The sequence below is a fragment of the Perognathus longimembris genome, chromosome 9 (genome assembly GCF_023159225.1).
Source record: "Perognathus longimembris pacificus isolate PPM17 chromosome 9, ASM2315922v1, whole genome shotgun sequence".
Lineage (NCBI taxonomy): Eukaryota > Metazoa > Chordata > Mammalia > Rodentia > Heteromyidae > Perognathus > Perognathus longimembris.
The window spans coordinates 3,214,977-3,357,243 of NC_063169.1; the positions used below are offsets into that span (position 1 = coordinate 3,214,977).

Genomic DNA, 142,267 nt, shown 5'->3' on the forward strand with positions numbered 1-142,267 from the left:
CTCTGATAGTATGCATCTGTGATTCCAGCTGTGCAAGCCATGGAGGAAGAAGTATCATGTCCAAGGCATGCTTTGGGCAAAAATAGGGTCTGGGAGTATGGTTCAAATGGTAGAACACCCATAAATGGACATCATATACATATACACACATACACGACATGAGATTTATCACAAGTAAGAGTTCATAAAAAGGAGTCATTTCTGAGCTGTCTCTTGAAGTGATAAATTATATATGCTACATATACATAAATACATGTGTGTATATATATGTATATACATACATACTTACATACATACATACAGATTTTCTTTCAAAGAAGGGATCATATAAAGTTCCAACTAAGCCAAACCTTCAGGTGTAACAAAATTTGTAGTACTCCAATCACTACTCAATCAAATGAAACCAAGCAAATCTCATTAGGCATGAAGGGCACACAGCTCGGTTGTCTTGAAATATCTTTTACATGAGGTCATCCCTTTCAGAGTCACAGAATCTATTTGCCACAAAGCAAAATAGCTTGCATTTTCAGATATCAACGTTTTCAGTTAAACCATCCTAACACTCGACTTCAAGAGCTAAATGGGGACCAGCAATGGTAATGCTGGCCTATAATCCAGCTAGCTGGGAGGCCGAGGTAGGAAGGTCATGTTCAAGGCCATTCAGGCAGTGTTAGCATGAGAAACAATCTGAAAAACAAACTAAAAGCTAATGGTTTTGTGTCCTGGCTTAAGTGGTAGTACGCTTATCTAGCAAGCATGAAGCTCTGAGTTCAAGCCCCGCATTTGCCAAAACCCATACCTATGTACAAGCACATGTACCTAGCAATCAAGAGGCCTGGAGTGCAATTCCTAGTACCACCTTCTCACCTCCCCCCCAACACACACACAAAGAACTGATCAGAGCAGTATTTATAGACACCTAACTTTAAAAATATACCAACAGCTATTTTTAATTCCACATTAAAACAAAAAAAATCCTAAAATCCAATAGATTAAAGAGAGCTATTATAAGAAGGCACTTAAGAAATGTTAGCCATTCCTCTTGGCGGTGGAACTCTTTTTTTAAAGCGGCTGTACTCTTAGCACTTCAAGGATCATGAAAAGACAAATGGCCTGGGTTATGTCCTTGGCGTTTGTTATTCAATGAAATCTTTGACTGGTTATAATCATATCTTGAGTCTTTGGCTCTGTTTGTGCTATTGCTCTGAAGAAAATGGTGTTGTCCCATCAAAATCTTTGCACAGGAAGCCATACGTACGCTATTATGTTGGAGACTTTAGGGAGATAGTCCTTTAGTAGCCAATGCCAGGAAATCCTAGTTGAGGCACTAACTGTCCACAAATAAAAGGACTGCAGTGTAAAGTCTACTATATGTTTGTCTTTCATTCTTCCCCACGTCTGGAAAGTACAGGAGCCCGCTATGTCTCCACACATGTTCCTTCTGAGGACTGGACGGATTTAATTTTACCAGAATTAAATTTAATGAAACCGTGCCTCAGTGCACTGTGTCAGTGGGGGGAGAAGCTCTTGTAACACAAGTTTTCTATTCTGTATTCAACTGCTTATTTCTAAAAGTGCGACACTAGCACCTCCTTTGAATTGTCTTTCAGCTTTCAAGGTCACGTCTCCATTTCAGCTGTCATTCCAATGTCTTCCCCAGCAATCATAGCAGCACAGTAAATCCTAGGCAAGACGGAAACAGAAGAAACAAGCAGGGGACATATCCGGAGAAGCCCTTTTGAGGTGGGCTAGGCGTTTGGGTTCACTTATTCCAAACGCTCAGCCCCTCCCAATAACCCCGCACACCACATGTGGCTTAAGCCAGCCCAACCACAAGAAAGTCTTCATCTTTCCCAACAGACCACGCTGCTCTGATAGTAGCACAGTGCGCTATAAATGACCACAGTGCTGCAACCCCAGACCTGCCTTCCTGTAGCAGCACGCGCCCGCCGAGCGCTGCCCAGCCCTGCTCAGCATTCCCGTAAGTCCGTCCGTCTTTTCCAAGGCGGCACTGAAGATGTCTGAAGGGATCTGTGGCACCAGCCCGCCCACTACCGCCTTTTACTTCTCAAGGTCAAAACAAGGGCAGTCTTCCATGTTATTCCTTTGTCCCTTTCTAAACGTAGTCTGTCTATATTTTCCTTAAAAGTGAGCTTCCCGAACAAAATTCGTATTGGAATCTAACCAGTGAGAACGGAAGGGGCTCCCGGCTCCCCTAGTGTAGATTATCTTCTTGTACTTTTTGCACTTGAAGTAGAGTTCGCTTCTTTGGTAGTGATGTCAAATTGTTTCATTGTGATCTCGCAGCTCATGAACTTCCTGGGCTGGTTTTGTCGTTGCTGCTGTTGCTGTAGTGTGGGGTATTGCTTCTTGAATCTGACTTATTGTCAAGCCTCTTTCATCTTTTTGGACATATGTGACAAAACTTTGTTTGCTTTCTTTTGTACGAAATTCAGTGATCAAACATAGAATTAAACGACTTAAATTTGAACAAGCGTATCAAGATAACCCTTTGCGTTTTTCCAGAAGTCTCTCCCTTTGGTTTAGTAGTAATCAAAGCACACAAAGCATGTTTAATATTTCATTTCACATTTTAAGTATGTTTCTATATTTCTATGTAGAATCCAACTTCCCTTGGGTTTGTGCAAGGGTTTGAAAGCACATAGCCTTGAGCTTGCTGGGCAGGGCTCTGCCACTTGAGCCTTCCCTCAAGTCCAATCACCCCGGGGATTGTTGGAGCTAGGATCTCAGTTTTTGACCACACTGACTTGAGTCGTGATCTCTCCACACCGCCGGCTGCGGTGACAGGCGTGCGCTAAGATGAGTCTCCTGAACTTTTTGCTCAGATTGGCCTCAAAAATGCAAACCTCCTTATCTCAGCCTCTCCTATAGTTAGGATTAGAAATGAGCCATGTACCAAGCCCCACATTTTTTTATTTTTCAAGCCTTCTGTCCGGGCGCCGGTGGCTCACCCTTGTGGTCCTAGCTACTCAGGAAGCTGAGGATTGCAGTTCAAAGCCAACCAGGGCAGAAAAGTCCCTGTGAGACGCTTATCTCCAATGAGCCACTCAACAATTGGGAGTGGTGTTGTGGCTCAAGTGGTAGGGTGCTAGCTTTGAGCACAAAGAAGCTCAGGGACAGCGCCCAGGCCCTGAGTTCAAACCCCACAACCTACCTCAAAAAAAAATCTTCTACAATTTTTTAATCAAGTTGATAAAAGTACCCTAGAATTATCAAGTTAGACCATCCCTTTCCAGTCTCATTGCAAGTGTGCTTCCAAAGGAAGTGCTTAAGCTAGGATTTGCTTCCTCTTCTGGAGTGATCATTTCATAGCCTGCTCTGTGCATACTGAAGAACAGGGGCTTCACTCAGGCAAGGGTGGACATGGCAGATACCAGGCTTGACTTCCCCAGTTAACCATGGAGATGCCAGAGTGGAGCTGTGGCTCAGGTAGTGGGATGCTGGCCTTGAGCGGAAGAGCCGACGGAGAGCAGAGTTCAAACCCTAGTACCAGCACAGAAAAACCAAACAAAAACAAACAAACATATTTTTCCTCTTAAGAAAGAAAGATATATCTCTAGATATTTCGTAACACATATGTTTCATCCCTACCTAATTATATTTGCCTCCCCTACTCATGAGTTTTAAAGTTGATATCAGATATCTTTAAATGGCTATTTGTCTTCATTCCAACCTGATAGGTTCTGCAAGGGCTTGTTTTTCTTTTTAAATTAGCTTACATTTAGCTTTATGAAGGGAGAGGGATTGTTCATTGTGACATTGGCATGTAAGCAGAGAGAATTTTTTAGACTCCAAGAAACGGATTAAAAAAAATAGCAAATAGTAGTGTTGCCTTCATAACTAAGCTACTTATTTGTTTGTTTTTTGGCCGGTCCTGGGGCGTGGACGCAGGGCCTGAGCACTGTCCCTGGCTTCTTTTTGCTCAAGGCTAGCACTCTGCCACTTGAGCCACAGCGCCACTTCTGGCCGTTTTCTGTATATGTGGTGCTGGGGAATTGAACCCAGGGCCTCATGTATACAAGACAAGCACTCTTGCCACTAGGCCATATTCCCAGCCCTAACTAAGCTACTTATGTGGGCTATTTCTAGAGGTTTCCATTGTTCCCTGGGGAAATTCTTCCTTCACAGGAAGAATCCCTGTAACTTCTCTCAGATAGCTCCATTGACTTGTGTGAAGACATTTCAGGTGAAGCGGGAAGCCCAAAGTTTCAGGCCCATTTAAGTAAGAGTTCAGTGGTCTGAATCCTCACGAAGTCACCTTCAGGTATTATTCTAATGCCACAAACTAAGTTGCTGATAGGATAGGCACTGCAGGACCAATAAAAGTCCTGAAATGCTTGGCATAGAAACATCCCGAGTGCACTGGGCTGCGCGGCGGGTGGCATAACCGACACCAAGATCTTTCCCTGCCCTAAGAACTTCCTGGACTCACGCGAGCACCGAGAGCCGCCTTTCCCTAGCGGACGCTGACGGGCGGCGTTGGCTGACCGCCGTCCCTCAGTGAGCTTCCAGGACGCTGTCAGCGTGGGGGTCCAGCCCCCCCCCCCCCGACGGCACAGCTCCACCGTCCCTCAGTCAGCTCCCAGGACGCTGTCAGCGTGGGGGTCCAGCCCCCCCCCCCGACGGCACAGCTCCACCGTCCCTCAGTCAGCTCCCAGGACGCTGTCAGCGTGGGGTTCCAGCCCCCCGCCCCGACGGCACAGCTCACTCAGATTGCTTTGGAAGTGTCGGTGGCCACAGGGAGATGTTTGCTTTCTTAGTCCAGTAATCTCACATTCCTGCAAGACTGGAAAGAATAAGCACCTTGTAAGTAGGAAATCCAGTAACTGCCCCCACTAAACACTGGAAAGCAGGGAAGGAGACAGCCGGCCCTGTGTGCCGTTCCCCCAGGCCGCGCGTCTCAGTCAGTCGCGGGCCACGTAAAACGGACACGCACTTCCCAGCATGCAAGGCATCCTTGGACGCGTGATCACGGACACCACGCTCCAAGGTGACCTGCACGCTCAGTGCGAGGGACCAAAAGCGACCTCATTTGTGTATGCTTAGATGTCTTGGCCATTGTGCGAGCGTGCGCACACGCATGCTCACACGCGTGTTCCCACGCGCCGGCACACGCTGGCCCTGGAGCTTAAACTGAGGAGCTTGTGTTCTTGCTTGGTCTTCTGCACGGGCACCGTAGCCCCGAGTCACGCCTCCCCTTCGGCTTTTTGCTCGTGAAGTGTAGATCGTGGGCTCATCTGCCCGGTCTGGCTTTGACCCGCGATCTTCAGAGCTCAGGCTGCTGAGGCGCTAGGCTGACAGGTGGGAGCCACTGGCCGCCGTGTGTTTGGGCTATTTTTGCTTGAAATCTAACTGGAACACGAACAGCTCCCTCTCCTAACAGAGTTGAGTTTGATCCAGTAATGCTTCCAAATGAGCAATGACTGCTTTTGCGCACTTGAGCTGAGAGGCCAGTGTGTGACATGAACCTTTCCTGTTTTGTGATAATGTGTTTTATTTTAGTGCATCAAACAGGGTAATAAAATAACATGGTGAAAAGCAGTAGTGAAGGGCATACTTGCGGTCATTTTAGAATCGAAAAATGGTTTCACATGTTATTATAACAGACTAATGAGTACAATAAGAGCATTTCCCACATTGTGGTGGTGAATATAGTTTTCCCTAAATAAAATGAAGTTGCTTTTGGCTCTTTGTTAATATATTTATCCATGTATGATCACCATAGTTAGTGACACTTCACACTTTCAGGAACCTTAGAGGATAGAAATCACATAGACAAAAGCATTTTATCTAATGCATCAACAATGCACATGCACATTTGTTTTTAGTACAGTATGCATGGAATGAGAGACTCCACATTTCTTAGTGGCAGGTGATGGATATATAAATACATACTCAGAAGTGTGCTCAAATTACCTCTCCAGCTAAGATCTATATGTTCACAAGTAATTAGAACTAGAACTTAATTCTATTGGTGTTTGGAAAATGTAATACTGTTCTGAAAATAGAATAAGACCTGCACTATACACACACACACACACACACACACACACACACACACAACATATACACTTAGAAATGTTAGTCTATTTCTTTGAATAATTATTCAAAGAAAGGCATAGAGGCAGGTGGCAGTGGCTCACGCCTGTAATCCTAGCTACTCAGAAGGCTGAGATCTGAGGGTTGTTGCTTGAAGCCAGCCTGGGTAGAAAAGTCACTGTGAGACTTTTATCTCCAATGAACCACTCAAAAACCAGAAGTGAAATTGTGGCTCAGTGGTAGAGCTTTAACTTTGAGCAAAAGAGCTCAGAGACTGAGCCCAGGCCTTGAGTTCAAGCCCCCTGACTGACGAAAAAAAAAAAAAACACCAAAAAAACAAGGTATGAAAGTTATTCATCTTTGTTCTGTTTCCTATGTGAATCTGTATACATTGCGCATATGAACTCTAACTCTGTGTGCTTTCCTGAGAAGAATAATGGCAGCTGCTTTCACTATTGTCTTAAAAGAAGGAACTCTCCGTGGAGGTTTTATGAATGTTCCTGGAGTTGGAAACATTCGTTTCGTTTTGGGACGAATTCCCTTGTTGGGAGTCATTTCACCGAGGGCCTCCCCTGGTTTCTGGAGGAACTGTGTACCTCCACGCATCTCAATGAACATGCTACAGAGCAAGCTCTTCTGTTGAGCTGTGCACAAATGCAGGAGGTGACTGGGAAACTGGTTGCAGAAGCTATTTATTGCCCTCCACATCTTAAAATGGAATGGCAACCCGTTTAGGAGACTCATTTCCATCTGCTGAGACAGGATCATCTGAGCCCTGCTCCTTTTGCTGTGGGAAGGGAATTCACACCGCAAGTCATAGCTGGGCGTTGGGGAAGAAGTCCTTGAGGAAAAGGAGGTAGAGCTGGCTCCATGCTCAGTCCTCGGGCATCTTCGGGAAGCGTCGCTGGCTTCAGACGCCCGGGGTCAATCGTGCCATCCCGCATCCTCCTCAGGCTACAGGAAGGCGTCCTTGTCGTCGGCGGGCTGAGGCTGGGAGGGGTGGAGGGAGGCGAGGCTGCGGGGTCTCCGTGCACAGAGCCCCTGGTCCAGCGCAGCTGGCCGACCGTTGCGAGTCCTCCGCGGAGCGCGTGTTCAGCAAAGCGCTTTCTACAGCGAGGAGTCGCTTCTGGTGCGCCCTGCACTCCAGGCACGCGCGGTCGGAGAGGACGCGAACTCACTTCAGAGCAGGAAGACAGAGGCGAGCGGCCTGTGCTCCCCGCGGGCCGCGGGGTTGCAATCGTGACTTCTGAGGGTCGTCGTTCAGGGCCAGGCCGCCGTTATGACACACTTAGCTCCAGTTAACCACCAAAAGCCAGGCGTGGAGGTGTGGCTCAAGGGGCAGAGCGCCAGCTCGGAGTGAAAGAGCTAAGTGACAGAGGCCAGGCCCTGAGTTCAAGCCCCAGGATTGGCCAGCACAAACAACAACAACAACAACAACAACCTCCTGGAGTCAGAGAACGCTAAACTATTCTGAAAAACAAGCAAGTGCGTAAAGAAAGCGCCAGTGGTTCACGCCAGGTCCACTCAAGGTCACAGTGGGTGACCTTCACGAGGAGCCAGGGTCTCCACGTGTCCCCAGCTCCCATCCACCCGCACGCCGCCCCTCACCTCCACCACGGCGGACGCTCCGGCACAGGCAGAGCTGCGGAGGGCACGGCACCCCTGGAAGCTCCCTCCCCTCGGGCGCACCCCACGCCCTCTCACCCCACGTCGAGGGGGAGGGCGTGCGCACGCCTGTCACACTCCTGGAAGAGGAGAAAGCCAGCCGTGAATGAAAACGGGAAAGTGTGAGGCCTGAAATTCAAGCCCCGGAGCCTCCCTCACTTAAAAAAATAGTTTGGGGAAGGTAGACAAGTGGAATTAGAAAAACATGGGAGTTTCCTTACTACTCAAGGGGACCTGAGACAAACTCGGGGTGGACGAATGAATGAAGGTGGGAAGAAGGCGTGGCTGGGGCTGGGGGCGGCGGGGATGGGGGGACCACTGGATCCCCACAGAGCAGACTGAGGGGCGGCAGTCAGGCCGAGCTACAGGAAGCCATTGGAAGTCACACAATGCACCTAGGCAGGTGTGGTTGCTCAAAGGGAACGTGGCCATTATCTCCCAACCCAGGGTGTGCACGGCAGCGGTACGCGGTACGCACCCCGGCTCACACGCTGTGTCCTCACGCGAGTGTTCCTCCTGCCTGAGCCTCTTCCTGCCTTGGACCCCCACAACTGTCATGCGCCCCCCACCTAGGATGTACCCAGCTAGTACCCAGCGAGTGCCCAGATAGTACCTAGTTAGCACCCAGACAATACCTAGAGAGTACCCAGATGATACCCAGATAGTACTCCGCACATGGGTACTCCACAAGTACCCACTGAAGTGAGGTAGCGCATTACAATTCCTAAAGACAGTGGGAGATGGTTTATCTCTCACTGCTTGTGACTTGAATGGTCTTCGTTTAATTGTTTCACAACTGTGTAGCCCATAGGCAAGACCTACACTAGGATTTTATACTTCAGCATGAAGTTGTCCCTGCGAAGATATGCCTCCTCTGTTTACTTAAACGATAATACATAAAATAATATGGAAAGTGTTTTGGTGGGCCAAATAACCAAGCGTTGAGCACATTTTAGGAAGAAAAGATGATGAAACTCGGTCAAGAATCGTGAGTCACAACGACAGTTGAGCTGTTTTATAATGTTTGTAAAAATACCCATCAAAAAGTGCTGCTACCATCACAAACTTTCGAGTAATCATTGTACCCTCACATGAAATTTATGTAAGAACTAATATGGGACTGGGCACTAGTTGCTCACACCTATAATCCTAGCTACTCAGGAGGATGAGATATGAGGATTGAGGTTCAAAGCCAGCCTGGGCAGGAAAATCTGAGACTCTTATCTCCTACCACCACCAAAAAACCAGAAGTGAGGATGCGGTTCAAGTGGTAGAATACTAGCCTTGAGCACAAAAGCTCAGGGAGAACACCCAGGCCACGAGATCAAGTCCTAGAACTGGCACCAAAAAAAAAATAATAATAATAATGAGCTAATATGCCACAGGGCTTGGCTTTGGTGCTAGAACACTTGCAAGTACAAGGTCCTAAGTTCAATACCCCAGTACCACCACCAGAAACAAACAAAACAGAACTCATATTCTGTGAGCAAATTACAACTGGCAATGTTTAGAATTCCTTTGGCAAAAGTACTTCTCTGTGTTATTTGACCTCATGCAGTCATTGGTTTCTAGCTTATTTCAGAAATTAAACTTTCAGGAAAAAGTCATTTCCATTGCCAATATACCAGGTGTGATTTCCCATTAAATTTATTCATTAGGTATCTACTGTCTTTTTAATACTGTACTAGATATTGATCCATCTATTCAACTGGATTGCCCAACATACATTTTATCTATACTGAATATTTTAAGTGTAAAAACCAGATGGTTGAATGGTCTGGAAGTTAATTCATTAATAAACACTTGCAAAAATGTAATTAAATAGAGACATTCTATTTTTATTTTAAAAAGCAAACATCTAAGTATAACCAGTGTTAAAAGCTATGTTTTCTGTAAATAACATTACAAAAAGAGATAATGCAGAAAACATTTTAAATAAATATAATAGATATATTACACCAAAGATAAACACTAAAATAATTTGATTACATATTATATGTATAATTCTATTATATATATATATATATATTCCTAGTCTACTTTCTGGACCATTTGAAGACAATTTATATAAGAAAGTACAGTGGAAGATAATGAGATTAAAACAAGGCCAAATTCTTGCTGATCCTGAATTCTGTACTCTGCAGTGTTTCTTAGCAATGGGATTACTTTGTATTTGCAGAAATAGTGTTTCTCCATGTCAGAGTCAGGTCTGAGGAGAACCAGGCAGTACTTAATACTTGTTCTACATTTCCTTTGCCCAGCACTGCTGTCAAAGTTGGAGTCTCACCCTTGTCCCCCACCTGCTCTCTGGACTCTGCCTTCTCGGGATGGATTGATTCGCCGGGACAACCAGGCATTGCCTGCCAGGTCCTCTGCTTGCACCAAGATCTCCCTGGCATGTTTCTCACTGTTTCTCGCACTTGTGCAAGTCAGGCATAGGCATCTGCACCTTGAACTCTAGAGAGAGGCTGAAGTCCACATTCCATTTCTCTCATGTTTCTAAAAATACTCTACCTATAAGAATATAATCACCCATGCTTTCAGCAATAGGTAAAGAAATCTAGTCCATGAAGGTATTTTTATTATAAAAACACGTATTGCATTGGAATATTTCCATGCATATAAGAAAACCCCGCTCCAAGACATCATCCAGCATTATGCGAGTAGTTCAGGTTATTTAATTTGCCAAATAACTCTGCTGATTACTATTCTTCTGGAAGTCTCCATGTTATTTTCTAACCATGGAATGAGGACATCTCATGACATGATTTCTGACAAATATTCTGTTAAATATCAATCAGAAATTTCCATGTGTTCCTTAGGACTGGTGTCATAGCATATCACATGGTGGGTGAGGGCTTCAGTTTTCTGAATGGAGACCAAGACGAAGCAGGCAGTTGAGTCAGAGAGGTGTCAAGCCTCGTGCCCGTGAGCTTACGGTGATCATAACCGGCACTTCTGTGCATGGCAGGGACACGGCTACCAAGCTAAAAACACAGCCTCCAGAATGAGAGAAGGGCTTTTCCAACTACACAGCAGCGAATGGCAAAATATCCAGAGTATTGAAAGAGCTCAAGAAACAAAACTCTCAAAGAATCAACAACCCAAATTCATAAGGCAGAAAATTATCTAAAGAGAGATATTGTCAGGAGAAAATGTAAAAATGGCCAATAGACACATGAAGAAATACTCAGCATCTCTGGCCTTTAAGGAAATGCAAATCAAAACAACACTGAGACTCCACCTCACTCCAGTTGGAATGGTCATCATCAAGAATACTAACAACAACAGATGCTGGTGAGGATGGGGTGTGGGGGGGGTGGGGGGGAGATTGTAGTGGGGAGAACCTTCATACACTGTTGGTGAGAATTTAAATGGATGCAACCACCCTGGAAAGCAGTTGGAATCTATGGAGATTCCTCAGAAAACCAGACACAGAACAACACTATGACCCAGCAACCACTCAGGCATTTATCCAAAAGATGACAAATCAGAATACAGTGAAGCCGCCTACACAGCCATATTCATTGCTGCACTATTCACCACATCGAATCAGCCCAGATGGCCCTCAACGGATGAGCGGATCAAGAACATGTGATACATATGCACAATGGAATTTTACGCCTCCATTAGAAAAAATGATACTGTATCATTTGTAAAGAAATGGAAACATTATGTTAAGTCAGGCCCAGAGAGACAAAGGATGTATGGTTTCTCTCCTATGCAGAAGCTAGAACGAATGTGTCAAGGTATGAACACATACAGGGTCGTACAAGTGCATGCAATGATATTCACCAAAATAAAGTACTTGCAGGGGAGAGTTCAAACAGTGTAAATAAGTCCTTCCAACAACTAAATCACCGTCCAACAAAATGAATCCCAGGAAGCTGGTACTTGAGGTGTGGGTAAATGAATGAAAAGAGGAAAGGAGGAGAGAACGCAGCCATAATATTCCAGGCACGATGGAACCAGGAAGATTGGGGAGAGAAGGGGGGTTGAGAAAGGGAGAGAGCGACAAGAGGGGTGATTTCTGTCAAGATGAATTCCACTTATAAACCGGCATGGTGAATGATCTTTGTACAGCTACTTCAAATATAATAAAAACAAAATTATACAAAAGGTGATTGTTTGTTTTAACAGTCACTTTGAGACAGCCATTTGGAGAATATAAGTACAACCAAGGCCCTGGTGATGAGCTCCGTAACTGTGTCTGGTTTCTCCCACTCAAAAGATCCCTGAGACATAGGCCGGGGGGGAAGCAGACCAGCTGGAATACATGGAAATACCTTGGCAATGGCCAGCTGAGGTTCAGACAACTGCAGCTAGAGAGAAGGGAGGTATTTTAGGGACTTACCAATGCCGAGTGAGGGGCTAGGCTGCCAGGGCATTACTGACCCCCAAAAGAGGATGTCCTTAAACAGATGTAATCGCCATTAAGGGCTTAGTACCAACCAATGACAGTGGCCATTACTATAGTTGGAAATCAATCAACAATTTTTTCTACTCGCAGTTCTCTAGTGTGCTGGTAACAATCAATACCATCTCCAAATGCACAGGACAGAGACCAGGACAAAGTCATACAGCTGCTGAATTCTGTTTCTCCCTGGATAAGATCAGGGTAAAGGCTGAAACTCAAGCAAATCCCAAAGACATAGACAAGAGTATTTGCTAGTTCCGAGAAAGACCTGAGTGTTTTCAAAATTTTGTGGAATAAGCAATACTTTCCTGTCTCTGGGAAACCTTGCTGGGCAAGCACAAAGTTTGTCAACTTAGTTGGTCATATTTCATTCTTTTCACCCATACCCTGGGCACTTGAAGGTTTTCTTGGAATGCCAATGTTTGTTCTCTCTTATCAGCAAAATCTCCAGTGAACTTGGCAGGGCCCGCGGAGCAAATTCAGAAACAGGAAACAAGTGGCGTGCCTCTCTGCATGGACTAGCTAGAAAAGATGACCTGGTCATGCTCATGGGGTGTCATTCATTTGAACACACGTTTTTGCTGTAGAGACTGGATGAGAATGCATGAACGATAATGCTGGAAAATTTCTTGAGTTTTGTTACTGTGTGTGTGTGTGCACGCGCACGCGTGCATACTGAAGGTGGGTTCTCTACCACTTGAACACCACCTCTACTTCTGTCTTTGGGGTGGTTAATTGGAGATAAGAACCTCACAGGCTTTTCAGTTCAAGCTGACCTTGAAGTACGATTCAATCGTTCTGCTAAAGGATAACACTTCATTCATGAAACCCACAAGCGATTTAAGAATGAACGTCCATAATGGATACATATTCCAAGCCAGTATAGACATGGGCATTAACTCTTGTTTTGCATAAAATTCGGGTTAGAAATGAACTCACCATGACAACTAGTGTCATTCGTGGGAATCTGGACCTTTTCTATGCATGGTAGCACACAGACAATGTAAATATATGTTTCACTTTGTCTCTCCCTTTTCAATCTGATGTGACTACACAGTATCTGTTGTTGTTACAATTGCAGCTTAAATCTCTCCCCCACGTGGGTGAGTGGTCCGGGCTCTGCTGGGCCGCTGTCCCTTGAAGTCTTTCCATTGGTGGAAATGGGGCGGCTGGGCGGTGGTCTGGGCCTGGTCTGGGCCGCTTGTGATGGCTTGCTCAGTCTCCTGGCGGCCAGTTGGAATGTGGCTGGCAGAGGGCTCCTCTGGGGCTTCGGGACCGCCCACCCCGCCGCCTCCCGGGCTGAGACACTCACCAAGGAATGGTCCCATTGGCTGTGTCGTCTGGCATGGTGTCTGGCTCCCAAGACTGAGCTACCCAAAGGGAAGGTTCCGAGAGACCTAGCCGCAAAGTGAACTTCTGAGCTCCTAGCCATCTCAAGCACGTAGAATACACACGCACATATAAATAGATATGTATGTGTGTACATGCACACACACGTATACATGCACATGAATGTGTCTAGGTGCAAATATGCGTGTATACATGTACAGAGCATTGTGTATACATACACATACGTGTGTGTGCACCTAGTCACTGTCCAGCAGTTACAAGCAGCAATGTCTTTCCCTTTTCAAACTTAAAAGAGATGGCAGCAAGAGCATCCTGAGAGAGAGCAAGGGAGACGGCTCATGGGGAAATGCTGTCCGCCGGGGTCTCCAGACAGGCCTCGAACCCAGGACTCGGGGAGAGCGGCAGAGGGCTCCCGTCGCCTGCGGATCTCTCGGGAGTTCCAGTCATTCTTTCCTTTCTTCCTGTTTTTGGCTAGTGTCTGCCTTTGTCCACATTTCAATCCGCGTCGGAGCTGCTTTTGGGGGGTCAGGGAGGAAACTGGAGTAGGCCATCACACAGCCGCGGTGGAGAGCACCTGCGCCGTTCACCAAGCAAACAACCCTAGGCGGCCGGCAGGTGAGCCGAGCCTGCGTCTTCAGTTGCTGGAGTAGAACGTACTCAGGTTACGGGAGAGTTCAGAACCTGCTCATGAAAGAAGCATGGAGGCGTGTGTTGTGTGTGCGTGTATGATACGTGTATTTATTGTCAAATACATATTTACCTTTTAGTGAGCCACCATTTTGTGTGTTGCCAATAAGGAGAAATGAAGAGTTTAGGTGGCTCAATGTTCCATAAAGGCAGATGAGAATGAACTGTTGTGTTGCTGTGTAAACCAATTTTGACGGGAACCAGTAAGGTCTTGCTTACTCTTCATAGACTATCACGCATTTCACAACCTTGAATTTCTCTGCCCCGCGTTTCGAGTGCTTTCCTTTGTCCAAGGACTTAGGGCACAAACATTCAGGAGTCATGCGTGGGGCCGAGCATTGTTAGGAGGGCTTCGGAGCATCAGCAGATGGTATATTTACCGTTTATTCAACTATTTAGGTCAACCACATGCCGGCAAGTTTCCAGATTAATTCTTCCCAAAGCTCGATGACACAAACTAAATGCAGCATCCCCTTCCTTCGAAAATGGAGGGCCAACTTTTCAGCTGAGGATCACGTTGCCACCTTTAGGTGTGTTTGATTCCTCAGTGTGTGTGCGTGTGTGCGCGTGTGTGCGCGTGGCATCACGGGCTCATGGCTGACACTAGCGTTTGAAGGCTGGCAGTAGGAGTCTTAGGCTGCTTTTCTTTCATCGTCAGCTTCTGATTGCTGCTGTCATCCGTCTCAACCATGAACTCAGGACGGCACCCCGGACGCTGTGCCGAGGGGAGAACAGGACGCGACACCGCCCTGACGGGTGTAAACAGACGTGTGTACGTGTGTGTGTGTATGTGTGTGTGTGTGTGTAGGCCCCGGGGCCCTGCCTCGATTTCCCCGCCCGGGGCCCAGCTGTGTGGGGCGGCGTCGGGCGGAGCTAGCGGGGTCTTGGGCTCCGCTCCAACCGGGCAAAAGTGAGAGCTTCTCTGAAAATCGAACCCTGAGCGGACGGGGCCGAGGGCGCGGCCCGGGGGGCGGCGAGGGGGCCCCGCGCGAGGCCCGGGGTTCGAACCTCGCCCCTGAGAAGAAGGCGGCGGGAGCCACCGCGACCCGCGCGCGGAGCGGAGCCGGGGCCGGGCGGGGCTCGGGGCGCAGGGTCACCGCACCCCGCTCTGCGTCCGCGCGGCCGGGCCCGGGGCCGGCGGGTGCGCACCCCCCGGCGGCGGGGCTGAGCCCCGGGAGACCCCGGAGCGAGCGGAGAGGACGCGGGGCCCCGCCGCGCCCGCCGCCGGTCCCCTCCTCCCCCCCCCCCCGCCGCGGCCGGGCCTCCGCAGAGCCCAAGCGGAGACGCCCGGGCACCACCGGGCACCACCGGGCACCACCGGGCACCACCGGGCACCACCGGGCACCACCGGGCACCACCGGGCCGAGGCTGCCCGGCAGGTGCGGGCGCGTGCGGGGGCCCGGGCGTGGGGCGGAGGACGGGGCAGGGGAGGGCCGGGGAGGGGAGCGGCGGCGGGGGGCGTCCGGTGCCCAGGACCCAGGGGCGCGGGGCAGGGCCGAGGCGGTGCGCGCGGCGGGCGGGGCGCGGCGGGGCGGGCGGTGGGAGCCCAGGTGCGCGCGGCGGGGCGGCGGGAGGGGCGGGGCGGGCGGGGCGGGCGGGGCGCGCGGCGCTCGGCCGCCGTCACCTGACTCGTGGTCGCCGCGCTCCGGCGGAGGTGGGGGGCGCGCGGGGCGGGGCGGGCGCGCGGGGAGCGGCGGGCGCGCGGGGAGCGGCGGGCGCGCGGGGAGGGGCGGGCGCGCGGGCGCGGGCGGAGGCGCGCACGGGCTCCGGGGGCGGCGGGCGCGGGGACCGCGGGGCTCCGGGAGGCGCGGGGAGGGAGGGGCCGCGCGAGCGTCGGAGGCGCCGCGCCTGGGGGGGCCCGGGGCCCGCGTGCGGCTGCGCACAGCGCCCGGAGCGGCCCAGGCTCCGCGCATCCTGCGGCGGCGGCGCCGCGCCCCGGTGGTGAGTACCTGGCCCCCGGGGGCCGTGCGCGCCCTCCCTCCCCTCCCTCCCTCCCCGCTCCCGGCGCCCCGTCCGCCCCCCCCCCCCCGCGCCCTTCCCCTCCCTCCGGGCCCGGCGGGCGGCGGGGATGCGGAGCGGATAATCCCGGGCGGGCGCGGGCCGGGCGGGGCGGGCTGACAGCTCGAGGGCGGGGGCTCGGCGCCCGGGCAGGGTGAGGAGGAGGCGCCGGGCGGGCCCGGGTCCTGGCGGCGGGGTCCGGGGCCGAGGCCCGCGGTGGGCGCCGCCGCGCCGGGATCGTCCTCCCGCGGCGGACCCGGGGGTCCGGGAGCCGCGCGGGGTGGGGGGGGGGGAGGGCGCCCGGGCCGGGAGAAGCGGGGCGGCGGCGGGGAGGGGCGCCCCGGGAGTAACCCCGGTCACCCCGACGCCCCCGGGCCGGGACGGGGCCTCCGGACGCGGGGACGCCGCGGGGATGGGGTGCGGGCGCGGGGCCGGGGCCGTGGGAGCGGCTGGCGCGGTGCCCCCGGGGATGCCGCGTCCCCGGGCCGCGCGGGGGCCGCGGGGCCGGGCAGGGCGGGGTCGTGGCGGGGGTGGGGGAGGGGGAGCCGCCGGGCACCCCCCCCCCCGAGGCGTGGCCAGGCTCCCCGGGTCCGGGGTGCGGGTCCCAGCCGGACGCTCCCTTCCCTTCCCGCAGAGGAGGAGGCGCACGGGAGGCTGGAGAAGATGTCGGGCCAAACGCTCACCGACCGGATCGCCGCCGCCCAGTACAGCGTGACGGGCTCTGCGGTGGCCAGGGCCGTGTGCAAGGCCACCACTCACGAAGTGATGGGCCCCAAGAAGAAGCACCTGGACTGTGAGCACCCCCAGATAAGCGGGACCCGCGCGCAGCGTCGCCCCCCGCCCCCCGCGGGTCGGGACTGCCCTGCCCTGCCCTGCCCTGCCCTGCCCTGCCCTGCCCTGCAGGGCCGAAACACCACAGCTCCCCCCACGTGTGCATCCCGAGTTGTGTGCGAGCGCGCGCGTGTGTGTGCGTGTGCTCTCCGTGTGTGTTATGTGTACGCTGGGTTGCACTGCATGTGTGTAGTGTGTGCATACACATGCTGCACGTGGTTGTGTGTGCTGTGTGCATGTGTGCTACATGTGTACGTGTGGTGTGCGTGCTGTGTGTGCACTGTGTGCTGAGTGTGCGCGCTGTGTGTGTGTGGGTGTGCGTGGCGGGCGTGTCCGGGGACCTGTGAGTGTACTGTGCCTCTTGTGCTGTGCCTGTGCTGTGTGCATGGGGTGTGCATGTGTGGTGTATGTGTACTGTGTGCTCTGTGAGTGTGCGGTGTGTGCTGTGTGTGTGTCACACTTGGGATTAGATACTGTGCACTTTATGGGGGTTGGGGAAGGGAACAGAAGATGGAAGGTCAAACTCGTCACCTCCGTGGCCTCCTGGACGCATCGGTTCTGCGTTCTCGGCGTTGTGGCTAAGGATTTGTGGGGGGGGGGGGGCGTCTGTCACCCGTCACCCAAGAGCTATGATGAGGACATTGTGCTAAGTAGGTAGCGGTGGTTTTGTGCGCCTCGTGGTACACTTCCTTGTCGGTTCTCGGGAGATACCAGGTGGAATGCCTCACTGTGGCCACAAAATGGAAGTCCTCCCTGCATTCGAGATGGCACAGTTTCAGAGGAGAGTGTTTCTCTTCTCCTCTTCCTCCCTCACATTGGTTATTTGATGGAATGGGAATGGTTCTGGTTTGGTTTGGGATCTCCCTGTTTCTGAAATTTTTCACTTGGTTGCTGTGGTCCCTTCCTCCTTATTAAAGGCAAATTGGGGACACTTAGAAAAAGACTTGATCATCTGCGTTGGGGAATGAGGCTCCTGGGGTTAGAGTCGGCAGCGTCTGTTCAGTCTTTCTGACCTGCCACCGGATCTTGTGCTGTTGTTATCATGGTGTTCGTCTCCTCTCTGCTTCTCTCCTGCTTCAACCCCCTCCCTCCCCGGCTCTCTTGTGCAACTGAGAGAGGGACCCCCCCCTCCATGTGAATGAAGCCAGGTCCTAGTGCCATCCAGCCTTGGGAACTGTGGTCTCCTAGCATTGAGTGCTTTTCTTCCTAGAAGTTCATCTGAGAGGGAAACAGCCAGGCCACCTTGCCTTGCCGGGGGGTTTATTTATTTAACACCCTTTGATGGCTCCAGTGTCCTGTGTTGTGCATCCAGTACCGGATGAGACGCCACCAGGCCTCACACACCTAGCTGAAGTAGAAATGATAAATTCATGACCGGCTCATTTTGCTGCAGCTTGCTGAATCATTTAGCCATCTTTCCATCAGTTTCCCCAACTCTGGGAGGATGACTCATGTCTCGGTGGTGTGCGTATTAGTGTCATGTCTCCCTTGGTGTGTACTAGAAAATCTTTATCATAAGAAAGGTGCAGAGGATGGACTTCTCCCTGTCATGCAGTGATAGCATTCTGATAAATTAAGGAGGACAGGCGTGAGCTTTTCCTTAAGACAGCCTTTAAATAGAGCCCGACTTTCCGGAGCTCAATGTTTACTCACCTCAGTCTTTTAGACCTGAAAAAAAAAAAAAAAACCTTTAAAAATATTTGAAAATGGGCAGTTTCCCAAATATCAGAAGCCTGCACTCGTGAGTCGGCCGATTCTGAAGCTGTGGGATACGGAGGGATAGTCCGTGTAATTATTTCTTCAGCGAGGGCACATTAGATATGATAGCTGTCTTTCTGTGCTCGCCAGCTCTCCGCGTTTCACCCCAAGGCTGAGTTGAAGCAGAACATCACGTATTTTCTGCCTTACTGGAAAAGTAAAACATCAGAAAGAAAAACCACGAACCAGTCCTCACCCAGGCTTGGTTTTTGCTCATTTGGGGGGCAGAGTTTTTCACACAGAGAGCCCCTGGTGCTGAGTTAGAACCATGAGTAACTGTACATGCCGAGTGTCTATTGAGGACTTAGGATGGAGTACCAAGGCTCACATTATTCATTGCCCTCAACCCCCCCCCTGGCCTCCCCCCTCCCCCCCCCATGTAACTGCTACCTAGAGCTTTTTTGGCAACATTATCTGTTAGTTAGGGGGAAAGGGAGCCTTATCCATTAACTGGCCCTTTCTCCAAAATACCCACCTCACAAACCACACACATAATAGTGTCTGTTTCTTGAAAAAATTTCACCACTTATAAAATGAGGTGTGTTGGTTAATGGGTCTTTCTTTTTTCTTTGTAGCTTTGTTTTTACTTTTCCACTGAGCCATACAAAATACATTATCTTTCATTAAAAATCAAAATTTTGGGTGGAATTTGGAAAGATAGGCACTGCCAACGTGTCATATTCTGAGACAAAAATAACAGGGAGTACTACTTGCAGATGTAAATGATATGCATTGTAAGAGGACATCTTTGTTCAGAATTTTTGGGTGATCCCTTTAAAGTAGGCTATCTTAGTCATTTGTGGACAGGCTTTAAGTAACACAACGGTTAAAAAGGCAAATTGTCGGGGCTGGGGATATAGCCTAGTGGCAAGAGTGCCTGCCTCGAATACACGAGGCCCTAGGTTCGATTCCCCAGCACCACATATACAGAAAACGGCCAGAAGCGGCGCTGTGGCTCAAGTGGCAGAGTGCTAGCCTTGAGCGGGAAGAAGCCAGGGACAGTGCTCAGGCCCTGAGTCCAAGACCCAGGACTGGCCAAAAAAAAAAAAAAAAAAAAAAAAGGCAAATTGTCCTTGTCATTAAGACATGCAGACACATATGTAAGTTGGTTTACAGGTGACAAAGCATATTAAGTAGTTGGGTTTGTTTTTTGTTTTGTTATTGTGTTTTCCCAGTCCTGGGGCTTGACTTCAGAGCCTGGGCACTGTCCCTAAGCTTTTCAAAATTAATTAATTTATTTGTTATCCAAGTAATGTACAGAGGGGTTACAGTTTTTCTCCCACCTTTCCTCTTCCCCGGTTCCCTCCCCCACCCCCCTCCCCCAGAGTTGTACAGTTGGTTTACAGCATATTGTCTTGTAAGTATGACTCTTGCATTGGTTTGCCTTTTACCCTTTGTCTCTCCATTTTGGTGTTCCCCCTCCCTAATTCCAATAAATGTACATGCAATGTCTAGTGTACCAAAGCCAGTCACAGTGACATCAGGAAGAATGACTTGGACCCATTTGTGAGGAAATGGAAAGACTTGGAAAAAAATCATATGAAGTGAAGTAAGCCAGACCCAAAAAATATAGACTCTCTGGTTTCCCTCATTGGAAACAATTAGTACACATCTAGGATAGTCCTAACAGAGGAGCACAACAGCTCAATAGCAATGTACATATGATCACAGAAGATGATGCCAAGCAAAATGAACTACAAGACTTGGAAATAAGTGGTTTATCTTTGTTGCTGTTATTTTCAACATACCTTATGAAATTATGCCTAAGCTTTTTTTTGCTCAAGGCTAGCAGCTCTACTATTTGAGCCATAGCCTCAGTTCTGGCTTTTTGGAGGGGGCGATTAATTGAAAATAAGAGTCACAGACTTCCTTGCTTGGTCTGGCTTTGAACCTCTAACCTCAGATCTTAGCCTCCTAGGGTAGTTAGGATTATAGTTATGAGATTCCTGGTTTATTGGTTTGGTTTGGTTTTGAAAAAAGAAGGAAGAAATGAAGGCAAAATGCAGAATTTGGTGCTTTAGGAAAAAAACATTAAATTTACTATGAGTTTGATTTGTATATTTCTTTTTACTTTGGGGTTTTAATTGGAAGATTGTGACACTAGAATGTATGGCTTTTTTTTTTTTTTGTCAATCATGGGGCTTGAACTCAGAGCCTGGGTTCTGTCCCTGAGCTCAAGGCTCTCTACCACTTGAGCCACAGCGCCACTTCCAATTTTCTGGTGGTTAATGGGAGATAAAAGTCTCACAGACTTTCCTTTCCTGGGCTGGCTTTGAACCTCGATCCTCAGATTGCAGTCTCCTGCATAGCTAGGATTACAGGTGTGAGCCACCGGCGCCCAGCTTTGCTGTTTTTTTTTTTTTAAAAGTTAACTGAACTAATCCTAATCTTTATGAAATGTACATTTAATATTAAAATACTGATTTAAAAGCTAATCTCTTTAGGCTGAAAGGCCAAGAAAATTATTCTTGTTAATTATGGTGCTTTGTAAAATGATACTGAAAGTATGTGATTTGATGTTTGAAGAAATGATTTGTTAACATCTGAGAGCAGAATTGCATGTTACGGAAAGGCAGAGGTAATGAGACTCTATACATGTGTTTTCAGATTTTCTTTTACTCAGTAACAGTATGGAGCTGGAGATTTAGCTCAGCACAAAGCCCTGGGTTCACACCCCAGAACTATGGAAATAAAGTATAATCCCAGTTACTTGGAAGGCAGAGGTAAGAGGGCTATTGTTGAAGACCAGTCTGGACACAGAAGCAGTGAGACTGGAGCTCAACACAAGGAGCGAGCAGAGCAAGCTGTTACGCGCTGGAATTCCAGGCTCTCGGGAAGTCGAGGCAGGAGGGCCCTGGCGTGAGGCTGGTTGTGGCAAACGTGCAAACCTCTATCTAGAAACAAACTGAAGAGATTTCAGGGTGTAGCTCAAGTGGTGGGGTGCTTACCCTGCTTCAGACTACAAGGCTCTGGTTCAAACCCTAGCATCCCCAGAAAAAATAAAATATGAAGTGCGTTTCTTGAAGGAAAAACAGATGGAGGAAACCACCACCATCAACTGCAGTTATATAATAAACATAAAGGATGGTAAACTTGAATACTCTAAATAAGGACTCTATACTTCATGGTAGTTTGGGATTGTATGAAAAATGAAATCATTCCCTACCCTAATAACGCTGCCCTTGGCACATGAAATTGAAGACCCAGCTTCTCGTTGACGTAGTGCTTTGGGGTCCGTGTGTGCAGCCCTCCTCTCGTTCCCTGGGAGCTCCTGGCTGCCCATTCGGTGGTGTATGAAGCTCTCCTGCCTTAGCTGGGAAGATGGGTTAGAACAGACCACTTTAGGTTTCAGGCCATCCAGACTGGAAGAGGCAATATGCTTCCTCTGAAAAGCGGATCGTGTTTGTCCTTGGATTAGAGGGGCGTACGGAGTCCAGTTGTCGTGGGCCCGGGGTGCCCTTATCTGGGGCTCGGAGGCTGTGAGGGTAGAAAGAATCACCTGAGCTTCAGAAGAGGAAGCAGAAGCATGGCAGGGCCTCGGAGAGCGGGAGCCATCTCCCGTTAGAAGCGGCTTACCCAGGGTTAAATAGCCCCGTGTCCGCTAGGGGTCCCGAGGGTGCGGGTGCGAGTGTGCGTGTGGGTGTCCACGCATACACGTGTGCACCGGTCCTGATACTGGAGTTTGAACTCAAGGCCTAAGCACCATCCCTGAGCTTCTTAAGGCTTTACCAATCGAGCCACAGCTCCATTTCCAACCCTTTGGTGGTTAATTGGTGACAAGAGTCTCATGGACTTTCCTGGCCTGGCTGGCTTTGAAACAGGATCTTCAGATCTCAGCCTCCCGAGTAACTAGGATGACAGGCGTGAGCCACTGGTGCACCTGGCAAGATGATTTTTTCTGGTTATTTTTGGATTAAACGCTCTCTCTCCCTCCCCCCTCCCTGTCTCCCTCTGCCCTTCCCTCTCCCCTTCTCTTACTTTCCTTTCTTTTTTCAACCCAGGGCCTAAATACATACTTTGCCACTCAGCTATATCTCTGATCCTCAAGAATAATAAGTAAATACATTGTAAATGGTTCTCTTTTGACTTAAAAGATGTGTGTAAGAGACTCTATATATAATCAAATCGTTGGAAAACTCATTGTAATTGTAGTGTCCGCACACAACTTTTTAAACTAAGCTCTAGAGTTCTAGTGCATTTCCACATTAATTTTAATGTTCAAGAAATGGTTGCCAGGGCTGGGGATATGGCCTAGTGGCAAGAGTGCCTGCCTTGGATACACGAGGCCCTAGGTTCGATTCCCCAGCACCACATATACAGAAAACGGCCAGAAGCGGCGCTGTGGCTCAAGTGGCAGAGTGCTAGCCTTGAGCGGGAAGAAGCCAGGGACAGTGCTCAGGCCCTGAGTCCTAGGCCCAGGACTGGCCAAAAAAAAAAAAAGAAAGAAATGGTTGCCAGATGCTTGTTTATCATTGGATGTGGGTGCTTGATTGCCACTGATTTTTCTCCTGGCTTTTCACAAATACCCCGTAAAAGCCTTCCTTCTCCCTGTTCACGCGCGGGGACGCTTGGCCGGGGCGTTCTGCAGATCGCATCCGCCTTTCGAGAGCCTCGTAAAGAAGGTCAGAAGTGACACAGGATCCCCTTCCCTGGGGGCCAAGGATGCTTTCCTCCCGCCGCGGTGCCAGGCACCTCCGCACCTGCGCTCAGCTGCTGCAGAAGGCCCGCCGGCTCCTCCCAGCTCCTCCCAGCTCCTCCCAGCTCCTCCCAGCCCCTCCAGGCCAGTTAACCCTCGGAAGGCCTGTCTGTCGCCATGACAACATCCCGCTGCTCCTCTCGCACATTCTCTCTGGTAGAGAGATGCGTCTCGTAGGGAGTCTTCCCTGCTGTGCGCCGCTAGGTCGGGGGGACTGTGTGTTCGGAAGGACTTGGGCAGCGGGCCATCCTGGACAGCGCAGTTGGGAGAGACAGGCCACATCGTTGCCCATTTTGTGTCATTGTGGGTGTTGTGGCTAGGTCACCTGATGGTTCTCCCAAAGCTGACACCTGGCTTTCCACGATCACTCTCCCCTGCTTGCTTTCCTGCCCCCGCCTCGGCCTCTTTAACCGCTCCTCCTCTCCCTCAGGCGAGCACGGTCAAGTGTCTCCGTTTAGACCAACAAGCACACCCACCCACCCACACGCCGTCTGACTCCATGACCTCGTCCAGCAGCCGGCCTGTCGTCCCTGCTTTTTTCTTTTCTTTCTTTTTCACAACTGAGCTTTAAATTTTTAATGTAGTTACAAAATTGCATAGCGGGATATACTACGGAGCCTCTGCACATGCGCACAATGTCCTTTGAGCGTATGCCTCCCCTCTATCGCTCTTTCCAATCCTCGCCCCCCTTTATGTAGCTAGGCTTCTTAAAGCAGCAATCTCCAAACATACATAAGGTTTCTGGCCCTCTTGGGGGGTATTTGCAGGTCTTTGACTGTCGTAATTGATCCTTGAAGTATTCGAATTGCCACTTCGCATGGGTCGTTGCCTACTCAATTAGCCAGGGCACTAACCTGGGAGTTCTTCCCTTTTACCTTATCACCTAAATGAAGAACGTTAGCTTTTACTTTGTTCCATGGGCCCCATTTTTCTTTCTTCTTTCTTTTTGCTAGCCTTTCATGAATCCCTTGATGTCTTTTGTTTCTTTCGGTGGTACTGGGATTTGAACTTGGGGGCCTCCTGCTTGCTAGGTAGATGCCCTACCACTTGGCTACTCTATCAGTCTCGTTCCTTTAATTTGTCAGTCTGCTTTTCAAGTCGAGGATTGTTTTTATTGTCCTATGTGTTCAACTTAGTGGATGGAAGGATGCTGACCGTACTTATCTTTGCAATCTCTTTCCTAAAACCTTGCTTTGGGCATTCCTTCTCGGTGCTCAGATGCACACAGGAACTTCAGGAGGAGTCTGTTTTCTGGTTCTTTCTTCCTCTAGTCTGACATTTCTCGCAGACTGCCTATTTCCAACAGAGTGGTGGTAGGGTCTGGGAAATTTTTACTGAATGATTATTATACATTACGTACTTCCCAGATTTTATACCTTATTGTCTCATAAAGCCCTTTGTTCGTTAGTTTGCTTGGGGGTACCATTACCAGGGCTTGAATGCAGGGCCTTGTGTTCTTGCTCAGCATCTTGCTCAAGGCTGGTGTTCTCCTACTTGATCCACACCTCAGTCCAGCATTTTTGTGAGTTACTTGGAACTAAAGTTTCTCAGACTTTTTCTGCCTGCACTGGCTCTGAACCCTGACCTCAGATCTCTGCCTCTGAGCAGTGAGGATTATAGACACGAGTCGCTGGTACTGGGCTTTTTCCTCATAAGCTTTTCTTATAAAGGAAGATTGTACCCTGGCTTCTGGGACCAAAACCCCTGTGGAGAACTACTTAATAAAAATAAACTTTAAAAAAAAAGCGGGCTTGAGTACAAATAAAACTAGATGAATCTTTAAAAAGAAAAAAAGAAAATGTTTTCCTCCTGCCTGTTAACTCAGAAAATAGGGAGTTAAACTTGATCCATTCTCTTAAAAGACCATGGAAACCATAAAAGTGAACATTGGAGAAAACCCCATTGAATTGCTCAATGGACATCTTTAGGCCTCTCAGCACTTTCTTGTGGCATGTTTTAAAATTTAATTTGGTGAGAGGTATAACCTCCTTTGTAAATTTAGAACAGCGAGCAAGTTTGTTAATTGGAAAAAAGTTTTAAACAGTTAAAACTGTACGTTTTGGTGGTGGGTTTTAAAATGGATGTGCATTTCCCTTTGTGTCTGTCATTCCTATTTTTCCATCATTAATGGTTACATCGTGGGTTATCACTGTTGCCATTACAGAAAATCCTTCACCAGCTGCGTGTCCATGTATGCGTGCGTCTGCACGTGAGCGTATTTTCTTCGTCATGGGTTGGTTAGGGTGGGAGAGCACTGCCTTTCTATGCCTGCTTTATACTTTGCAAGTGGACACATGATGCAGACAAGAGGGGGAAGTCAAGGGAAAAGAAGGAGGGGAGGGAAGGAGGGGAGGGAGGCAGAGAGAAAAACAAGTTTAGAGGTTTCGAATAGGGAGGAGTGGTGACAAATGTCACCTAACATTGCCCTTGAAGAAAGGAGGGACAAATGTCAATATATTCACGACGTTTTTAATGGCCCGCTTGGACATTCTGGAAGTTAAGGTTGAACTGAGCAAACGGAGCCGGTGTCGGTCGCGTTGCAGAAGGCGGGCGGGGCGGCGGACGCCGGGGGAGCGGATGGGGCCGGGGCGGCGGCAGGCTGCTCTCTGGGAAGGTGGCTTGAGCTGGGGGGCGGAGGGGGGTCTCCCTCAGGGAGGGGAAGGAGCCGAAGGTGGCTGGAGGGCAGAGGAAAGGGCAGACCCGGCCCCTGGATGAGGGATGGCCCCACAGCCGGGGAACCGTGGGGGATGTGCGGAAGAGTGTTCAGAAGCTGCCGGTCTCTAACGTTTACACGTGAGGAAGCTGAGTCCCAGAGGAGCGAACCCCTCTGCCCCTCACCGGCCGCCGCTGAATAACTCGCTTGCACCTGCCTCGAGCGCCCTGCCGGCCGCTGCTTTGCTCGCCGATGGTTCGCCCCATCCGCGCCAGGGACTTGCACCGCAGCTCACCGTTAACCTGGGCGGCGGCAAACGTGGCAGCTTCCCTCGAGGCCATTCAGACCGTGGCCCGGTGCCGGTTCCCCGCGTGGCCGCCCGCCCCGCCCCTCCGCCCTCCCCCCGTCCCCCCCCCCCCCGGGCTGCCGTGGGTTGTATTTTCCTGGCCTCCTCGGTAGGTGTTGTGGCGCGGGGGCCCTGGTAGGAGCGTGCAAGGCGCCCCGGGAGGCTGCCGGGCCTCCAGCCGCCGAGCCTCCGCCTCCTGCTCCGCGGTCCTTTCCGCTTCCCTTCCCCCAACCCCGGCGCTGCGCAAAGGGCGCTTCATGTCGTGCGTGCTTTTGCTTCACATTGTGTGAAGAACTATACGCTGTTGTGATACCACAATGCCGTGACCTGTTGTACAAGCACGCACACGCACGCGTGCACACACAACACAAACCTCAGTGGAATGGAGATTCAACTTCAGTCCCGCCTGCAGATTGCGGGGTGTGGGGTGGGGGCCCCCCGGGGGTCAGGGCTGTGGGAGCGGAAACCCGCGGGAAGGTTGGGAGGCAGGCTGGCGGTCTCGGTCAACACGCTGGAAAATCCTCTGACTCAGAAATTTGACAGCTACAGATCTGTCTCAGAAAAGTGGAGACGATTGTGTGGTCGTGCGTCAGACACACCGCTGAACACACCTGAGCCGGCACGGTGGCTCCTGTCCGCGACCCCAGGGAGCTGGCCCGGGGGGACCGAGGGATGATGGGAGGCCCGCCCCGGCCCCCGGCCTCCGCGTGCACCGGGAGCTGGCCCCGGAGGACCGAGGGATCATGGGAGGCCCGCCCTGGCCTCTGGCCTCCGTGTGCACCGGGAGCTGGCCCCGGAGGACCCAGGGATGATGGGAGGCCCGCCCCGGCCTGATGCTCATTTGTAAACATATACATGTGCATCGTGCCTGTGTGGGAAGAACATCTATGGAAATACTGTGGAGGAAAGCATTTCTACCTTCTGCTGCATACCCCTAGTCAGTCTCGACTGTTTGACTCGCGTGTTATAGGCGTGCAGATCAAACTAGTTGGAGCAGAAAGAGAAACATGGTTTCGTAGGCCCTGGAGCAGTGTGAGGCTAGCGCCCTTGATTCTTGTTCAGGACTCCGCCCCCTTCTTCTTCTTCTCCCATTCCTAGTTCACATAGTGATGCTCAGGCACTAGTCATTTCTGCAGACCAGGCGCGTGTGTGTGCGTGTGTGTGCGCGTGTGTGTGTGTGTGTGCGTGTGTGTGTGTGTGTTGGTCCTGGGGATGAACTCAGGGTTTGGCCACTGTCCCTTAGGGAGGTTTTTGCTCAAGGCTGGAGATTTAACACTTAACACAGCTCCACTTTGGGCTTTTTGGTGACTAACTGGAGATAAGAGTCTCATGGACTTTCCTGCCCTGGCTGGCTTCAAACCATGATCTTCAGCTCTCACACTCCTGAGTAGCAAGGATTACAGGCGTGAGCCACCAGCGCCTGGCAAACTAACTTTTATAAGGGGCTGCAAATACAGTGAACTAAAGCCTCCAGACGAACATGCCTCAGCACCAACCACCTTGTTGCCTGTCTTCCTGCAGCTGGAGCTTTGCAGAGTCGCAGGGGACAGTTAGGCTTTGCTCAGCTCAGGTTGTGTGTGTACAGTGCTGCGTGCCGGTCAGTGTGAACAGAACTGCCTCTCTGGGATTCCCCAGCGCAAGTGGCTCCATTCCAATTATACCTCTGGCTCGAGTTGCAGTCTGGTGCGGACGTCTTCTGTCGAGGGGCGGCATTGTGGAGGGCTTCAGGGCCTCCACTGGAGTGCAGCGAAAGAGGAAGGAAAGTCTTGCACGGGAAAGGAGCGGGCCTATGTTCCATTGGCGAGAGCTTGGGTAATGGGCTCCCCAAAACACAGGAAAAGTTGGAGGCTGTGAGTCTAGAAAGTAAAGATCTTGGCGCCAAGATCTAGCCGTAAACTGGCTCCTGTCAGTTGTCCGTGAGACTGGATGACTGGAGAGCCAGCCAGGGGCCCCGCCATGCCTTCCTCTGTCCTTGGCAGACGACAGCCTAATCCCAGAGCTCTTTTCCGCAGAGCTGTGATTGGATCTCCAGTTACATCAATATACAGTGTATTGGGTTTCATTGTCCATCATAGTTGATACCTAAGCTGAAATCAATTTGCCATCCTTAGTCTAGGAAGTTTAGTTACGCTTGATCTAAGGCAGGCTGCTCAGTTAGCACAGAGTTCAGAACCCCGCATTCATCTGCCACTGGCCTTGTCTGCTAAGCTAGTCATTCAGTGTTTTGTTTGAGTAGGCACAGGGAGAAATTTTTCCATCTCTGCTTGATAGCAAAGGTGGTTTTTTTCCCCCTGATTTTATCTTTTGTGTTAGCAGAAACAGCTATAGTTGTTATGGGTCAGGAAAAGGATGTTTTGAATTTTTGTGTTTAAAATTCAACCTTTCTCTTGGCATCAGGTCTAATATTGCACCATCAGCTTAACATGTGGATAATGCAAGGTATATGTGAATTTCAGTAACCAAGAATCTTTTTGAGTTCCTACTTAGGTACTTGTTTAGGGAGGGTTTCTTTCTCCATTGCAGATCCCTCTTGATTTACTCGCTCCGTGTGAAGTGCGTTCAGCACTCTCATTTCCCATACAATTAAAGGGAAGAAAAACAACAAGGGAATTTTCTGGGGGCGGAGGAAAGCACACTATGCAGACAGGTGCTGCGTGCAAACGCAAACAGAGAACGCTGATTGTTTCAGTGGGGCGGATTCGTTAGCGAACGAGCTGCATAGGGAAGAGCTCTGGGAAGGCGCCGAATGGAGTCCGTGAGCGTGCGGTCAGGAGCCCCCACCCCACCACCCCCACCCCCGTCCTTATCGTCCCCAAGGGGATTTGCTCCTAAAGCACTCACTGTTGGTTGAGCATGCTCGTGAAGAACTCTGAAAAGAAAGAACACGGCTTTGCCGTCCAATAACTCGTGCCACGGGGCTCTGCTGCTCTCTTGTCTGTTTTGATCTTGGCCAGACAAATTCAATTTCTCGGGACCTCTGTCTCTTCCATAAGGCATGGAGCCTGCGTTATGGCAACAGTTAAATGAATGCAGTTGCCAAAACAGCAGCAACAAGCTTCAACCCTAAATTAGCTTGTACCCTATTGTTATTATCAGGAGGAAAGCTTTCTGGTCGCCAGCGTCACCTTCCTCAGTATCTCTCAGGTACAGAATGCAACAAGAAATAGGCCAACAAAACCCAGTCTCCACCAGGCAGTTGGGCCTCTGCTTGAGAAATGATGGTTTGTTCTCAGGAGACCTGAAAGAAGACCGGGCAGTTAGACCTCCATGGTAGTTTCGTAATGTTTTGTTCCTTGACTGATGCTAATATTTATCACCAAAATATAAGTTTATGTGTGTTTGATTACAGTCATCTGCTATAAGCAAACTCAGATGCCTTCAGAATATTTGTTGCAGTTTACTTTCATTAGTGCAGATTGTTTTGACTTGATGTATGGGTTTAGGCTGCCTTTATAAGGTATTATTTTAACTCCTAGCTACTCAGAAGGCTGAGGGGAGAAGGATCATGGTTGGAGGCCAACCCAGGCCGAAAAGCTCTCAAGCCTCTATCTCAAAAATAGTAAAAAGTAGTACTGGAAGCACGGCTCAAGTATTAGAACATCAACCTAGGAAGCAGAAGGCTCTGAATTCAAACCCTAGGATGACTAAAAACAGTAAGATAAATAAATACAGTGGTGGAAAGGGCAAACATCTGAGCTGACTTGGCAGTGCCATTTTTTGTTGTTGTTGGTAAGCTTTCAGTTTTAAATGCCCAGGATCTGCTTATCAGTACTAGAGCACGAGAATTTCACGTGCCTAAGAAATCGAGTACTAGCACTTTCTACATCACTGTATGACCCAATATTGGTCACTGTATTTAATTTAAGATGGCCGGGCTGGGGATATGGCCTAGTGGCAAGAGTGCCTGCCTAATATACATGAGGCCCTGGGTTCGATTCCCCAGCACCACATATACAGAAAATGGCCAGAAGTGGCGCTGTGGCTCAAGTGGCAGAGTGCTGGCCTTGAGCAAAAAGAAGCCAGGGGCAGTGCTCAGGCCGAGTCCAAGCCCCAGGACTGGCCAAAAAAAAAAACAAAAAAAAAACAAAAAAAAAAAAATAAGATGGCATCATGTGACCATGTAAATAATTTTTATGCTATATGAAAGTACTCAGTGCCTTTTCCATACCAATTTAGTCATTATGTCTTGATTGCTGGTTAATATAGGAACTCATCTCATTTTTTTCTAGAACATGCATAGCAGAAGAGGCAGACGTGAAGGGTGTAACACTGACAGGAACAGAGTGCTTGTTGTAATTGTAATGTCTCTCCTCTTCTTTGCTCCTCCCTCCCTCCTTCCTCCCTCCCTCCCTCCTTCCTCCCTCCCTCTTCTTCCCACCCCTCCTTTCTCTCTCTTTGTGCCTGTTATTCCTGGGTTAAACTCCTTTGTGCCTGGAGCTGTCCTAGGGTAGTGTGCTCTTCCTGGGGCGGGGCGGGGCGGGGTGGGGGCGGGTATTCATCTGTCAGTATGCACCGATCTGCTGGTCCAGTGGACCTGTGGTTTGAGTAGACAGAATCAGTGTTTTATTATTCATGTGTAACTGAGATGCATTGTGTTTTCTCAGACCTACAAGCCTTCTTTCAACCAGTGCTTCCTAGTGAATTTTGACATCTCAGAATTTCTAGTCTCTTCTGAGTTATTCATTGAAAGAAGGACAAGGAGATAGCAGGGATCTTAGAAAGCTGGGCCGAAGTTAGGCTAGAGGAAATATGGTTGCATTTGTTTTGAATCGCATTGTTATCCATTCCTCAATAGACTTTTGTCCTGCACAGTAGTATTAGGAAGTACTTCTTGAAAAAATTTTCAGATATGCAAATTAAGTTACTGCTTTTGTGACCATAGTCACTAGAATGACTCTCAATTATGACAGTCACATAAGTTTACTTACTTGATTTTTTGTTTTGTTTTTGTTGCCAGTCCTGGGGCTTGAACTCAGGGCCTGAGCACTGTCCCTGGCTTCTTTTTGCTCAAGGCTAGCACTCTGCCACTTGAGCCACAGCGCCACTTCTGGCTTTTTCTATATATGTGGTGCTGAGGAATCGAACCCAGGGCTTCATGGATACGAGGCGAGCACTCTTGCCACTAGGCCATATTCCCAGCCCCTACTTGACAAAACTTCTTTGAGAGTATTTTATGTTATTCATAAATGCAAAGGCAATTTTAACTTATTATGCAAAGATAGAAACAGGAGAAATCATTAAGATTAGCAAAAAAAACACCTTTTACTATATAAGGATAAAATACAGGATGAGAAGTAGAAAGGAAAAGAGAAAATTAAATTAATTATATTGAATAATATAAATTTATTTACATAATACATTTAATATACTAATTACATATTTAATGTATATTAGCCTGTAAGATGCTAAATATCACATTAATTTCACTAAACGACTTCCAGTGAAATTTTCTACTGTACAGACAGTAGTACACTAAATATCAAACTAGATGTATGTAAGATAGAAAAGAAAGACCATGTGAAGAAATGAGAGATTGCCAGACAAATATTTGGCTACACAGTACTTTTAATGAAACTTAAGAAGACAATAATTACATCCACAGTTTTTGAGTAGCATATTTTCTAAACGTGTGACCTCATTCTTTACTGTCTTATTTGTTAAGGTGGAGGGGAAACAGCATACTGACATCGAGTGAATAAGTATTTATCTGAAAATTGTTGTTGGCGTTTCCACCTTTAGAGTTTGCCTTTTTTTAGTTAGTGATCTATCATTTCTTACCATTCTCAGCATGAGAAAGATTAGAGTTCATTTGTCATCGATATCCAGCCGATGTTTATTTGAGGGCCTGGTATAGTCGAGGCTTTGGTCTTCTGGCTTTTATGAGTTTATACACTGGCAGGAGAGCCATGGCGGGAGTTACCGTTCTGAGGCGCTGACTGTGTGATTGTCTGAGCGCCAGAGCATCTCACGCTGTAAACTCAGCGTATTCGAATGACCGTGGCCGGGTGGCCGGCAGTTCTGGACGGCGCTGGCGGCGGAGGTGTCCGGCTACGTCGGCCTGCCGTAAGCTGCCCTTTCTCCCGGGCTTCCTGAAAGCCCTTGTCCCTTACGTTGCAGGAAGGATGGGTGAAGGAGTTCTAAGCTCCCCTCTGAACCCTGATCGGTGTCACGCTCAGAAGCGCAAGGTCCTGGAGCACAGGCAACCACCCTGCCTCTGTGCGACACTGAGTTAGTTCCTCCCGGGACTAAGTGAGCTGGGGTCTTCCGCGGGCCCGCTTCTTACGTGAGGGGTCAGGGGAGAACAGACGAGACACGGGACCCTCTCGCTGATGGGAGCTTGCTAGTTCAGGCCATAGCCACCTGCCACCCCTCAGCGAGCCTGCTACAACAGACCCGCCAGGGCACCGGTGACAGGATGCCACCGCACAGCGAGCCCCCCAGAACAGACCCGCCAGGGCACCGGTGACAGCATGCTACCGCACAGCGAGCCCCCCAGAACAGACCCGCCAGGGCACCGGTGACAGCATGCTACCGCGCAGCGAGCCCCCCAGAACAGGCCCACCAAGGCTTCAGTGACAGCATGCTACCGCACAGCGAGCCCCCCAGAACAGGCCCAATGCCAGTGTCGCTTAAAATTTTAGCTGTGGTCCACAGTGAAGTCAAATGTCAGGGGTTTGCCAAAGGGGTTGGAAAGTTTATCCTTAACTATCTACCACCGTGTCCTTCAGCCATCCATGTCTCTGCTGGTAACAATTTCACCCTGTCAAACCATACAAGGTATAAAGTTTGAGGTCTTTCTTTCTCTCACACCCCACTTTTTTTAATCAGGCGGACACGCTTGTTGGCTCTGCCTGTCGACACCGCGTGTAGAGATCCGACCCCCTCCACGACCGCTGCAAGCCCAGCCACCCGCATGGGCAGCAGGGTTGCCAGGACGTCCACTCTGTGGTACTCGTGCACATCACCCAGCTGTGTCCTTGGCACTGAGCAGCTGGATAGTCCTTTCCGGGGGGATCGAAGCCCTGCCTCCCCACCTTCCACTCATTTCCACACCCACAGGCCACACGCTGTTCCTGAGCAGGTCGGAGAGGGCCTGCTGCGCCCGTCTAGCCGGGAATGAAGGCCCTTTCCTTTTCCCAGAGATCATCACGGATAAGTGGGCGGTCTCTACCCGAGGGGAGCTTCAGATATGCAGGGAGAAAAAGAAATTAATTACATAAGAAGATAAGAGAAAACATAGAGGAAGAAAATTGTACTCTCTTTTGAAATTTAACTTTATTGTTGTCATGAAAAGATGTTGTACGGAGGGATTACCAATTCATAAGTCAGGTAATGAATCCCAGGGAAATTTGTATTCTTCAGTTCCCATGACTACGACCATGCAAGCATAGTTCAGAATTGCTGACACGGTTCCATTTTCCACTGAAATTCCTCCCCACACACATTTTGAATATTCTCATTTCCTGAAAGACATGGCATGAGATTTGTTGCAATTCTTTCTCTTACGACAGTAGATTTTGTTGTGACAGCTAGGGAAAGGCTACTAAACTCGTACTGTTACATGTTTTCATTGAAAGTGACACAGATTTACCACCAATTCCTCTAGACACGTTATGCTGCTGGATTGCCAGAGTTCAGTTCCCTGGAGCCCGTACCGGCTCGGCAAGGTAGAGAGTTCACACTGATGTGCGGTGCAGAACACTTGGCTAATTGTGATCAGCCTTGTGAAATCATGCGCTATGCACTCTAAAGACCAAAATGCAGTAAATCTGACCTGTAGCAAGGACTTACACTCTTATTTTTATTTTTGGTGGTAATGAAGATTAAACCCAGGCCCTTCTATTGGCCAGGCAGGCACCTTTACTACCCATTTTTGCTGTAGTTATTTTATTTTGGGGTAGGGTCTCATGCTTTTGCCTGGGGCCGTCTTCAGCCTGAGATCCTTCTACTGTGCCTTCCAGACAGCTGGGATTATGGAAGTGAGCCACTGTACACAGCCAAGGAGTTACATTTTTATGTAAAAGTTATTATCAAAGAAGGCTAAAACCCAGGGAACATTACTTATTCTTAAAGGTATTTAAAAAAAAAATGACTAAGGAAACCTTCATGCCCAACAGCAAGAATTACTGTTAACTAGCAAAACCTTGCAATTAATAAAATAGTTCGAATGCCTATATTTTTCCTTCTGATAGGTTATTCAGAAGCTGACGTTCATCTCATTCTTTCGTAGTTACACTCTCATGGGAACAACAACAAAGAAAAGTTTGAATGAGCTCTGCTAATTGAAATTTTAATTGGTAAATTTAGTGTCATCTGTTGAAACATTCCATTAATCCAAATGGATCTAGTCATTTGCCTAAAAAGTAGTTAAGCTGTAGTATATTACACTTGAATTTAGCTGGTCTATTGAAAGTGCTAGGTAATATAAAAATGAAGTGTAAAGTGATTATATCCCCTTATAATGGCCTTGGTCCAAATTAAGCCCTAAATTTAAGCAATTTATTAGCCAAACTAGCCACCAACGAGCTGCTAACCACAGCTAAAAGCACAAAGCTTTGTCATTGCTTTGAGTAAGAGTCTCTTATTTAATATTTAAACTCTGAATTTAAAACGCATGGTATTCCACCCTTCTGTGGCCAGAAATGCAGAGAATCAAACAGTGAATTCTTATGAGTGATGTAACTGTAACCAGCTTGCTTCAGAAGAACATTTGATGTCACCAAAATAGCACTTTACTAAGTAGCCAGCTTACACCTGAGAGACTTGGCCTGATATTCTCTCTTTTGCAGGCTGGAAGAATCCGAGTAAAAGACTAGAGAAATGGGTGCTGTTGTAGGATACAGAGCGAGGCTAGGATTTCAGCCACTGAGTGTGTTCCGAGCGTGCAGCCAGTGTCTCCGTGAGCATTCTCTCTGCATCTGCTGCCGCGGGTGCCCAGAGCACAGCACGGAACCCGAAAGCAATACAGGTAGTGAGTGGCCAGTGATGCGCCAGCTGCAGGGAAGGAGCTGCAGAGGACAGAGCTGAGAGGATTCGGCCGCGAGGCCTTGAAGGGGAGGAGACGAGGGCGGGCTGTCCGCAGCGCGCGGGAATTCTCTAGCACCCAGGACAGTTCAGAGCTGCGTCTGGTGTGGACGGGACTGCGCGTGGAGAGCCACGCGGTGGGACTTCCTCCGCTGCCGGGCGCAGGGTCTAAGGGCCGGGAGCTTGTACGGAGATGGAAGAGCTGAAGACACGGGGAAGAGGCGCACGTATTAGGTGTTAACATGGACAGGGAAAAGAATTGGACAGCATGGGTTCCCGCCTAGTCTCGCCCTGCAAAGGCGTTAAAGGAGGGAAGCAGAGTCCTAAGCACTGCGGAAATCAGGGGTGGCTGCCCTGTGGGTCAGGCCTTTCTCAAACCTTTTGTAACAATGATGCACTGGAAAGATATATATTTGCCAGTCCTGGGGCCCGAACACTGTCCCTGGCTTCTGTTTGCTCAAGGCTAGCACTGACACTTGAGCCACAGGGTCACTTCTAGCCCTTTCTGTATCTGTGGTGCTGAGGAATCGAACCCAGGGCTTCATGCATGCTAGGTAGGCACTCTACCACTAGGCCACATTCCCAGCCCAGAGGAGGATTTTGGAAGCGAAGCTGAATGTGCTTATGATTTCTGATGTTTTCTCTCGTGTTCCGTGTGAGGTAGCACGGCAGGCATGGCCCCTCTGCCTGCAGCCTTTGGTGAGAAGTGGGATTCCAGTGTGGAATGAGGCCCGGGGCTGGGCGCCTCCGTGGGCCCAGGGCCCCCCAGCACAAGGCGCGCTGTGCGGGGTGGAGAGACCGTGGGTCATGGTGAGTGCATGCCGCCCGTGTTCAGCTCCACTTGACACCGCGGGGTGAGCGTCGACGAGTATCGCACCTCCTGTGTGGAAACGAAGGCATGCCGTTTGCTTATTTTCCTCACAGGACTTAGAGCAGCAAAGCAGTTGTGGATGTTTAGAGAGAATTCTAACAAGGTTTGTGCCAATATTACATTTCTTCTTTCTTTCTCTCTCTCTCCATGTTGGTTATCTCCTGGGTAAAGAGCATGGATCTTGATGGAACTCATTTTTAAGAATAATTGCCATGGTTTTCTTCTCCATATGTTCCTTTGAAAAAGAAGAGTCATTTCAAGGGACTTTGGGTGGTTTTTTTTTGTAACTTATTAATGGCATCGTAGTATTGTTTCTGATTTAAATAGTAATGAATAGAGCTTTATAATCATTATAGGGTTGGGTGGGTTTTTTTGGTTGATGTGTGTGTGTGTGTGCGTGTATTGTTGTTGTTGTTTGCTATGATGAGAGTTCAGGCCTTGTGATCCCAGGATTGAGCTACACCTCAACCCAAGCAGATTGTTTTTTAAATGTTAACCACATTTAGCTGAGCGCTGGTGGCTCGCGCCTATAATCCTAGCTACTCAGGAGGCTGAGATCTGAGGGTCACAGGTCAAAGCCAGCCCGGGCAGGAAGGTCTGATCTCCAATGAAGTACTCAGAAAAAAAAGTTCCACAAGTGGCATTGTGGCTCAAGTGGTAGAGCACTAGCCCTGAGCACAGAGAGGCTCAGAGACAGTGCTCAGGCCCTGAGTTCAAGCTCCATGGCCAACACACAGACACACACACACATTCTTAACCATATTTTTAAAATTATCATCACATGATAACTGTTGAAAGGGTTTCATTACAGTATTTTCTTAGATGTCCAGATAAGAAAAGGGGCATGTACTGTGGTTCTAGTGAATAGTCACTGTATTTCAGGGATTTGCCGGTGAAGCAGACCTGACCGATGAACCAACCTGCAAGGCATTGTGGGAAGATCTCAGGGTGTGTGCGGTGCTGTGCACTGAGCTAGGTCTGAGGATGCTCACAAAGGAAGTCCCCTCTGGGCGTCGGGAGTGGACGGGAGCCTTCCGGTGCCAGGCCGCCTTCACGGGGCCGCGGAGGAGCCGGCTGGCGTCCTGTCTGCAGGCCGGCAGTGTGGAGGAAGGGAGGCTTGGCAGGGAGTGTTGGGAATCGGGTGGGAGGAGGCCCAGCCAGGTTCCTCGCGTAAACCCACTGAGCCAGGGACGTGGGTGTGGCCCACGCAGCGGACAGCCTGCCTCCAGCGCGTGAAGCCGCGCGGTCCAACCCCAGCCCCACGACGCCTAGCAGCCCAGCCGAACTCAGAGGAAGAAGAGTTCGGATTCTACCGCACGTGATTCTGTGAAGCTGCTCACCTCCACGGTAGAATGACAGCAGCACGTTTGTATTTGTAACTGGACCCTCGAGACCTGATTAAAATAAGAGAGGAAGAAGAGTTAACTGACACCTGGGATTTTTATCCAAGTAGAAGATAGTAAGATGAAGGTAGAGCAGAGAAACACAGGAGACAAGTTCTGTGCATGCGGTGGTTGGTTTGCGTGGTGAACAGGAAACAAGCTGGGGAGCCGGGGAGCCATGGTAGATGGGGGCCGTTGTGCAAGGTGGGCAAGGTGGATGGGAGGGGCTTGATTTTTACCTTTTTCTTATGGCTCTTTACGTTTCCCAGCTTTAGTGGAAGCAGGGGCATGGAAGAGATTGCCTAATGAAATCTTGACTGAGAAAGGAAGAGACAAAGGACAAGAGAGGACACCTGTGTTTATGGGATTCACAGGAAAAAGGAAACGCCGGTATTGGAGAAGCAGAGATTAGAAAGGAGCCAGAAGAGCTGAGTCCCACAAACCCGTGGCTTTAAAAAAAACTAAGCATTTGCTATTTGGGAGGTTTGCTTTCCAAATTAAAGCCTTTGTAACTGAAGTGAGGGTTGGTTTGTTGTTTTTCTCACTGTAGTTTTAATTTACATTTTCTTTGTAACCAATGGCACTGAACATTTTTTTTTCAAGTTTGTTGGCCATTTGCATTTCTTCTTTGGAGCAGTGCCTGCCCAGATCATTTGCTCGTTTGTGCTTAGAGTGCTTCTGTCTTTAAGTGTGTAGCATTCCTCACTGTTCTGAATACTGACCGTCCGCCACAGGGGTAAGCAGCAAATACCTTAGCCCATTCTGGAGATAGTCTCCGCCCTGTTGATTGTAACCTTCGGCAGGCAGAAGCCTTTTGTTTGATACAATCCTATGTGTCAATTTTTTCTTTTTTTTTTTTTCTTCTTTTTTGTTCTGTGTTTGGGGGCCTATCAAGAAAATCATGGTATTGAACTGTTTTCCCCAATGTTTTCTTCAGTAGCTTCAGAGTTTCTGGTTTCACACTCCGTCTTTGATCGGTTTTGATCGAATTTTGTACAGGGCAAGAATTCAGGCTTCAACCAGCTGTGCCTCACTCGCTTGCCCTGATCATGGATTGAAGAGGCTGGCCTTTCTCCAGTGCACACATTTCTGGCAGATCCAGAGGTGCACAGGGGTTTTTCTAGAACCTCTGTTTCATTCCCTTGGTCTCTGTGCCTGTTTCGACGCCAATACCCTGATGTTTTAGTTGCTGTCTCTGTCTTCTATTGTGAGGCTTTCCTCCTTGTTCTTTTGGTTCAAGATTGCTTTGGCTTTGGGAGATGTGTACTTTTGTGAATCTGTTGGACTTGGCAGGTCAAAGACGTCTGCTGACCCAGGAGCAGATGTGGGGGCATGGCGGGGATGGCAGTCGCGCCGAGCTGGGCCCTGACAATGCCGGGGTGGGCCACAGCAACTTCCCGTGACGGAACGGAAGGAGAGGGAGCCCCCCGGCTTTGGGGAATGGAGAATGCGAACTCGGGGCCTGGGCGCCGTCCCTGGACCTCCGTGCGCTCAAGGCTGGGGCTCTTCCACGTGGAGCCACAGCGCCGCTTCGGGTTTTCTGGTGGTTCCTTGGAGAGAAGAGTCACCGCCGACTTTCCTGCCGGGGTAGGCTTTGAACCGTGGATCTCAGAGCCTCCAGCCTGGCTAGGATGACAGGTGTGAGCCACCAGGGCCCAGCTTTGGGTTTCTTTTCCTTCCTGAAAGGAGAAGGAGCGATTTGAAAGGTGCACGTAGAAGGCTGGGGGAGGGGAGAGGGGGGAGGGGGAGAGGATAGTTCAGTGTCATGAATATTTTTAGACTCGGCTGGAAGGTAGGGGGTGGAGGATGAGCGTGCGGCCAAGGTCGCGGCCTTAGGAAGGAGGTGAGGCCTCCTCTTCCTCCAAGGTCAAAGGGAAGGCGACGGAGGGGAAGCAGAGGACTGCCTAGCCAGGCGGAAGGGGACTCGAGGCAGCTTGGTCTCCTTCGGGGGCTGCGCCCGGTCACCCGATCAGGGAGCCCCGTGACCCCCAGTTTCCCACGCAAACTGCTTTCGCGTCTGGGATTTGTGTGTGCCCCTCCGTGCCCCCAGCTTGGGCGCCCGGAGCGGGTGTGGCGGGCCGGGGCGGTCATGTTCGACGTGGGTAGTGGGCCAGGAGCCGGCCGCAGAGCGGGGGGCGGCCCTCTTGACTCCCCGACCCTTGCTCTGCCTGGCGCTGCAGAACTGCCGCTCCGGGGCGCGCGCGGTGTGATCCACGGACCTGCTCCCGGCTCAGAGCTCTGCGGGACGCCGAGAGCATTCCCAGACGGCTGCTGGTGCAAGCGAGAAAGCCGGGCATCCTGTGTCCCGGGAGGACGGCGGGTCTCTTGAGTTAGCTCAGCTGTGGGAGATAGAGATGTGGACACAGGTAGGCTAGAGCGTTGTGTGATGTATGATGAACATCAGAACTTGTTAAGTCTCACAGATCCCTTTCCAGCACTGTTTTGCGGGTCCGACTCCATGAGAGTTTGTTGTGTGTTGGCTGGTTTGTTGGAGACGGTGTCTCACTGCGAAGCCCTGGCCGTGTCTGTGGAACTCTGGATCCCCCCGCCTCAGCCTGCTGGGGCTGGGATTACAGGCGCGTGCCCCCACGCCTGGCTTGCTTCACGTCAGTCACTCAGGTCGGTGGAGGAAGCATCTTCCAGAAACGGCAAGAGCAGGAAAGGCCTCCGCCAAACACCTACGCTATAAAGGTCTATAATTTCTATGACAGATTTTTCTTTATTGACTTGAATTGTGCGTGAGTAGAAAGGAGCCCTTCAGGAGGAGCTTTCTCTGCTTGCAGAGGCCAGCTGAGAGATTGAAAACGTCCGGTAGGCCTGCGAGGCGGGGGACAGCTGCCCGGGCTCACCCGGAGCCCCGTGTGCACCGCGAGACATTTGTCTCATGAGCCGTACGTAAGGATGTCAGGGCAAAACCAACACGCTACGCTCGAGGTGAAACCACAACCAGAAAAGCTGCTGTTCTGAATTATATATGTGATAGATAGATAGATAGGATAGATACAGACAGGATAGATAGATCGATCATAGATAGATAGATAGATAGATAGATAGATAGATAGATAGATAGATAGATAGATAGATGGATGGATGGACAGACATGTTATATCTGCAGTTCGTATCTGCACGAGGCCCAGGACAATACCCGGGGTCATCTCTGATATTTGAGCGGGTCCCTAGGGCAGGCCCTGGGGCTGCAGTCTGTTGACTTTGTGAATGGTTTACAGTCTTCCCTGTGGTCCTCCACCCGGCATGCTAGGCAGGGAGACAGCAGCAGGAAGCCACTCCTGGCACTCTGCCCCGCGGAGGCGAGCTCCGTGGTGAAAGGGTCCCCCGAGCGGCTGGGGGGGGTGTGGGGGGGACGCGCTGGGGGGAAGGGCAGACGTGTGCCGAGGCCAGGACAGCACGGGCGCGTGCCCTCCGCTCACCCGGCCCTGCGCGCCCGTGCAGGGCCCCGGGGCTCCCAATGCCCGGCTTTCCCACCGCGCTGGCCGGCCCGGCGTCCGCGCCCCGGATCGCGAGGTCAGCCGAGACCGGGCCTTCGTGGCTTCCCGCCTGGCGTGGACCGCAGCGTCCCTTCTTCTCTGGCTCCCTGGGGTGGTGCTCGGGGTCGTCTCCTCCCGGCTGCCTTCTCCCTGGGGAGGGGTGACAGGGGCACCGCACACCTGGCGTGGCTCTGCCGCACTCACCCCCCCGTGGGGTGGCCTGGCCCCCCTCTGGCCTGGCCCCTGGGCGGCAGGCAGCCGGAGCAGGTGGGCACCGAGGCGGTGGCGGCTGCCAGACAGAAGCAGTACTTGGAAGCCCCCCCCTTCCCCCCAAACTAGGTTCAGCCCAGATGCCACCACACACTACGGCAGGGGCTTTTACTACAGTGCTCTGGTTAGTATTTAAGTTCCTTAGGTGTCTTAAGTTCAAGGATAATTACTGTAATTGTTCCCGAAGTGCACTGAGGCTCGGGCGAACAGCTGAAGCACTCTCCACTGTTGGAGTGTCGAGATTGGAAATCCACAAGGCTGGCTCCGTGTCCCGCCTGCTGGGCGGAAGGGGGTGGCATGGTTTGGTTGGTGGGCTTCTCTGCTGTGCAGGGCCTGGGGAAAGCCAAGGGTGGGGGTTCCAGGGCTGGCGTCTCGGGGTGCACCTTGCGGGGTCATCTTTCTGCTGTACCGTCCATTTCTGAATTTCTGACCCGTCTTCTTCATGCCCAGCCTCACCCCACTTCCTCGTCCATAAATGGCCTCAGCACCCTGTCCTTAGGGTTTCTGAAGGAATGTGAAGCCCCCCCTTTATTTTTCAGTTCACCTATTCTGTTTCTGTTTATACATAAATCCTGCAGTAAGGGATAAAGGGGCTTAGGTACTAACGGTATGTCCCTTAGTATTCCAGAAAGAAAATAGCCTTGGGTCTTTTTTTCTTCTTCTTTTTAATAAGTTCCTTCGTAGGAAATCAGGGGGCCCCGAGGAATAAAGGCAGTCCGCCTTGGGGTGCGCCCAGCCCAGGCTGGGGGAGCAGGTGTGGTGAGACGCGGTCCCGGGTGGGCTGGGAGACGCCCGCGGTGCCGGGGCAGGGCGGGTGGAGAAGGCCCGGAGGCCGGAGCCGCCGCTGCCCTTTCCGAGCGCTCTTTACGTTTAGGAAACGTAAGCTTCCCACGTGTGGGTGGGACGCACGCTTGGCACAGGAGGGGGGCGCCCGGCTGCGCTGCCCCAGCCCTCCTCGGCGTCGACCGTGGCGCCAGGGCGCCCCAGAGGCGAGACTCGGGGTGAGCCGGGAGGAAGGAGGGCTGCGGCCGACGCAGAGGGAGCAGAAGCCACGCTCACGGGGGGGGGGGGGGGGCTGCTCGGTGCCTCGGCCCGGTGCCCCATCCGCACGGCGAGCCCTCCAGAGGCGCCCCGCGAGGCTGCACGGTGGATACGCCAAAGCCACCCGCGAGAACCCCGGCCGCCCCGGAGCGGAACCGAAACCGGTTCCTCCCGCGTCCACAGACACACGAAGGCGACCCATCCGCGCGAGCCGGCCACAGGAGACGAGAAGCCCGGCCGCACGGGTCTCCCCCACCCCCCGCCCCGCGGATGCCCGCGGCACCCCGCTTTCCCCCCCCCCACCCCGCGGATGCCCGCGGCACCCCGCTTCCCCCCCCAGCCCCGCGGATGCCCACGGCACCCCGCTTCCCCCCCCACCCCGCGGCACCCCGCTTCCACCCCCCCGCCACGCGGATGCCCGCGGCACCCCGCTTTCCCCCCCCAGCCCCGTGGATGCCCGCGGCACCCCGCTTCCCCCCCTCCGCCCCGCGGATGCCCGCGGCACCCCGCTTCCCCCCCCAGCCCCGTGGATGCCCGCGGCACCCCGCTTCCCCCCCCCCCCGCCCCGCGGATGCCCGCGGCACCCCGCTGTGGGAGAGTCTCCCCCGCCACGACCGGGGAGGGCGGGGCGGAAGGCGGGGGCGGCCTGGCATTGTGGGGGAGCGAGGCGGAAGGGCCACGCTGACCGAGGGGGACCGCGCGCGAGCCTGACACGTCGACGGGAAACCCCGTGGCGCAGCTACTGACAGATCGTTCTCGTTTCTTTAAAGTGAAACACCAAATTAAAATGAAGCGGGAAAGCCGCGTCGCCCGGCTGTGGAAATGCGGCGCGGCCTGGCCCGAGGCCACGCCATGGACACGGCTGTCACCCACCCCCTCACCTTGGTCCCCGTCCCCCTCCACAGCCCGGGAGGCGGTGAGCGTTGGGCCCACGCGTTGCTCCCAGGGGCGGGGTGGGGGTGGAGGCCCCTTCTGTCCCGGCTGCCGGAAGCTCCGAGCCGGACCGCGGCGCCGTCCGCGTCTCCTCTACGGCCCTGGGTAGGAATGGCTCCTCACCGGCGGTCCTTGGTTGCCATTGTTGTTGTTGGCGATACGGGGATTTGAACCCGAGGCTCTGTGCTTGTTAGCTAAGGGCTGTACCACCTGAGCCGTGGACACCAGCCCCGCCGTCGGGAGTTCCTCGTGTGTGGAGAGGTTACTGTGGCTCCGGCGTGGAAGCCTCGGGGTGACGGTTCGCCGTGGTTCTTGCACGGCCCGCCCGCCCGGGGCCGTGCTCCGCGTGCTCTCTCCGCAGTCGGCAGGCCTTCGGTGCAGTCGCGCAGCGCGGAGGCCGCGGAGCTGCCCGCGGTCGTGAGGGAGGTCGGGGCGGGGGCCGCGGAGGCGGTCCGTGTCGTCGGGGAAGGAGCTGGGACGGAGCGGAGGCGCGCGCCGCGCTCCCGTGGCGTCTCCTCCCCGGCTCGGAGGACACGCGAGGCGCTGCCACCGGGTGTGACGAGCCGCCGCTCTTGATCCCCCCGTCCCGTGCCCCTCTCCCCGCCCTCAGCAGATCCACCAGCTGTTTCTCGTGGCTCCGCCGCGGAGGTCCCCGCAGCCCTCCTTGGGTTTGGGCGGGCTCTCGGTGCCTTGCTTCCGTCCCGTCCAGCCTGTCTGTCACGCCGTCATCATGGCTGGTGCTCTACCACTCGAACCGTGCCTCCAGCCATGCCTCCGTCTCTGAACCTTTGCATACACTGCCTCCTTTTCCATACTCCCTCCAAAGATCACAGAATGAGTGCGCTTGGGTCTCGTTGAATGTCATGTTCTTAGGAAGACTTGGTGATCATGCTGTCAGCAGCATGTGTCCATGTCTGTCAGTGGATCAGTCCATCCAGCACTAAGTTTATTTCTTATCACACTGGTCATCTCTGCCTGATTGGTACCTAGCTGCTTCTACCTGGCCTTCGTTAGAATACGGTATAAGCTCTGTGAAGGCTGACGGTGTGTTTTGTTGGCTGCTCTGCCTTTAGCTGATAAAACAATGCCTGGCACTAACTGGGAATTCAGTAATACTTGTTAATCAATACATTAATTGAAATTAACTTAAAGATTTCCAAGGTCCTGTTTATGTAGCTGGCCAAGGGTTGAATATAAATGTAATTGTGTATCATATACTGAGAGGGAGAGATAGACAGATAGATGATACATGGATACAGAGAGATTCTGTGACCCTCTCTGTCTCAGTCTCTTCCAGTAGAGCAAGCTCTGTACTAGATTCTTTGCCTCCCTTACCCAGTTTAATAAAACAGCTGCTAGATAGTGGCTATGATATCCCTGTCACTGTAGTGAAGAAATAGAGGTTCTGAGAGGCAACTTTGCTTGAGCCACTTAGTTATTAAATAATACCAAGTAATTAAACTAGGTCTGGTCTGATTTCCCAAGCCTTAACTCAGGCCCTGTGCCATATACGTGTCTCCTAATTTTGCATCTGCCAAAATCCTATCACGGAACAAATGGCATAAGAAGGACTATTTCGTAGTGTCTATATGGTTTTCCAGAAGTCTACAGGAAGTTACAAAGCATGTAGAATTTTTTTAAACAAACAAACAAACAAGAGCCACCTGAAACATCTAGAATTACCTTATATTTCTAAAAATCAAGTTTTGCAATGCAAAAGAACAAATGAATTTAACGATACTGAACCACCTTGAATAAATCCAGTTACACTGAGTAAACTGAGAGACGTTCAAGGCTGACATTTTAGATCTTTCCACGTAAAGGGAAGACGGTGGAGGACTCCTGCGTGGCGCTGTCACATTCACAAGCCGCCCTGAGCTCAGGGGCTCCTGCTCTCCGATCTCTGGCCCCCTCCAACCCTGCTTTCTGCAGTTCAGGGTCATCTCCCCTTCACCGGCCTCTCCCTCCGCTGTCATCTGCATAACCCAGCCCCGCTCCTTCGGGCCTGGAGGCAGCCCAGAGAGCTCCGCCGGGCCCTGTGCTCAGGCCTCATCCTTTCTGCTTCCCAGGGGTGAATGGGAGAGCCAGCCCCCTTCATCAAAGCCTCCTTCCCATCATCCCCCAGTCCTCCTCCTGCTGGCTCAGAGTTCCTGCGTGCACACTCTACATCCAGTACCCTTTTCACGCACCGTGTGTGATCTTCTTTCTACAAGGGGGAAAAAAACTATATGATAGTCCCTTTCTCCTTCTAACATAGAATCCTTTCCTAATCCTCTTAGTTCCTTCCCCTGACTCGCCAGAGGCTAGGCTTCTAAGCAAATGGTCCTTATCCCCAAGGCAGGCCCGGCGGGCTGCGGGCCAGGCTGCAGGCCACGCTGCGAAGGCGCAGGTGCCGTGGGCTTGCCCAGGGCCACAGATCCCACCAGACCTCAGAGCTGGAAGAGACTGCAGAGGCTGCAGGCCTGGTTCTCTTCGTGTTTGTTTTGTGCAGTATTTAGCTGCAAATAACTAAGGACTTAATCATATTATTTGCCATCCATTCCTGATTCCTCATCGATGTCTCAGACTTGCTCACCTAGGTCTAAGGCTGACTTCCTTGTTTGAGTCATCTGATTATTTGCATCTTCTTTGAGGGAACTGATCATTTTTACTTTTTTTTTTTTTTTTGCCAGTCCTGGGCCTTGGACTCCGGGCCTGAGCACTGTCCCTGGCCTCCTTTTGCTCAAGGCCAGCACTCTACCACTTGAGCCACAGCGCCGCTTCTGGCTTTTTCTGTTTATGGGGTGCCGAGGAATGGAACCCGGAGCTTCATGCATGCGAGGCGAGCACTCTGCTGCTAAGCCACATTCCCAGCCCCTAACTGACCGTTTTTAAAAGTAGACTTTGGATTTGCCTAGCACCTCAGCTATCGTCAATATCATTTGATTTTGGTTATGGGGTCATCAGCTTTCGGAGGAGTTGTATTGCCTTTCCTTTTCCTATTTCTGGTGTTCCTGGGTTGGGGTTTGCACATCCATTGGGATGGATGATGTGTTGGAGGGTTTAGTTTGGTGTTTTGGGGTTTTAGTGGAGAGTCTTTCCTTGGGGTCATGATCTCTGCTACTACTCAGAGGAGTGAAAGCAGGCCAGGGCAAGCAAAGCCACAGTTCAGAAATCGCACCCGCTGTCTCGCTGCAGCACAGACCCGTGCCGTCTCGCTTCAAAGGCAGGCTGGAGGCAGAGGGTCACTCTAGGGTTTGATTGGCAGCTCTGCAATATCACCCAGGCCTCAGTGCTTCAGGGTTTCCCCTGACACCTTCATCTGACTGACAGTCCGTCTCTCCGTCCTGACACCTTCATCTGATTGACAGTCCGTCTCCCCGTCCTGAAACCTTCATCTGATTGATTGACAGTCCATCTCCCCATCCTGACACCTTCATCTGATTGACAGTCCATCTCCCCATCCTGACACCTTCATCTGATTGATTGACAGTCCATCTCCCCGTCCTGACACCTTCATCTGATTGACAGTCCATCTCCCCATCCTGACACCTTCATCTGATTGACAGTCCATCTCCCCATCCTGACACCTTCATCTGATTGATTGACAGTCTATCTCCCCGTCCTGACACCTTCATCTGATTGACAGTCCGTCTCCCCATCCTGACACCTTCATCTGATTGACAGTCTGCCTCCCCGTCCTGACACCTTCATCTGATTGATTGACAGTCTGCCTCCCTGTCCTGACACCTTCATCTGATTGATTGACAGTCTATCTCCCCATCCTGACACCTTCATCTGATTGACAGTCCATCTCCCCATCCTGACACCATCTGTTTGATTGACAGTGCATCTCCCCATCCTGACACCTTCATCTGACTGATTGACAGTCCGTCTCCCCATCCTGACACCTTCATCTGATTGACAGTCTGTCTCCCCGTCCTGACACCTTCATCTGATTGATTGACAGTCTGTCTCCCCATCCTGACACCTTCATCTGATTGATTGACAGTCTATCTCCCCATCCTGACACCTTCATCTGATTGACAGTTTGTCTCCCCGTCCTGACACCTTCATCTGATTGACAGTCCGTCTCCCCGTCCTGACGCCTTCATCTGATTGACAGTCTGCCTCCCCGTCCTGACGCCTTCATCTGATTGACAGTTTGTCTCCCCGTCCTGACACCTTCATCTGATTGATTGACAGTCCGTCTCCCCGTCCTGACACCTTCATCTGATTGATTGACAGTTTGCCTCCCCGTCCTGACACCTTCATCTGATTGATTGACAGTCTGTGTCCCCGTCCTGACACCTTCATCTGATTGATTGACAGTCCGTCTCCCCGTCCTGAGATGGCCAGGACCTCGCATGCGAACAAAATGTGCATTTGTCGCGGGGGCTGAGCCACACTTGTACTCAGTCACACCTCTCTTTATTCCTGAGGAGAATGTCCTCCCAGACGATCCTAGCACACTGCTAATCATGCATCGAGCTACCGGCAAAGCGGAGGCGATGCGATTCCGAGGTATTCATCACGCTGACAGACACAGCACGGATGAGCTCAGCATTCATCTGGTATGGAAGAGAAGGGAAATGGCTATTGTGGAGGCCCCCCTCCTAATGTCTCGCTCATGCCCATCCCAAGAAGAAAATCTTCTGACTCATCTGTATCATTATTCATCGTATTGTCCAAATTGCAAGGATGTGTTCTTGTCTAGAAGTGTGTGTATGTTTGTACTGTCTGACATTGTTAAGGAATATTCAGGCAGGGAAGCAGGGAGGGAGGAAAGAAAGTGTAGCGTGTCTACTGTATGTTGTGTATAGTGTGTATAGCATGTTTAGGGTATGCAGTGTGTATAGGGTGTTTAGGGTATAGGGTGTACAGGGTGTGTAGCATGTCTGGGGTGTATAGCCCGTATAGGATGCCCAGTGTGTGTTTCATGTGTGGACTGTGCAGCGTGTACACGGTGTGTTGTGTACTGCATGTAGAGAATGGGGAGCATGGTTGCGTTTGGTGGAGGCTTTCTTCCAGATTTCACACTGCTGGCTTCACTCCACCTCTCCCCCACCCTGTGGCAGATGTCACTGAAGGTCTTCCGGGGCTCTCTTCTATAATAAGGCACCACTTCCATTCGTCCTGGCTCCGCCCTCAGGGCCTGGTCACCTCCCCAAAGCCAGACCTCAGATACTGCGACATGAGGGGTTCAGAGTTCAATATTTGAATCTTGTAAGGGACATGACCATTCCGTTCATCACAGGTGGGAAAGAGGAGGAAAGGAGAGGGGAGGGAGGAAGTTAACATTCCAAATGGCTATTGTGTTGCAGAAATGTATAAAAAGTGAATAATAGTCACTGGACCTGGAGTGTAGTCTCTCATTTGCTTTTGCAAAAACAAAAGTGAGGGGCTGGGAATATGGCCTAGTGGCAAGAGCGCTCACCTCGTATACATGAAGCCCTGGGTTCGATTCCTCAGCACCACATATACAGAAAAGGCCAGAAGTGGCGCTGTGGCTCAAGTGGCAGAGTGCTAGCCTTGAGCAAAAAGAAGCCAGGGACAGCGCTCAGGCCCTGAGTTCAAGGCCCAGGACTGGCAAAAAAAAAAAAGGGAGGTGGGGAGGAGATGATTATATGATAAAAGAACAACCTAACTTTCTTCTCCCTCCTGGCCTCAGTCCAAGGGGAGTTTTGCTTAGGGCTGGAGTTTTAAGTGGGATAGAAGGAGCCTTTCTGAATGTAATTGCTGACGAATGTATCTACGACATTTTAAAGGAAACGAAATCATCTAACTTGTTGATCTAATTGTGACAGTAAGGCCTACTGAAAATGGTCTCTAATACCTGCCATGAGCTTTAGTATAGAATTATTTTAAGTTGATACAGATAAGCTAGTCCTAGTCCTCTGAAGTGATTGCTTTACATGTCAGAGCCTGTGGGAGGACACAAGTATGACTTCATTCTTACCTAGATAGACCTGAGATAGACCTAGATAGACCTGGATAGCACCGAGAAGAGACACATGCCAACTGACAATTAGGATTCTGGGTAATAAGAGGCTCAAAGTATATGGTACATAAGGTAATAATTAATGTTATTTTTGTTTCTCGGGGTAAAACTAGAGACACAGAATGGTCGCGCCGACTTATCCATGGGTAGCAAAGCCAGGTTGTGAACTAGGTTTGTGGCTGCGAGTCCAATGTCCTTTGCCCTGCCCGGAATGAATGAAAGAGAAGATCAAAGGCCCCTTCCTCTCCAGGGAGAAGTCAGAGAAGACTCCTGGATGGCAGGCAATTTAGAGTTCCCTGGGGGATGAGGTGATCGCGGAGGAGTTCTTCACAGTGAGGAGAGAGGGGAGAGGTGCCAGTGCTGTTGGAACACAGCTTGTGGGATTGGGAAGATTGGGAAGGTAGCCGAGACTTCTAATGAAAGGCCTTATCCTCCAGGTAAAGTATAAGGCCTGAACCTTATACTTAAGATGTAAGTACGGGTCTCCTGCTCGAGGCGTAAGTATAAGGTATAAGATGTCTACTTGAGGCGTTTGTATTTACTTCTGCGGACAGCAGGAGACCCTGGGGGAGCCAGGATCAGAATTGTGGGTGTTTGGGGGGCAGTGAGTGTCCCACAGATACTTCCCGCTGTGCTGGATAGGATCCAGAGACGAGATTACAGGCCGAAGTGCCATGTTGACACCTGGCGCACGAGGTGAACAGCCTCACGTGGCGCGGGGTAAAGGCGGGTGGCCACGCGTGTCAGGGCTGGCCGGGCAGGCTTGTTGCCAGTCCCCTAACAAGTGAAGAGTTACTTACGACTCCTGGAAGTTCAAGCTGTCTTCCCAGCTGTACGGATTTATCTCATGCTCCTAGAAGAGGTTTTCGATGGCTTCAAACTACCAGAGAGAGAGACTCACACTTCAAAGCGAGCTAGAGTGAAAAAGAGAGTCTGTGATTCCTTTCCTGCCTGCAATAAGTGACAAACTAAATAAGGGCCAAAATAAATGACATTTCCCTAGTGAACACGAGGGGGAAAAAAAGGCACACAGAAACTGTCACGGCATTGGACAACATCCTTGTTTGAATGGCGAAAACGAAAAAGAGCGTAAAAGACCACATCAGATGTTGGCAAGGATCTCTAGTAATTGAACTTTGACTCTGCTGCTGGTGGGAAAGTAGCTTGGTAGAAGCATTCTGGGAGTATTATTATTATTTTAGTGGTGTGTGAGAAGTGAGAGCCTCGGGCTGGCCAGGCAGACATTGTCCTGCATGAGGCCGGTGCCCAGGCCTCTCTGACCTGGCTGTTTTCCTAACAGGCCAGCCCGTTCCAGGAGCCTCTCCCCTACTTACGGCCACCCCTGTGAATGGGACCACTGTGCCCTCTAATCCCGGTGACTTGGGCTGGTGAGATCAGGAGGATCACATTTGCCAGGCAAAACGTTTGCAGGCCACCATCGCAACCAAGAAGGAGCTTACTGTGCACCTGTTGTCGGAGCTGTGGAAGCAAGTCTAAATTGGAAGTGGGGACTGGAGACTCCCTAGCACGAGGAAGGCCTTGAGTTCGAAGAACAAAAAGGAGAGAACTCAATACCTGACTCACGTGACTCTAACCCCTCTGTACGTCACGTCTACTGCATAAGTAAATAAATAAATAGCAATAACAACACCCAGTCGTCTGGGAAATTTCACAAGGGAAATAAAAGCACCCATCCATTTACATGCAAATAATTATATATAAATGTGCAAAGCACACTGATGTGTAATAGCCCACACTGGAATCAACCCCAGAGGTTGTGCATTCATAGATAAATGGGAGAAAACTCTTTTTCTGTGTTCCCTAATTGTTAGGTGCAGTAATGTGGATAAATCTCAAGGCACGTTGAGAGCGTCCAGATCATTCTCCTTCAACACACACACACATGCACACAAACACACACGCACACACACACACACACACACACACACAATGGTTTCATTCTCCTCAGGTGAAATTGAGAAAATGCCAACTAATTTGTGTTGATGAAAAGCAAATCGGTGTCTGCCGAGGCATGGAGGGGAGGGAGGAACCGAAGGGGTGGGGGAGAGCTTCCCGAGGCCTGGAGCAGCCATTGGAGGGATGAAGAAGCTCACAGCCTCCGTGTGCGTGGTGGACTGACCAACGCAAGCTTCTGGAACGCCTCAGCACTTCTCAAATAGCACCAAGGCACAGCTTTGTGATCTATGCTTTCATAAAGCTGATTTTCAAAGAGGTACCAGGTATATATTCCTAATAAATTCAGTTAAAATGGAATTGAATTCTTAAGACTTCAAATATAGATCATCTGTACCTCTTCAGATAAAGAGCTCATCCTGCCTGTAGATTTTTCCAGAAGTTATCTCTCCCTTACTTTCAGTTCCCCTCTTATGACCTTTTCTGTTTGACCTCAGACATGCTCAAGTCTCTCTCATCTTTAAACAACACAGAGCCTTTCCCTTCAAGCTCTCCTCGCCAAGGCCAGCGAGCCCGCCCGTGGGTTCACCCGGACTCGTCGGTTCCTGTGCAGACGGTCAGGGCTGTGTGCAGTGTTCAGCTCCGGGGACTCCTAACTGCATCTTGAGCTTCTCAGCGTTCGTTTTAATGAATATGGATTCATTACTTCTCTGGGCTCCCCTGAATGACGTTGTTCTTTGACGCCCTTTTCGTCCATGCACATCACCCGCGCTCGTCTTGCTTATTTTAGCTTTGCTTCTCGTACATAGTTTTCTTTTTTCTATATGTGAACTTTTGGGTGACCTGTCTCTTCTCACAATTCCAGTTCCCATGTAATTGCCCATGGCTCCCAAGTTTTTATCTAGACCAGATGCTTCAGAACGTTTCTACTTCCCCACCAGACCTCTCCACTTAGATCTCCAACAGCGCGTTGAAGGTTATCCTCTCCAGAATAGTGTATGCCAACTTGAAGCCAGCTTCAGAAAATAGTGTGGACTGAGCCTGGCTCCCTGCCTCCAAGCAGGAATCGGGCTGGCAGAGTCCACTTCCTTTCCCTACTACCTCCAAGGTTTGTCTGCCCAGCTGTGAGTCCAGGTCCTCTCCCCTCCCCCCCTCCCTTTCCATCTGTGCTTTCTGCCTGTCCCCCAGTTCAGGTTCACCTTATCTGATCTCAGCTGGGCCTCCCGGCTCCCTGCCTTTCTGCCTTCTGGTGTAGCTTTCATGCTGAGATCAGTTGTTCCCTGTCTCGTGCTGCTGCGTCCTGCGATCGTGTGAGTGCCCATTGCGTAACGTACTTGACCGTACACGCCAAAGCTTTTTTTTTTTTTTTGGTCGGTCATGGAGGGCCTGGGCACCGTCCTTGAGTGCTGTTGCTCAAAGCGAGCGAGCACTCTACCACTGGAGCCACAGGGCCTCTTCCGGTGGTTAACCCAGGATACGAGTCTCTGTCGCGCGAGTTTCTAGCCCAGGCTGGCAGCGAACTGCAATCCTCAGATCTCAGCCTCCTGAGTAGCAAGGATTACAGGCACCAGCCGCCAGTGCCTGGCGGAAAGCCAAGTCTTCTTAGTAATTTTTTTCCTACAAGAGTAAACTGGGCTCCCCTTGTCCATAGGATGAAGCCAAGGTCTTCCGTGTGATAGTGGGGTGTCGTGCCTGCCTCCCCCCTCCTCAGATAAGCCTCCCAACCGCCACAGCTCCCGAGCGTCCACACGGTGCAGATCCGCTTTTGTTCTTACATGTTCTTTCCAGGCCTTATATGGGGGTGGGTGGCTGTAGTCCCAGCTATTTGGAAAATGAAAGAAGGAGAACAGGGGTTCAAAGCCAGCCTGGGAAAAGTTAGCAGGAGACCTTACCTGACAGAGCAGGACACGAGCGAGCTGGTGCGGCACCTCTCTAGCAAGCACCAGGTCCTGGGTTCAGTCCCCAGCACTGCATCCGGGGGACTCGGGTCCCAGTCAGCATCTCCCAATACCGGCCTCACGCCGCATTCTCAGGGCGGAGGTAGCGGTGCTCGCCAGGTTATTTTGAGCACTTAGTCTGTGTTCGGATAGGTTGTGGTCTTGGCCTCATTCTGAACGGCAGTGATTGTTACCCATTTGAAAGGTGATGCTTGAGGCAAAGAGAGGAAATAATCTGCCCGGAATTATTCATCTAGTCAGGACCGCGTTGGGCTCTGGTCTGGGCTTTCTGCTCTACCATGTTGCTTTTCTCCTCTTGTCTCCTGTAGGGATTGTAGTGTTTTCTGATCCTGTACTGTCTCCCGTCTATCTGAGTTCAAGAAACAAGAAAGCAGAAGCATTTGTGACTGGCACGGAATCTCAAATATAATACAGTGCCACGCTATCACGTTAGCAGCAGTGATAGGATACAGAGATTTCTTTTTCCAGAGCCTGTTGATGTCTTTGGGTGAAGTGTGCTTCTTGTTCACTTTGCTCATGAGCGCTATGTGTGCAGGCCTTGGGGTCACTGCCCAGGAGACGAGTCCTGGCGTGCGTGTCCATCTTCTAGGAGTTAGGGCTTGGCAGTTGCACTTCGAATCAGAACCAGCAGCGAAACAGCCTCAGTTTTCAAGCCCAGGGCGGCCCGGTGGGACTTGACTTGAAGAGGAGCGGGGAAGGTTTGCTGAAGAATAATAGAAGGAGTGCAAAAAAGAAAAGTTCTGGGGAAAAGATTATGCGGACCCGATAAGGATGCTGACTGCAATTTGGAATACATAGGAACTCAGAAACAGAAGGCTGGTTTGGTTCAGAACAATGATTCCTTCCATCCAAGGGCTAAGTCCCGCGCGAGGGCTGCCGCCAGTGGCTAAGCCGCGCTCAGTGTGAGCTAGAGGAATGCCTGAGCGGGTGTGCAGCTGCGCATCACCGAGTGTGTGTGTGTGAGGGAGGCAGGGCAGGGGGAGTGGGGGCCCCGGAGGCTGGGAGGCTCCCGGTTCCCTGGCGGGTGGGTCGGGCCCCGTGCTCTGCAGGGTCCGCCGTGCCCAGCGCGACTCCGCTTCCGTTCCCTAGCACCAGCTAAAATATGTCACACTCGGCACGTTTCGTGACCTCTCGGAACTCCCCATGGGAACCCCATGAACCCCAATCACGTGGCCGTGTACTCCTGCGAAGATAGGCACCACGAATACAGCGTAAAGCTCATGATCTCTTAGAAACTCAGATCCAGAATGAGCAGAACTGAAGGCTGGCCTCACGTTCCACGAAAGCTTAGATGGACACACAGAATTCTTTTGCTCTTTTAATATTTGCTCCTAGTCTGGCAACTGTATTTACCAACATATTTGAAAATTAATATCCAAGGGATTCAGGTCTCAGAAATACATTTATGCTTTCCCCCCACTTGGTGGTAAACAGCTGCATTTGAGACATTGTGCTTGGAGCAATAACAAAGAAGATTAACTGGAGGCTTAGCTCTCCTGTAGTTAGTAATTTTCCAAAAAAAAAAAAAAAAAGTAGCACCAACACTAGCAATCATAAAATTCAGAAAGCGATAGAAGAGAATTCAGTTGAAAGCTATTCTTAAGCCAAGTGTAAGAGTAAGGCCAAGAGTAAGGCTCCCACAGCCACTCAGGAGACGAGATAAGAAAGGTAGATCTCCAAAACCAACCTGGCTGGCCAAAGAAGTCCACGAAATTCCACCCCTAAAACTCCAAAAACAGCTGTCAGGAAATGTGGCTCAAGCGGCAGAACATCAGCTGAGCAAGCCAGCCGACCAAGTTTGATGCAATGAGTTCAAGTCCCTAGTACTGCAAAAATAAAGTCAAATAATGTACCATAAATGTCCATGTATGAAGATTCTGCTTAATTTTTTGTCTTTGCTAGTTCTAGGGTGTGAACTCAAGATCTCAAACACTCAATCAGCTTCTTTGCTCGTGCCTAATGCTCTATCACTTGAACCAGGCCTCTAGTCCAACATTTTTTGCTGGTTAATTGGTGATGGAGCCTCGTGGACTATTCTGCCCAGGCTATAATTTAACCTCGATTCTCCAGTTTTCAGCCTTCTGAGTAGCTAGATTTCAGGCATCAGTCGCGGGCACCTGTCTTAATCTTTTAATTACTCTTCTATGAGTGATTTCAAAGTCACGTTTTAGTGGAGAGGTTGAAATGTTTAATGTTTGAGGGTTTTTTTTAAATATAACGATTAATGAAGATCTTGTGTTGTTGCAGATTTGATCCAGGCGACCAATGAAACCAACGTGAACATCCCCCAGATGGCAGACACGCTCTTTGAGCGAGCAACCAACAGCAGCTGGGTGGTTGTGTTCAAAGCCTTGGTGACCACACATCATCTCATGGTGCATGGGAACGAGGTAAACCGAGGCCACTCTGCTTTCACCGTGGGTGGAGGAGGGAGACACCCTAAGAAGAATGTGCTGATGAATTTTCACTAGTGACTCGAAAAAGAAGGGGGGGGGGCGGGGCGGGGCGGGAGTGGGAATCCAGTGCTTCCATTGGATGATCCACAGTGCAGTTTTAAGCTTTGATTTACCCGTTTGAAAGATGTATTGAGTTAGGCCTTGTCTTGGAAATATTGAACCATTAATCATTACTGGTGCCTAAAATGCTTACGCGGTACAAACAAACCTATGCGTGAGCGACGGACGGCATTAGGATGGAGAAGAATGAGATTGTTTGCCTCATAGAAAATGGTCCTCTCGTGCCTTTGAGAGAAGGTACTTAGTTTTGGAAACTATTGATAAAATTGTTCCTTTTATATGGACTGTCTACTGAATCCGGTTGAATGTGCAATGTGTGTGAAACTGAAGGTCACCCAGTTTCAATGCACTTCATTGAGTGCTAGTGTTAAGTGTTTCAGTGGGAGGAAGAGGAATCTCTGTAGCTAGGTAAGCGGGCTTGCAGTGGAAATCTATACAGTTTGCTTTAATGTCAGAAAGTGCTTAGAAGCGTGGTTTGAGAATGTGGGTGTTTTAATTCTAATTATTTGTTTTTTGCAGAGATTTATTCAGTATTTGGCCTCTAGAAATACACTATTTAATCTCAGCAATTTTTTGGACAAAAGTGGATCCCATGGTAAGAATATTTAAATTATATGTGAGCTATTTAAATTACGTGTGTACGTATGTGTGCATACATGTATCTATAGGTGTGTACATACGTATGTATATACACATACACTGCTAAAACTTAAGTTTTGTATGTGATTCTCCATCCAAAATCATTGCAGCTGAAAAGTACATTGGATGGTTAATAAATACTCTATAAAAGAAACTTGCAAATATTTAATTATACAGATAACTCAGCAAATGAAATATAGATTTTTACTTTTGTGCCTTCAACCCACGATTGGTTTATGAGAGAGCCGGAGACAGGGAGATTGAACATGTCATCTGTTTTATTTCATTGATTCTGGGATTTGCGCTCAGGCCTTACCAGGCGGTGCTTGATCGCGGGGCCACAGCCCAGCCCTTTTTGCTTTAGCATTTTGTTGCTTTCCTTGCCGAGGTTGCCCTGGACCGTGATTTTTCTCTCTTACACTTCCTGTGTGGCTGGAGTAACAGGTTCAGGCCACCATGCCCGTATTTTTCTTTTATTGAGACGAGGGGTGTGTTTGTGGTGGGTTTTTTTGTTGTTGTTGAATGTTTGTTTTTTTGCTTGGGCTGGCATTGAATCATGATCCCCTAATCTCTGCTTCTCAGTTACCTAAGATTACAGGCATGAGCCACCATGCCTGGTGCCATTCAAGGTATTAAAAAAAATCCTAATAATAATAATGGACTGGGCACTGTCATCCCAGCTACTCAGGAGGCTGAGATCTGAGGGTCACAGTTCAAAGCCAGACCCGGGCAGGAAAGTCCGTAAGACTCCTGTCTCCAATCAGCCAGCCGAAAACCAGAATTGGAGCTGTGGCTTAAAGTGGTAGAGCCCAGCCTTGAGCAATAAAGCTCAAGGACAGCACCCAGGCCCGGCATTCAAGTCCCGTGGCCGAGAACAATAATTATTACGTTAATTAACAAATCATTGATTAAGAAATTATTATTTTTATCCCCATCATAAGTTTTCTGTGTAGAGTAATAGGGTTTTAGCTGCAAGGCAAGTACCTCACACACGTAGCCCATTATCAGACGGTGACATGTGTTAGATACTAACCGGGCCGTTAGATGAAACAAGCGAGAAAAGTACAGGGGCAAAGCAGAAAAGACATCTGTGCGAGGACAGGACAGTACGAATCGGTTTGCCGTCAGTTTGCTCCATGCAAAAAGCGTTTTCACCCGGAAGTAGGATTTTTCAGTGAGGCCTGCTGATACAGTTATTGAATTCATCCTAGAGCTGCATAGATACTTGGGGAGCTACAGATTTGTACAGTGCCGAACACTCTTGAAAGTATGTTATTCCTTCATCTTTTTCCCTCTCTTCTTCCGCAGGTTACGATATGTCTACCTTCATAAGGCGCTACAGTAGATATCTGAATGAAAAGGCTTTCTCTTATAGACAGATGGCGTTCGATTTTGCCAGGGTGAAGAAAGGGTGTGTTGCTTTTTCTTTCTCGTATTTCTGTGAACGGAACAGGTCCTCGGAGCGCGCTGGCTTCAGCTAGGCATAGATGCCAACTGATTTTGATGATGAAGGCTCAGGGTGTGACAACCTCAAGAAGTCTGATAAATAATCATACACACCGTAGTCCTGAGGTTGCAACGTGTGTTACTCTCTAGGGAGAAAATGGACGTGATTCATAAAAACATACAGTGGTTCGACCTTGGCTCACGTCTGTCATCCTGGCTATCTAGGGGGCTGAGACCTGAGGACTGAGGTTCAAAGCCAGCCTAGGCAGACAAGTCTGTGACTTTTTCTCCAAGTAATCGGCCAGCAGCCAGAAAGGGAAGTGCGGCTCAAGTGGTAGAGTCCCGGCCTTGAAGACAAAAACAAGTGAGAGGTGTGAGCAAGGTCCTGAGTTTCAAGCCCCAGTGATACACACACCCCCCAAAAGTGTACTGGTTATGAAGAAGAGAGTGGGTTTTTGAGCTGAAAATGGAACCTGTATGCTGTAGAGATCTGGTTTTGAAAGGGAATGCTATCCTAGGAAACACATGTGCACGTGTGCGTGCACGCGCACACACACACACACACACACACACACACACACACGGACCGCTGATTAAAATACTACTTCTTGGTTAGAAAAACCTCATTGAAACGGAAATCCTCAATTTTTAATCCTAATCGCCATGTATCCCCTCGAACTCGATGTTCGAATCCTATGGGAGGTGGATCTGGGGCACGGGCCTTGCTGTGGATCTGCCCGTGGCCTTGGCGGGCCTTCGTGGTGTCCACAGCAGCCCCGGGCACCTTAGCGACCTCTGTCGCCCGTGTGGACCTCACCAGCCCGCCCTCGCCCCCCGGGCGTGTCCAGCGCCCTCGGTCCCGCCCCTGCACCCCGGCCGTCCCTGGACGCAGGGTCTCCCAGTGGGTGGGCACAGGGCACCAAGGTCCGGAGCACCAGCCTCTCCCGTGGCTAGCGCCTGTCTCTGTTTGGACAAACTGTGCGCTCCCTCGCGCATTTCCGTACTTGGTGGTTACCAACGCAAACCCCGCTTCCACGTCTGTCCATTTTGTAGACTTGCCAGGCACGCTTTCCTGAACAAACGGATTGGCTTTTTAGAAAGCTTAACATTTTTTATCACGATGACTTCCGCGTTGGCAGTACTAGGATGAGAACTCAGGACGGGCCTTGCTCCCCCCTAAGCGGGTGCTTTTACCGTTGAACCACGCCTCCCGACACGGTTTTTGCTCGTGGCTTTTAAAATAGAGTCTCCTCCCCTACCGAGGTGCCCCCCCTGGGCGTGGCCCACCTGCGCTAGGTTTCCTGGCAGCTGGGTGACCGATGCACGCCACCCCTTCCAGCTGCTTGTTGAGGGGGGCGCTTTTGACCCTCCGGCTCGGGCTGGCCGCGCTCGGCAGTCCCCACGATGTCGGCCTTCCGCGTGAGCGGGGGTGGCGCCCAGCTCGCCTTCTTGCCGCCTCACTGCGGTCGGCCCGCCTGGCTTTCTCCCCGTGTGGGGCGCGGACGGGGGGCGGCATTGCCGCTGGGGTTGACGGACCGGAAAGCGGAGGAGGACTCGGGGTCCAGACAGGAAATGGAGGGGCGGGGGGCGCAGCTCCGGGGGCGTGCGTGACGTCTGTGGCTCCCCCGTCCATCCAGACGCTTCATCCTTTGCTTCTTCCCGCTTTTTTCCCGGGCTGGCGCGGACGCCGCAGGGCCGACGGCGTCATGCGAACCATGGCTCCCGAGAAGCTCCTGAAGAGCATGCCCATACTGCAGGGGCAGATCGACGCGCTGCTGGAGTTCGACGTACGTATCCCGCCGCGGCCCCCCGAGGGCCTTGGGTCTTTCCTTGGACGGGGGTCTCCGCTCGGAAAGCAGCCTGAGAGCTCCCCCCGGGAGATGAGTTAGAGGACTGAATACCGGCCCCCCCCCCCGATTCTGCCAGCAGTGGACGAGGTGCCCGCCAAAGTGACGAGGAAAGGGTGGGTGCGGGGTCCCCCAAGTGCCGTGTCACCGTGGTGCTGGCCCGGATGCTAAGCGCCGGGGCCTCGCGATGTGTGTGACACGAGCCACCGAAGACACGGGTTCTCTTCACCTTAGTGCTCTCTGTGAGATTTGTCTGTGCCAGCGATGCCCCCACGGGGCTGTGACAGTGAGCGTGCCGACCTTGCACGGGCGAGCACCCCGTCCAGGACCGAGTAGAAACGCGTGCGAGCCGGCCTCGAGAGAGCAGCCCGCGAGCCGCCGACCGAGTCCTTCTGCCAGGGTCCCGCTCGCGCTGTAGACCCGTCGCCTAGCCGCTTCCCCGCTGCGGCTCCGGAAGCACAGCTGTGCGAAGGGATCGCGTAGTGTCTCCCCCGGGAGAGGTGACTTCCCCCGATGGACGCTTATCCTGTGCCCGTAAAGCAAAGGTGCAGTGCCTGTGTGCGTCTGACCACACAAAACACTGTTTGTCAAAACGAACACCAGGACGCGGAAGCCAAAAGCGGTTGCATATGAATTTGCGATTACCTCAAAGTTAAAAGAACCTGACCCGTGAGAATAAAATCCACTTAACTCGTGGGGAAATTCTTAACTTACGTTGTCAGCTTTTCTTTATTTTGGTGGTTGCCTAAAACACTATTTCCAAATATTAGTAGCTTAAAGTCTTTCATAAGATTATAGGGTTCAGCCTGTAATCGAGCGTCGGTCCTAACGTTTAACTCTTGTGAGAGTTCAGTCAAAGTGGAAATCTGTTGTATCGTTTCTTGGCAGGTTTTGCAGTAAGGTCTTTCTTTGTTTCTACAAATTGCCTTACTTGTTTCTCGCTTCTCGTTCACCTATTTCCTTAGTTTGCTCTGGGTTTTCTCTGTCTTCCTGAGGGTTCAGAGTTAAAGGATGGCGGTCACAAAGGGGGGAATAAGCAGACCGGCGAGCCGTGAGCACAGCTTGGGGAGTGGGGGGGGCGGCGGCTTTGGAGGCCAGTGTTGGGGTAACCGGTGAGAGAAGGGCTTGGGGTCCCCCCCCACACACACCGCCGTGCCCTGGCCTCTGCTGCTCTTCATGGCGGCCGCTGCGGGTCCCCAGGGCCTGAGCACGTTCTCAGACGCTGCTAGACAGGGGACATGGGGGAAAGGCAGGGTCACGTGGTCAGTTTAACGGAAGAGCAGGTGTTCAAAGGCTCTGTGACTGACCGCTGGCCACACGGAATGAATGAACGCGAGTCTTTCAGTGCACGGGCCTCGCTTCGCTGGTTTAAAGCGAAGCAAGAGCACGTGCAGTCCATCGTCGATACTGTTAAGCCGGCCCAAAGAGTGACCCAACATGTATAGAATATAAGCAAATGTCTTAGCATCTGAGACGTTGTAATGCGATTGGGGGGGGGGGGGGGGTGGGATACCAATTTGAAGATAATCGGCTAAAACGCAGTGTTCATCTCTCTTCTAGGTGCATCCAAATGAGCTGACCAACGGCGTCATCAATGCTGCATTTATGCTTCTCTTCAAAGACCTCATCAAGCTGTTTGCTTGCTACAACGACGGCGTGATTAACTTGCTCGGTAGGTGGGGTGACCGAATCCTGGCTGGACGGTGGGGTTCCGGGGAGGCCGAGGAGCCCCACGGGGTGGGTCTCCTGTGTCTCCCGCTCGCTCTGGCGGGATGGTGGGGGCAGAGCCGGGGCGGCGCCGGGCGGCCGATCCCTCCACGCCTCCGACACCGGCGGCCCACGGTGCAGACCGCCTGCTCTGGTTCTCCCTTGCCCACGGGACAGTCCTCCGCCCCTGAGGACCCGGACGGACGTGGTGGTTGTCCCCTCCCCGTGGCGGGCGGGAACCTGTGCTCTGCAGCCGGGGGCTCCGCCTCCGTCTCTGAGGTCCCGCCTCTTCCTCCGGCATCCCCTCATCCCCTGACAACCCAGCTTGTGTGTCGCTCATGCCTCGTGCAGTACACGCGGGACGGAGATCGTCTGGTCTCTCCACGCTGCAAGGCCCGCCTAGGACCTTTAAGTTACACCCTCCGGGTTGATTTTCCAGGTCCTTTACCACCCAAGCCAGTAGTTCAGTGCCACCTGTGCGGCTTTGGTGTACTTCCTCGTGTCCTGCGCCTTTCCTGTGAATACATGTGTTAGAAAATCAGATGGGGGCAGGGCTGAAAGGTTGACCTTGTCCTGTCAAGGTCATCCCTCTGTGGAGCTAGAGCTCAGCAGGGCACTTCCAGCGGGTATCAGCATGAGGAACCATTGCTAAGCCAAGCTTGGGGTTTTTTTTTTTCCTTTTCTGCCAGATGGTCGTAAGAATCTCCCCAGGGTTCCTAGATAGGCTTGAAGGGGAAATGAGAGTGGTGGTGGTAGAGAAGATAGAGCGCGGGCCGGCTGGACTCCCATCCCGGAGCCTGCCTGCTTATTCCTGACCTGACGGAGTCGGCTCCTTCTTCGTGCATCTGAATCACTTACAGTGGCCGTCTGTATCCCTGCCGTTTGATAACCCAGCGGCCTGCCGCTTGCCCAGCTTTCTAGCCTGGCACGCCGGATGACACCACTCTGGCGGGGAGGTTGCTGGAGAGCCTATCTCCTGCATCTCAGGTTTTAGAAGCAGGCTAACCGTTTTTTTCCAGACAGAAATAGTTACCATCCGAGCGCCACGTGGCTTTGCTTTGAAGCTCTGAAGGCCCATCCCGATAGGTGCTCCAGAGGCTCCCCAGCACTGAGCTCCTGCTGGCCCTCTACCCCGAGAGCAGAGGCCCGCGTGGCTTCGGGTTGGAGCAGTGGCTCCATCTCACCCCGATCTGGACCCTGCTCGTGTCGGCTGCGGTATCAGACACTCGGCTCAGAGCGGCACACGTGTTCTGCGACGTGACCTGCAAAGCCGAAGAACCTGAGCACGCTGTGGATCTCCTCTTAGTCACAGGGACTTCCTCCATTTGCTTTCATGTGGAGAGGGTTTCTGTAAAATATCCAGGCCTCAGGACCCCGCATGGAGAAACTTCATGGAGACGGCCGGCGAATGAATTCCCCCTCGTGGATTCTTTCTCTCGCCCTTGGTCATAGCAAGGCTTTTCTCCTACCAGAGGTTCCATAGGTGCCATCGTCTTAACGTCATCGAAACAACATCCTGTGGGGTTATGAAAGCCAGAGCGATTCGTACTCTTACATGGCGATGGCTTCAGATGGTTTCTGATGGCTTCTGCTTATTGGGGTAGAGATAAAAGCATTTTCTGGTTCAGTGGGTGCCTGCCATGTGCTGGGAACTGGATTGATTTTCCTCTGGCACAGTGGACACATGTGGAGCTCTGTGTGTAGGTGTCATCACCGATTAAGGTCACGGTGACCTTCCCCTCGTCTCTGAAATCCAAGCCAAAGGCGGAGGTGAACTGGCCGTGGGATCCCATTCTCCGTGGACCTGTGCAAGGATCCGAAGGCCCGTGTGGAGATTCTGCCAGTTCCCAGAGGTCTGCTTTTAGGAAACCAAAGAACCCTCCCCCACACGGGTAGTTTCGTCCGTCCCCCGGACCTGTCTCACTTCCTGAAGCCTCCCCTGGGATTGGTGCGGCGCACAGACACGCGTCGGGTCCCCAGGCATCTCCGAGCCATGGCCACGCTCTGGCGTAGGCGCTTAGACGCCGCCACGCGGCCCTCACAAGCTAGGAGCCGAGCAAAGAGAAGGAGGCCCCTCTTCTTGGAGAGGGGGGCACACAGAGAACATGTCCGCCCCAACCCCTGAAGACACCGGGCAGGGCGGCAGCGCGTGGCAGCCGCCAGGGCAGAGACGCACGCGTGGAAAGTGCCGCCAGAGCCGTGGCAGAGGCCGTCACGCCTGGAGGACGTAACTGACGCGTTGCTGGGAGCATAGGGCGGAGGGGCCCGGGGGCCCCGCTGTCCGGAGGGGCCCGGTCTTCGGGGGGTGCACGCACTCCCTCCCGGAGCTCGGCAGGGCCTCGGTGCTGCCTGAGGAGGAGCTCAGATACTCCTCCTGTGCACCGCGGGCGTCCTCCTGCAGGACGCGCGGTGGGTTTGAAGCACGGTCACGGGCCCGGCACCAGTGGCCCAGGAGGCTGGGACCCGCGGCTGTCCAGCTCACGCCAGCTTTGGCAGAGCAGTCTGTGAGCATCTCACGTCCCCTGGACCAGCACCAAGCCAGAAGAGGAGCCGTGGCTCACTTTTTTATTTTTTTTAATGTCTAAGTGTGTCCCCTTTCCTCTGTGCACACTCACTCTGGTAAAAAGCCCTGTGTAGAAAGAAGACGAGAGAAAAGTGCTCTCTGAAGTCTTCAAGGATTTTCCTCAAGAAAAAAACGGAGGCCTCGTTAAGATCATGTTGCTGAGACACAGCCCGGAGTTCCTCACCCAACAGGTCCAAGGTAGAGGCCGGGTAGTTTGCCTAACTAGGACGGTCCCAAGAGATAGGTCTCTGCTGGCTTGAGGACTTCATTTTGAGGCTCGCTGTGAAAGAGCACCTTCCAGATGTCCTGTTTGGAGATCACAGCCTTTAGCACGGCCAGATGGGTGAACTGCCAGTGTTGTCACAAATCCAGTGCGCCGCTCATTCTCTCCTGCCCTACACATTGAGGATCCGTTCCACTTCTCTGGAATTTTTTTATGACAAATGTTGTTAGATGTGGGGGTGGGGGGCAGAGAGAGGGTGGACTGGGGCGGCTAGTTAACTTGATATTTCAGGGCAACATGAATACATGTTGAGTATTAACAAGACAATATTTGGTGTGCACTCACACTAACAGGTATTGTGCATCTCCAGTTTAACTCACGACCTTATTTTTTGATCAGCTGCCAGTGACAAATGCGTGGTGTCTTGCACTTCTTTTGGCATGTCTTTTTTCCCTCCAGGGTCAGAGTTCACCGTGCCTCCTAGGGCATTCTGGGATAGCTACATTCCGCCGCTCTCTCCAGACGGTGGGCAGGTCTGCGCGGGGTGGAGGGGGTGGGGGGAGGGGGTAGACGAGCCGCGCTTTCATTTCCTTGTGCAATATGGGTTGACACGGGACCTCCGGGGAAGCCAGGACAGAATCTCCCAGACGGAAACCTCCGCAGTGCCTGCGCCTCCTCGGGGCTGAAGAGGCGACGTTTACCCGGCTTCATCCATAGATGCCCTCACCGTACTCGAAATCTCAGCACCTGCTCTGCGCCGCAGGGCCCCGGTTTTCGCAGAACCTCTCCCAGTGCTCGGGTTGAGTTGAGCGGCTCACGTCATCCTCGAGGCCCGGCCCACGGCCTGGAGAGCCCCGCGGCGGTAGGAGATGAGCCGATCGTAGGGCAGCCTTGCAGTGCCGCCCTCTGATTGTGCCTTCCACCAGGGATGCAGACAGCCATGCTCACAGCCTCCTTTCAGGCCCCGGCGGTTGTGGTTACTTGTTTCCATCATGGTGGTATCCCATGGTTTGATCAGCTTCATTCCAGGTATTCATGTCACTAATTGCTAGGCAGTTTAAGTAATTGTCTTGCTCTTCTGTGCGAGTGGGAACCCATTATTCCCTAGGAGTCGGTGATTTGACCCCAGTTCCATAGTTAACAGTTAGAGAGTCTGTTTCCTGCATCTTCTTCAAGTACCCAATGCTGCGCCCGAGAATCAGAGGCCGGCCAGGAGAAGGGGCACGTGCCGTGCAGGTGGACAGGAGGATAGTGGTTCCGGGCCACCAGTGAAATCCCATCTCGATCCATCTGTCAATAAACTCATAACCGCAACCCCAGCTACTCAGAAGGTGGAGACAGGAGGATTTCAGTCCAAAGCCAGCGCTGGCAAAGATACAAGACCCTTTCTTATAAACAAACTCGGGACAAGGACTGGAGGCGCGGCCGAGTGATCGAGAGGGCGCCCAGCAAGCGTGAGGTCCTGAGTTCAATCCTCGGTGCTGCGGAAAGGAAGAGGGGGCGGCGGAGGAGGAGAAGGGAAAAGAACCGCCCTAGGCATTCTACGTCGGAAGGAATTGTGGTAGAGGAAGTCGGGCGCTCACATGGCCCTCGGCTCGGCCTCCCAGGCAGAGTCCCGCAGTGGACTCGTGCGCGAGCGTGGACAGCGAGCACTGGCACCCAGAGATTTAGGAGTCAGGGTAAATGACCGGCTTTCCTAACTGCCTTTCAAGATCCAGGAAGCTGCGGGGGGCTGGGGGGCGGTGGGGAGGGAGAGGGGGGAGGCAGGGAACAAACACTGCTGAAGAATGATCTGGAGCCTGGGGTCCGCCCCTCCTGTGCAGCCCACGGGAGACAGGGCAGCAAAGAAGCAAGACGGGGTGCAGGAGCAAGCTTTACCTTGCCGGTTTCCCCGGGAGGCCCGGCTCCGGAAGGGGAGGCCGTTGACCCCTTCGCCGCCATCTGAACTGTGTTCCTGGAGAAGAGGAAGCGTCCTGCCCTGCATATGAAGCTCAGAACCCAACATGTCCTTGTCTAGAGTTAGAGACTTCTATCAGCCAAAAAGAATGGACTTGTTCTTATCTTTCCCAGATCTTTCTCGCTGTGCACAAATGTAAGCTTTCGCTAAAGTTCACTTCTAGCCATCTACTTTTCTGGGGTTTTTCCCTATATGTTTTTTATCAGGAAAAAAAAATATATCTGCAGCCTGGTGTTGTTAGTGGCTCCTGCCAATAATCCTAGCTACTTAGGCTGAGATCTGAGGAACAAAGTTCGAAGCCAGCCCAGGCAAGAAAGTCCGTGAGACTCTTATCTCTATTAACCACCAAAAAGCTAGAAATGGAGCTGTGGCTCAAGCGGTAGGTGCTAGCCTTGAACGTAAAAGCTCAGGGACAATGCACAGGCCCTGAGTCCAAATTCCAGGAACAGCACCAAAATTAATTAATTAAAATAAAGTAAAAAATTATCCTCTGCAAATGATGAACCCCAAATCTATCTTTTCCAGTGCTTATCTTTCTTCTGAACTTCAGTTCTGTAGATGTCTACCTGTCTTAATATTCGTAGACATAGACTTAAGTTATAATCTTACCTAAAACCCAAGACTCTCTCAAACTGAACTCTTGAACTTACCCTTTCTAATCCCATTTTTGTCTGTATGCCTTTAGTCTTTAAACTAAAAACCCCATTTACCTTTGAATTGCTCATCTTTCTGAAGTCCACAGCCAGTCAGAAATCCGAATTGGAGTGCTTCCAGTTCATTCTCGTGCTTCTCCGCCTGGCTTAATCCCACGGCTGCCTCAAAACCAGTGGGTTCAGTGCCTTTACCGTCGGCTTAGTAATTAAGCACATGCAGCCCCGTCTGTGGCCATTCTCAGGCCGTGTCCTGCCCTGCGGAAACCATGGTGACTCCAGACCTTAGCAGTGATAGCATTCCGGCCAAGTTAGGAGTGGAAGTGTTCCTAAGGGGGTCGGTGTGGTGGTGTGCGTGTCCTAGCCAGTCCGCACTCAACATTGTTCTCCCAGCGGGAGGAGGCAGGTATGCGAGTCAGAGTGCCACTTGCTAGGAAGAAAGCACGCCTTTCTGTGTCCACCAGAGAGTGCTGCAGCTCTGTGGTGAGGTTTCATCGAGGGCCTCCTGGCGTGCAGGGCTCTGGTGAGTTTGTAACTCGCGTTTCCAGTCAGCTGCACCCTGGCCCGGAGCGCATCTCAGGACTGAAATACACGGGAGGTAGCATCATCCGTTTACCAACAGGGACGTTAGGAATGTCAAGTTTAGCCCGGTGCCGGTGGCTCGTGCCTGGAATCCAAGCCGTTTAGGAGGTTGAGATTTGAAGATTGAAGTTCAAAGGCAGCCCAAGCAGGAAAAGTCCTTAAGACTCTCCCAACTCACCACCAAAAAGCTGGAAGCGGAGCTGTGGCTCAAGTGGTGGAGTGCCAGCCTTCAACAGAAAGCTACAGGACACCACCCAAGCCCTAGCCCCAGCACACACACACACACACACACACACACACACACACACGCATCCACACACGCATACCGCACACACGTCAGATTTGACCGTTTCTAATACTGAAAAACAGCACGCGTTATCTTCACTATGAAAGGAAGGCAGAGCATCATTTTGAAGCACCATTCTCTTCCTGTGAAAGTTGTACTTTCTCTAGAGCGCATGCCTATCCGCCCTTTCACGAGGCTAAACCCACAGCCATTACGATAGATGGCTTTTGTTACTGAACCCAAACTTATTATGAAAAACGCAGACAGCCGAAAGAGTCAGGGAAAAACTGCTTCATTCTAAAGGAAACTTGAGACTATTCAGTTCTTTTCTCTCTTTGTATTATTGCTAAAGTTCTAACACAAAGAAATAACCTTAGAGCATAGTAGAGACGTGGTCACTTGAAAAAAAAACTGAATATTTTTTTCAAAAGAGAAAAGAAAAATTATGTTTTAACCGAAATAAGTCTTTTTTAAATTGCATTTTTATTATCTTTACATAGTTGGACAAATGGATTACAGCTCAACATACGCATTTATAAGTATAATGCCTCTTGAAAAATAATCTTTATTTTCCAATTTTTAGACAGAAAACATTTTCCTGTAACACGATTCTATCTATCAGTAACATTAGAAATCAGGACAATATAGATAAAGAAAATGTCCTCAGATTTGACTGTTTTTAAAAAGCCTCACTTCTTCCTTAAACTGCAGCCAGTAGAAAACAATACGTGTGTGTTTCCTTGGTCTCTTTTGCTTCTTTTAAATGCCCTTCAGGGGAAGCCTGCATTCACAGTAAAATCACTCAGTGACTGTCAACAGAAGGTAATGAGTAGCTGTCCTGGATAATTCGTTTTTTGCATAATTATATATTTCCAGGCTTTTCTTGGGAAAATTAAAAATACTTCGAGGTAGTCAAAGTACACGCTGAATCACAGAGACCTCTCAAGTGTGAGAGAAGACGGAAGGAGCGCGTGCAGCCCAGTGAAAACATGAAGTAGTGAACACGGGAAGAGCTGGGCCAGCAGTTAGCACTCAGAGTTGCCTAGTCCTGTTGTGGATGTTTTCTAAGGTGCTGCCATCCCAGAGCCCATACTTCTTGGCTGAAATGAATTGGGAAAGTGCTGTCTTTATAACAAAGCTATTAGGCTGTAATGAGCATGAGTTCTAGTCTTGGGAGCACAAGGGAAGACAGTGAAGTGGCCTTGTTTGTGGGTCTGTAAAGCTACTGGCTGAGAAAGAGAATAGGATTGTGGACAAGGAAGTCAGAAAGGGTTTGCCATAGTCTACTACTTCATAACCAAAAGACGCATCATGAGTAATTTATAAGCAAGGAAAGCAAGGATCAACTTCTACAGAGCAGAGAATGCTTAAAAAATTCTTCAGCACGGGACACCGCGTGGATTATTGGCTTGTGATGCACTAGTTAGAAAATAAGGGTGCCTTAAGGGCTGGGGATATGGCCTAGTGGCAAGAGTGCCTGCCTCGGATACACGAGGCCCTAGGTTCGATTCCCCAGCACCACATATACAGAAAACCGCCAGAAGCGGTGCTGTGGCTCAAGCGGCAGAGTGCTAGCCTTGAGCGGGAAGAAGCCAGGGACAGTGCTCAGGCCCTGAGTCCAAGGCCCAGGACTGGCAAAAAAAAAAAAAAAAGAAAAGAAGGGTGCCTTAAAACAGTCATTAACTTCTGAGGTTGTTTTTTATGGAGATTAAGTAACTATATATTTCCTTTTTTCTCTATCAAAGGTATGTTTAAGTTTAATTTCATTTTCAAGGTGTGTACAGGGGTTACAGTTACGTATGTAAGGCAGTGAAGACATTTCTTGTCATACTTGTTACCCCCTCCCTTATTCTTCCCCCACCTTCTCTCCCCACAACCCCCCCCCAGTTGTACACTTAATTTCACAGTATACATCTGAACCTTCACAGTGATGAAAATCGTCATTCTGATCTACAAAGCTTATGAGCCCTGTGAGCTTTAACAATAAAACTCTTTCAGATCAGGTGTCAGGTAAATTTCTTTCCTTTTCTTTAGTATGATCCGTTCCCTGATTCTCTCCCATTCCCTCCCTCCCATCCTGGCCCTGGAGTTGCTTAGCTCACTTTTGTCAATGTTCAGTGTAGCTGATGGGCTCCTCTGCTGTGTTTTTTCACCCACTTTCCACTCATTCTGTGCCCCCACTTCTGAGGTGGTTATTAGGAAGAACATTCTGTCTCAGAGATGCAGATCGTGAAGTTAACCTGTGTGTGACTCTTCGTATATTCTTCTACTTTAATTCTTCTTCTGTTATGTAAATTGTTTCATGTGAGACATAGGATTATCTTAGACCATAGCACTTTTCTTAAACGATTCAGTTGCGGCCTGGTTGAGTAGTTTTAATATTCATTGTTGCACGTAAGAATCTCCGTCTGAGCTGAGAACAGGATAGAATACGCTTCTCAAATTGCTCTTTGATGGATCTCTTCTAGAAAAGTTTTTTGAAATGAAGAAAGGACAATGTAAAGATGCCCTAGAAATTTACAAACGCTTTCTCACGAGGATGACGCGAGTGTCTGAGTTTCTCAAGGTCGCAGAGGTGAGTACTCGTCAGCTTTGGGGGATGTGATTGTACAGCGCTCAGCTCATGGTTATATATAATGGATAATCTGGCAAGGCAGCTGCCAGTCAGAGCTGCCGGCTGCGCTCCCGGCAGGTGGTTATTCTGCATTTAATGGAAGTTTCACAGCTACGTGGCTAATTGGTGCTCACGGGGCGGTCTGCTCTTTCATTCCACCTAGTGTCTATTTTTGAGCACAAAAAAGTGCTTCCTTTTTGTGAACCATCGGTTTTTCTTCAGAAAAGTTTATCCTTTCCTTCTTAATGTGTACGTTCTAAATTCTGACCCTCCTTCTGCTGTCAGTGATTTAAGCACCGTGAAAGAAGGAAACAAATTGCTATTCATTTTAAGAAAGCTCGTCAATTGTTTCTGAAGGGTATTTGTACTAAATCATAATTACTTCATGGGCGTACGGCTGTTGTTTCCGTGGTTATCTGTAAGTGGGTAAAACCGACCATGGCTTCTTATGGATATTGGAAATGTTGGCCTTGTTGTTCTAGTGTGTTAGCAGGGTCACTGGTGGGACTTGCCCTACACATCCATTGACTGACTTTGATTCTGAAAATATAGCATAATCACTTAATAAAAACAACTTCAGTAGCACTACAGTGCAGGTATTATCTTTCAAATTTCATTAGTTCACAAAAACAGTAATTTTAGCATCCAAACTTGAGACCCATGTACTATCACTATATTAAAATTCTTGAGCTTTGCCACATATAACATGTAATCAGAATAATGGTCTACCTTTAATATAATGTGGCAAATAAAAGATAGGTACTGGCTTATATATAATAGTAAATGAATCGTAATAAGTACATATAGTGTGGCATGCTCATAAGTATTTTCTAATGGTTCTATTCTTTCATCCAGGAAGAATAGAATTGCTTGAATTTGTTTTCCTTTACTGCTACATAGCCTTTGTTGTCTGTATTTGATATGATTTCTCCCATTGTTTAACTATAGTTATTAACATAACCTAATAAAATATGCTGAAGATTACTTCATATTCTCCCATCCATCCTAGCTGCCTGCTCCCAGTTTTCCCGTTAGTTAGTGTGCATGAGCAAGAAGTTGGGCAGCTGACAAAAACACGGTTCTCTAATCAACATCACACGAGCATTTACACATAAAATTAGGCTTTATGGCTAAGATCACATACCCATCAGCAGACGCTACAGTGAGGCCGTTGAGAGTCATAGAGAAATCACTTCTCATTTTAAGAGTGGCTCCAAACAACTGAACTGTACTTTTACAGGAACATTATGAGTAAAACTTCTGTTTAAACGTTTTAAGCTGTCTTTAGTTGTACAATTCAGCAATGTCAGTTTATAAGGACAGTGCATCTAAAAAAAAAAAAAAAGGACAGTGCATCTTGAGCAATGGAAGACGTCTTATAGAATCGATAATATTGAAGAAATGGTTGTAATGAAACCAACATTTAAACCAGAATGAGATAGCCCTAATCACTTGTCTTTTCTTTCATTATAAATAATATTGCATTATTTATCATTGGAACACGTGGCCTGAAGGCAGTATTGAGTGGTTTGGTTGTGATTGATTAAAACAGAAAATGTTCAACAAATTTACAGAGCCCCTGCTTTTGCAGACAATTCTCATGCCATAGACATATGTATGGGCTTATATTGATAGCTAGGATGTGGTCAGTGAGGACCATTTTTCTTAAGAGATTTTTAAAAATATCTCTAGAACAACTTTTGTTTTAATGGAACTGGAGCTGGAAATGTAGCTCAGGAGGAGAGTGCTGTCTAGTGTGTGTGAGTCTCTAGGTTAGATTCATAGAACCACACAAACAAACCATCAAGGCACACACATATTGGCTATTTGAAAAATATTAACAATAAATTGACCCTCACATAGACTGGTTGAATAATATCTGTGGAAATGCTCAAATTTTCCCGAGGAATTGCTTGAAGAGCAGAAAACTTACTGTGTCTTAGGTTCTTAAACTCAAGTTTCCGTAGGCCGACAGCTGAAGCTTGCAGAAGGGCTGTTTTACAGGTGATAGGCATTTCTGCTAAACCCTTTTCCTTTTATAGAAACAAGTTATGGTTAGTTTGCTATCCCTAGGTAAGTATGAGATTTGTAGGCATTATATCTCCCTGAATGCTTGCAGACAGAAAGAGGTGAGATTTCTGCCACACGTCGCCTCAGTCATTGATTCCCTTGTGATTGGGAAGTTCAGAGCAGTGAAAATGCAAGGGAGAGAGAGGGAGAGAGAGAGAGAGAGAACATTCCTATGCTACCCTGTGCCTGCTAACAAAACTATCCATTTAATGGAAATGTACCACTTTTTCCCCCAAAATTGGTTTTCGTATTAGATATGCATCGATTCATTTAAAAAAAAATGACTTCCCCATTCAAAGTAACATTTTTAAATCTACCATCCAGCAAGGCGTAAAAGTGCGGAAATAGTGAAGTTACATCCGCTTCTGATTTCCAGGACTAGTAATAAAATCTGTGACTCCAGGGGAAAATCAGTGGCTTCTCCAAAGCCAGCCGCAATCACTAGAAAATGGAAGTATGAATTTTGGGTCCCTGATCCTAACTGGACCCAGGGAGCTCAAGGCCAGGGTCTCTCACTGGCCTCCAGCCTGGGGTCCTCCAGAGGGTTTGCTTTCCAGACTTCCATTAGCACAGTCCAGGTACTTACCTCTTCCATTAGCACAGTCCAAGTGCTTCACCTCTTCATTAGCATGGTCGGAGCACTTCATCTCTCAGGGGGATTTGGGCTCAATCTACTTTGTTAATCAGCAGTGTCATTCTCTGAGAACTTAATGAACATACATATTTAAGTGTGTCTAAGTTTATATATAGTTGGGGGGTGGGAGAGAGAAACCAGTCCTGGGGCTTGAACTCAGGGCCTCGGTGCTGGCTCCGAACCTTTTTTTTTCTGAAGCCTAGCGCTCTGCCACTTGAGCCACAGCCCCACCTCCGGCTCTTTCTTGAGTCCTTCATTGGAGGTAAGAGTCTTACCAACTTTCCTTCCTCAGGCTGGCTTTTCACCATGTCCCTCCTATCTCCAACTCCAGAGCAGCTAGAATTACAGGTGTCAGCCACTGCCCAGCTCAGTTTCTAGATCTTTAGCTGCAGTTTGGTAATGGAAGACACCTTCAAATTCTGTGCATCAATGTCTTTTCATTTATTTTTTTGCTTCCCATAAAATCCTATGTATTTGTTATAACCACGTTGCTGAAATTACTTTTCTAGTATATCGAGTGAGAAACTGAATAAGGAACATATGATATATGGTAATATATACATTATATAAATTTGTATATAAATGAAAGAGAATTCTTCTACGTCCAGCTTGAGCTGCAGTTCCAAGGGCTGTCGATGAGCGTCCACGTCTGTTCATTTTTGGATGCAGACGTTTGACTTTTTAAAATCCCCTTAGTTGGAAGAGATGGGAGAGAAATAAGAGGTGACGTTGATCGATAGGTATTGTGTCTCAAATTGATATGTCACGGGGAACCCTTTCTTTGCAGATGCCTAAACATAATTTTAAAAAAATAAATAAAAGACGAAAATCCCCCTTAGTAATCCTTTTTATTTTTTTTTAATCTGCAGCAAGTTGGTATTGACAAAGGGGACATCCCTGACCTCACTCAGGTAAGCGAGCCCACCGGGAAGACCCGGCACCATGCAGTTAATCCTCCAGGCAGCCGGACCCGAGCGGCCCTGTGAGCTCGTCATCGATTTTCAGTCAGCCGACCCATTCTCTTGAAAATGATCCTACCTTACTTATTTTCACTTACTATTTATTGACTGTCTTTCTGGAGGTCATGGGCAGATGTTTCTTGCCCTAAATACGAGCTCTTCTTCTTAATGCTGAACCTGAGCCGAAAGGCAGCCCGGGATAACGTTAATCGCAGGCGCGGGGACCCCCTCATTGATGTCAGAACCGGCTTCACGCTGCGCCCCTTCTCTTCACCGTGCCCCTGGTGTGACAGGCGCGGGGACCCCCTCATTGATGTCAGAACCGGCTTCACGCTGTGCCCCTTCTCTTCACCGTGCCCCTGGTGTGACAGGAGCTCATTGGTATTCATTCTGCCTCCCTTCGACGCGGAGGGATCTCCCTATAGGAAAGGATATGTTTCAGACGTCACGGGAGGAGATGCGTTGTTTTTCTGGGGCTGATCTATTGATGACAACACCCACAGAAACGTCCTCAGAGCGCTTCTGCCTGTCGGGAGTGCAGAGCTCCAGCCGCACAGTCCCCGCCGGCTGTGGGTGCGCTGTCTCTCCACCAGCCCGCCTGCCCCTGTAGAATTAGGTGCAGCGGCGATGTCCGTCCTACACACGTCCTCTGACTAGAAACCGCGTGGTGGGAAAAGGTGGAAGAGCATTACAGCTACCACCCGATAGACTGACCGTGGATATGTTCACACATACGTACTCGTGCGCGTGAATCTCTTGATAGACTCGTTGTCATAAAGAAAAGTTTCCACTTTTTAATAGTGCTTTGTTTTAAATTTTTTCTGTCTTTTACAAGGCCTTGGGAGAGTATACATCTAAAGTAACGTTCATCTTTCAATTTTTACTTACCATTCTGGAAATCCAATGAGCTGGTCTGAATTTGTGTTAATGACGTTGAAGATACTGAGACTTCTTCACGAATAAAATTCAGACAGCAGTTCAGAACATTATAGAACTTTGTATTGTTCTAATTGAAAAATGGGGAAATATTCATCATCTTTATAATAGCAGGGTTTTTTTTAAAAAATGGGAACTACCTTGTAATATCTTGGTAGCCAGAATATTAGTTTAAAATGTTTTGGCTCCTACTTGAAAATATTAATATCTGGGTGCATACCTGGACCAAATACTGGTATCATTTGAGTATGACTAAAATTTAATGTGCATAAAATATTTAGAAATCACTTTTTTACAGGTAGATTTATCGTTATGATCTTAAAACATTATAGTAATATAAAAGCAAAGAAGATAATCGTCTTCATTTTCCATCGATAACAAATATTTATATTGTATTTTTGCTAACTATCCTGGATGATATATGTGCTTACTTTTATAAAATGGATATTAAACTATCCAGTGCTAGATTTTAGAAGTGGCAAGTCATCTTTATCTCGCTTTGAGATAAATGAAAAATGGGGCATTTTGTCACGATTGGCCCTCAGGTAAGGGTCGGTGCTTGTTTAAGACTCTGCAGTGTGAACTCCATGCAAGAGCTTCAGGGGACTGCTCAAGGACCGCTTTGTTTCCCAAAGGCAAAAATGGTGTCCTGGAAAGAAAGATTCACGTACTTGGGCTTAATTTCACCCGTGTATTTACTGCACTTTACATAACCTTCAGAATTCCAGAAACAGGTGGGGACCAGTGGCTCGAGCTTGTAATCCTACTCAGGGAGGCTGAGATCTGAGGATCAACGTTTGAAGCCCGCCAGGGTAGGAAAGACCTCGGGACTCTTACCTCTAGCGAACCACCGAAAAAGCTGGAAGCGGAGCGGTGGTTCAAGCAGTAGCATGCTCGCCTTGAGCAAACAACACCCCCCACCTTGGGCCAGGACCCGGGCTCTGAGTTCAAGCCCCAGGTCCAGCACGAAAGAAGAACATAACCCAGAAAGGTGTTTAATCACCTAAGCCACTCGTACGTGTTCACTTATATATTTGCCACCTTTATCTTTACATTCCCGCATTAAGAATTCCTCCAGTTGGGTTCTCTTGTAGACACTTCCGTTCCATTGCAGTGGTATGTGACGGCTCTGTAGGCCAGTTGTGGTCTCTTGTGGGATAATGAGCAACAGACAGCTAGCTAGCCACCCGCCACAGCGGTCACCGAGAGCCCCTTCCGCAGGGCGGAGCTACCAAGTTAAACCCACTAAGCCAGCTGGACCGGGAGCTGAGACCGTCCGGCAGCCCCCCTTTAGATGACGTTAGCATTTCCTTGGAGGTGGGGGTCCCTCCCCTGAGGCTAGCTCCAGCTGTCTCCCTGGCTGGCGCGGCACGGAATCTAGCCGCAGTGAGGGACAGAGGAGTCGTAGAGAGCATGGGGTCAGCCCAGTGACAAGGCAGAAAGAGCACGGCCCAGCCGGAAAAAAACCCCAGTCCTCTCTCAGCATAATGGAAGAGGAATTCAAGGTGCACCTTTCAGGTTAAAGAATTCAGTTATGATCAATGTGGTTATCTATAACCCTGTTACACTCTGCACATAAAATAGTCACAGCATTTCAATGATTCATAAATATCAACGAAACATTCAAAAGATCTTCCAATTTTGTACTGAGGGTAAGAAGTGAGCATGATATCGGGGCAAAATATTTCTGCCCAGCGCATCGAAGAATTTCTTGGATCTACTGATCAAAATTTTGAATGATCTACTAATTGCTTTGTTCTATTTGATTTTAACGATGCTTTATCTAAATCACTCTGGATCTAAATTATCTAAAGCATCTAAATTGTAGATGGGTTCTTTAATTCTGACTCCTGGCACACAATCAGCTATGAATTATTCCAAGCAAGGAATTGGGGTGTCGTGTGTGTGCCAAATTTTTTATATCTCCATCTACAAAAGCTACCTTAGGTTTTGATGGCAGGGTTTTTGGTTGACCTGAAATCTACTGGTGAAGAAAAGTCTCCTTTTAAAGACCATACCACTGATGCACGGGCAACCATGACTCCTTGCTTCCTAGGCTGATTTCTTGTTTTTGGATTGCGTTTCTTCTGATTAATCTGTTGACTTTGCATGTTTTAAATGCACAAGATAATGCCTTTGTACCGTAAGTTTCTTTTACAAGAGCAGAGGCGCTCTGGAAATGTTGCTACTTGGGTGTTTAGGATGTCGTGTTCGCTTCCTGACTGATGCAGCAAAGGAAGGCCTATGCGCCTAGTCTCCTGGCCATGGCGGACACAGTACTTTGTTTTCTCTAAAGGCAGGAGGAGTTTGTTCCTCCTAGAGTTTGCCCATCGTTAGACGGTGCTCGTGTTCTGCGCTGTGTAGCTCAGCCCTGTTCCTCAGGACAAGTTGGTTCTTCAGTCTCAAGGTCCGGGTCAGATTTCTCCTTCCATTGTTGTGATTTTTATGACTTCTACTTCACTAGCAGTTTCCTCAACAATTAAGAAAATCTACAAGGATGAATTACAAACTCTCTTCTTTTTTTTTTTTTTGGCCAGTCCTGGGCCTTGGACTCAGGGCCTGAGCACTGTCCCTGGCTTCTTCCCACTCAAGGCTAGCACTCTGCCACTTGAGCCACAGCGCCGCTTCTGGCCGTTTTCTGCATATGTGGTGCTGGGGAATTGAACCTAGGGCCTCGTGTATCCGAGGCAGGCACTCTTGCCACTAGGCTATATCCCCAGCCCCACAAACTCTCTTCTTGATATTTTGTTTCATTGCAGAGTACCTTAAGAGAGAAAATACTACCTTTTCCTGTTAGCTCATATTTTTTAATCTCTATTTTGTGACTATAAACCCCATTTATTTTTCTTAAACAGTATTTTAAAAGCTCGGTATACCAAAGAATTGCACACACTTTTTACATTCAACTTCACGTTCAGAGTACTCAAGTCTTCTGACTGGAAAGAAGTTCTGTGATTTAAAAATATGAAAAGCTTGAATTCATCTTCCTGGCCTTCATTCCATCATCCAGAGCCTCATCAAATCATCAGATACAAATTCATCGTAAAATGTTCAGGCCATCCATGGGCTTTCTCATTCAGGTTACAACATGCAGTTCACCAGTGAAAACACATTTTTTGTAGTTTAGAACCTGCCTGATACGTAGAGAAAATTTTCCTGTATCTCTCTTACAAATTCATTTTTTTAATCTTCTGAGTGTAGAGTGGGCACCAACAGTTCATGCCTGTAGTCCGTACTACTCAGAAAGCAGAGGGAGAGAGAACCATGGTTCAAGGCCAGCCCGGGCAAATGTTCTCATGACCTTGTCTCCACCAGCAGCTGGGTACACACCTGTCATCCCAGCTACGTGGCAGGCGGGGGTGGGATATAGCAGCTCCAGGCCAATGCAGAAAACACAAAAAGGCTGACCCTATCCAATGGAGAAGGCCGCACGTGGTGGCACGTACCTGCCAGCCCAGGCACAGTGAGGGTGAGATGGGGAGCCATCGTCCAGTGTCCAGCAAAACTCCAGACCCTTCCGCAAACATTCCCAGAGCAACAACAACAAAAGTGCTGGCAGCATGGGTCAGCAGTGAAATGCCTGCCTAGATAGCACAGAGCCCTGAGTTCAAACCCACTACTGCCAAATGATGGATACATGGATGGATGGATGGATGGATGGGTGGATGGGTGGATGGATGGGTAGGTGGATGGATGGATGGATGGATGGATGGATGGATGGGTAGGTGGATGGATGGATAGGTGGATGGATGGATGGATGGATGGATGGATGGATGGATGGATGGATAGATGGGTGGGTGGATGGATGGATAGGTCGATTGATGGATGGATAGGTGGATGGATGAGTGGATAGATGATAGGTGGATGGATGGATGGATGGGTGGGTGGGTGGATGGATGGATGGGTGGGTGGGTGGATGGATGGGTAGGTAGATGGATAGATGGATGGATGGATGGATGGATGGATGGATGGATGGGTAGGTGGATGGATGGATGGATGGGTAGGTGGTTGGATGGATGGATGGATAGGTGGATGGATGGATGGATGGATGGATGGATGGATGGATGGATAGGTGGATGGATGGATGGATGGATGGATGGATGGATGGATGGGTAGGTAGATGGATAGATGGATGGATGCGTAGGTGGATGGATGGATGGATGGAGCCCTGCCACTAGCCCTCTATTTTATACATAGAAACACTAAAGAGTTTAACTATAATAAATCTGCTAATACACAGCACTCTATTATAGCATTCTTGTATTTGCTAGGTACTTTATAGTATGTATCTTAACTAACAAATTCAATAATAAGAAAACCTATGTGTGTGTGCGCGCGCGTGTGTGTGTGTGTGTGTGTGTGTGTGTGTGTGTGTGTGTGTGTGTGTACCAGTCCCGGGGCTTTTTTCCTTAAGGCTGGTACTCTCCACTTCTGACTTTTTTGGATGCTTATTGGAGATGTGGGACTCACAGACTTTCCTGCCTGGTTAACATCAAATTGAAATCCTCAGATCTCAGCTTCCTGAGCAGCTAGAATTACAGATGTGAGCCACTGATGCCTGGTCAGAAAAATCTTAAATTTTACTAACTATTAAAATGGTGTTTCTCCCCTCTTCTTTTACTTAATCCTCTTTTTAAAATATGGTAATGATATTTTAGTCAAGCATTGTTCAATGAGATTGGGCTGTGTGTTCAGATTTCTGTCCATTTAGACGGGGGTACGGGTAACCGTTCTGTTTTCCCTGTGTTTGGGGGGAAGGGCGCCGAGCTTGACTCTCGCTGCATGGAAGTAACGTCTCAGTCAAAGCCTGCCTGGCGTGAGCTCCGTGGCGAGAGCGCCCTGCCATGCTAGCCGGTGTGCGGCGGAGCTCGAGTGTGTTTCAGATGGACCCGTATGAGAGTCCATGGACTGGACGCAAGGGCCGGGCGCGTGGAGTGAAGGGGTCTCCTCACCTCTGGGTGAGGACCCACCGCAGCCTCCCGCCATCCGGAGTGGTGGTGACGTGACGGTGTGGACTTTGAACCAGCGCAGTGCGCACGCTCACTCTCCCTTTCTTGTTGTAGGCTCCCAGCAGTCTCATGGAGACCCTTGAACAGCATCTAAACACGTTAGAAGGAAAGAAACCTGGAAACAAGTACGCACTAGTTGTTTATTCTAAGTAAGATAAGAAATCCTCCCAGTCGTGAGACTTGTCGTGTACAGCTTACACTACTGCGGTTTCCGTGCACACGTGGTGGCCGCTCTGCTGGGCTCCCTGGGGACCGCTGAGCGTCCCGTCTGGTTACGACAGACGGCGTGGCCGCACACGCAAGCCGCCCACCCGCAGGCGGACGCAGCAAGTGTTGCCTTGCGTGACCTGTTCACACACGTCCTTCCCATGAGAAGGAATTCCTAAGACAAAGGAAAAAGACTTGTTCATCCTTCTAAATTAAAGCTGCTGTGGTTGGTGGTGATTTTTTTAAATAGGAATAATTTCACAGGCATCCTTCCGCCAACCTCACTGAGGTTAAAAGCAGAGACCTCAAGTGCTTTCTAGAGTCCCATTTCTCCTCCTTGAGCCGCTGTCTGTAGCCGGCTGCTGACACCCCAATCCTGCCCAGAGACCTCTATAGGAGAGCAGCCCCGAAGCAGGGCTACGTTTCTTATTCCTGAGGGTTTTCTTAAACACCTGTTTCCCTGAGAACTTCTTTTTGGCTTTTCCTTCGCTGCATGCACACAATGCCATGTCTGTTCTCTGCCATCTCCCTGGTAGGTGTAAAGCCTCCCTGTTCACACGAGGGGGGCTTTGCAGCCTGCGCCTCGTTCAGACTTAGCGTCCGCTGCCCTCGGCCTGCCCTCGGCCTGCGTCCTGACGAGGCCCAGTCTGGCCCTTCTTCCTTCTCCTGAAACTTCCCCTCTTCCACCAGGCACTTTGTTTTCACCTTTAGTTTTTGCCTTGGAGATTTTCAGTACATCTCGTGGTTCACAGAGTCAGGACCTAGTCTACGCTTTCCCCGGGCAGGGGACGTAGCGCGCTCTCCAGCTGGGTTCGGGACGTGTCATTGGTGAGCCCCGCTGGCCGCTCACGTCCTTTGGGTCCGCTGCCCGCAGGAGTCAGGCGAGGGGACAGAGGCACTCAGCGTCCGAGGCTGAGCCTGGATTCGATCTGCGACAGCGCTGTCCGCACGTGACCCCCTTCTGGCCCCTTTTGAGCTTTATCTTGTAACCTCTATGTTCCTTTCGTATTTATTGGGGTTTTTCTCCTTAGCCAAACGTCATCTCTCTTATTTTTTTTTCCCAAGTTAGTCTAGAAGCACTTGCATGTCCTGCCTTCCCAGGGAGGAGAGCGCTAGAGGTGGATCTGGTCCAGGCAGTAATAGCAGAGCTGCTTGGAGCAGCAGGTGGCAGGACCCCTCCCGGGGGGGGGGGGGGGGCACTGCTAAGGTTGTTCCCCGGCACAGCCCAGGCTCTGCCCCTAACTCGGGGTGGGACATGAATGGTCGGGCCACTGACGAGAAATGACACGCAATCACCACATCAAGTCATCGCCGGGTGCCCAGCCCCGGTTCCTCTGGGGCCCCCTTCTTGGCCGGCGTCGAGGGAGCCATGTGAGTTGCTTATACACGCGGAGGCAGAGGGCTGAGGAACGCCCCAGTTCCTGAGGCTTACCTAGCGCCAGTCACCCCCAAACAGCGCTGCGTGCCCGCGTCATGTAGCGACTCTGCTCCCCACGCCCGCCCCCAGGTCTCCCACTCCAGGTAGGCTCCTCGTGAACCCCGGCCCCCTGGCAAAGCTGCCGGTCAGGAAAGGCTAAGGAAATCAGTGCCCTCCGCCCCAGTTTAAAAATCCAAACCCGCCCCTTTGTGGCCATTGCAAGGTGGTTTTTGAGAAAAACAAAACCAAAAACAAAAAAAGTTGGATTACTGGAGAAGTGGAATAACAATTCAATAATCTTTTCATATGAATTACCTTCTTCTTAGAATAGTTTTTCTCTCTCCTTTAAAAATCATTTTATGCTTGTCACATTTATTTCCTGGTATGGCTGAAATCACATTTGAATTTGTTTTTTGCTTGTTCTCTATTTTGAAAAGAAAAAAGTGAAGCAAGCCAGGTGCCAGTGGCTCATATCTGTAATCCTAGCTACTCAGGAGACTCAGATCTGAGCATCAAGGTTCGAAGCCAGCCTGGGCAGAGAAGTCCATAAGACTCTTATTTTATACTACTTTTTACAAAAAGTCAAAAATGGAGCAGTGGCTCAAGTGGTAGAGTGTTAGCCTTAAGGAAAAAGAAGCTAAGGAACAGTGCCCTGGCCCACGCCTAGCACGTGCACACACACACACACACACACACACACACACACACAATGTATATGTGTGTATATATATGGATGTAGACATATACATCTATAGATGTGCTACCATAGTTAACTGTTTCCTTCTTTGTATGTTTGCGCTTACCTGGGAACTTAAGTGAAGGGTGAGTACTATGCTAAGCAATTACTAAGAATGCAACAACAACAAAAAAGCTATTAATAGCCCACATTTGCCCTTAGAATGTTTCTGTTCTTATTGTGTATCTGTATTTTAACATGATGCTTTATTTTTGTCTCTCAAGGTAACTGGCATAAATGGTTTTGTTTTCTTTGGTCTTCTCAGATCACAACTAACAATCTATTGTAGAATAAACATTCCTTTTAGACTTCAGAAGTCAAAGACTTTTCACTTATTGAGTGGGCAGAAAGCGTTCCCTGTGACATAGAACAGAAGAGCTAACAGGCAACTTTATAAAGAAAATTATTTGAAATTTTCCTTTGCCAGCCGGTAGCAGTATAAAATTGTTCTAATTTATATTTACATATAAAATGAAGCATTTGAGAATATCAGCTATGGAAAACATATACATTCTTTAGTACCTATGTCCAGGATGTTTGTGTTTTAAATTGTGTGCAAGGCTACATGACAAACTTTGCATATCGTCTGTTTCTGTGGCTTCACAGGACAAAAGAGAAATTTACCTTATTCTCTATGTGGGTACACTTAAGCGTTGAATCATTTGTAATGAAATTATTTAGAAGTTGTGGACAGATTTTTAATATCTATTCTATCTGGCTAGCATTTATACTCCAAACCATATAGTGATTATAGTGATAATTGCTTTAAATCAAATAAGAAATATCAAAATTTCCTCTTTTGACAGCTGACTGTTACCATAGGAAAAGAAAACCTTGGCACTTGCTTTGATCATTTTTAAAACAACAACAATGCATCTGTGTCAAGGCATGTTACAGAATTTAGAGTGGATGCCTTCGGATCCTTCGTTCTCTTGTAGACACTCTAGCGTTTTCCCAATGCACTAGATTTCTCTAGGTGAAATTCTAGATAGAAGTATCGTCTATATTTTCTTTCATACAGGGCAATGACCCAGTGATGGAAAATTGAGCAAGAAACATGTAAGAAGCAACAGTTTGTGTGTAAAAGAGAAATGAGCTAATGTTGCGGGCACAGGCGTGTTGAGCGGGGCGGGCTAGACTGGGAAACAGGCACAGGCTCTGGGCAGCAGGCAGACTCGAGCAATCCAAAGCCACGGTGAAGTCACCTTGAGACCCGAGCTGTGCCCTTGGAGTTTAATCCATGGTTAGTGGTGCTCTCAAACCTATAGTCCAAACGCACATCACGACAAAGACCGCATCTGTTCCCTGGACACAGAAGTCTTGACATCTTAAGTTGAAAAGAATTTGTCAAGACTTCTGGCTAATTGGCTGACTTTAAAATGACATGTATATGCTCTCACTTAAAATTTCAAATAATACAAGAATAATAGAGAAAATGCCCAGAGCTATAGAGAGTGCTGGGGATATAAAGCAGAGGGCTGAAGCTGGGGCTGGTGTCTCCTGCCTGTAATCCTAGCTACTACACAGGCTGACATCTGAGGACTTGAAGTTCAAAGCCAGCCTGCCAGAAAGCTGGAAGTGGAGCTGTGGCTCACGTGATAGAGCACCAGCCTTGAGCAAAAACCTAAGGGATAGCGTCCAGGCCCTGAATTCAAGCCCCAGGGCAGGCACAGAAAGGGGAGAAGACAGTTGTATTTCTTCCTTAGCATCTAGTTACGGAGATAGGTAATAAACCAGCAATTAGGAGGCAGTTAGTCCACAATAGCTCAGCCTCGACGGGAGGAGGCTTGCTTTATCTACCTCTCGCCCGGAATCACTGCAAGTATCACTTAGCATGAGCATTCTTGCAGAAGTCAGCAAGTGAACTGCTGTGTCAATTAAGAATTTTTATACACTGTTCTATGATAGTCTCTGCTAGCAGGTAGCTCGGGGCTGTTGGTTTCACCATGCTTTATTCTTGCTATAGGATAGAAAATACTTGAAAATAGATTTCAGAAGTGCTTGCTTTTTCTCAATTACCTTTCTCAATCCTTTGTTTCTCATTGTTCTCACATAGCAAAGAATGAAACTTACTTGAGAGAGTAATTGGTTGTACCAAATGGCTTTCATGATTTTGTTGGTCTTGCTTTTTGAAGAGATTAGGTTACTGTTTTTATCTAAACTTAGTCTCTATTCCATAAATGAAAAGGAAAAATAATGGAAGTAGAGAAATTGTTAGCTAAAACCTCATGCAAGAATATTTGGCTTTATTCTGTATTCAATTTTTAGGTTCTAAAATAATTTCCTGTCGATACAGAGAATATTAAATCCATTTTTCTCAGTAAATTCTTGGAAATGAGCAATTACATAGAAATGTATGCCTAATATTAAACAACATTCTAGTGACTTCCTGCTGCTTTTCTTTTGCTACTGCTATGGAAATGAATAGAAATCTATCTCTGCCAGCCACATGAGCCTGAAAATAGTGTTGTATTGAAATAGATGTTTCTCATTGTTTCACTATTTAAATTTCCACCCACTCAAATTAGCAAAATGTGAGCTATTCAGGCCAAGCATTTGGGAGACCTATGCAGAACATTTTAATGTCTGATGGTGCCATCAAACTGAAGTGCTTCTACCATGTATTCAAGTAAATTCACCTTAAATTTTCTCACGTTGCCTTTTAGATCTGGTGCTCCCTCTCCATTAAGTAAGGTAAGTTTGTTTTCTGTGTGTGCTTTTTTCTTTCACTGTCTTTGACTATAGATCAGTGGCCTCAAGTATATTCATATTGCTGTATATGACATCACCACACCATGTCTTTCCAGAACTTTCCATCTTCTGTAAAATGGAAGGCTATATTCATCGACAGTAGCTTCCCATTCCTCCTGGCTTCCAGTCCTGACAAACCCAAAATTTGCTTTCTGTCCCTATCGATTGGGTTATTCTTGGCACCTCACAGCAGGGGACTCAAACGACATCTCTCCTTCTGTGGTTTTACTTAACGCCTCTTCAAGGTTCAGCCATGTTGTGGCATTGCCTGGGTTCCCCTCTGTTTCAAGGCTGGGTCATAGGCCACAGTCCTGGGCCCCTGCACTGGGTTACTGCTCTGAACAGGAGTGTCCAAGTCATCTGTTTGAGACCCTGCTTTCAATCCGTGGGTCTTGATACAAAGAGGTAGAATGGCTGGGTCACATGATTTAACTGTTCAGAGAAAAGGGACGTTACATTTGGATGTATTAGCTTCTCAGTCCAGGGGAGCATACTCTGTGTCTTTTAGGCCTCCGTTGGAACTGTTTCTAAAGTAGGGGAGATTTTCATGCCTTAATATTACAAATAAAAAGGAGTATTAAGTGCAGTGTTTCAGAATCACAGCTCTGTGAAAAAGGTAAAATACAGCATCCTGTGGAGAAGAAAATATTCACTAGACGTGTTTCCTTTTAGAAGCCTGCTTTCTAGATAGTTTGCTATAATCATCCGAGTATTTTTTCTTACTTCTGTGTCTCTTTTGAGCCATACTGAAGGATGGATTTCCTTCCGTGGATCCATGGTTCACATCTGCCCTGGTATTTTCCAGGCAATAATGAGCGAGGTCTGTTCCTGCCTCCGTGACAGGTCCCCTTGTGTCCCCTTGTGTCAATGCTGTCATTACAGACAGCTGGGAGGAGCGTGCTAAATCCGTGGCTCCCTCTCAGCCGAGCTCCTTCTACCTTCTGGCCCAGAGCAAGTGCTGCTGATGTTTTTTCTTTTTATAATAACAGGGTTACTTGTCTTCTACTTTCTTAGTGCTCGTGTCTCCTAAGAGATCACATGGCCTTCGAAAGGGCTTTTGCAGACTCATTTCTGCATTTATATTAGTAGCCGTCTCTTGTCATTAAAGTCTCAGCGTGGTTTCATAACATCAGTGTTGCTAGACTTATGTGGATATATCGGTTAAAAATAAAGCTCGTTTTTAGAGGACTTGCTCAATGGGTAATAGACAGTTAACGTCAGCTAGTTTTTTTTCAATTCTGTATTCCATTTGGATCTGAACTTTTGTTGGAGAGAGGGGCAATTTCCTGAGTAATCATGTTCAAACTGTTGGTGTTTGTCTTGAAATGCTGAGTGCTTAATCATTGCGTATCTGTTGAATTTTTACTTCTTGACTTGTGACACTCATGGAAGAATAAATAGACAGATACCATGTGATTTGAAACTTTCTATAATTTTTTTTACTTATCTTCTTTTTTTAAATTATTCTTTTAAAACTTCCTTTAAAAGCCAAGTATCATTAGCTCCTACCTGTAATCCTAGTTACTCGGGTGGTCAAGATCTGAGGATCACAGTTCAAAGCCAGCCAGAGAACTGGGAAAGTCCAAGGGACTGTAATCTCCAATTAATCACCAAAAGGCCAGAAGGGGAGCTGTGGCTCAAGTAGTAGAGCGCTAGCATTGAGTAAAAGAAGGTCAGGGACAGCACCCAAGCCCTGAGTTCAAGCCACAGGACTGGCACAAGAAAAAAAAACGAAAAAAAAAACCTTCCTTTAAATCTGTTTCGTGGGAAATCCCATGTCAAGTCAGGGTGGCAACGGATAGCCTTGGCTTAGTCTAGTTACTTTTGTGTCTTCCTTGTTGTTGTTGTTCAATTCCCTAGGTTCAGACCCTAACCATGAGTATACTGTTTTGAAATGTCCCAGTAATATTTCTCTTCCAAGTACATGGAAAATTAAATGTCATCTGTAAAATAGAATTTGGATGCACACTGCGCAAAACGTATAGTTGGTTAATGTGTTAGTTGAGCATAAACTTTTAAAAATGGGAGGAAAGCCAGGTACTTGTAATCCCGGAGGACTGCAGTTCTTAACCAGCCTGGACAGACGAATGGAGGGACTCTTATCTCCAGTTAACTAGCAAAATGCTGGAAGTGGAGGTATGGGTCGCGTGGTAACGCAACATCCTTGAACAGAAAAAGGCTATGCAAGAGTGCAGGGCCCCAAGTTCAAGACCCAATACTGGCACCAAAAAAAAAAAGAAAAGACAACAGTTCCAGGAAACCAAGGGGTAGTTTTTAATCTCATTCACTATGTTTTCTTCACTCTTACAAACGATTAGATATAGACATAATGTCCTGGAGCTGTCACCTAAGAAAACTTCCCATGAAGTCTATTTAGGATGAGAAGAGGGGGACTGGCCTTGATTTTGTAGCAGTTTTCACAGGTGATCATTTTTAGCCGCTAGGAAGGTCGTCCCCAGTAATTTCAAGTTCATGAAGTAGGTACAGTTAGCATCCATTCGAAGAGTAGGAGTCACTGGGACGTAGGGCCAAATGCATTCTCAAAACCGTGTAAAGCTTGAGGCACGGTTTGTCCAGTCACGAGGTTTTGCTGCAGTTCTTGTTGTGAGTGTGCCCAGTACCGGGGCCCCAAGTCAGGGCCCGGGGGCTGCCCCGTGGCTTTTTTTTGCTCAAGGCTGGCGCTGTAGCCCTTGAGCCATAGCTGCACTTCCAGCCTTTTGGTGGTCAATTGGAGATAAAAGTGTCACGGGCTTTTCCTGCCTGGGCTGGATTCGAACCGCGATCCTCCGATGAGCTCAGCCTCCTGACCAGCTCGGGTGACAGCTGGGCGTAGAGCAGAAGCCCCGCTCCTCCGTGCCCCGTGGCGGGAAGCTGACTGCACCGTGTGTTGTTCCTCTCCGCTTCCAGTCATCTCCAGTCACCACCGTCACGTCTCCCAACTCCACACCCGCGAAAACCATCGACACGTCCCCGCCGGTGGATCTGTTTGCGTCGGCGGCGGCGGCGGCGCCGGTCAGGTCAGTCCTCGTGCGCCGTGCGGTCTCTGTCCCGGTGCGGGCCGGGCTCGGGGGCGCGGCGCGGCTCTGCCCCCGGGTCTCCAGGTGATTCGGGTTCTGCTCCGATGGGCGGAGGAGCAGGCGCGCGGTCGGCCGCCGGGGGATCGTCCGCTCGCGCTCCGGCGGCTGGCGGAGGCCTCGGGGTTGAACCGGCTCGTGGGGCAGCTCAGCAGGGCAGTCGGGAGGAAGGTGGGGTGGCTCTGCGTCCCCCCGGGACTGCCTCGGAAGAGTTGCAGACTCCACTCGGGTTTCGGGCGGCCGCCCTTGCGTGGAGAGGTGGATGGGGAGCTGGGTGACAGCGCCGCGTGTCGCCCGCGTCACCGTGCGTCAAGCCAGCTTCACGGGGGGCTGGGGGCGCTTCCAGACGCCCCGTCGGTGTCGCCGCCCCCCCCCCCTGACTGGGAAGGTCTGTCTTCTGCCCAGCGCTTCGAAGCCGTCCAGCGACCTCCTGGACCTCCAGCCGGACTTCTCCTCCGGAGGAGCGGCGGCCGCCCCGGCAGCGCCCCCCGCCGGCGGAGCCACAGCCTGGGGAGGTGAGTGGAGCCCCAGGCCCCGCCGTCCAGGCGGCTGGCCCCCTGCTTCTGAGCCGGAAGGGTCCTCGTGCCCAGCTTCTGGTCATCCCCCGTGGTGTTAGAAAACAGGGGGGGTCAGGAATGCTGAGAATGGCATTTCCTGATGGAAACACCCACGGGGGGAGGGGGGACCCATAGTCGTTTAACCGTCCCCGCTGCTCGCATCTCGCGCCTCGTTCCCTGGGATCCCGCACCTGCGGCCGCGCTCGTCCCGAGTCTCCGCACGTCGGCGCTCGGCCCGGTCGCGCACCCCCGCCACTTGGCGAAGCACTTGTAGTCAGGATGTCTACTCCATCCTCCGTGTCCGGGGGTTCCTGGACCCCCGTAGGCCACGCCGGGCTTTATCCACACCGTGTGGCTTCCGACAGTGCCCATTGCTTCCCGCTACATTGATTAACTGAGAGGATCTCAGAAAAAGCAACCTCCGCTAGGTATTAAGTTAACATGTGCGGTGCGGACAGAAAAGTAATCACTGCGTAGGTCTTGGAAGTGCAGGGAACTGCTTTCAACACCGCTCTCCTGCACGGAGCTGTCAGAATAACACTTCCAGAGAGGCTGAGATGGGAGGCGTACAACGATACAAGCAGCCTAGGGGAAAGACTTCAAGCCAGGCCTGGGGTAGAGCTGGTGTAGAGTAGTTTGAGGAACTTACTATATTTACAGGGACTTGACAAGGAATGTTAGAAGAAGATGGCCAGGTTAGGTTCAAAACTGTTATCTTGTGAAGCAATCAAATAACCATTAGGGATTTTTTTCTCCTAAATGATTTCCCATCACCTGCAGACAATAAGGTCTGTAAATTAATATATCATCTCAATAACAATGAGTAACGAAATCCAATGACGTTACCTTGCCCAAGATCATTGAATCACCCCTGGGCGGGCTCAGTACAAGTGCGCCTGCGTTGGACGGAGTCTGCTCCCGTCAGGAGCTTGCCTTCTGGGATTTCCAAGGACGTTGCCCCAGGGTGACTGAATGGTTGCAAAGCCCAGAGGGCTCAAGTCACAGCCTTGCCCGCTGTGCTCTGGGGTTCCGTGTGGAGCAGATGGCCGCCGCTGGGACCCGCTGGGCGCAGAGGCAGCCACATAGCTAGCTGTTCCCGGCTGGACTCACCCAGGCCTTCCAGAGTCTGCCCGGCCCTGCGCGTCTCCCCACACCATGAAGGGGGCAGGGCTCCGGGACGTGGACGTGAGCACGGAATCACTGCTGGCCCTCTTGGCTTTTCTTCCAACCTTTACATTCTAGAGTCTGCAAGGAGATGGGTGTGTGTGAGCAAGAAACCACACCCGGCTGAAATGCAGGGGAGATAAAGATAAACACGGCAAATGCAAATCTATTCGAATAGTAACAAGTACAAAAGCACATTCTGTCATTTCCTCATCTTATTTCCAAGATTTTTACACACAACAGTAACAAAAAGTAGCCAGGAAAAATCCGTAATTATAAACCCAAATTTTTGAATGTTGGCTTATTTCCATTTATGTGTTCAGGCCTATGTTGAGATGTTCAATTCCTATGGCTGCCATCAATTTTTAAGCAAAATTATTATTATTATTATTATTATTTTTGGCCAGTCCTGGGCCTTGGACTCAGGGCCTGAGCACTGTCCCTGGCTTCTTTTTGCTCAAGGCTAGCACTCTGCCACTTGAGCCACAGCACCACTTCTGGCCGTTTTCTGTATATGTGGTGCTGGGGAATCGAACCCAGGGCCTCATGTATACGAGGCAAGTTCTCTTGCCACTAGGCCATATTCCCAGCCCAACAAAATTATTTTAATGTCATTTAATTTTGTTACATTTTAATTGGTTAAGGAAAACATTGTTGAAGAGGTTTTACCATGGCACGCAATCTGTCACACTGAGCTTCAGCTTCTAAGTAGTTTGTTTCAATTTGCTACCAATTTATTTTCAGGATGACAGTGTCTTACTGTTTATGCTAACGAGTTTTCAGTCAGCACCCTTACATTTTCCCCTCATGACACTCATATACAAGACTTGAGTACAGCTTAGTGTTACTGGTACATTGGTTGGTTTCCACCAAAGGGTAGCTTTCATTGCAACCATTTGGGGGATACTTTTCTGTTTTCTCACTGCCCACTAGAGGGGGCACTTGCTCCTACTCGCCGGGAAACCGCAGTGACCTACCCCCCCTGGAGGCTGAGGGTCAAAGAACCGCATAGCGATGGGAAAGCTAGCCGGCAAACGCTCCAATTGCTGAATAAATGACTAAACTTTGCAAGCCTTAAGAAACTGAAGTAACTAACTTCTCACGGAGTGGAGAATTACTTTCCCTTATAGTTTTCATATTTTAGAACATAGGCCTAGCAAATATCAGGTTGCGGGGGGGGGGGGGGGGGAGGGGGGACCTATCAGGCCTGTCTTGATTCGGGAATAGTGGATTTTCTGCTGTTGCTACGGTTTGATGAATGTAATTGTTTTCAGTGTCAGAATTTATGATTCTTGGTCTTTTAAATGCCTTCTAAAATTTTGGTTGACTTGGTTCTTGCATTGTTTAAGGTCCTGAATGGACAGCTCCCTAGTGAATTCCAGTGGCATTTATTCACGCATTTTCAGTGGCATCTGCAAATGCGCACTTGGGCCCTGGGATGTAGGTTGCGCCCCATGCCCCTGGGTACCTAAGACTTCTGCCCCAAGGCGTCTCATTTAGGATGCTAACGTAGTTCTGCTGTTGACTCGAAAAACCCAGCTGCATGCTGACCGCAGAAAGAACAAAACACTCTAAAGCCTCATAATCTCTCTTGGTTTTCATCTTTAAAATAATCCTTGTAAGGCTGTGGGTGATGGTTCAGGACACTTAATCCTTTGAGAGGTGGAGGTCTGGATGTCGAGGGTTTGAGGCCAGCCTGGGCGAAAAGTTAACAAGACAGGCGGGCCCTGCCAGCGACACCCAAATTATAAATAAGATGCTCAAGGGCCAGCCCAGCCCAGACATCCACACAAGACCCTCAGATTGTGTGCGGTGTGGCTCAGCGGTGGAGAGCCTGCTTGGCAAGTCAGAGGCCCTGGGTTCAACCCCAGTGCCATGTAACAAGAACAAGAAGGCGCGCTGTGTTTCTCAGTGTCAAGATCGTAATGTGAAACTCCCCTTTCTGGCGACAATCAGTGAGAGCCGCTGAAATGGCACGTCAGTTAGGAGACTTGGTCACGGTCGTTTAGGCCGGACTTGGGGTAAGTCTGTGGGCGTCTGTACCCTCAGTTTTCACGCCGGTTAGCACTGGACCTGTGATCTAGCGACTAAGGCCCCTTCCATCTTGAGAGTGCTATGATACTAGTAGGTGGTGTGCCTATTTTAATTACTAACGGTCTGGAAAGGAGCCCGAAGCTAAAATTCCTCCGTCCGCGCCTCCCCCTGCTCCAACGAATGTTTCAGCTCTAGCTCTTATTTCTTCATATGCTGCGCCATGGGACGTCGGTAGACCTTTTGGGAGAGGGTGAGTACCCCTGTATTTTTCCACTTGTCTTTCGAGAACCTTCTGTATGTTCCCAGCCTTGACCTTTTTGAGCCTGGTGTGTCTTTTGTCGCCTCCCTTCTCTTGCACTTGCTCTCGTCTCCGATGGGATGCAGATTCCTTGGCCGGGCTCTCCTCTGTCCCCGCCGAAGCTCAGCTCTCGGACCCCTTCGCTCCAGAGCCCGCTCCTTCCGGCACGGCTGCAGACGTAGCCACCGCCTCCGCCGCGGCCGCGACCACCACCACGGTGACGGCCGTCACCGCCGACCTGGATCTCTTCGGAGGTTAGTGCTGGCCCGCGCGGCCGTCCATCCAGGGCGGCGGGCCCCCCCCACCCCCGGCAGAAGGACATTCATCCCCGGTATGTTCTCCAGAGCCTCGCTGAGGCCCAGCGGGCCCCCGAGCTCCCCGTGAAAAGCTGGGTCCTTCCGACCTTGGCACTGGGGTTTCCAGTCTTGGAAATGCCGGGTCAAACGCCCGGGGAAGCGGGGGACGCCCGCGTTTCCGTCCAGGCCCGGCCGGGCGCGCGGGGCTCGGAGCCTTGGGAAGCGCCGGCCGGGGCGGCTCGGGTGCCGTGGCGCTCGCGGTGGCTTGGGGCTTCCTCGTGACCGCGTCACGCCTTTCCCCCACAGCAGAGAATTCCAGAAAACAGCCCTGCCCCGTCCCCGGCCTCTCGGCCCCTCGCCTGAGCACACTGCTCTGCTGCGCTCAGCCCCATGCTTGCTCTCCAGCCCCCGCCAGCCGCACAGCCACAAGCCCCTTTCAAAGTTTGCCTCGCTTCCTCCTGATGTCTCAGAAGTAAGGTCGAGATGTGCCTTTAAACAAACGCCTGCACGTAAACCTTTTGGACCATCCTGCGTGGACACTTTAAAAGTACTCTGTCTCCCCCAAATAGGCTGGGGGCAGTGCGCTAGACTCACATGGGCCCAGCTGTGTTAATCTGGGACATAGGAAAGACCCACTGTTTTTGTTTAACAGAAACATTCATATTTATATTCACATAAATCTTTCAGTCATTGCAGTGGGAATAGCTCATCAAAGGCATGAAGATGCCTTCTCCTGGTCAGGTGCCAGTAACTCACGCCTGTAATCCTAGCTACTCGGAATCTGAGTACCGAGAACTGTGGTTCAAAGCCAGCCAGGGCAGAAAAGTCCGTGAGACTTTTACCTCCAATTAACCACCAGAAAACCAGAAGTGATACTGTGGTTCAAAGTGGTAGAGTGCTAGCCTTTAGCAAAAGTGCTCAGGGACAGCACTCAGGCCCTGAGTTCAAACACAACTGACATAAAAAAAAAAATTTAAGCCTTCTCAACTATATCACGCTTACTAGATGCTTTATGTTTTAGACAGACTCAAAACAGGGAGCCTACTTTTGGAGCCAAGCAGAACAGGACTGTCAAACAGGCTTTAGGATTTAGTAGAACTACTGGACACCAGAGGCTCACACCTGTAACCCTCACTACTCAGGAGGCTGAGATCTGAGATGGTGATTCCAAGCCAGCCCGGGCGGGAACGCCCACCAAGCTCTTACAGACTCTCACGGCTCCCAATAAACTACCCACGGGCAACGTGGATCTGCGGCTCAAGTGGTAGAACCACTTGCCCTGAGCTCAAGGACAGTGCCCAGGTCAGGTTCAAGTTCCCGCACACACACACACGCACACACGCACACACACACGCACACACACACAGCTTACAAATATTAAAAGTGAAAGATAAAATCCTTATAGCTATCCCTTTTTTTTTTTCATTCGCACAGACTTCCTGAGCGATACTGTCTCACCCCGAGGTTAAGCCGGGCGCTAGAATTGGGCTAGCCGGGTCACTGGGCCGCCCCTCCTCCTAGGTGACCCGTGACTAGCCTGTCCCTCGTGAGCAGGACGCTGGCGGGCGGTGGCCCGACCTTTGCTAGAACCACTCCCGGGGAGGTTTCCCGCCCGCGCCTTGTCCTCGCCGTCGGATGGGTGGCTCTGGCCGCTGGGGACGGGCGCGTCCCGTGGGGTTCGCTGACGCGCGTGCGGCAGGAGCCGCAGGAGAGCAGCTGGGGCCGGGCAGCGCGGAGCGACTCCCCGTCCAGAGGAAGAGCGCGGGGCCTCGCGGTGGGGCTGGAGCCTGCGGGGACGGGAGGCCGGCTTGGGAAGGGCACTAACGCCGCGGAGTGTGGAAGGAAGCTGGGCATTCAGATGCTGTTCACATGGGTGTCTAGCAGCTTTGAGTGTGTTTTTTTCTTTCACCACCCCGGGGGCCTGGCGGCTCCGCGGGTCGCCCTTGCCCGGGGTGTCTGAGCTCCAGCGTAAGGAGGGCAGCGTCCCTGGAGAGGCCGGTTCATCCCTTCCCCCTGGCAGAGACACTCAAGTATGGGGACGGGAGGACGCGACGCTCCGCCCTTTAAGCAAACATTGAGCGTCGGTGCATAAGGTTTGGGGGGATTTGCTTGGGGGGGGGGGTGCCAGTAGTGGGTCTTGAACTCAGGACCTGGGCACTGTTCCCCAGCTTTGTTTATTTCCCTTAAGGCTGGTGCTCTGCCGCATGAGCCACCCCTCCACGTCCTGCTTTTTCTTGGTTAATTGGACCTAACAGTCTCTCAGGTTTGTCCTCCTGGGCTGGCTCCACCCTCAGGGCTCAGATCGCAGCCTCTTTAGTAGCTAGGATTATAGGCCACTAGTATGCATCAAATTCAAAACATTTACGCTGTTTTTTTTTCCTTTCTTTCTTTCTTCATTTTTTTGGTTTTGCTTTGGTTTTGTTTTGGTGCTGGTCCTGGGGCTTGAACATTTTGGTTTTGCCTAAGACTGGTGTTCTGCCAGTTGAACCACAGCTCCCCTTTTCGTTTGGGGGCTGCTTAAGTGGAGATGAGCCTCTTGCGGGCTTTCCTGCTTGTGCTGGATTCTAACCCCAATGCCCAGAGCAGTAAATCTCCTCCCAACACAGCCAGGAGTAGCAGCCGGATCAGATTCACCCATCAGATACGAATGGCTGATGCTGTACTTGCGTTTGTCTAAAGGCACTTCTGACCCTGGAGACTCTCATTTAATGTTTTTTTTTTTTAATGATTCTACAAGACGGTGCAGACTGTTGCTCAAGTGATAGTAGTCCCCCCTGAGCCAAAAAGCTAAGGGAAGGCCCCTAGACCCCAAGCTCTTAGCCCAAGCACTGGCCCCAAACACAAAAGGGAGGGATATGGATATTTATAAAGTGAACCTGCCAATGTGTGAATAGACTTCTAACCAAAATAATAATAATAATAAACGTCTAGTATTTAACATGAAATTATATTTTACCTGTCGAAAATAGATCATTTTCCAATTAGCTAGAAAAACGGTAATCTTTAAAAGAATAACTGTAAGTAGCGGTAAGCATCCTGCCCTAATTTGTGTAGCTGCTTCTTTCAAATGAGTCCTGGGCGTTATAGCTGAAGATGCTTCTCCACGAGCTTTGGGCATCGTGGGAAGTGAACGTTTATAAATACTAAACCCTTCAGGTAGCAGTGCAATTTCGTCCTGGACCATCGGAATTTTAAACTAGAACCCTTTGCTTGCTTTGCGCCTCTGTTTCATATGACCTGCACTCAAGAAGCGGCTGGTGTGGGCTCGAAGTCCCTAGCGAGACGCGACAGCCACACAGTGCACACACACGGCTTGCACATCGGAGTCCCGATGTCTCAAAGTACACAACGAAGTTGTCTTGTGTTTTACTTTGCACACCCATCAGTCAGTTTCTAGCGGCACATGAAACATGCTTCTGAGAGCCCTTATACAATGAGAACCTTGGGGACCACGGGGCTTGGGGGGGCAGGGCGGCCCACATGCCAGGGGACATGAGGTCCGCCGGGCGGCACGATTGTGGGCCACCGCATGCGCATGGGTCTTATCTACGCTTTGGGGGAACAAACACAATTCCTGTTGTATAAGGGAGCCTTCTCCACGGTGTTAACTCGGTTCTTTCACTCTATTCTCTTCTCTTTGTTTGTATCCCTTCCATTTCTGTTGTTTTCACCACTGCACCCAAGAGGTCTTTGCAGCGTCTCCGGGGGAGGCCCCCGCCGCGTCCGAGGGGGCGGCCGCGCCCGCCGCCCCCGCCCCCGTAGCCGCAGCCCTTGATGCATGCTCTGGAAATGGTGGGTGCCCCCGCCGGCCCGGCCGCGCCCCCCCTCTCCGCAAGGGATGCCCGCATGGGGCCGTGCGCTTCCTCCGCCCGCTTCCATGCATCCCCAGCCAGCCCGGGCTGCCCGCCCGCTCCCCCCACCCCACCCCCCAAACATTAAGACGGTGGGGACACGCGCACCGAGCACAACTGACGATTGCTCACGATGGACAATGTCTGCGGGTGCCCGGGTGCGCGCTCTTAATGTTTCCTCCCCCTGCCCCGTGCCCGGCCGTGCTCCCCTGGAACCCTAAGTGGGGGTGTCTCGGGCATGCTTCCATGACCTCTCCAAGCCGCCCCCACGGGGCTGGACGGGGTCTGGAGGATGGGGCGCACACATTTCCTCTTCTTCACGACAGGTTTTGTTTGTCTTTGGAGAACCACCCCAAGGGCTGCCCCCCCCCCCGTGGTCAGGATGGGGGTGGAGTGGGGGCGGCCCGGGCGCAGCAGGTGCCCGCGGTGACCGCGCCCTCTCTCTGTCTCCCTCGCTCCCCGTCCCCTCCGCCCTCCCTCCCCAAAGACCCCTTCGCCCCGTCCGAGGGCAGCGCGGAGGCTGCGCCCGAGCTCGACCTCTTCGCCATGAAGCCGCCCGAGACCGGCGCCCCCGCGGTCACCCCCACCGCCGGCGCCGCGCCCCCGGTTCCCGCCACCGCGCCCTCGCCTGCGCCCGCCGCCGCGCCCGCCGCCGCCGCCACGGCCACCGCCGCCCCGGCGCCCGCCGCCCCGGCCGCCCCGGCGCCCGCCGCCGCCGCCGCTCCCGCGCTCGACATCTTCGGGGGTAAAGTCGTGGCTGTTGCTGTGGATGTTGCCAAAAGCTTTCGTGGAATCCCGGCCCTTGACGTGCCCGCGCGTGAGGCTCCCCCGCGCGAGCCAGCCCTGCAGAGCGCGGTCGGGGCCGTGCGCCCCGCGGAGTGGAGGCCCCGGGCCCTGCACCCCGTGCGCCCCGCCGAGCCGTGCGCCCCGCGGAGTGGAGGCCCGGGCCGTGCGCCCGCCCCCCTGAGCCGTGCGCCCCGAGGAGTGGAGGCCCGGGCCGTGCGCCCCGCGGAGTGGAGGCCCCGGGCCCTGCGCCCCGTGCGCCCCGCCGAGCCGTGCGCCCCGCGGAGTGGAGGCCCCGGGCCCTGCGCCCCGTGCGCCCCGCCGAGCCGTGCGCCCCGCGGAGTGGAGGCCCCGGGCCCTGCGCCCCGTGCGCCCCGCCGAGCCGTGCGCCCCGCGGAGTGGAGGCCCCGGGCCCTGCGCCCCGTGCGCCCCGCTGAGCCGTGCGCCCCGCGGAGTGGAGGCCCGGGCCGTGCGCCCCGCGGAGTGGAGGCCCCGGGCCCTGCACCCCATGCGCCCCGCTGAGCCGTGTGCCAGGCAGAGTGGAGGCCCGGGCCGTGCGCCCCGCGGAGTGGAGGCCCCGGGCCCTGCGCCCCGTGCGCCCCGCCGAGCCGTGCGCCCCGCGGAGTGGAGGCCCCGGGCCCCGCGCCCCGTGCGCCCCGCTGAGCCGTGCGCCCCGCGGAGTGGAGGCCCGGGCCGTGCGCCCCGCGGAGTGGAGGCCCCGGGCCCTGCACCCCGTACGCCCCGCGGAGTGGAGGCCCCGGGCCGAGCGCCCGCCCCGCTGAGTGGAGGCCGTGTGTTCTCGGTCCTAGATCTCTTTGAGGCGGCTCCCCCCGAAGTGGCGGCGGCTCCAGCGCCTAAGCCGGAGGCTGCTGCGCCCAGCATAGACCTGTTCGGGACAGGTAAAAAGCCCAGCCTCCCCCTCTGCTAACCCCGGGCGTCGGTCCCCCGCGCCAGCCCCCGCCTCTGCTCCATCTCCGCTGATCTCCACCTTCCTTCCGCTCACGCGTGCGTGGCTCGGGCTTGTCACCTTTGGGAAGATGGCTTCTCCTCTCCACCGCACGGGGCCTCTCCGGTGCCTGACAGCGCGCTCACCGCAGACCTCCTCTCGGGTGAGTCCTGGGCAGGGGCGGGGGGCGGCCGCGGGCACACACCCACATTCACCGCATCCTCCGCCCGGCACCCACTGATGGGGGGCGCCTCAGGCCGCATGCAGATCGAAGGCTCGGGAGAGAGAAAGTGTTTCCTCGTGGAACCCCGGACCCCCAGCCCGGCTGCGGAGCAGGCCTTAGCGGTGACTCCCTGGCTCCTCCCAACTCCCCCATCCCCTGCCCACGCGGGCCCTGCCCGGGTGACACGCGCGCCCCTGTGTTCTGTGCCCCACTGCAGTGGATGCGTTCGCGGCACCCTCCCCTGCAGCCAGCGCTTCTCCGGCCAAGGCGGAGCCTTCGGGGGTGATAGACCTGTTCGGGGGTGCGTATCTCTCCCCCGCCGACACTTAGGGAGTCTTGGTTGGTTGGTTTCCTTTGTCACAATAAGCTCTTGTCCTTCTATTCCATTCGGTTTCGTTCTTTTCCGTGGGACTGTGTGCACGTGTCTCGGCCTCTTCCATGCGGGATTGTGTTTTTCCATTTCCTTTTCTGTGGTCCCCACCCCATCAGTTCATCCTCGTTTCCATCGCATGACCCAGCAGCCTTCTGTCCGAGTTGCCCGCCTTCCATTCCTCCCCCAAGAGCAGCTTTTCCCCGCTGCCTCCCTCGGTGAGCCCAGCCCTCTGCCGCACTGAGGTCTCCACAGTGGAAAGGCAGAGGGGAGGTCAAGGAGAGTTAGAATCCAATCCCCCAGTGAAAACCCAGGGCCCCAAACCAAGGTGAGGGCGCTGGTGCCGCCCTTTCCTGACGGCAAGCTGCACGTTCGCGTCCAGAATCCTGCAGAGTTTGAAAATGATCCTTCTGGTTCTCATGTGTTCTTGGCTTCCTTTTCATGACATCTAAAAGCAGGAGCACGTATTGAGTTCATTCTGCCTTCTGGGCCGATGCAGCTAAAGTCTTCTGCTCCCAGTAGCCTTAGAGGCACCAAGTCCGGGCGCTGTCATGGCTGCCCGTGCATTTGTACGGAGTGGAGGCTACTGAGCCCTCCAGCGCACGAGGGTCTGCGTGGAGCTGCTGCCGGGCATGGGTGCATCGGGACGCACACCCTGCCCCGCGCCCCTGCCCCGCACCCCACGCCCCGGGCCGCTGGAGGGGGCAGAGGGCTGGTGATGTCAGGATGTCTGGACTCGAGAGTCCGGAACTTACGGTTTAGGTCCAAGTAGAGCTGCTGCTGCTGCTTGAGCTGGATTGAAGGTTTTCAAAGTGTGGTAGTCCTTTAGATGGGAAAATTCAGTTTTTACCTTCGGTTACTAAAAAACTTAAATTTAAACCTCAGCCCTGTTTTGGTAAGTGGCAAGATTTAACCCCAAAGATGTACTTTCTTAAATGTCTTCGTATCACAATCAGTCCCTAGGTGTCTTCATTCCTAGATGTTTTAGAAGGCCTTGGAGAAAAGCGACATGTTTATAGAGATGATCTTAGTAGCCCAGGTCTGTCCTCCCAAAACTGAGGATATGCTGAGGTAGAAGGGCCCTAAGTTTGCGGCCAGCCCGGGCTTCCCCGCAAGACCCCATCTCCGTGTAAAGCAGAAGTGTCTGGAGCATCGCTGACGTGGTCCCGGCATGTCCACGCACACGCGAGGCAGGCCCCGCGCCCAGGACGTCAGCCTCTGCGTGTGCGTGCCTCTCACGGGAGCTGCCTGTCCTCACTGTTGGCATTCTCTTCCTTTCTTTGCTGCGTGGCGGATAATGGATAGACGCTTTTGGAACTAGTGCAGCTGAGCCCCAGCCCGCTCCGCAGGCAGCCTCTAGCTCGTCCGCCTCGGCAGACCTACTCGCTGGTAACTCATTTCATTACAGTGCCACGCGGTAGAAGTTACGTGCCAATGTATTTTTATAAGTAACATATTATATCCGTTGAAACATACATTTTTCTTTCACTTTCAAGACATGAACTTGAAAACCATGGCATTTTATAACAGAAGGTTGGTTATTTCCTAGGATTTTATGAGAGCAGTCTTGAAGTCACAACGATTATACACAATAGTGGCTCCCTGAATTGTCCTAACCTGCCTTATTTTCCTTTAGCAGATGTCTTTTTTGTTTACTGAAAAGGTAATGTTCTTATGTGACAATTTTCACCTTGTACTGATTAGGCTTATTGTCTCTGATGTGTGGGAAATGTACCATGATATTTTTAAAATAGTGTTGTGATATACAAATCATCCTAGGAGAAACTTCTTGGGATTTCTACCATTGACCTCAAGCTCCTCCTACATGGATCATTTTTTTAACAAGCTGATCATTTTCCTATCTGAAATACATGGCCGATCTCAGCTCAACAGAGCCATAGTGTTGGGCAGATGGGCACAATCTATCTAGGATCCTTGCTTATTGTTAGAACAGTGCAGACAGAATCGGAGAGAACTGTTTGAGCCAGGTGCCAGTGAATCACACCTGTAATCCTAGGTACTCAGGACGCTGAGATCTGAGAGGCGTGTTGTTCAAAACCAGCCAAAGCAGACAAATCTGAGAGTCCCGTTCTCTACCACTAAAAAGCCAGATGTGGAGCTGAGGCTCAAGTGGTAGAGCGCCAGCTGTGAGTGAAAAGGCTAAGGAACGGCTCTCAGGCTCCGAGTACTGACCCGCAAAAAAGAGAGAAAACAACGTAAGGACTCGAGGACAGGAAGCATCGCGGGACAAGGCGGCATGTGCGACAGGGCAGTCGACCTGGAAATGACCAGCTGCGCCACCCCAGGGCTAAATGCAGGCCCGGATGACCGGGCGAAAGTTAGTGGGTCCACGCGTAGACGGCTCGGATGCTGCCAAGGCCCGGGCACTGCCCCCCCCGCCCCCAGTGTCCCTTCCCAGGACCCCCCCACCTCCAGTCTCGCAGGGGTACACTGCGGTCTTAGGCTGGCCGGGAGAGGTAAGGATGCGGGTCACCTCAGCATCTGGAGTCCGCCCCACCTGGGGTCTCTCACGCGGCTGTTGGTAAGAGCAGGTGGCCGGCTGTCACGGGTGGAGCTCCTGGCCGTGAGTAGCGGCGTGAACTCTCGTGAGCGCGGCGTGGCGGGCTGAGGAGCTTTGGTTCTCGGCGTCATCGTAAGCACGGCAGGCCCTGCGCGGCCCTGGTCCACCTCCCGAGTCGCGGGAGGCGAGGGGAAGGGCCGGCCGGCCGCCGACGTTCCCTCCCGTTGCTCCCTTCCTTCGCGGGCGCACCGGCGGTGTCTCCGTGTCTTCCCCGAGCCCCGGGGGCCTTGCTCGCGTCCTCTCCTGTCAGCGGCTGCCAGCGGCATCTTCTTGAGCTGTGCGGGGCCAGGCGTGCCGTGGGGTTTGAGGAAGTTGGAAGGCGGAGGAGCGACGGCGGACCCAACACGATCGATGTCCTTGAGAAAGCAGCCCTGCCACCTTGCTGCTTATTTCCCTGGCCTAGGTATTCTCCTAGCACTTCAGAGGAGCCGCCGAAACGGCCAAGCTCTTTCCAGACTCGTGTGTTTAAACTCACGCACCCAAGGCCCACTAATGAGATACGAACTGACCCCAGAAATGGCATCGTTTCAAAGGGGAAAATGACCTCTGGACTTGCGAATGAGATCACTTAATAGAGTCCTCTTGCTTTGAAGTTATGTACGATTGCAGTCGCACCTGAAATGGAATGTTCTGGATTTTTGCAGAATTCTGAGACGTCTGCCTTTCTCATCTGAATATCTTCTACCCTGCCACAGATTTTTGAAAAAGCTCCTACCAGACAGGAGCCTGGCTCCGATTCCGCTCAGGGCGCTAGGCCTCTGCCCGCCAGGCCTCGAACTGAGATAAAGCTTCCCAGAGAGCCCGCCAAGGCTCATCTCGTGTTTCCCACTCAGAACTGGAAAGAGGAGCATTCTCACTCAGCTCCACGTCAGAGGTCCGCGACTCGGCCAAGAGATTTGCTCCTGGAGAAGAAACAGGACCTAAAGCCCAGCAGGAGCAAGTAGGAAAGGGATGTCCCGTCCATCAGCTATCATGGGGAGGTTGGAAAAAGTCAAAGTTAGGCAAATCACTACCCCCGCCCCCCGCAAGCATTACCCAAGCATTTTTTGTTTGGTGCACTTGTAAGTCTACTTAAATAAAGAAGGACACTACAAAGGAAGTCAACATAGGTAATCAGCGCACAGAGACGTTCAGGTTCAAATTAGGATCTGAGGGGAGGGAGAAGGAGGGAGGAAGGCAAGGGGAAGAGAAGGGGGATGAACGACAGAGGTTGTGATTTGTGGAGAGTGTCCTAGTCTTACATTATTGGTTCTGAGTGAGGAAGCTGGTTTGTTTGGGGCGCTGGAGACCATTGAACACAGGACCTCCACAAGCACTATCCTGCCCAACTCTTTCCTCAGCACTCGTTTGTTTGTTCGTGTTTCAGGAAATACATTTACATGAAAATAATAGGGGCAAAGTAAATAACAGACATTATTCTTTAGAGATCTCGAAGAAAAAATTAGCAGCTTAAAAAGAGAAAAACGTTTTATTCAAGTTTTGGATGTAAGAGGAAGCGTAAGTAGATAGTCCTTTTTTGTGTGTTGGTCCTGGGGCCTGAACTCAGCTGAAGTCTGGAGCTTTTTGCTCGTTTGGCACTCTACCACTTGAGCCACAGCGCCATTTCTGGCTTTGGTTGTCTTTGTTTTTGTTCATTGAAGGTAAGAGTCTCCTAGACTTTTCTGCCCAGGCTGACTTTGAACTTGAGTTTTCAGGTCTCAGTCTCCGGGAGCTGGGATTACTGACATGAGCACCCGTGCCCGCTGAGAGCATCTTTTCTTCAGTAAAGACATTCACAGTGCTAATCTACCTTTCCAAAACAAAATTACCTAACATGACCTCTGTGAACTCTCTGGAAAGACTTGCTTAATAAATCACAACTTTTTCAAACTTAAGTAATATATTCCTAAATTCACATCGCTCTCAGCTTCCTTTACAGGCTGCATACAGTAACAATACAGAGTAATATCTGCTTCTGTTTTTGTCTGTTAACTGAGAGAAATGGTTTGCTTCTAGTCCTCAAGGAATGAAGAACTGGAGGTCTGGTTAACTTTCAGTAGGTTTTGTTATCTCCCCGCCTTCGGTCCGCAAACACTAATTCAGTGTTTAGGCTGGCTATTAGTGAGTGGAAACCATTTCCACTGTAGGGATCTGAAAGCTATGGGAACTCAATGACAGAGTACAGAGAAGCAGGTGCGCATCTTCTACCGCGTCCCTGAGCTGATGCGTAGCTGCACTGGTGAGTTCCAGCCTGACGGTAGAACACCTCCCAGGAACTGGCTCTGAATCAATCCCCAGAGCAGCCGGTAGACGGCCCATGTTTGGAGCTAATATCACCGCAGGGCTAAGATACTTAGAAGAGATTGTCTTCTGTCACTACTAAGCCAAGATGCTAGATGCTTTGTAGGCATCTGCTCGTGTAGTTGAAGAAATGTAAGATCTGCAAACATAATGAAAGTAATTGCCTGAATTTCAGCCCTAATGATGCTTTCCTTGCTCTTTGTACTTTGTCATAATAACGTTGGATGCCACAGGTTCTTTAAAGAAGTCTGTATATCCCTGTGTACGGTATCTTATTTCTAATTAAAGTAAATCTGCCATTGACACATGGTAGGGAGTATCACAAGGAAAATCTTTCAAACAATTAGTTTGCGTTGTTTTTAAAAATAGAGAGAGAGGGGAACTTGTGGAAAATAAAATGTTCTGGTCTTGCTGAGTACTAATAGCCGGTCTGCGTTCTTTTCTCTTTTTTTTTTTTTTTTTTTTTGTGCTCCCTGTTAGTTGTTTCCGCTCACATTTTTCTGGGGTGGTGTTGTTTATTTTCAGGATTTGGGGGTTCTTTCATGGCCCCGTCTCCATCCCCAGTGACTCCGGCGCAGAATAACCTGCTCCAGCCCAATTTCGAGGCCGCCTTTGGAAGCACACCCTCAACTTCCAGCAGCAGCTCCTTCGACCCATCAGGTGAGACCCGGCTCCCGAGCGCCCCCGCCGGCTCTTCCGAGACCGGAGCAGAGCAGCCGAGCTCGGGAAGCCACAGCCAACACGGAGGGCTAGCCAGCTTCTGAAAGTTCCCTAGGCCTCTCTTTCTAGAAACAACTTGAAGTAAAATATCCAGTACATTTTTATAGCTTGAGAATAACCTCCAATCCTTTCTGTTTCTCTTCTTGACTTTTAGCAGAAATCTCACTTTACCACGCACACCATCTCTTTGCATGAGCTTACACGCACATGACTTAGAAGTGAAAGGATGCTTGGTAGGAGGCCTCGGTACCCGGGTCTTTGTGTCTGACTGGGCCGGACACTCCCCCGCCCAGTGCGTAGACCCTGGCAAGCTTGCATGGCCCTCAGGTTGACGAAGTTGAGACACAAATGCTCCTTGCCTGCCTTGGACTTGTCATCACTGCTGTCGTTTTGTTTGTATTTTCTTCCATTCTACTCTTCCCATGCTGGGTCCTTACTACAAATTTTCAATTGGTGAGTTTTTGGTAATTAAATGTGTTTCAGAAACACCCTAAATCTATATTCCCCTGCCTGACAATTTGGTTGCGTCTATTGCCAGTGCCTAGTTGAATGCTTTCCATGTTTTACCTTACAACTATTACCTAGTAGTGTTCAAGGTAGATACCCATAGTTTGTTGATTAAAGCCACCTGTTACAACCACCAAATGAGACTTCAGTGTCTTATAAAGACACAGCATCTGCATTTTGAAGTCTTTCTGTACGCTAGCAACTGAGTGAGGGATATTTATCATATGGGGGTCAGAAACCATCCGTGATGGTCTTCGGGTTCTAATACTTAGAATTTTTGTTTAATGTAAGCAGCCCTTTAAAGTGGAAGGCAAGCATGATCGTTACAGTGAGAGGGAGGGAAAAGCCAGAATTGTTGCTTCCAAAATAACCGTTCTGTGGGCGTTTGCCCCTAGGTGCTACGGGATTAAGTTTTACGCATTCCATAGAAAACGAGAAGATGCGATCTGGTTTGCACGTGGAGGAATTACTGTCCTAGGAAGCATCTTAGGAGTTCAGGGCGAAACCTTTAGGCCTTGTGACGAGTCACTACCCCTTTGAGTGCAAACTCGTTCTCATAGCGTTAATCAGACTGGCGCTCGCTGCCGCTGATTGAGTGCCTGTACTTTACGAAGCACGCACTCGGCTCACGGGGCCGGAGTGGACCGCCCCCCCCGCCCCCCCGCCCCCCCTCCCCCCGCCCCCCCCCCAGCGGTGAGGAACCTGCCCAGCCTAGACAGCCACTGGGCGGAAGCCAGGAGGCTAGCGCGGCGAGGGACTGGCTCCGGCCCCCTTCGGGGCTCGTCCTGTGCGTTCTCAGCCCTCCCTCCCTCATGGCGCTCCCCCTCATGCGTGTGGGGGGCCGTCCCGGCCGCCCCGTGTCCACGTGCCCTCCCCCTCCCCCCACGCCCTCGTGTGGGTCTCGTGCCTTCCGTCCCGGGACGAGCCGGCGCCGCTCGCTGGGATTCCTTCCTTTGTTGTTTTTTTTTTTCTCCTTTCTTTCTTTTCTCGATCATTCTGACTCCGTCCACTTGATTTCCAGTATTCGACGGTCTAGGCGATCTTCTGATGCCGACGATGGCACCAGCCGGGCAGCCCGCCCCCGTCTCTACGGTGCCGCCCGGCCCGGCCATGGCCGCCGGCAAAGCCCTGGGGAGCGACCTGGATTCGTCCCTCGCCAGCCTGGTGGGCAGTGAGTACTCGGCTTGCCCCGGGGGGCTCTCCCGTCCACCCGTGCGCCCTGCCCCGCCCCACGCTGCCCCGTGGCCCCGAGCCAAGCGTGTGTGTGCGTCCTTCCACGCAACACGCCATGAACTCAAACCACGAACCCGTGAAGGCCCTGGTGTCCTTGAACGCGGCCATGCCTGAGCAGGAGAGGGACTTCCTCCCATGCGTTTCCTCCTTGACTTCTTAAGTATTATCGGACGTAAGCTGAACATGGTGATTTCAATTCCTTTTTTCTTCTTTTATCCATTTATAGATCTTGGGATCTCCGGTACCACAACCAAGAAGTAAGTGTTTTTGAAACCGTCTAATTTCCTTTTAACGGTGTGTGTGTGTGTGTGTGTGTGTGTGTGTGTGTGTGTGTGTGTGTTGGTTTGAGACCATCGAGCCTGGCTGTCGTGCTCAGGTTGAATAATTCGGGATCCATCATGTAGCTCATTTCACGTAGCTGTCAGTCAGCTGCTGTTCTGTGGAAACCTCCTCTCTCGCCCTGCAAGGAAAAGGGAGAGCCCGCCGGGCCCGAAACACTGAGTCCATTCTATCCGCACACATCGCGGGGTGGCGGTTACGAGTCCAAACCCCGTACCCAGCGGCCCCTGGGTGGTGGGGAAGGCTCGCACCGGTGACACACCGCACGCGCCCACGCGTGTGCTCCTCGCGGAACCGGGGCGCGGTGCCCGGCGTGCGTGTCCCACGTCACGGCCGCGCGGGTGGTCGGCACCATCCGTGCTCCGGGCGAAGCCCTGCAGGCCGCGTGTCACAAGTCCCACCACACACGAGTGCCTGACGCCAATCGCGCAGGACCTGGAGGCGTGGCCGTGAGTGGGGGACTTAGCCGAGCGCCGGGCGTCCTGTCCTGTACGCGTGACAGGACGTCTCTGTTACCGTGGAGATGATGAGATAGAGTCAGGCGCCTCTGTATGGAGCTCTCCACCTGTGTGGAGAGCCCGGCGGGAGACTGCGAGCCGCCGCGAAGCCGCTGCCCCTCTTCTGAGTCTCGTTCCCGGGGCCTCTGCCCGCCGGCTTCGCAGGGGCGACCTCCAGTGGAATGCCGGGGAGAAGAAGCTGACCGGCGGAGCCAACTGGCAGCCCAAGGTGACACCGGCCACGTGGTCAGCGGGCGTGCCCCCGAGCGGGCCTCTGGTAGGAAGCGCGGCCGGGGCGCGGGGGGGGGGGCAGGGCGGGGGTCCCCAGTGTCCAGGCATGCACTGCAGAACGGGACCTCCCACCCCCAAAGCACCTCGTTCTGCGGCCGTTCTCCTCCAGCTGTTGCCGCAGCCCTAGAGCGTGCACCCCGGTTCGCGTGCTCGCCACACGCGTGTCCTTGCCACGGAGCCGTGTCTCACGGAGCCCTGGTTCCTCCTGGTGGGGTCTGAGCGAGGGTCTCGCGGGCGTGATCCGCGGCTTGACCTGCACCCCGGGCCGCCACCCGGCCTCCATCACGGCAGGCAGCCCGCGGAGCAGGCAGGGGGACTCCGGATGCCACCCCCCAACCTCGGCTCAATTGCCTATCTGCCCCGAATGCTAGCCGTGGCCTGGGGGGGCCCGGGGGGGCCGCGCTCGTCCGCGGTTCTCCGCCCAAGTCAGTAGGTAGTGAGTTTAGTAGCAGCTGCGTTCGCAGCGAGGCTTAGGATTTTCCAGCTGGAGAGCGGGGTGGGGGTGCGGGGCGCGAATCCAGCCCCGGCTCGCGTGTGCATCTGTGGAAAGGGGGCCGGGGGTGGGGAAGGGGGGGGGACACTGGTCGGGACACATTGAACAGATCCGCACGTGGGCAGATGGGACCGGAACCTGCTTGCAGCGCAGCAGGGCAAAGGTGAATGATGGCCAGACGACGGCCCCCCAGGGACGTGTCCCCATGACGGGTCCCAGCTCAGAGGGGCCGTGGGAGGAGTTTCCAACAGGGGACGGTGGGGGGGGGGGCTGCGATGGACGGCTAGAGTCCCGTCGCCCCGAACCTGCACCGTGAAGTTAGAAAGAAACAGAGGGGACAACCACACACCCACCCGCACACGCACACACCCGTGCACACGCACACGCACGCACGCACACGCACGCACACGCACGCACACGCACGCACACGCGCGGGATGGGGGGCGGGGGGCGTCTCGGTGCACCTGCCGCCCGCGGTCCACGCCCAGCGCTGAGAGCGGCGCGGGGCTGGCGTCGGGCTGCCCTGCCCGGTGAGACCCACGCGTGGCGTTTGTGTTTGTGTTTGTGTTTGTGTGTGCGCGTGTCCGCCGCCGCCGCGTGGTCGTGGGGGTTCGTGGCGCCCAGCAAGGAGCCGTGCCTCCCGCCAGCGCGGTGCCCCCCGGGCCCGGGGCCCCGGCCGTCGGACAGCCGGGAGCGGGATTCGGGATGGTGAGTCACGCGCCGCCCCGGCGCAGCCCCCGGGGGCCTCCTCGCGTCCCGGGTCGGCAGGCTGGAATCCCCCCCGCCCCCCCCCGCCCCCCCACCCCCCCCGAGCCGGGACCTCGGCCCCCCCGAGCCCGGGCCTCCCCCGCCGGCAGCGCTGACCCGAGGGAAGGGCGCGCGCGGTCACCCCCGCAGCGCCCGCGAGCCGGGAGGCTGGGATGGGGCGACGGCGGTTCAGAGCCGGCCCGGGCGGGAAGCTCGCCCAGACTCTGCCCTCCCGCTCGGCACCGCCCAGCCCAGAGCAGCGGCGAGGCTCGAGCGGGAACGGTCACGCAGCGTGCCCCAGACCCGCGTTCAAGGCCCAGGGCTGACGCACGCACGCTCACGCACGCACACGCACGCACACGCACGCGCGAATGCTGTCCACAGAAGGGAAATAGGGCCGCACCCCCCCTCCCTCCCCCCCCCGCCAGGTGACTCCCGCGGACGGCCTCCCCGGGCGCCCGCCTGAGCCCTCTCCCCTCCCTCGCAGGCCCCGGCGGGCGCCGCCATGCCCAGGATGCCCCAGCAGCCCGTCATGTTCGCGCAGCCCATGATCAGGCCGCCCTTCGGAGCCGCCGCGGGCGCCGGCGCGCAGGTGGGTGCGGGGCGGGGCCGGGGGCGGGGGCGGGGCCGGAGCGCAGGTGGGTGCGGGGCGGGGCCGGGGGCGGGGCCGGAGCGCAGGTGGGTGCGGGGCGGGGCCGGGGGCGGGGCCGGGGGCGGGGCCGGAGCGCAGGTGGGTGCGGGGCGGGGCCCGCGCGGGGCCGGAGCGCAGGTGGGTGCGGGGCGGGGCCGGGGGCGGGGCAGGGCCGGGGGCGGGGCCGGGGGCGGGGCCGGGGGGGTGGGCTCCTCGGGGCGTGTCCCCCCCTCCATCCCGGGGCGCGCCGGCTGCTCCGAGGCTTCCCGAGCCCCCCCTTCCCTGCGGCAACTGGCTGGCTGGCGTCCCGGCCCGCAAAGCCCCATCCGCGGCTCACCCTGCCGGCGGGAACTGGGGGGGGCCCGGAGAGCCCCGGCTACCGAGGGCAGACCCCCCGCGCCGCCCGGGGAGGGGCGGGGCCTGTCGTCACGCCAGGCCAGGTGCCCGCGATGCGTTGTGCCCCCGGCCGCGCCCGGCTCTCGCGGTCGCCCGGCCCACGGGGCCCGAGAGCCCTGGCCGCCCTGAGACACGGAGCTGGGCGGGGCCGGAACCCCACGTTCCCGCGTCCTGAGCGGGCGACGGCCACGCTCCCCGGGGGCACCGACGCCAGAACGGGGCTCCCTGCCCGCCTGCCACGTTCCTACCCGAACCACACGAGGGCCGCCTCCCACCCTTAGGGTGCTTACCCGACGCTCTCTGAGTAGATTTCGTCCCTTTCGCTCTCTTGATCCATCTTTACATCGGTCCTCCAGCGGCCCCCAGAGCTTACTTTCAACTTCTTGAAAAGCTGCAAGTGACCAAGAGAGCGAATGGTTGCCTTCCCCGAAAGATGGTTTGGAAGGCAAGAAAGCCCGGCCCGGCCCTGCCCTGCACGGTCCCCGGGCCTCTGGGTTGAGGAAAGGTTCTCTAGTGTGTTGGACGCTGGGGAGACAGGGAAGGTTGGGCCCCTCCAGCTGGAGGAAACTGAGCCTGGATAGTCTTGAATTCTGAGATGGATCTTATTTGGCGAGTCTTCTGGTAGTTGACTAGCTTGGTAAATGCGACCTTTTGGGGAAGAAAACAAAAAAGGACGTTTCTAATTTTGATGGACTCGGAGCAGTCTTAGGATTTGTGGAGGTCTTTTTATTATTGTTGTTTTATTTTTTGTGCCGGTCGGTACAGGGGCGTGGACTCTGGGCCTGGGTGCTACCCCTTAGCTTTGTCTCTGGTGCGCTACCACTTAAGCACCTACCTTTCTGGTGGCTTGTTGGAGCATGGACTTTCTAACCTGGGCTAGCCTGGAACCTCAGTCCTCAGATCTCAGGCTCCTGAGCAGCTAGGATTACAGACATGAACCACCAGTGCCTTCCTATTACTGAGGGTTTTTTTTTTTAACCTTATTTGCATTTCTTGTGCTGAAAGTTTTAGAAATAAGTTAACCGAGTTTTATTATTTGCAGTAGTAGGCTTTCTTTCCTAATACCATGAATAAGCATGAAAAGCATGATATAATAAGGATACATCACTTTAATAATTCAATTTACAGTACATAGGTAGAGGGCATGCTATCTTATGTAATTTTCAGATTATATTTTCATATCAAAGAAGTATAGTTATCCTAGAATACAAAGTAACTTTGGGTTTGCAGCTTCAGAATGCAAAGCAGTTATTTATTACCAGTGCCTAGGCTGTCCCAGTACTCATTCATTGGCTTTATCGTAACATGGTCACCTCACCTGCTGATTGATTTGTAGACCCGTTCTTGAGTCCCTTCCAGCTTACGTTTGCTGTTCCTGGCATTCTGGTCAAGTGTGATCTCCGTTTCGCACGTGGTATCTGACCATTAGCTGATGCTTGTGCAGCCTCGCTCCTGTGCGCTGAGCTACCCGGGGCTTTCCACCCCACCCTGCCCAACTCAGAGCTCATCAGACAAAGCGGGGATGGTCCTTAGGGGCAACCGTGAGCTCGCAGTGCATTGCAGCTTCATGACACTGGTAACTGGGAACCCACTGGCCCCCTCCACAAGCACTGCGCCCCCTCCCCTAAAACCCGGTTTTCATTTAAAATAAACTGCTTAAAATCTTAGTCTGTTTTGCTAATCATCTAAAGAAATATCTTAAGTGGTTTCTGCAAACTTTCCTGTTAACCTTTCCCACCACATTCGCTCCTGCTGGAAGAAAAGCCATTTAAATTCCTTCGTGGACTCAGTGGTACTAATAACTCAGTAAGAATGCTTTTGTATAGGAAAATCGGTTCCATTTTGTTTGTGAGCCTGCTGTACTGTATAGTCATTCCCCCCCCCTTCCCTAACTTGTACCCATGTCACTCTGCTGTATTTCTACAGTTTTACTTGGAGACTAAGTACAGTGTGGCTTGATCTGATAGCAAAGAATGTCAAGAAAGCCAAATATCATTTGAAGTGTGTTTTATTACTCCAAAACCAACCACGGTGACAAAACATTGTGACGAAGGAGAACCGAGTTCGTCTGTGTATAGCTTTTGGCCGGCTGTTTTCTGCATGCTTGTTTTCTGGGGCGTACGTTCTGTCTAACACTTACCTGTCTCTCTGTTTGCTTTCTCTTCCTGCTCTTTGGGGCTGGCTGGTCTCCCTTAGCTTTCTCCAAGCCCTACGCCTGCCGCTCAGAGTCCCAAGAAACCTCCAGCAAAGGACCCGTTAGCGGACCTTAACATCAAGGATTTCATGTAAACGATGGAAGGTATCTACTATTGAGCTTTTCCTGTGAGCGTGGGGCGAGCAGCTAGAAGACAGGGCTTAGCCACTTCGGATACGATAACTTGCTATCTCTGAGTTTGGAATAGATAACAATCGGGATAGAATTCTAAAATTCATCCAAGAAGCTATCATTCTTGATGATATAGTTTAGATCCTACTTAATAGGTAACACTCCGAGAGCAAGAACTTTATTAAGGTGATATTGACAAAACAAAGTTACCTAAGCCACGCGGTAACGGTCGAAGGTTACGGCTTCCCTGCAGTAGGACTGTCATCTGCAGAATGCTCACGTCTGTACTCGTGCATTTAGGAGTCATCGAAGGAGGCATCTGGCTGCCTCTTCACACTTTTATTTTATGGACCCTTATTTTACCTCATGAACTAAAAGCTCCGCATGTTACCATTTGCACAGGGCAGCCTGAACCGGGGCCCCGGACCCCCCCGGCCGGGTGGTGTTGGGGAGGCGGCCCCCCCCCCCTCCTTGGCGGTTCCTTGGAGGTGCGTGTGTCCCAGCCGTGCCTGCCCACGGAGCCGGCCCGGAGCTCAGCCTCCGGAGGACCGAGGCTGGCGGCGTGAGCGCCGGCGCCCAGCCGTTGGGGGTTTTGTTGGGGGGCCTCTTTAGCCCCCCGGTGTGGAGCGAAAGGAATGAGCCGTGGGCAGGGCGTGCAGAGGCTCGGGAGGAACGATAAGAACGGCGTGGCTTCCGCCCCATTCCCACGGCCACGCTGCACGTCCCCGAGACGCTTGGGGGCCCGACCTGACGGTTGCTTTTCCTGTGCAACACCGGGGTGGCACCGGGGGGCACCGGGGGGCACCGGGGGGCCGTGGCACCTCGGCCCAGTCATTCCCCTCTGTGCCCAGCTCGTAAGCGAGGCAGGCGGCCCCTGGCTCCTGGGCCGGCAGGGTGGTGAGGACCCCCGGAGCAGGCAGAGCCACGGGGGCGGGTCCCGGGGAGGGGAAGCGCGGCCCCCCGAGTCCCGCACTGCGCTCCCCCCGCCCGGGGTTCCGTCTGGCCGGCGTGCTGAGCTCGCCGTGGCGGCCATGGGGAGGCCGCGGCCTTGGTGGCGCACCCCGAGGGCGAGGGGAGTAGGCGGCGGGGCGGGGGTGCGGAGGGCCTTGGGTGGGGGGAGGGAGGACGGCGGCGTGGCCCCCCGACAGCTGGCCCACGCTGACTGCTTTCAACGCAGTGCAACGGGGAAAGGAAGAGTGGGGTTGCACCGTGCGCCGGGTCACGCCGGGCGGTTTGGGTGGCGCGGGAAGGGCGGGCGGCGGGCAGGGGGGAGGCCGGGGAGGCCCGGGGGCTCCGGGGCAGGGGGGAGGCCGGGGAGGCCCGGGGGCTCCGGGGCGGGGGGGAGGCCGGGGAGGCCCGGGGGCTCCGGGGCGGGGGGGGAGGCCGGGGAGGCCGGGGAGGCCCGGGGGCTCCGGGGCGGGGGGGAGGGCCGGGGAGGCCCGGGGGCTCCGGGGCGGGGGGGAGGCCGGGGAGGCCCGGGGGCTCCGGGGCGGGGGGGAGGCCGGGGAGGCCCGGGGGCTCCGGGGCGGGGGGAGGCCGGGGAGGCCCGGGCCCGCCCCGCCCCGCCCGCCCCCCTCTGACCCGAGCCCTCTTCTCGTTGCAGCTGCGGTTTTTGTGACTGGATAGGAAACCGAGACGAGCTGGCAAACCCGGGACCCGGTGGCTGCTCCGAGTCTGCGGCGGGCAGCGCCTCGAGCCCCGCGCCCCCCCCCCCCCCCCGCCCCCTCCTCCTCCCCCGCCCCCCGGACGCGGGGCGCAGCCCGAAGCCAGCGTGAGGACCGTGAACCCCGCTGTCCCCCCTCCCACACCCAGTGTATCGGGCTCCCTGTGCATCGTGCGTTGTTGTAGACAATGAGTGGACGTTCCCAATGACTCCAGTGCTTTCCGGCCCTCGCGCGTGGCGTGGCGTGGCGTGGACGGCGCGTGGCGCGGCGAGCCGTTGGGAAAGGCGTGTCTTGTGTTCTCGAAGGTTTTGGTGTGTAGATACAACTTTTGGACAAACCCCACACCCTCCCCGTGAGTTCTCTTCTCTTCTGTATCCGTGTCGCGAGTGTCGTGTGACAATACCAGATAGTAAGGAAAACACTCTTAAAATAGACAAAACTTTTCTTGGTGTGGAGTGCATTTTTTCCAATCACAGAAACTTCGGCTGTTGTGAGAAATGTTTATTTTTGTGGCACTGTATATGTTAAGAAATTTTATTTTAAAATATATATATATAAAGGTTAACACATCCATAATAAATACTTCTCCTTGAAGCTACTTTACCAAGAATGAAAACTCATAGGAGAAGAAGTCCCTATTTATCACTGCTATATTAAGATGTATATTTTAATTATATTTGACAGGTTTTGCATCTAAATTGACCTATTTATGAATTCTTGATTAAATGCACACTGAAAAGTGAAGTGTCCCTTCCTCGCCTGTCTGTGACGGTACAATTCGAGATGTGCTATTTCTGTGGCTATGAAAATACCCCAGGGGTATCTGTGACTTCAAGATTACCCCAGACATTTTTACTTGGCTGTGGGTTTTCCGTACGCGTACGTCTGTTCATGTAGCATTTCTTTGTGTGTTCTAGAGAGTAGTGTTTTTCCATCCTTCCACTGAGCTCAGCGTGGGCTTTGTGGTGCCATTGTGACTAGCATTTAAACCGATTCTGAGAAGCGTAGGACATACTGTATTCCTTACTGTACATACCGTATCCCTTGATTTTCGATCTGTGTCACAGCGTCTGTGCCGATGGCTTGGCTTACGACGTGGGAGCACAGATGGGGTCGCTGTGGATCAGTGTTGCTCGCGGCTTGACGGCGCTTCCTAAAAGCCTGTTGGATTGGAAAGGCATTCGCCTGTTTCTCGAATCACTTACTAGATGTATGGTACCATTTAAAAGTGGTTGTATCTGAATTTACTGTGGGGATAACATACACTGTAATGGGGGAAAAAAAATACCCAAAACCAATTTCAAAATGGCTTTTCTTTGTATTTCAGTTTCAAAACCCAGTGCATGTGTGCCCTCTGAGATGCAATAAACACCTTGAACAAAGAAAACGCGCATGTCACCGTTGTCTCTTGGATTACTTTCGGAGGCACTGGTCAGCAGCACGACGCTGAAACTTCTTAACTGTCTGAGATGGGAAGTCCTGTCTGTGCCAATATGGTTTTCCTTGGTTTCATGGTTTAAAAGAAGAAGGGGAAAGGCCTTTTCCTGGGCTGCCATGCACCTTGGGGCCCCGGGGCTATGGCCGAGTCAGTGCCTTGGGCTCTGTCTATCTTGAGGAAGCTTCCGTCTCCTTCAGAACGGGCGGCCGAGGCCTCGCGATGGCTTTGCACGATCTCTCCGCGGAAGCGGGGGAAGCCCGCCGCCCCACGCTGGCCTGCGTGCGCGCGCGGCGCGGGTTCTGCGCTCGCGATCTCTGGTTTGTCTCCCACAATGCCGCAGGGAGACCGGCAGATCTCACGGAGCCGCGTCGGGGCTGCGGGCAGAGCGCCCCAGGCCTGGGCCTGCAGGTGGGGGGCACAGGTCAACCTGGAGTAGCGGTCGCTATCCAAAGAAAAACACGCCTCTTTCGAAAACCTTGTCTGCCCTTGGCCACCTAAGGTTTCTGTCTTGAAAACTAAGTTTCAGAAGCGGAGTAGACGATTATACCACACGAGCCTTGCAAGTTTAACTCCATATTGTTTTGTAGGCATGCTGTGACAAAAATGTGTTAGATCCTAAGTTGAAGCTGAGTGTTGCCATTTGATACGGCATTTATTCCTCACTGAGGGTCCCGGGTAGTAAAAAACAAGTTTCATAGGTAAAGCGCTGTAAGCCTGTTTATGAAGTCAGACACTAGAACTTTCCCGTGCTGAGATCAGGGCTGGGGCTTGAACTCAGAGCCCGGGCACTCTCCCGAGTTTTGAGCTCAAAGCTAGCGCTCTACCACACGAGCCACGCCCCACTGCTGGCTTCTGGTGGCTAACCGCAGGTAAGAGTGTCACCAGCTTCCCTGCCTTGCCTGCCTTCGGCCCCTGCTCCTCAGATCCCAGCCTCCTCGGTGGGAAGGACTCGCAGACCTGAGCCACCAGCGCTCAACTGGCCGAGTATTTGGTTTTGTTTTTTTTTTTGGCCAGTCCTGGGCTTGGACTCAGGGCCTGAGCACTGTCCCTGGCTTCTCTTTGCTCAAGGCTAGCACTCTGCCACTTGAGCCACAGCGCCCCTTCTGGCCATTTTCTGTATATGTGGTGCTGGGGAATCGAACCCAGGGCCTCATGTATACGAGGCAGGCACTCTTGCCACTAGGCCATATCCCCAGCCTGGCGGAGTATTTTTTATTGGTGTTTGGATCTATGACACATCAAGTAGGCCAGGCTGGCCTCAACTTCCAGCTCCTCCCAGCTCAGCCTTCCGAGGGCTGGGGTAACAGAGATGGATTACATGTCCTGTTCATTTTACTTGATACGTTATAACTGTACATATGCACAGGGTACATCACGAAGCTAACATATACGTATACCTACAAACACACACTTGATGTGAGATGATTAAGTCATGCCAATCAACCTATCTGTGACCTCATGTACGTATTGTTTGTGGTGAGAACCCTTGGAATATACTATCTTGGATGAGCATGTGAAGCGGTACGTATGTTGAGTAGCTTAGTTTAGCCATTCTTTGTTGTATGCATACTTCATCAGTACAAATATGTTTTGTTCATTGGTGGAAAGTGGATTTCAAAAGAATGCAGGGCTGGGGATATGGTCTAGTGGCAAGAGTGCTTGCCACCTATACATGAGGCCCTGGGTTCGATTCGCCAGCAGCACATATATAGAAAACAGCCAGAAGGGGCGCTGTGGCTCAGGTGGCAGAGTGCTAGCCTTGAGCAAAAGGATGCCAGGGACAGTGCTCAGGCCTTGAGTCCAAGCCCCAGGACTGGCAAAAAAAAAGAAAGAAAGGAAAGAATGCAGTTATAGGCGTGTAATGCCTTAGTGTGAGCTCTAGTTGCCGTGCCGTGGTGTACAGCTTGAAGACTGCCTTTCTGGGTCTGAGTGAACATCGTACGCTTCTGCCAGGGTTTGCGCCGCCCCGGTGTCACGGACTTTTCTTTTAAGGTGACACTTGGAAGTGAGTGAGCTAGTGCAGTGTTTGCCATGTTATGCCGGGCATGCGTGACCTAGCAATGGGTGCAACGACAGCCCTGTTATTGCAAACACCTGCCTGTCCTTTCCTTGCACTCTGGGCGTGCTCTGTGGTGGTGTCTCTCTCCACGCATCCACTGGCGGACACTAGAGCAGGCCCCGCCCTGCGGCTCGGGGGCGCGGGGTGGAGGCGCTGGTCTCCGCTGGTCTCCGCTGGTCTCGGCAGGTGTGTGTGCAGGGCTGGCCCGCGCCTTCCTCCCCGCCTCCCCCCTGCCTCGGCGGCTCACTGCAGAAGGAGTCGCAGCCACCGAGCACCCGCCTTGTGGCAGGGTCAAATCGCGGTGTGCGTGCTGCAATGGCGCATGCCAAGGTGGCTCTTTCACCAAATTGTCCCTTTATTCTGTTTTCTGTTACGATGGAACTTAGGAAGACATCCACGGAGCTAAGCCTCCAGCCCATGCAGGCGAGGCGAGAAGCTGCGCGGCACTGAGGCGGCCTTGTTCTGGAACGCCATCATGGAGGAAATGCAACACACGACATCGGCACAGCCCGCGTGTTCAAGCGGTGCACGCGTTGGGACACACTTGATTAGCTACGTGGGTTCTGCTTCGCGTGTGTGTGTGCGCATGGACAGACGTGTGCACGCAGGCGTGTGTTGTATGTGTGTGTGCGTGTGTGCGTGTTGGTGCTGAGTTCTGGGCCTTGCGCCCTGGCCTTTTTCCCCCGAGCCACGGCCCCGCTTCTGGCTTTCGGCCCAGGCTGATTGGAGCCCCGTGCGCGTGCGCGAAGAGGCCACGTGAAATCCCCTCCCGTGTAACAAATGTATGCTGCCAGAAGGAAGTGTAGTCGAGAATGATTCTAAGGGAAGGATATGCACAAGCAATTTACACACCAAGTTAGTGTACTGAACATACTAAGAGCACTCTGATTCTACTCAGATCCCAGAAATCATGTCCAACTAATTGAAGATAAGGGTTGTGCGTACATGCGTGCGCACGTGTGTTGTAAGCATGTAAATATGCAAACTTCACTTTGGAAGACTTTCTGGCTTGGTGATCTTCATATGGATGCTTTTCCTCAGAACATCAAACCCAAACACTCACGCCGATAACTCCATTTCACCACAGGCAATAAAATATTTCCAAGTGTAATGTGCTTAGAAGAATCATTTTTAATTAAATGTATTCAATACTTGAGACCCTTGAAGTAAAACTATATAAAATGAGAGTAAGCATTACAGCTGATTTATTTTTAATTTTCATTGTATCTTTTTTAACAAACATGGTAAAAACAGTATGAACTTGCATTCAGTTTCAGCTATTTTGAGCACCATTTGCAAGATTATCTTTTAGGAGATATTTTTTTAAAGGAATAGTTGAAATGTATTTGTACCTTAACAGAATCAATGACTTGTTCACGTCATCAGAGAGGAGAACGCAGTCCTAGACACTGCCGTGGAGAAGCCAGGTACAGGTGCATACTTGTAATCCCGGCTTCTTGGGAGGCAGGGATAGGACGATTGTGAGTTGGAGGTCAGTAGAGGCAGTAACAAGACACTGCCTCAAAAACAAAAGCAAAGGAGTTGGAGGCTAACTGTCTGTGCAAGGGCCTGGGTTCAACTCTCAGTACTGCAACTCCCAGTACTGCAAACCAAAGGAACAAGGAACAGAGGGAGGAGGAAGGAAAGAAGGGAGGGAGGGAGGGAGGGAGGGAAAAAAATCAGACTTCCCCGTTACAGATCATTCAAAGTCTTCAATAACGCCCTAACTAAAGCACCCATGAGCACTCACTAAGTCTCGCTCTGTGCTTTGACCCAGCGAAGTCTGAGCCGGCTGCTTAGGCCTCGTGAGACCTAGCATGCATGCACAGGACTAAAACCAGCTCTTAGAAATCCTGTTTGTAGCCAAGTGCTGGTGACTCGTGCCTGTGATCCTAGCTCCTCGGGGGGCCGAGATGTAAGGACTGCTGTTCAAAGCCAACCCAGGCAGGAACATCTATGAGACTCCCATAAACTACGCAGAAAAACCCAGAAGTGGCGCTGTGGCTCAAGTGGTGGCCCGGTACTGCCTTGAGCACAACAAACTCAGGAACAGCGTCCAGGCCCTGAGTTCAAGACCAAGGACCAGCATTAAAAAATAAAAAAATTTTAAAAACCAGCTCCTATTTGTAAGTTGTAGTGAATGAATATCCAAAGTTACTGATCAGAAAACACACCAAAATCTACACCTTGCCTAGGATCCTATCTCCAAAGCCGACGCTGGGACTGCAGGTGGTTCAGTCGAGCCCCGGGGTAGAACACTTGCCCGGTGACTCGGAGTTCATCTCAAGCCCCCACGCGAGAAGTGGAAAAGCTTCGCCTTTCCCTCCCAGCCTCTGTGGAGAGACAAGCACCTCTCTCGGAAACACATCGCCAAGTTCCTTGCGCTCAGAGCAATGTGGCCTGAGCCGGTGTGCGCGGCTCGCCTGCCGGCCGTCCTCGCTGCCCAGGGGCTGAGGTGTGAGCACGGGGGGCGACCAGGGGCTGAGGTGTGAGCACCCACGGAGAGCGGCCCAGGGACTGAGGTGTGAGCACGGAGGGCGACCCAGGGACTGAGGTGTGAGCACCCACGGAGGGCGACCCAGGGGCTGAGGTGTGAGCACCCACGGAGAGCGGCCCAGGGACTGAGGTGTGAGCACGGAGGGCGACCCAGGGACTGAGGTGTGAGCACCCACGGAGGGCGACCAGGGGCTGAGGTGTGAGCACCCACAGAGGGCGACCAGGGGCTGAGGTGTGAGCACCCACGGAGAGCGGCCCAGGGACTGAGGTGTGAGCACGGAGGGCGACCCAGGGACTGAGGTGTGAGCACCCACGGAGGGCGACCAGGGGCTGAGGTGTGAGCACCCACGGAGGGCGACCAGGGACTGAGGTGTGAGCACGGGGGGCGACCAGGGGCTGAGGTGTGAGCACGGCTTCGGCAAGCACAGCCGAGCCGGAGCTGGGCGCCCGCGCCCCCCTCCGCCCCGCCCCTCCCGTCCCCCTCCGCCCCGCCCCTCCCCTCCCCCTCCGCCCCGCCCGCCCGAGCCCCCTCCGCCCCACCCGCGCCCCGTCCCCCTCCGCCCCGCCCCGCCCGCGCCCCCCTCCGCCCCACCCGCGCCCCGTCCCCCTCCGCCCCGCCCCGCCCGCGCCCCCCTCCGCCCCACCCGCGCCCCGTCCCCCTCCGCCCCGCCCCGCCCGCGCCCCCCTCCGCCCCGCCCCGCCCGCCCGTGCCTCCCGCCTCCCCGCCCCCCCCCCCCCGCGCCCGCCCGCGCGTCGCAGCGCCCTCGCCGCAGCCCGGCCCCCTCGCGGGCCACGCGGCACGAGCCGTCCCCCCGCTGCCCGGGCCGGTCGGCGTCGAAGCCCAGTGTGTCCTCCGCGCTCCCGCCCAGCGCCCTGGGCCGCCGCAGCTCCCGGACGGCGGCGTCGGGGTCCAGGCCGGGCTCCCGCCCCGCGCCCCGCGCCCCGCGCCCCGCGCCCCGCGCCCCGCACGGGCCGGGTGGTGAGTGTGACCCCGGGGCTGGGACGCCGGAGCCCGGCGGACTCGGCGTCCGTGCGCGCACGCGCACTGCGAGCTCCGCTGGGCTCACGACCCTCGGACAGCGTGTGGGGCCGGCGCTGCGCGGTGACAGCCCCCCCCCATTCTCCCCTAGTCCCGGGGTCCCCCCGCCACGGGGCCGCGGGCGTTGCCGCCGCCAGAGGGCGGTGGTCACCCGCGTGTGGCCCCGCGCCGCAGCCCTTCCGTGGCCGGCCTGGGTTCAGCTGTGAACCCGAGGCCCAGGTGGGTTTTCCCAGGGTGACACATTGCACACTTACCCACGAGCGCGCAATGCACACTTCCCCCACGAGCACGCGTTGCACACTCCCCCCACCAGCGCGCAATGCACACTTCCCCGCGAGCGTGCAATGCACACTTCCCCCACGAGCGTGCGATGCACGCTTCCCCGCGAGCGTGCAATGCACACTCCCCACGACCGCGCGTTGCACACTTCCCCCACCAGCGCGCAATGCACACTCCCCCACTGGCGTGCGCAGTGCACACTTCCTCCTGCTTGAACCCGCCAAGCCCTTCCCGGTGCTCATCACAGACCTTAGGCTGCGTCCTGGAGGGGGAGCCCTGCTCTGATCCTCCACGGGGGGGGGGGGGGGGGGTCCCCGACAGCCCGCCCCTTCTATTCACGAGGTCTCCCGGCCCGACCCCAGCGGGTTTCCACGCGTGCGGTCGTCATGGAGACAGTCGCGTCTGCTTCCCCGTGGATTATTCCACAGGAACCCGCGAGCTCTGCCCCCATCACCATCAACCCACGACGCCTCCTGTGCGCTTCCCGTTGCCCGTCCAGGCCTTGCCCGTCCCTGCGTGTGGATGAGGCCGGGGGGAGCGCGTGGGGAGCGCGTGGGGAGCGCGTGGGGAGCGCGGGGGGAGCGCGGGGCCTCCGGGCTTCCTCCGCCCACTCAGGCACCGTGGCCCGCGCGCTCCCGCCCGCTCTGTGGTTCACGTCGGGCTTTGAAGGCGCGGGAGCCCTGCACCGCCATCTCCCCCGGCCCACGCCGCCTCCATGTCGGGGAAGCCGTGTGAACCCCCCGTTCCGCACCCGCGGCGTCGCCCAGCACAGCGCCCGAGCCCCGGCCTGCGGGGATCCCCGAGCCGCGGGAAGGGCGGCCCACGCGCGCAGTGGGGACATCCGCCCCACGCACAAGCCGCGGCCAGCTCACATTTCCCAGGCATCTGGAAGAGAAGCGGGGTGCCACCGACGTGCGCCCCTCTCCCCACGGGCGGCGCTTCTATGGCGTCCTTCAGGAAGAAAGTGAGCTCGGGCGCGTGTGCTCACAGCGGAGGGGGGCGTGGGAGCAGGGGGGCGCGGGCGGGGCGGGGCGCAGGGGGGCGCGGGCGGGGCGCGGGCGCAGGGGGGCGCGGGCGGAGGGGGGCGCGGGCGGGGCGGGGCGCAGGGGGGCGCGGGCGGGGCGGGGCGCAGGGGGGCGCGGGCGGGGCGGGGCGCAGGGGGGCGCGGGCGGAGGGGGCGCGGGCGCAGGGGGGCGCGGGCGGGGAGCGAGGGGGAAAGGGGCCACCGGGGGCGGGGGCAGGGGGGCGGGGGCCGCGGGGAGGGCGCCGCGGGGAGGGGTACAGTGCGGAGGGGTACAGTGGGGAGGGCGCCAGGGGGAGGGGGCCGCGGGGAGGGGAGGCGCCGGGGAGGGGGGGGGCGGAAGGAACCGCCGGCCCCGTCCAGCACCCCTGCCGCGCTGGACGAAGGCAGGAGGGGTTCGAGTCCCTGAAGCTCGACCCCGGGACGCCGGAAAGGGAGGGCGGGGCGCGCACGCGCGAGGAAGCCGTTCCCCGTGGGGGCCGAACCGCACCCCAGCCAGTCTGCACCCGCCCCGACCTCGGGTCCCCGCGTCGGGCGGCCGGGGTTCCAGGCGGACCCTCGGGTCCCCGCGTCGGGCGGCCGGGGTTCCAGGCGGACCCTCGGGTCCCCGCGTCGGGCGGCCGGGGTCCCAGGCGGACCCTCGGGTCCCCGCGTCGGGCGGCCGGGGTTCCAGGCGGACCCTCGGGTCCCCGCGTCGGGCGGCCGGGGTTCCAGGCGGCGCCTCCTCAGCTCATCCTCCTCCGCAGGAAGGCCGCTGCCCGGAGCGCAGGCCGTTTGCTCACCCGCTGTGGTGCATTTACTTCCCCATCCAGGTTGTCACACCAGCATCTAAGAAGCTACCTCACTTGGTCCCAGTGTTGCTCACTTGTTGCTTCTTGGTTCCTGAAGGCTCCTGTCTCTAGCGGTAGATTTCTTCTGCTGGCCTAGTGCAGCTCCTCAGGGGTTCTGAAATCCAGTGTGAACAGTCCACACACACACACACGCACACACACACACAACTGCAGGGCCTTTACCAACCTGCTTGATCATCGCGATGGACCTACACTTCTCCAATTCTTCTCCCCAAAGGGCCAAACCAGAATGAACACTGGACAATAGGACTCCTACCATTTTAGAAAAAAGAATATACTGGGGCTGGGAATATGGCCTAGCGGTAGAGTGCTTGCCTCGTATACATGAAGCCCTGGGTTCGATTCCTCAGCACCACATATATAGAAAAAGCCAGAAGTGGCGCTGTGGCTCAAGTAGTAGAGTGCTAGCCTTGAGCAAAAAGAAGCCAGGGACAGTGCTCAGGCCCTGAGTTCAAGCCCCAGGACTGGCCAAAGAAAAAAGAAAAAGAAACAAGAATATAACATCAGAGGAGGAGGAGGAGGAGGAAAGAAAGAGAGAGAGAGAGAGAGTGTGTGTAGCTGTGTGTGTGTGTGTAGCTGGGCACCAGTAGCTCATACCTATAATCCTAGCTGCAATCTGAGGATCTTGGTTCAAAGCCAGCTGGGGCAGGAAAGTCCATGAGACTCTCGTCTCCAATTAACCAGCAAAAAGCCAGACGCGGAGCTGAGGTTCAAGTGGTAGAGCGCTAGTCCTGAACCAAAAAAAAAAAAGCTTAGGAACAGTGCGCGGATCCTGGGTTCAAGTTCCAGGACTGGTTAAAAAAAATAACAAAAAAAAGCTCCTAACAAAGTCTTAACCTCCGTTCCTCAGTGATTGTAGACTGGCTCTGGAATATGATGACTGAATGAAGTTCCTTTATCCCCCACCCCACCCCCCGCCCCCCCCCCCCCCCCCGCTCCCGCAAGCCTGAGTGCGGGGTCAGATCTGGGAGCAGAGGCCCCGCCGGCCCCCCTGGGCCACACGTGGTGTCCTCAGTAGAGAGGGAGACGCTGCCAGGCTCGGGGTGCTGTTTCCTAAGCTTGATTCCCGGGAGAGAGACGGGGATCGAAGCAGAGCACGCACTTGCCTTGCTGACGCGGGACCTCCTGGGATGGAAATGTACTTGGAAAGTTTCGCTGGAGAAAGTCAGGAAGAGCAGCCGCTTCGCGTCCTTCAGGGTCGCACCGTGACTCAGCCTCGCAGAAGGCAAATGATTGTGTTGTGCTGGAATCTTCCGAGTGTGTGTGTGCGTGTGTTTAATTGGAGATAAGCGGCTCACAGACTTTCTTGCCCAGGCTGGCTTTGAACCACTATCCTCAGAGCTCAGCCTGCGGATGAAATGTGGACGCTGGGTGTAAGGGGCCCCGTCGTGGCCTCTTGGTGCGTGGTGGTGGAATTTTGACATTATGCTAAAAACCAGAAGTTGAGTTTTAAAACAGAAACATGTTTAGAGAATTATAAAGAGCTTTTTTAAAAAACCAAGATGGACTTACAGTGCTTATTTTTTTTTAAAAAGGGTTCATTAATGCTCAGGATGCACAATATTGAAGAAGGAAAACACCTAAAGTAAAATCACTACAAATGAAGTCATTTTCAACTTTCATATTTGTGCCTGGTTCAATATCCTTATAGATTTGTAGTTTTGCACTTCATTACAAAACTCTTTCCTATTAATCTATCCATATAATGTTAAAAATGCATTTCCAGGCTAGCTACTCGGGAGGCTAAGATCTGGGAATCATTGTTCAAAGCAAGCCTGGGCAGGAAAATCTATGAGACTTTCTCTAATTAACCACCCAAAAGCCAGAAGTGGAACCGTGGATCCTGTGGTAAAGTGCTAGCCTTAGAGCAGAAAAAGCTAAAGGACAGCACCCAGGCCCTGAGTTCAATACCCAGGACCCCCACAAAGATACAGCAGTGTAAGTTATATACATCAGTATATGTCAGTATGCAAGGTTAGGTAAATCAACTACTACAGGCTGGGAATGTGGTTAGTGGTAGAGTGCTTGCCTAGCATGCATGAAGCCTGGGTTCGATTTCTCAGTACAACACGAGAAGAAAAAGCCACAAGTTACGCTGTGGTTCAAGTGGTAGAGTGCTAGCCTTGAGGAAAAGAAGCTCAGGAACAGTGCCCAGGCCCTGAGTTCAAGCCCCAGGCCCAAGACTGGCAGAAAAAAAAATCCATCACATCAACACACTGTAATAGGAAGGGGGAAATATAGGATCATATAAATAGGCACAGTAAAAGCATTTGCCAAAATCTAACAGCCATTCATGATTATTTTTGAAGGCAATTTTAGGAGGTGACAATGTTTGCCCTAATACTATAATGGTGGTGAACACACGCCCTTGGGTTTTTGAGAACCCACAGAACAGCACCAGGCGTGAACGGTAGACGGGGGGTGGGGTGGGGGGGGTGGGGGGGGTGGAGAGGGGGGCTCTACCCATCCACACGTTAGCGGCTTGGTCTGCAGGGGGCAGCATAGGAAGATGATATGGACTTTTAAGAGGTGGTGCGGAGAGACAAGTCCTAAAGTTAGGAATTAAATAAAAGTGTTCTCTTTCTAAGTTAATTGCCTCACGTGTTTTATTACAGTAGCACAAAGATGGTCAACACTCCTCCTGTGAACTGTGAATTTTGGGGAGCCATCTCTATTAGTAAATGTGCAACACTAATGCCAGACATCCGTAATGGGCGCGATGTTTTGTAAACCTTAACTACTTAAGGGGTTGAAGGCACTGCTCAGGTGGTCGAGCGCCAGGCAATGAATGAGACAGCAAGCGTCAGGTAGCTAGTTCAAGTCCCGGTCTCAGACAAAAGAAAAATTACTTCTTAATAGTGCAAAGTAACAATAAAACTATAGAGAGCTCTGTTGATGAAAATAGTGGATATAAAACTTCCGACCCGATCGTCAGCACCAAAAATTTAAGTAGACGACTTCAAAAACATTCACGGACTGCAACGTTCAAAACTTACTCAGCTCCTGATTCAAACAACTGGAGAAAACACAGCATTTGTGGGACATTTGAAATTTGAGTATTTGGTGGATATTAAAGCTACATACTAAACATTATCCCGGGGATATTAAGACATAATTACACTTTGTAAAAATTGTACAGAGTGATGGGTTTTATTGCAATGTTTTCATTCATGTACTGTGCTTTTGTTTTATAATTTATTTACCTTGTGTTGGTACTGGGATTTGAACTCAGGGCCTACGTGCTGTCTCTTTGCTGTGTTTTGCTCAAGACTGACACTCTAGCACTTGAGCCACAGCCCTACTTGTCGCTTTTTGCTGGTTAATTGGAGGTAAGAGTCTCTTGGCCCCTCAGGCCTGGGTAGCTCTGAGTTGTAGTCCTCAGAGCTCAGCCCCTGCCTGTGGCAGGGCTTTGGAGACCATGGTAAATGTTGGGAAGGGTGACGGTAAATGATGGAGAACAGCAGTCCCTCGTCCCAGGCCCTTGGAGCAGGAGCTAGCTTGGAGGGCAGGGAGGGAGCCATGTTAGCTCCGATCTGACAGGGCCCTGAGGGGCTTCAGTTGCTCTCTCGTGAGTCTTTGCTGACTTTGTCTTATCAGCATCAAAACTGACCAGAAAAGCTCTCTGAATTTTATTCCAGGTGAGCAAGTTACACTTCACAGGGAATGATGGGAGTTTATGTTTATTCTCCGTGACTGGTTCCACTGGCTTTCCTAAATGAAAATGATGGAGACTTAACAAAGGCTGTCATTAGAGGGAGAGGAAGAAGGCAGCAGAGACATTCCTGGTCCTCATGAAAGCAGTTGTGGAACAGAAGCTTCTTGGAACCTGAGGCTGTTGGAATGCATCTCCCCCAAAGTGCATCTCCCCTGCACCGCGACTGGTGTCCAGACAGGCAGGAGAATTCCTCGTTCTGGGGGCCCTACCCACACTTTGCAGGGCGCTTCTGCCGCTGAAAACTCCCCATTGGCATTATGAAAGCCAGACTCCCCTCCCTGCCGCTCCCGAGGGGTCCCGGAGAATTGCGCCCTGGGGCCTTCCCTTTGTGGAAACTGAATCCAATGGCTCCCGACCAAGCTCGAGACCTAGAAACCTGCACACTCACTGGCAATACTTCCTAAACGTGTTTGTGTGTGTCACACACGAATCCTGGGGCTTGAACTCAGGGCAAAAACCCAGAAGTAGACGTGTAGCTCAAGTGGTAGAGTGCCAGCCTTGAACAAAAAGCCAAGCAAGAGGGCCCTGAGTTCAAGCCCACCCCCTCCACACCGCAATTTCTGGCCTTAAATGAATAAAGAATGATTTTTTTTTTTTTTAAGGAAGCAGTAGTCTTTAGTTCTTAGTGCCAGAGAAAATGTTTGCAACGTTTCCTGGAGCTCTGGCAGTCAAAAGTTCCTCTGAAGGGCCTTTCGCGTGCCTAGGGTATAGAGCACGCAGGCCCTGAGTTCAAGCACCAGCAAAACATTGTTTAAAAGTGATAAAGAAAATAGAAGGAAAGGGAGAAAGATCTGTTTGGATTATTAAAATCTGAGTTTTATTCAATCCTCAGTTCCATCTCCAGTTGTTGCTCTGGGATGTGGTGGTTATTTTAGGAAGTGATTTCTATTAAATCCTCCACTATATTACTGTCAAAAGAGGTTAAAGTCGCTTAGGAGAATTTAGAATTTTACGTGTGAGTGTGTGTGTGTGTGTGTGTGTGTGTGCACATTTGAAAGCATGCTGGTCAGGGAGCTTGAACTCAGGGCCTGGGCCCTGTCCCTGAGCTGTTTCGGCTCAAGGCTCTGAGCCGCAGCTCCACTTCCAGTTTCTAGAGGGTCAACTGAAGATAATAGTCTCCATGATCTTTCCTGCCTGGGCTGACTTCAAACCATGATTCCCAGATCTCAGCCTCGGGAGTAGCTCGGATTATGGGTATGAGCCCGCCGTGCCCAGCATTCTATACGGAATTTTTATATAAAATTCAGAACTCAGATTTTGGCACTGATCTTTGAGAAAGATACAGACGCTTGAATATGTATAAGTAACAATATCTAAAATAGGAGTATCTAGAATTCCTTTTCTGTAATGAGCAGTTAACAAATCTAGGAATAGTAGCTTAGAGAAAATACATGACATAGTATTTTATGCTAAGACATAAAGAGTTACTAGATAGAAGATACGTCATCTTTCTGTGGTACCAGTCGGTGGAAACATGGCCACTGGAGTGGAGGAACGTGTTGGCTTGAGGATCCCAGCTCCCATGACTAGCTGGGGTTCGTAGTCAAATAGGAGGTTTGGGTAAATGTGATTTTTTTTACTTTTTCTAAGCCTATCAGATTTTTTCCTTTTTTAAGTTGTTTTGTTTTTACTTCACGGAGACAGGGTCTCTCTATGTAGCCCCAGTTGGCCTTGAACTCGCAGTCCTCCTGCCTCAGCCTCCTGCGCAGCGAGACTCCAGCCGTGAACCGCTACACTCTGCTAGCCTCTCAGATTTGACCTCAGGTTCTGGAATGTTCTTTCAGCATAAAGTAGATCAGCTCAAAAGTCCCCCCGCTACTGCCTCGCAGGCTTCATTCTGAGAGCAGCGCCCCTGCTGTGTGTGGCAGACTCTCAGACGCCCCCCCCGTGACCCCAGACACCCCACTGTCACGACTTCCCACGACATACAGACAGATGAGGCGTTGTCTTTGATCAGCAGTGTGTTCTGAAGGGGATAGAGTAGATGCGGTTATAGGTACTTTACCGAATACACGCCACTGTGTCACAGGAAGCCGTCGTGCCGATCGCTGCCTCTTCCTCTCCCGGCTCTCTCCCTCCTCTCTCTCTTTCCCTCCCTCCCTCCCTCCCTCCCTCACTCTGTCTCCCCCGCCCCCAACCGCGAGGAGATGGTGGTGGATGCCTGTGCTGCTTGAGTATCAGAAAAACAATGTTCAAAAGAATCCTTGCAGGGGCGTGTGTGTGCGTGTGCGTGTGCATGTGTGTGCGTGTGTCCGGGGACTTGCACTCCGGCCTGGGAGCTGCCCCTGAGCTCCCTCCCTCAGGCTGGAACTCTCTAGCACTGGAGCCGCGGCTCGGCTTCTGCCTGCTCCGCTGCGGAAGGGAGGAGTCTGCCCGTGGGCTTTGCCGCCTGGCTGGCTTTGAACCGGTGGAGTCCTCAGAGCCCGCTCTCCCGAGTAGCCGGGGTCGCAGGTGTGGGTTAGGGCGCCAGGCTTAGGCTGGGCGTTGGGCTGTCCTTTCTCCAGGCCAGCAGCCCAGCACAGACCCCGGGCAGCAGGCAGAACTTGGACTCGGCCAGCCGCCTCCTTCCTGGGCCATGCCGGCCCCTTCTGTGCGGCCGGGACAGGGCGGGGGGCGCCGACAGGCCAGTGCTCGATCGGTTTCCACCTGAGACCGAGGCTCAGCCCTGCTGGTGCTGTGGGCCCTTTGGCAGGTGCTTTGCCACCTGAGCCACGCCTCCGGCCGCAAGTCTCGTGCTGTCTTCTAGAACTCTCTCCCTCCCTTTGCTCAGCTCAGACAACCTGTGTGTTCTGAGGATGGACAGAGGCCAGGCATGGAGAAACTGATTTGCTCATCCAGAACCTTCTTGCTCATGACAGACAGACACGGCCTTTCCCATACCCCAGAAGAGGGTCATGGGGTGAGAGGCACGGGCAGAGCCCAGCGGATGCTGCAATCGCAGGGCGGCTCACCCCATCGCTGGCGTTCCTATTGCCAAACCTCGTTCTAAGCACTTGCCATCATCTGATGTGTAAGGACGCCCTCGGAGATGACCGCTTTCGTCACGGCCCATCTCCCACGCACCTGAGAAGTGTCATGTGTCCGACATTAGCCACACAGAAGCAGAAACGAGCCGGGCTCGGCGGTTCAGAGGAGGCTGAGATGGGAGGAGCGTGGCGCGCGCTGGGCCTGGGCTGATGAATCCAAGGGAGACTCTCGTCTCGAAGGAACAAGAAAAAAAGGCGAAACTGAACATCGACCTTGAGGGCGAAAGCCAAGTCTGAGAACGTGAAGGTTTGAGTGCACTGTGCAGTACTATCACATGTGCGTGTGCGTGCATGCGTGCACACACACATACGCACACGCATGCACCTGCTACACACCACACAACCAGGAAGCAGAAATGAAATCTGACAGTCTGACCCAAACCTGGTGAGTGAATTGTTTTTGTTCTATGCTAGGGCCACCGCTGCTCGTTTGTAAACCTATAAACGTTAGACTGCGATGTCACTTTAGAACACGCCAGAATTGAACATTCTTGACCACCAGAAGCAAGTGGGTGAGTCAGGAGGGCACATCTCTGAGCAGGTTCTAGTAGAGCACGTGGCTCTCCTTCACAGTACAGAGGGGAAGTCAAGCTTCCATGCAATCCAGTCACCCCAAGAATCAGAAGCACAATTTCCCCTTACAATTCTCCCAGGGTTATTGAATGTGAGGTACAGAGTAACATGCACTAAACCAAAGACATGCTAACACTGCCACGGAGAGCCGCGACTGAGCACCAGGTCAAGGAAAGAGACATCTTTCTAAGTGGCCATCTTTGCAGGTTGGAAGAATTGTCTGACCTGTGGTGGGATAATAGACAATCTTGCTGTGGCTGGTGGCTCCAGCCTCTTAAGGAGGCTGATATCTGAAGACCACTGTTCAAAGCCAGCCTGAGCAGGAAAGTCCATGATATTAAAAACAAAACAAAACAGAAGCGGAGCTCTGGCTCAAGTGGTAGCGCAACAGCCTTGAGCAAAAGAGCTCAGGGACAGCGCTCAGTCCCAGTTCAAGCCTCAGGACTAGCACCGCATACATACGTACATACATACATACATATGTATTCTCTCTCTCTCTCTCCCGGGAATGATCTGATAGGCCCAGTGCAAGTCGGTCACCTGTAATCTCAGCTATTCCGGAGGCTGGGATCTGAGGATCACAGCTCAAAGCTAATCCACACAGGGGAGACACTGAGACACTTATCTCAGTTAATCACCAAAAAACCAGAAGTGGAGGTGTGTGGCACAACTGGTAGAGCACCAGCCTTGAGCAGAAAACCTAAGAAACAGTGTCTGGGGCCCGGAGTTCAATCCCCCGTATGGGCAAAAAAAACAAACCAAATCAAAGAACTTATCCGAGTAGGAGGCACATGCTTTGGCAACTGCCCAGCTTACCGGTTATGACAGGCCCCGCCTGCTCTCTGCCAGGAAAGATTGATTGCAATCATGCCACGATCATGAATGACCAATGGTGCATCTCATGAGCTGGGCTGGGATGCAAATCTGTCCTGAGCTCTGCTGCCCAGTCCTCCGTGTCCTGAGACCATGACGGCGAGTGTGCAAGGCAGCGAAGAGCCACCGTACTACAGTGTGCAAGACAGCGAAGAGCCACCGTCCTGCAGTGTGCGGGCCACGAGGCAGGGTGCACACGAGAGAAGAAAGTGCTTCGATCCGTGGCTCTGTGCCACACTGAGGCGCGGCCCGCGTCAGCACGTGTGTCGTGGTTGACTTTACTAGGAGGCTGTTAAAGAAGAGGAAAGGGAAACAGGGAAGGTGGAGAGGCTTCGGGGAGAGGAATGAAAGGGTGACTATGTTCAGAAGCATGCCAGGGCCGGGCGCGAGGGCTCACGCCTGTCCTCCTAGCCACCCAGGAGGCTGAGCGCCGACGATCGTGGTCTAAAGCCAGCCAGGGCAGGAAAGTCCACGAGACGCTTCTCTCCAGTTAGCCACCAGAAAGCCAGAGGTAGCATTTGTTTGGCAGCCTGTGTGCCTTCCTGAGAGAAATGCTCGCCAGAGTAACCGAAGGGTAGACTCACAATGTAAACAGTCAGAATGGCAAGCAAAAGCCGGCAACTCGGGAAGTGTTAATAACCAAGAGTGACTGAGAGCAAAGATAAACCCCGGTCATTTCCCATTTCCCGTCATTTTCTCCAGGAAACCCCTACCCTTTACCCCATCAGTAAGACCGGAAGAGTCCGGTAAATCTCTACCTCTTGCTGTCACCACCAGTTAACCTGTAACAAACCCAAAGTGCCCCCTTAGCTCAGAACTAGCGCGGTGACAGTCTCTTCTGCTTCCTGCCTGGCCAGAAGCTCTGAGCCAAAGGAATCCAAGTCACTGAAGGAAAAACTAGTTGAGCAAGAGAAAAGCAAACGAGCCAGCCATCCTAGAAGCCAGGAGAAGGCGTGGCTGTCACGGTCACTCAGATGCCGTGACTCTCGCAGTGGGTAAAGACAAGGGGATTTCCACCCCGAGCGCAGGGGAGAGGGCTGGGTGCGGTTCTAGCCTAGTGATGGAACCCATAGGTGACAGAGCATGGCCGCCAGCCATCCTCCCTCCAGAGAAGTGTGCATCCGCAGAGCTAGACGGCTCTTTGAATGGCTCTGTGTCCTCCTTTCACATTTTGGTTTGGACAAATAGGGCACAGAATAAGCATTCAACCTGAGGGAGCTTGGGGGGATTAAAGGCATTCACAGGAAAGCTTCTGAAAATTATAAGGCACCAGAAGTTTGCATATGGGTGTGTACACAGACACAGACACGCAGACATACAGACACTCAGACACACACACACACGTGTCTTTTAGTTCTCACGAAGGTCTGTGATGTCCTCCATGTTACCCACCTCCCCCACTGGCCCTGTTCTAAAGCAGCAGGACACACTTTGGACCCTCTTCAGTGCTCACATGATCAGGGAAATCCGTTCCCATTTAAGGCCCTGAGTGCAACCTTCAATACCAGTAGCTTCAAAGAGAAAAGACACAAAAGTAAGTGCTCTGGGATGTACCTAACAAGAAGAAAAATCACCAGAAGAGTCGTCACTCTATAATCTTAGTTTTATCTCTGAGAGGAAAGTTTCTAAGTGTGTGTGTGTGTGTGTGTGTGTGTGTGTGTGTGTGTGTGTGTGTCCCTTGGCCTCGAACTTGAACCCAGAGCCTGGACACTCTCACTAGGCTTTTTTTGCTCAAATCTCGCACTCGACCATTTGAGCCACATCTCCAATTCCAGCTTTTGGATGGTTACTTGGAGATAAGAGTCTCAGAGACTTTGCTTCCCGGGCTGGCCTTGAACCATGATGCTTAGATCTCAGCTTCCTCAGTAGCTAGGATCACAGGCGTGAGCCACCAGCACCTGGCTAATATTGTAATACTTCTTGATAAATCTAGTTACTTGGTTATAATTCAAACCTCACTTTCGTTTTTTCCAACAAAAATACAATCTGTTCTAGTTGCTGAAAACCTCCAGTTAACACTGCCCAATAGATCATGCTACAAAGATGACACGGATTTCTAACCAAGTAGCCACTGCAAACGCAGAATGGGACAACTGTGACTGAGGAAGTGAACTTTTCCTTAAAATCGATTTGAGTATAGGCAGCACAGCTGACTCACTCCTGTAACGCTACTTCCTCAGAGGCTGGGGTCTGGGGATCGCTGCTTGAAGCCAGCAAAACTCCAGAGACTCCCTCCCGCCGTGAGCAGCAAAAAGCCACAAGCGGAGCTGTCGCTCCCATGATAGAGCAGTGGTCAGCCTCGAGCCAAAGAAGCTGAGGATGGTGTCCAGTTCCTGAGTTCAAGCCCCAGTACTGACACAAAAAAACAAACCAAACTAAGAATAAAAACGAACAAAAAAAAGCAATGTCTAGTGAAAGCAGGTGTTGAGACGAACTGGTGATGTCCGTTTCTTTGTTTCAGACTCCTTCAAGGGGCCTCAAGTACGCGCTGGTCTTCTTCATGCCTGGAACCCGGGAACAAGGGCGTGTGTGCTGGAGTGGGAATCTGAGGGTCCCAGGAGTTAAATGAGGCCCCGATGCGGGGCTGGCTTGCTGCTTCAGACCTACAGAAAGGGACGGAATCCTGGGGACAATCACTTTCTCCATCACCCTTTTATAGCAACCCAAACAAAGCTGCCAAATTTTCCAGTCCAAAGTTGCAAGCCTGAGTTACCCTCAAGACACTGAATAGTCATCTCTTGCTTGGGCTTGTTGATGGTTTCCTTCTCTTGGAGGAGTTAACACAAACCACACGGTAAAGACAAGAAGCAGCTACTCTAAAGAGGCCTGTAACGTCAGGACATGGTTGTAGAGAGCACGTGTTTTACAGAGATGCGGTCTCTTCTTCCGGCAGCAAAACACATATTTGAGAAAGTGGGCTACAGGGCACGGGGTTAGTGTAGGTGACAAACCCGAGCTTCGGGAAAACAAGAAGGTTTTGGCATGCCACAATTGGCTTTTATCTGAAATTAAGCTCCCGGAGCTCTGGGCTTCGGGAATTCCATGGTTGTGACATGTGGTCATTCAGCTGATCCCTCTTACAGCTAACCTATTGCGTGCGTGCCAGTACTAAGACTTGAACTCAGGGCCTGGGAGCTGTCCCTTAGCTTTTTCACTCAAGGCTGGCACTTGACCACCTGAGCCACACCTCCATGGTCTACATTTTGTTGGTTAATTGGAGATAAGCATCTCGCGGGTCTGTCTGTCTGGCTGCCTGCTTTCAAACTATAATCTAAGATCTCAGCCTTCTGAGCAGCTAGGATTCCAGACACGAGCCACTGGCACCTGGCTTGACTTGGTTTACATTTGTTGCCCCAGTAGTGGGGCTTGAACTCAGGGCTTCTTGCTCCTGCTTAGCTTTTCCTGCAAAAGGCTGGTGCTCTACCACTTGAGCCACACCTCCACTACTGGCTTTTTGCTGGTCAGTTGGAAAAAAGAGTCTCTGCTCTGCTCAAGTAACTTGGCCTTTTCTCTCTGCTTGTCTTCTCATGTATTTACAGTCGGTTTTAATAGTTCCAGCTCAGTGTTCTCTCTTGGGATTGTAATTTGCCTGATGAGATGGTAAAAAAAGACTTATAACTGGACCATGATATTTAATAAGAAAGACTTGTCTCGAATGAGTTACTCTTTCTTACTGGGGAGTTTGGAGTATTAACATCTAGCCAGAAGCAGAATGATGGAACTTCTGGTCTTGATTTTTCCATGTTGATACTTAATAATAAATACATTTTAGGAGCTAATTCCATAATTGATCTGAATGAGGAAATGTATATACTGGCTTTTTATTCTGAATTGTATTCCAAGAAGCTATGACACATACTTAATAGCAAGAGAGATTTACTTGTTTAACCGAAAGTGTTTTAAAATGATTCAAGCCTGTACAATGTAGAAATAATAAGGTTTTGATGTGCTAATAGAGATGATTAAAGCAAGTGCTTTAAAAAAATTGACAGCTTGTTGAGTCTCTCTCTCTCTCCCTCTCTCTCTGACAGCTTTCTGATTGCTGGGTCATGGAGCCAAATGTTCAGTGTCTCTTCCTTCATCCTCACTCTTTTGCCATCCGCCACCCCTTTCCTTGTCAGGCAGGTTTGGATTTCTCACCTGCCCTGTCATTCGCAAGCTGTGTCGGCCTCCACATCCTGCTTTGCCAGTACCTCTCAGTCACTTTGCTAATTGGCTACATGTGCTAACGCATCGTTTACAGCCAGGACGGTGGCTCACGCCTGGCATCCAGCTACTCTGGAGACGGAGATCTGAAGATCTTGGTGCAAAGCCGCTGCCAGAAAACCAGAAGTGACGCTGTGGCTCAAAGTGGTAAAGCGCTAGCCTTGAGCAAAAGAGTTCAGGGATAGTGCCCAGGCCCTGAGGCTCAAGCCCCATGACCAACAAAGAAATAAATTGATTAATTAAATTATATATATACATATATATTGTTTACTACTAACAACCTTGCAAGTTACTTTCCCTCTTAATTTTTAGGTCAGTTAAGGAACATACTAATTGTACATGAAGCCTGGCGCTGGCGGCTCACACCTATAATCCTAGCTACTCGGGAGACTGAGATCTGAGTTCAACACCAGCCCAGGAGGAAAGGCTGTGAGACTCTTAGCTCCAATTGGCCAGCAAAAGGCTGTCAGCGGAGGCGTGGCTCAAGTGCCAGGGTGCTGCCCTCCAGGGGAAAGAGGTCAAGTGAGAGCCAGAGCCCGGAGTCTAAGGCTCAATACCTGCACCCACCAGAGCGCACGCGTGCGCGCGCACACACACACACACACACACAACTATGGATGATCTCCTCACCCACTGTGCACTTTCTAAATCATCTATATTAAGTGTAAAAGAATAAATGCAATGCTAGAGCCTTGTGCCATTCTACTGAGAACTTCCTTCCGGCTACATCAGGACGGCTAATGTGCTGTTTGTGCTGTTAAGTAAACCCAGCTCTACTGAGGCACTTGTACTATGTTAATAGTTGTTAGGGGTTTTTTTTGTTTTGTTTTTCTTTTGTTTTTATTTGTTTGTGCCACTCTTGGGACTTGAACTTGGGGCCTACCTGCTGTCCCTGAGCTTTTTTGCTCGAGCCACAGCTGCACTTCTGGCTTTTTGGTGGAGATAAGATTGGAGATGAGATTTTCACTGACTTTCCTTGGAACCTCGGATGAAGTTCTGATCCTCAGATCTCAGCCTCCTGAGCAGCAAGGGTAACAGGTGGGAGACATCAGCACCCAGCCGGTAGCTGTAGTTTTATATTATGCTGGCAAGAGAAGGATTCAGAGGTGTGGTTATGCGTCCTTGTACTTGTTTTATTCTCACGCAAATGAGACTACCTGGCAGACCTTTCCCTTTTACTTCTTAGTTCAAACGTCCTTTTTTTCTTAAGAACTCATGGATATAATACGCAACTATTTGAATCACTCAGACATAAAAATACAAAGTTCTTATCTGCCAGAAGATATGCTTCAAAACTAAGCAAAGTATGAGGATGGAAACTTTTTATCTTGGCATAAAATGAATAGTCGGAGGACCAAGAAAGCATTTCTGACTGTGGGAAAGTGTCTCCCTTCCAGAGAGATTTAGAGCTTCTTTCCTTTGTTGAATGTACACAGAATAATCCTTACTCAGAGGAAAAATGTTACAAGACATAGTTGTCTTGATACAATGTACACACAGAACACGTTGACCTTGAAAAGTTCTTACTTCAGTTTTGTAATGGAATCTATATCCTTTTGGCTTGTTCTTCAAACTTTGCCAGCCCAGCAGGCAAAAGCAGAGGCCGATGCCTTCAAGAGCCATTTTTCTCTTCGCTTCCCAGCTCTCTGCTGCTGAGCTCCGGGCAAGACCCCAGCTAGCACCTTGCGGGGGAAGTCGAGGCGTAGACTCAGGTCAGAAGTGGAGGGGCTGATAGGAGATGAAGAGCAGAGGAAGGACAGTCAGTTCGCACCCTCCTGCTTTAGGGGGTCGCTAGACAATGTCCTGACGCAGACACGCTCTCTTCATCCACAGTCCCCCTGGACAAATGCAGTGCACTGAAATCTGAGTTGGCCACAAACTTGAGCCATTCCAAGACTAATGAAGCGCTTGTAAGAGACAGCAGTAACATGGAGAAAAGCTTTAAAAAAAAAAAATCCATCTAATTGTTGACCATAGACGGGGGCTCCTCTCTCTGTCCCCATGGAACCCTAGAGAAAGCCAACAAAACTGGAGGAGCAGCAAGCGTCCCTCAGCCTCCTTGCAGCCTGGAGCACCTGGTCTGGTCCATATAAGGTGCTTAATAAATATTTACTGGACTGAAACAGTGTACTTTGCTCTTGTGGAAAGGTTGTATGCAAGATCACAAGGGTGGTTTAAGGTGAACTGTATATTTCCATTAAAGCTTCAAAGGTTTTGAGTCAATTCGCCCCCCCCCCCCCACCGGGATGCACTCATGGCGGCTGTGTTTATTTGGGCCACTCCCTCCTCAGGAATGTGAACTTCTCCAGAAGGCGATTTCCATTCCCAGGGTCCAGGTTGGCATCTAGACCAAACTCAGTACATATCTGTTGAGTGAATGCTGAATCCAACGCTGGTCCTCTTGGCAAAGTGAATAAATGCTGCTTTATTTTTATTATTTGACTATGTGAGGCAAATTCAGGAGGCTGAGAATTTAGTATCCAATTCTTATTGCCCAGGCAATTAGAAAATTAGAATTAAGAAAGGAACAGAGTAGGGCCTGGTGCAGTGGCTCGGGCCTGTAATCCTACCTGAGCCGGAGGCTGAGATCTGAGGATTGAGGTGGGAAATCAACCAGGGCAGGAAAGCCCATGAGATTCTTAACTCCAATTATCCAGCAGAAAGCCAGAAGTGGAGCTATGGTTCAAGTGGTAGAGTACCAACTTGGAGTGAAAAATCTAAGGGACAGCATTCTGGCCTTGAGTTCAAGCCCCAGTTACACACACACACACACACACACACACACACACACACACACACACAGGCGGGGAGGCCTGGGCACTGGCTGCTCACGCCCAGAATCCCAGCTACTCTGGAGACAGAGAGCTGAGAATCACAGTTTGAAACCAGCTGGGGCAGAAAAGTCCCCAGGACACTTACCTCCAATTAACCAGCAAAAAGCTGCAAGAGGAGGGGGTGGCTCAAGCGGGAGAGTGCCAGCCTTGAGTGGAAAAAGCCAAGCAAGAATGTGAGGTCCTGAGTTCAAGACCCAGCACCCCTCGCCGCCCTCGCCCCCATATTAAAAGTAGCCCGAGGACTGTGGTGCTGGGGACGGGGTGAACCCAGGGCAGGTGAGTAGCTATTTGTTGCAGCTTTTCTGCCATAGGGTTTTAGCAAGAAATCCCAAATCTAAACAGCTCGCATTAAACAATTATAAATAAAGTCCTTGGCTCAACAATGCCAGTTGCAGTCTGCTTTGAATTTTTAAATTTTTTTCATGAGCATCCATTAGTTGTACAAAATGACAGACTTGATGTGGCAAGTTAAGGCACGCATAAAAGGCACTGGAAGTCTTCAAAATCGAGTTGAATTTGTGTGGAGAGCGAGGGCCCCAAATCTCGTTATTTTGAAAACTCCGAAGTCACTTCACGGCTTTCTTCCTAAATAAATTAAAGTCGCTTTTTCTCGTCTCCACGCCGATGGCTCCATCCCCCTCCAGAAGCTGCGTTGTGTTGGTGTAGGGGGTGGCTGGGTCTTGCTGTTTCTACACAGCAGACTTGATTTGAGCCTTCCAGATTTCCTCGGGGCGCTGTGCTTGCCCGCCGTGAATGCATCTCTTGTGTAACCTGCCTGAGTGCACCCAGCCCCTCTTCCAGGAATCAGCACGTCGTCGGTGGCTCTGCCATTGAAGTAGCAGCCTCTGCTTCGAGCTGCGGGCGCGGAGGTCTGGCGGTATTTGCACACCGCACACCGCCGCCTCGGCTTGCTGCTGGCAGCCGCCGATAAGGAGGAACTACAGCCCTGCGGCTCTGGCCAAGCTACGCGGCAGGAGCGAGCTGCTAAAACCAACAATGCTCTGCCTCTTAAGATCACGTGAGTTAGGGGAGGCGATCTCAGGAGGGGAGCGCTGCTCGCTGGTGGCTCACGACCGTAACCTCAGCTATTCAGCAGGCAAAAATCTGAGGATTGAAGTTCAAAGCCAGTCCAGGCAGGAAAGTCCGTGAGACTCCCGTCTCCAGTACATGTTTTTAAAAGGCAGAAGTGGAACTGTGGCTCAAGTGGTAGAGAATCAGCCTTGAGCAAAAAGAAGCTCAAGACCAGAGCTCAGGCCCTGAGTCCAAGCCCCAAAATCAGAACCCCCCCAAAAAAGGAAGGCTAGATCTTTTGTGTATGTAATATTTGTATTCATTACCTTAAAAACTATTTGCGAAGTAAGAAGGAAAGTCATTTAACAGTGTTAGAAACAAATGCCAATTTTAAAGCAATCATTTACCTGCTCTTCCTAAAGAGAAATAGAAATAAATTTAACCATTGTCTTTATTTAAAAGGATTTACTTAGAAATTCATCTTTTCCTTTTCAGAACTGAGGACTGAAATAAGGGCCTTCCACTCGCCAGTCCTCCACCGAGCTGAACCCCCAACACCAAAATACATTATGCTTAGCATGTGTTTTCTGTAAGTCAAACCGCATGTATTTTCAGAAACGATACATAGACTCTGGGAAGTACAAAGTCACATAAAACATATGGATACTGATCAACGCAAATCAATAATCATTAGAGAATTGCCACCGCCCTCGCGTTGTATTTGGGGATTCGTTGTGTACTAAGTTACATGCTACTCTATTTAGGTGTTCCTGGGTGCAAAGATAAATTCAGTCCATATGGCTATTAAAAAACCAGATTGTCTTCCTGCAAACGACTCCCCTCCCCGCTTTCCTCTTTAAATCGTATCGGGTTGTTGTTATCCAGTTGGTTCCAAGTCAGGAGAGCAACACGGGTCTGCACAGATGCGAGGCAGCGCAAGCCCGTGGGAAGCGCGAGCTCCCCATCGCGAGTCCCGGCTTTCGGTGGTTGGGTTGGGCGCGTGTTGGCAGGCAGGCCGACGTTCGGAACATATGCAGGCTGCGGGCAGCTGCTGGAGAAGAAGGTCTCAGCGCCGTCTCAAAGGACCTTCGGAGAAATACTGCTGTGTCTTCCACCAGTATGTCCCTAATTTTCAGTTACCACTTTTTCCCTTGCATATAAAAATAATATGTAACCATTTTGCAAACATTGCAAGAAACCACAAAATGGAATATACTACCAATAGTCTTGCAGCACATTTTTCTAAATTTAAACACTACCCATTCATCATGTCATACCTGATATTATTTTAGTTTTTATTTGGCAGTACCGGAGTTTGAATTCAGGGCTTCATAGTTGCTAGGCTTGTCCTTGATACCACTTGAGCCACAATCCTAGTCCTTTTGTTATTCTTCAAGCAGGTTTCTTATTTTGCCCCGGGCAGGCCTTGTACTCTGCCCCTCTTACCTATAACCTCCTTTACAGCTGGGATCCTGCCTGGCTTGTTTGTTGAGATGGTGTCTTGCTTTTTTCTTGAGGTTTGCTTCTAGAGTAGCTGGGATTGCTGGCATGTCCCACAAACTAGCCCATCTAAGAGTGTGTGTGTGTGTGTGTGTGTGTGTGTGTGTGTGTGTTGGTTCTGGGGCTTGAACTCAGAGTCTAAGTGCCATCCTTGACCTTCTGTGCTCAAGGTTATAGCTCTACTACTTGAGCCACAGTGCTCTCTCTAGTCTTTTCTTTGGTGGTTAATTGGATGTAAGAGTTTCAACTTTCCTGACCCAGCTGGCTTCCGATAGTGGTTCTCAGATCGCAGCCTCCTGGTTAGCCATGAGCCACTCGCTCCCAGTCTACCTGATATTTTAATATGACACTTTTACTACAGCTAAAGTCATAACAGACTCAAATGTCTTTTCACCTCAAATGTGCCTTTTTTCACTGCTTTTTATTAATAATCTATGAAACCAGTCTAATTTGGTAACCATCTGCTAGTTTAAGATACTCATGATGTACTGTGGAATAATGTACTGGGTTAATTTAATATTCTTTTTTTTGGCCAGTCCTGGGCCTTGGTCTCAGGGCCTGAGCACTGTCCCTGGCTTCTTTCCGCTCAAGGCTAGCACTCTGCCACTTGAGCCACAGTGCTGCTTCTGGCCGTTTTCTGTATATGTGGTGCTGGGGAATCGAACCTAGGGCCTCGTGTATCCGAGGCAGGCACTCTTGCCACTAGGCCATATCCCCAGCCCCTAATTTAATATTCTTATTAAACACTAGCATATAATTTCTTAGAAATTGCTATTTTCCAGAACATGAAAAGACACCTCATTCTCGCACTGGGAATAATTTAGAAGGCACTCTGAACTCCAGACTCAGAATCTAACCGCCAGCACCCTAAAGATGGGAGAGCAGCGCCTGGTCTCGACCCAAGTGCTACATGGACCGTTTGAACAGTCCTTTGGGCTTCACTTTTTCTCACCGGTCTACTCACACGCATTTTACCTCCGTAAGGCTGACCTGTCTGTGTCACGTTCCCCCCAGCTGCGTGTCTCAGAGGACCTGCCGGCATCGGAGTGACCCCACAGTTCAGACCGACGCCTTTGTGCTCCGGGGAGGTTGCCCGCCGTTCACGCGCACGTTCCTCCGCAGAGACGGTGCCCGCGGCCGCGGCTCGCCCTCACGGCGGGGCCCCGGGTCCCCGGGTCCCCTCCCCGCTGCTGAGAGCAGACGCGCGTGGCTTCTGCTCTTTCCCTGAGCCCCCGCGGCTGCGGGTGACGGCGTGGTCTGCCCCAGGCTCCTCTTTAATAACCACCTCAGAGGACCCCAGCGGGAGAGGCGGAGACAACCCCACGAGAAACAGGAATGAAGCGGGTGAGTTAGCGAGGCACCCGTTGCTGTATCCCTGTGTGCTTATCTACCTTGCCCCCCAACTCCGGGCTTTAGCTGACCTCAGCCTTCTGAGCCGCTGGGACCTGAGCCTCAACTCCAGGAGGAAGTCTGGGCTGGAACCAGGCAGCCAAGGCCTTCTTGAAGCCGCGAGGCACAGAAGCCAGGAGAATCTACGGATCGCTGGTATTTAATCATCGTTTAAAGGTTCGGGTAAACGTTTCCCATCCCATCCATATGCATGTGGCCCTCCTACAAGCGGTCCCGACTTTGGAAGGGCGGAGTTTTCCTGGTGTTTGCAGCCTGGCTTGCTTCCCTCATCCTGCCCAGGATGGGTGGGGTGTGAAGGGGCCCAGGGGAAAGGGGAGCTTCGGGGCGCCAGCAGTCCACAGAGAGAGCACTCCCCCCCCCCCGCTGCGCAGCAGGTGTTCTGGGAGCGCACAACACCCCGACAGAACTGCCATGGATCCAACTCCTTCTTCTCCATCTTGCAAACTACAAAATGTATACAAAGCAAGCGCTAAAAATAACCGCTAAGCACAAACAAAAGAACGTGTGCGGTCTGGCTTACGGGCACCCACCCCGGCATTACAAAGAATTAAAAAGTTCAACCTTCTT

General features: G+C 51.7%; 1 protein-coding gene across 1 annotated transcript; it reads left to right on the forward strand.

The window, feature by feature from the left end:
* The first annotated feature begins 16,012 nt into the window (after nt 1–16,012).
* Nucleotides 16,013–113,398, forward strand: Snap91 (synaptosome associated protein 91). The gene is made up of 28 exons (XM_048353629.1): nt 16,013–16,120; nt 16,812–16,970; nt 55,567–55,709; nt 56,355–56,430; nt 57,783–57,885; nt 59,614–59,707; nt 61,328–61,439; nt 70,204–70,310; nt 73,923–73,964; nt 80,012–80,082; nt 84,984–85,011; nt 87,976–88,085; nt 88,548–88,657; nt 92,282–92,449; nt 96,176–96,283; nt 96,830–97,087; nt 97,935–98,024; nt 98,163–98,234; nt 98,512–98,595; nt 99,970–100,053; nt 104,051–104,185; nt 105,774–105,923; nt 106,212–106,242; nt 106,987–107,098; nt 108,230–108,313; nt 108,840–108,944; nt 111,576–111,678; nt 113,309–113,398. Exons 2-27 carry the CDS (start codon nt 16,841–16,843, stop codon nt 111,666–111,668), a joined length of 2,700 nt encoding a protein of 899 aa, XP_048209586.1. The 5' UTR covers nt 16,013–16,120; nt 16,812–16,840; the 3' UTR covers nt 111,669–111,678; nt 113,309–113,398.
* Nucleotides 113,399–142,267: the final 28,869 nt, after the last annotated feature.

Bases quoted from the DNA above. Each gene is read 5' to 3' on its own strand.
- Snap91 (XM_048353629.1), top strand. From the start codon at position 16,841: ATGTCGGGCCAAACGCTCACCGACCGGATCGCCGCCGCCCAGTACAGC. The intron at 73,965-80,011 runs GTAAGCGAGCCC...TTCTTGTTGTAG, and splicing joins ACATCCCTGACCTCACTCAG to GCTCCCAGCAGTCTCATGGA. The intron at 106,243-106,986 runs GTAAGTGTTTTT...CCGGCTTCGCAG, and splicing joins TCCGGTACCACAACCAAGAA to GGGCGACCTCCAGTGGAATG.